We start from the raw sequence: 144,179 nt of genomic DNA, 5'->3' as shown, positions 1-144,179 counted from the left end.
AATACAGTTACACTGCAGACATCTCAAACACATGCCCCTCTATTATTTCTGAGAATATGGTGCATTTTTACTGTGGAAATTTAAAGCTATAGCGCCCCAAATATTAGCCCAATTCATAGCAAATGGGATTTTTCTAAAATCTACAGAGGGTTAAAAAAAATTACTCCATTGGACCAATTCAGTTACAGTGCAAATATCTCAAACACACCATTCTCTATGATTTCTGAGAATATGGTGCATTTTTACTGTGAAAATGTAAAGCTATGGCGCCCCAAATATCATCCCAGTGGACAGCTAATGGGATTTTTCAACATTCTACAGAGGGTTAAAAAAAATTCCCCCATTGTACCAATACAGTTACACTGCAGATATCTCAAACACATGCCCCTCTATTATTTCTGAGAATATGGTGCATTTTTACTGTGGAAATATAAAGCTATAGTGTAATTTAGTTATAAATATAAAGGTCCTGGTATATGTCACTGTCAAACAACCCCCCAATATGTGTTCAGCAACATCTCCTGAGTATGGTGATACCCCACATGTATAGGTTTGTCAGATTGTTTGGCTGGTAAAAGGCTACTTTTGGGACATGCGTAATTCAGGTAGTCATTTGGTCATTCTGCCTCTATATCCTCTTTGGATCATCTTTGAAGCAGACTACTTCAATTTACCCCATCAAACCATATATTTTTGAAAACTAGACACCACAAAGTATTTCAAATGCTGGTATTTTAACCCTTTTATGCATGAGATTCTACTACCTAAATTTAGTTTTGTATTTTTTTCCACACAAATTGTACTTCAGGAATGAATTCATAGCTCCTGGTATGCGTCACTATCAAACAACCCCCCAATGTGTGTTCAGCAACATCTCCCGAGTGCAGTGATACCCCACATGCATGGGTTTGTCGGGTTGTTTGAGATTTAAAATCCCACATTTGGGAAGTGCGCTTTTTTTCTCTATTTTGGTCAGTCTGTACCTATGCCCTATTTTTGAGACAGGCCACTCCAATTTATCCCATCAAGCCATTTTTTATTAAATTAGACACCCCTTGGTTATTTGAAGTGCTTTTATTTTAACTCTTTGTATGTTGAGATTTTAGGACTTGCTCAAAATAATAAACTTTTTTTATTTTTTTTTATTTTTATTTATTTATTTTTTTTACACATTTTGCTGGTACTGGATGGTTCCTCTGGTGACATCACTGCATAATTATTTTTAAATGTTAGCACATTTTTTTTTAAGCTTTTATTTTCCTTTTTTTTTTTAATATTTTACTAATCACATTGTGATTAGAAAGCTGGGCTCCATTGACTAGCATGGTAGAGTGCAGTACCTGTATTCAACCTGCAAGTGGAGCCAGAGTTCTCTAGAGGGTCTGGAGACCATCTAGCGAACTTTTTCGTCTTTATTATTTTTTTTCAGGACGGTCGCCATCTTGCCGATGGTGAAGATCACCGGCAGCGGCGGCTGTGACCGCTCTCCGGAGCGGTCACAGTCCATCCCAGGGTAAGTGTTTGGTGTCCCTGAATGCTTCCTGATCGAGGCATTCTGGCGACACCATTGAAGTTTAGGTGGACCGTCAAAGGTCGTTAAGTGACCGTCTTTCCGTGACGGTCCTGAACCGGCAAAGGTCATTAATGGGTTAAATAATATAAATATTTGTATATTCTTTTATGCAAAACTAGTAACATTTATTTAAACACAAGTGAATATTGAAATATATGGCACATATCTGTAAAAATATGGCATTCCCTCTGTCACGACACAGCGTAGAAAGGAGACATCGAAGTCAGGTAGGACTGGTAAGGGATGGTCCAGAGAGCCGAGGTCAGGATACCGGAGAACAGGAACCTCGTGGGATAAGCCGAGGTCAGGATACCGGAGAACAGGAACGTCGTGGGATAAGCCGGATCAATAACAGGAAAACAACTGGAACGCGTACTGAGATAGGCACTACCGAGATAGGCACGACCATCAGAAGGCAATGGCTGTATGTTTGAGAGTCTCTTAAATAGGCACAGGAGTTTGGCGCCAATTAGAGATGTCCCGCCAAATATTCAAATTGTCGTTACGTTACTTCCTCTGAGGCCATCTTGCGTGTGGCGTATACATAATTTCCCAGTATAAGCGAGTGCGGACACCGGAGCAGGACCTGTCTCCCGGCTGCGGCTGGCGGGACTGCAGCGTGGAGGATGGAGGTCTCCCTCGCCGTCGCGGCGGCTGCTGCTGTGCAGAGATAGAATTTTCTTTTGTAGAGCACTCGGTCTGAGGCTCTTCTCTGGGGCATCCTGGTGCTGGTCCATCTCTCTGCAGTCCGCAATTAGGGTAGCCTTTGTTTTGCTACAAGCCTCCAGGATATCTCTTGGTGTCTCTCGTCTTCAATTCTCATAGACCTGCTCCATATATGCTCTGGCCAGTTGGTGGTTTGGATTTCATCCAAGTCGTGGGATTCATCCCACTGCTGCCACCAATGTTACAGGTTACTGTACCCAAGGCTGGATACCCCTGTTTGAGGACTGAGAAATCACCAGTCAGTCCCTCATACAGATAGCTCCTACTATCCACGGATCAGTCAGACCACCATTCCTAGTAAAATTCCTAGTAAAATAAGAAGAACTCTTTGCCAGACCCTCTAGAGAACTCTGGCTCCACTTGCAGGTTGAATACAGGTACTGCACTCAACCATGCAAGTCAATGGAGCCCAGCTTTCTAATCACAATGTGATTAGTAAAATATTAAAAAAAGGAAAATAAAAGCTTAAAAAAAATGTGCTAACATTTAAAAATAATTATGCAGTGATGTCACCAGAGGAACCATCCAGTACCAGCAAAATGTGTAAAAAAAATAAATAAATAAAAATTAAAAAAAAAAAAAAAAGTTTATTATTTTGAGCAAGTCCTAAAATCTCAACATACAAAGAGTTAAAATAAAAGCACTTCAAATAACCAAGGGGTGTCTAATTTAATAAAAAATGGCTTGATGGGGTAAATTGGAGTGGCCTGTCTCAAAAATAGGGCATAGGTACAGACTGACCAAAATAGAGAAAAAATCCCAAATGTGGGATTTTAAATCTCAAACAACCCGACAAACCCATGCATGTGGGGTATCACTGCACTCGGGAGATGTTGCTGAACACACATTGGGGGATTGTTTGATAGTGACGCATACCAGGAGCTATGAATTCATTCCTGAAGTACAATTTGTGTGGAAAAAAATACAAAACTAAATTTTGGGAAAGACAGGTAGTAGAATCTCATGCATAAAAGGGTTAAAATACCAGCATTTGAAATACTTTGTGGTGTCTAGTTTTCAAAAATATATGGTTTGATGGGGTAAATTGAAGTAGTCTGCTTCAAAGATGATCCAAAGAGGCAGAATGACCAAATGACTACCTGAATTACGCATGTCCCAAAAGTAGCCTTTTACCAGCCAAACAATCTGACAAACCTATACATGTGGGGTATCACCATACTCAGGAGATGTTGCTGAACACATATTGGGGGGTTGTTTGACAGTGACATATACCAGGACCTTTATATTTATAACTAAATTACACTATAGCTTTATATTTCCACAGTAAAAATGCACCATATTCTCAGAAATAATAGAGGGGCATGTGTTTGAGATATCTGCAGTGTAACTGTATTGGTACAATGGGGGAATTTTTTTTAACCCTCTGTAGAATGTTGAAAAATCCCATTAGCTGTCCACTGGGATGATATTTGGGGCGCCATAGCTTTACATTTTCACAGTAAAAATGCACCATATTCTCAGAAATCATAGAGAATGGTGTGTTTGAGATATTTGCACTGTAACTGAATTGGTCCAATGGAGTAATTTTTTTTAACCCTCTGTAGATTTTAGAAAAATCCCATTTGCTATGAATTGGGCTAATATTTGGGGCGCTATAGCTTTAAATTTCCACAGTAAAAATGCACCATATTCTCAGAAATAATAGCGGGGCATGTGTTTGAGATATCTGCAGTGTAACTGTATTGGTCCAATGGGGAATTTTTTTTTAACCCCCCTGTAGAATGTTGAAAAATGGCAGTAACTGTCTACTGGGCTGATATTTGGGGCGCTATAGCTTTAAATTTCCACAGTAAAAATGCACCATATTCTCAGAAATAATAGAGGGGCATGTGTTTGAGATGTCTGCAGTGTAACTGTATTGGTCCAATGGGGGAATTTTTTTTAACCCTCTGTAGAATGCTAAAAAATGCCAGTTGCTGTCTACTGGGATATTTGGGGCGCTATAGCTTTAAATTTCCACAGTAAAAATGCACCATATTCTCAGAAATAATAGAGGATGGTGTGTTTGAGATATTTGTACTGTAACTGAATTGGTCCAATGGAGGAATTTTTTTTAACCGTCTAGATTTTTTTAAAATCCCATTTTCTATATATTGGGCTAATATTTGGGGCGCTATAGCTTTAAATTTCCACAGTAAAAATGCACCATATTCTCAGAAATAATAGAGGGGCATGTGCTTGAGATATCTGCAGTGTAACTGTATTGGTCCAATGGGGGATTTTTTTTTAACCCCATGTAGAATGTTGAAAAATCCCATTAGTTGTTTACTGGGATGATATTTGGGGCGCCATAGCTTTAAATTTCCACAGTAAAAATGCACCATATTCTCAGAAATAATAGAGAGGCATGTGTTTGAGATATCTGCAGTGTAACTGTATTGGTCCAATGGGGGAATTTTTTTTAACCCCATGTAGAATGTTGAAAAATGACGGTTGCTGTCTACTGGGATGATATTTGGGGCGCCATAGCTTTAAATTTCCACAGTAAAAATGCACCATATTCTCAGAAATAATAGAGAATGGTGTGTTTGAGATACTTGCACTGTAACTGAATTGGTCCAATGGAGGAATTTTTTTTAACCCTCTGTAGATTTTTGAAAAATCCCATTTGCTAAGAATTGGGCTAATATTTGGGGCGCTATAGCTTTAAATTTCCACAGTAAAAATGCACCATATTCTCAGAAATAATAGAGGATGGTGTGTTTGAGATATTTGTACTGTAACTGAATTGGTCCAATGGAGGAATTTTTTTTAACCCCATGTAGAATGTTGAAAAATGACGGTTGCTGTCTACTGGGCTGATATTTGGGGCCCTATAGCTTTAAATTTCCACAGTAAAAATGCACCATATTCTCAGAAATAATAGAGGGGCATGTGTTTGAGATATCTGCAGTGTAACTGTATTGGTCCAATGGGGAATTTTTTTTAACCCCCTGTAGAATGTTGAAAAATGATGGTTGTTGTCTACTGGGCTGATATTTGGGGCCCTATAGCTTTAAATTTTCCACAGTAAAAATGCACCATATTCTCAGAAATAATAGAGGGTTATGTGTTTGAGATATATACAGTGTAACTGTATTGGTCCAATGGGGGAATTTTTTCTAACCCCATGTAGAATGTTGAAAAATGACGGTTGCTGTGTACTGGGCTGATATTTGGGGCACTATAGCTTTAAATTTCCACAGTAAAAATGCACCATATTCTCAGAAATAATAGAGGGTTATGTGTTTGAGATATATACAGTGTAACTGTATTGGTCCAATGGGGGAATTTTTTTTAACCCCCTGTAGAATGTTGAAAAATGACGGTTGCTGTGTACTGGGCTGATATTTGGGGCACTATAGCTTTAAATTTCCACAGTAAAAATGCACCATATTCTCAGAAATAATAGAGGGGCATGTGTTTGAGATATCTGCAGTGTAACTGTATTGGTCCAATGGGGAAATTTTTTTTAACCACCTGTAGAATGTTGAAAAATGACGGTTGCTGTATACTGGGCTGATATTTGGGGTACTATAGCTTTAAATTTCCACAGTAAAAATGCACCATATTCTCAGAAATAATAGAGGGGCATGTTTTGAGATATCTGCAGTGTAACTGTATTGGTCCAATGGGGACATTTTTTTTAACCCCCTGTAGAATGTTGAAAAATGACGGTTGCTGTCTACTGGGCTGATATTTGGGGCCCTATAGCTTTAAATTTCCACAGTAAAAATGCACCATATTCTCAGAAATAATAGAGGGGCATGTGTTTGAGATATCTGCAGTGTAACTGTATTGGTCCAATGGGGAAATTTTTTTTAACCCCCTGTAGAATGTTGAAAAATGACGGTTGCTGTTTACTGGGCTGATATTTGGGGCCCTATAGCTTTAAATTTCCACAGTAAAAATGCACCATATTCTCAGAAATAATAGAGGGGCATGTGTTTGAGATATCTGCAGTGTAACTGTATTGGTCCAATGGGGAATTTTTTTTTAACCCCCTGTAGAATGTTGAAAAATGATGGTTGCTGTCTACTGGGCTGATATTTGGGGCCCTATAGCTTTAAATTTCCACAGTAAAAATGCACCATATTCTCAGAAATAATAGAGGGTTATGTGTTTGAGATATATACAGTGTAACTGTATTGGTCCAATGGGGGAATTTTTTTTAACCCCATGTAGAATGTTGAAAAATGACGGTTGCTGTGTACTGGGCTGATATTTGGGGCACTGTAGCTTTAAATTTCCACAGTAAAAATGCACCATATTCTCAGAAATAATAGAGGGGCATGTGTTTGAGATATCTGCAGTGTAACTGTATTGGTCCAATGGGGAATTTTTTTTTAACCCCCTGTAGAATGTTGAAAAATGACGGTTGCTGTCTACTGGGCTGATATTTGGGGCCCTATAGCTTTAAATTTCCACAGTAAAAATGCACCATATTCTCAGAAATAATAGAGGGGCATGTGTTTGAGATATCTGCAGTGTAACTGTATTGGTCCAATGGGGAAATTTTTTTAAACCTATGTAAAATGTTGAAATATGACATTGATCAAGTACTGCGCTGGTAATTGGGGTGCTATATCTTTAAATTTCCACAGTAAAAATGCACCATATTGTAAGATATTATATAGGGGTGTGTGTGTGAGATATGTGCAGTGTAAATGTGTTGGTCCAATGGTGGGATTTTGTAATATATGCAGAAATGTTATAAAAGGTAATTTTCTAGATATGAGCGGATATTTAATTTAAATTTAATTTTAATTTAAATACCTTTAATTTGTTTAATAAACATATCTAATTTTGCAGGGAGATATATTTGTGTGAGAACTCTGCAAAATCCACTAAAAATTGTAACATTATATGATTATTATCACATTTCCAGGTCTAATGCACCTTTTGCTAATCTAAAGAAAAAGCGTCTGATGGCATGACCACTGATTTGAAAGTGTCTGATAGCTTGACTCCAGTATTAAACTGTCCCTTTAAGAGTTCCAAATTGAAACAGAAATGGCAGTCAAGGCATTGCAATAATGATGAATATAAAAGATGAACATTTTGTAATACGTTACTCCAGTAAGTAAACATTCAGTGTTTCCTAATGTCAATGAAATAAAATAAGAGTATCATTAAGATATTATTATCCAGGCTACCCACAACAATACGGGATCGTTTTTGCTCTGTGGAGTTTATGCCTTTTTGCTGTGCAGATGATATGTCCCTTCTTACAAAGCCTGCATGTTGCAGGGCTTCATTAAATCATCGGCGGCCTGCTCAATGAATCCCCATTTTAAGGGGCACCTGTTACCCTATCAGCAATGAGAAAAATGTTAAGGGTGTAATTTGTATCTAATTCTGTTATTTTAACAAATCATCCAAAGCTCTTGTTATTGGGATTATCACAAATAACTGATACCTACATGATTCATTAGCAGTCTCCTCATACAAATTATAAATGACTTCACATCACTTAATATAATACATCAATACAATTATATTTTAAAACGAATTTGCGTTACAATATCAATTTTTTCTACATGTTTTGAAAGACTTTCATAGCTTTATATAGTAGTATTGCTTAGATACCAGAATTTTGACCTGCACCAGATTAGAGCATTTATATAAATTAGAAACACCACAATAATTGGACGCCATTTCTGTTTCAATAGGCCAAAACCTAGTCGTTTTGCGACTGAAACATTTTGAAAAACATTAGAAATGTTGCAATTATTTTTAATTGCTGTGTTCAGGATAGAGCAATTTAAAATTACTAGAGCTTCAATTTTTAGCACTTTCATTTGGGAGCGAGTCAAGTAATTTTCTGCCGTGGCAGTTTAAGATATATTAAGGCAATTTACAAATGTAGCATTTAGAGAAAATCAAATTTATGTTAAAAGCAGAGAAGGTCATGTTAACAATATTGCCAGTTAAATAAAGTTTAAATTGTATAAAGGGCATTAAAATATGTTTACAATAACCAATCACTGGCAGTTAAAAGACAAATTCAATAAATACATACATACATTTTTTAAATCAATATTGAACCTTAGAGCTTTCTAGTATTTTTTATAATCATTATTAGAGGTCAAATCTACCAGGAAAATATTGTCTAAAGATATATTATGACATTAATGGCTACTTATTAAATAATTAAAAAAAAAATAAATATATATATATATATATATATATATATATATATATGCTCAAAATAATAAAGGGAACACTAAGATTACACATCCTAGATCTGAATGAATGAACTAATCGTATGACATACTTTCATCTTTACATAGCTGAATGTGCTGACAACAAAATCACACAAAAATTCTCAATGGAAATCAAATTTATCAACCCATGGAGGTCTGGATATGGAGTCACACTCAAAATCAAAATGGAAAACCACACTACAGGCTGATCCAACTTTGATGTAATGTCCTTAAAACAAGTCACGATGAGGCTCAGTAGTGTGTGTGTGGCCTCCACATGCCCGTATCACCTCCCTACAATGCCTGGGCATGCTCCTGATGAGGTTGCGGATGGTCTCCTGAGGGATGTCCTCCCAGACCTGGACTAAAGCATCCGCCAACTCCTGGACAGTCTGTGGTGCAACGTGGCGTTGGTGGATGGAGCAAGACATGATGTCCCAGATGTGCTCAATCGGATTCAGGTCTGGGGAACGGACGGGCCAGTCCATAGCATCAATGCCTTCCTCTTGCAGGAACTGCTGACACACTCCAGCCACATGAGGTCTAGCATTGTCTTGCATTAAGAGGAACCCAGGGCAAACCGCATCAGCATATGGTCTCACAAGGGGTCTGAGGATCTCATCTCGGTACCTAATGGCAGTCAGGCTACCTCTGGCAAGCACATGGAGGGCTGTGCGGTCCCCCAAAGAAATGCCACCCCACACCATCACTGACCCACCGCCAAACCGGTCATGCTGGAGGATGTTGCAGGCAGCAGAATTTTCTCCACGGCGTCTACAGACTCTGTCACGTTTGTCACATGTGCTCAGTGTGAACCTGCTTTCATCTGTGAAGAGCACAGGGCGCCAGTGATGAATATGCCAATCCTGGTGTTCTCTGGCAAATGCCAAACGTCCTACACGGTGTTGGGCTGTAAGTACAATCCCCACCTGTGGACGTCAGGCCCTCATACCACCCTCATGGAGTCTGTTTCTGACCGTTTGAGTGGACAAATGCACATTTGTGGCCTGCTGGAGGTCATTTTGCAGGGCTCTGGCAGTGCTACTCCTGCTCCTCCTTGCACAAAGGCGGAGGTAGCGGTCCTGCTTCTGGGTTGTTGCCCTCCTAGGACCTCCTCCACGTCTCCTGATGTACTGGCCTGTCTCCTGGTAGTGCCTCCATGCTCTGGACACTACGCTGACAGACACAGCAAACCTTCTTGCCACAGCTCGCATTGATGTGCCATCCTGCATGAGCTGCACTACCTGAGCCACTTGTGTGGGTTGTAGACTCCGTCTCATGCTACCACTAGAGTGAAAGCACCGCCAGCATTCAAAGGTGACCAAAACATCAGCCAGGAAGCATAGGAACTGAGAAGTGGTCTGTGGTCACCACCTGCAGAACCACTCCTTTATTGGGGGTGTCTTGCTAATTGCCTATAATTTCCACCTGTTGTCTGTTCCATTTGCACAACAGCATGTGAAATTGATTGTCCATCAGTGTTGCTTCCTGAGTGGACAGTGTGATTTCACAGAAGTGTGATTGACTTCGAGTTACATTATGTTGTTTAAGTGTTCCCTTTATTATTTTGAGCAGTATATATATATATATATATATATATATATGGGGTTAGTAGAAGAAGCATTATTAAACACTCATCTACAGAAGACTTATTGTTCCCTCTCATGGTGCTGCCACAACCACAAGAAACTCTATATATTACAGCTTTAGTAGTCTGATCATTATAATAGAATATGCAAATATAATTTCCCACCCAAAAATCCCAAAATGTCCCTTTAACAACCTTGGCTGGAGAGAAGTGTTTCTGTGGGAATTTTTGCCCATTCACATAGTAGAGCATTTGTGAGGTCAGGCACTGATATTGGACGAGAAGCCTGGCCCACATACTCTGTTCCAGTTCATCCCAAAGATGTTCGATGGGGTTGAGGTCAGGGCTCTGTACAGGCCAGTAAAGTTCTTCCATACTAAACTCGTCCAACCATGTCTTTATGGACCTTGCTTATACAGTATATACTGTATATATCAGAGATGCTATTATTATTAAACGTTAGGTGCCGGTTAGACATGGTTGCCACGGGGTAGGGAAGAGGGAAGCTAGTCCTGAGTTAGTCCCAACAAATGTACCCATTTAAGTGAGCATGTTGGGGAGGCAGATGTGGGATTGCTGGAAAAAACAGCTGGGAGAGCAGTTTATCTAGAGTAAAGGGCATCCAGAAGGTAGGGAAGCCTAGGCAGGTTGTGGTGGTAGAGGATTAAGATATAAGATATATATATAAGGTAACAGACAGGTGATTGCAGGAAACAAATGGTTTGCTGTCTCCGGGTGACCGGGTTCGGCATGTTGAAGACAGACAAAAATACATTATTCGGAGGGGCTGGAGAGAATCCAGCTGTCTTGGTGTACATTGGCATCAATGAGATAATAAGAGGAAGATGGAGAGTCCTAAAAGATAATTTTGGGGATTTAGAGAAGGTTAAGAAAAGGACCTCTAAGGTAGTATTCTCGGAGACACTACCTGTGCCATACTCTATACCAGAAAGGGAGATTAGGCAGCTTAATACATGGCTGAAGTCTTGGTGTAAGTAGAAGGGCTTTGGGTTTTTAGAGCACTGGGTTGATTTTGCGTTGGGGTAGGATTTCTAAAGTTGTGATGGGTTGCACCTGAACGCAAGAGGGGCCAATGTGTTTGGGGAGAGGATAGCTAGACGGCTGCTATTGTAAACTAGGAATGGAGGAGGAGGAAATAATAAGTACCATCAGGCAGCCAAGTTGCACAAATATGCTTTTCCCCAGCACCCAGGTTGCACACACAGAACTTTTTAAGTATCCAGCTTGCTCCCTTTATTCATTCCATACCCTTTAGGCCCAAAACAGTAACAGTTATAGATAGACAGTCAGAATACACACATATACACTACCCTTACAAATGTCTGCCCATAAACACACATGCCTGTCCATAAACACATTAATGCACATTTAAATTCACGCTTGCCCTTACACACAAACTGTCAGGGTCCACTTTTTCGCTGCCTGAACCATGGCTTTTTCATACATGTGGTATAGCAATCAGTCTGCTACCACTAGTCCGCCCTCTGGAGCACCTTGTTTCCGGGATAGAATCCTGGCTATTTCATCCAGCTCTGCCCTTCAGTCAGGGCCTTTGTATTGAAGTCTGTGGACCATTCTGCTGTGGCTTTGTACCTGTACCGTTCCTGGTTACCTGCTTTTGTGTACTTATCAAGTGGGCTCCGTGCCTTTCGTGCCCTTATCAAGTGGGCTCCGTGCCTTTTCGTGCCCTTATCAAGTGGGCTCCGTGCCTTTCATGCTCTTCCAAGTGGGCTCCGTGCCTTTCGTGCACTTCCAAGTGGGCTCCGTGCCTTTCATGCTCTTCCAAGTGGGCTCCGTGCCTTTCGTGCACTTCCAAGTGGGCTCCATGCCTTTCGTGCCCTTCCAAGTGGGCTCCCTGCCAAAGGACTTATTACTAGACTTGGGCACCAGGGAGCTCTTCGTGTTCGTCTTCGTGCTCGTCTTCGGGGGAAAAAAATTCTTCGTATTCTGCTAATATTCGCCTGTTCCTGTCTTCTCTTCGGGCGAATATTCGTGGACATTCTTCGTGTTCGTTTTTTCTTCGTTTTTTCCGGTTAAGAGGTTTATACGTGGTTAACGCGTACCGCAGCAGCTCTGGCGCCAGGAGTTTAAATGTCCGTATGAGCAACTCTATTGGTTGTCAGCAGGGGGCTCATCTGCCAATTGTTGATGGCAGACGAGCCCCCTGCTGGCGACTAATAGGGTCGCTCATACAGACTGTTAAACTCCTGGTGCCGTAACTTACCCTGCAGATGCCACTGGTCTCCCTGTTCTATCAGTTAAATGTCCGTACGAGCGACTTTATTGGTGAAGATGAAGACAATCACGAAGATCTTCGTGGTGTGTGTCTTCGTCTTCGCCTACGTTTTACCGCCGCTGTCTTCTCTTCGGCGTGTCTTCGGAACGAACACGAAAACGTCTACTTATTATGGGTATTTATTTATCCTGCCATACGTCCGGTTTCACTATTTCCTTCGCTTTTGATCATGCCCTTTCTCATTATCTCTCTCATTTCTATTTGAAATCCCTACCTTTTCTTTTTATCTCTCCTCCTCCTTTTCTATTTATCTCCTCATCTCTCTTATTTCTCTTTACCTCTACCTTTCCGTTTTATTTCTCCCCTTCCCTTTGATGCCCTTCTCATTATCTCTCCTTCTCTTTCTCTTTATCCCTCCTTTCTATTTTTCTCCTTTCTTTTTATATATCTTTGTTTACTTTATCTCCTCACCTTTTTGTTTATCCTCTTTCCTTTTTCTCTCCTTTCTCTTTTTCTTTTCTCTCCTTTCTCTTTTTTCTCCTCTTTATCTTTACCAATTCTCTATCTCCTCCATTTTGCTTATGTCTCATACTCTTTATCTTTCCTTTTCTTTTTATATCACTACTTTGTTTATCTCTCTCCTCCTCATTATCTCTATGTCTCTTCCTTCGGTTTATCTTTTGCCTTTGTCCCTATCATCTCCCCTTACTCATTATTTTTTCCCTTTTCCTGTTATCTCTACAATTTTGCCCTATCTCTCATCTTTCTTATTATAATGTCCCCCTTTTTCCTATCGCTTTTCTTTGTCATTACCCCCCTTCTCATTATATCTCTCCATATCTCCTTTTTCTCATTGTATTGCCCTTCTATGTTTCTCTCCTTTCTTTCTCCTCTTCATTATCTATCCCCTATATCTTTCTGTCTACCTCTCCATTTTTTTTATATCTCCCCTTTTTTGCTATTTATCTCTACCCTCCTCATTATCTATCCCCTATATCTTTCTCACTATTTCTCACTTTCTATCTACCTTAGGTTGCCCAGTGCTCGGATACAATGTCATATTCTGGTGCTCAGCATCAAGCTTCAGCACCACAATGAAGCAATGAGACAAAGGCCTTGCGAGGAGAGGGACAGAGTGGTTGCTGAAAACTTTTGAAATATTTTTTCTAAAAGAAAAGAGTATACTGAGCTTCAGGTTACTTCAACAACAATGTAGAGGAATCTCTTGTCGGCATCAGCCCGCAACCAAGAGTACACTACACAACAGCTATACATGACAACATAGTCCTGCATGTTGTGTGCATTGGGGCTTTGAGTTGCTACGTACATTCTGTGTATAGAATTACAGGTAAAATTGACTGAGTCCTATATGTCTGCAAAAGTCTCACTTTTGTAAAGGCAAAATTCATCAGCTTTATTCCAGACTTTAGTGCAATTTCACTCCATGACTTTTCCAACCAATTGGGGTTGCAATCCTTATCAGCAACAATGTGGCATTTCAGCCACTTCATGCTTAATAATATAGAATACACAGTTGCTTTGGCTTATGGTTCTAATACTCAACTCCAGCTTTTCTATGATTTTCCATAAGGTAAAATCTGGCAGATTTATTTTATATGGAGATTATTATACATACCTTGACCCTAGATGGGATAGAATGTTACAATTCAATACTAAACTATTCACTTTATTCCCCTATCAAAATCCTTCCAAAGACCATTCCAACAAGAGACATAAATGATACCAGCCACTCCTGCTTCCAAAAATTCAGAAACCAGGGAACCACGGCAGACCAATAATAACAAGTATGGATACACTGACAGAACAGATTTTTGCAATGAGAAAAAACCCTTGTCCATAAAACAAATAGCTTTAAAAAAGACACCACTGACTTAAATTGCATCAGATTAAAGAGCTTTCTGCCAAGTGCCAATACAATTTTAGCAACCATGGATGCAGACTCCCTATACAGCAACATATCACACCAGAATGGAATTGATTGGTTTTTTTTTGTTTCAATACAATAAATACAACCCACAAACAATAACCACCGAATAACACCACAATTTTCTAATCTTTTAACAGCTGACTTGAAACAAAGACTCTGATTTACAGTGACACAAACTTTTTAAAAAAATATTATTTCTACATACATGTCACATATTTATTAGAAGCAGAAGAAAAATTCAACAAAATAACTCATTTAACACATTCCACCCATCAATTCAGTTAAAAGTGGACTTCTGCACAGTGTGTGTCTCCTTTCTGGATACAGTCATTAAAATCACCAATGGGAAGGTTCACTCATCTTTATATAGAAAACCTACATATAGACGAAGCTACCTCCACAGCTCCAGATTCCACACATCCCACACTAAACAAGATAATATTCTCTTATCTTATCATATATTATTCGTAATCTTCATTGATAAATATTGGTGACCAATCAAGGCATTCTACTTGGCATGTGCACCGTTTGAGTGTTTTTCAGATGTTTAAAATTCAGCTGCCCGCTTTACACAAGCCAAACCTCTAATTTGTGTATAATTTTTTTTAAATCTTTCTTTCATATCATTTATTATTCTTCATTGATAAATTACTATTGGTGACAAACAAGGCATTATAATATGTATCTGAAACAATAATTAAAGAGCAGCAAGTAGAGCACATTGTATTTAAGTTTTAGCTTGAGACACAGGTTTCAGAGATTTCAATTTTTAAAACTATATTCTATTCTATTTGAACTGTACAGTTATTCCTGTTGAGCGATGATGCCAATAAGAAAAAATGAGTATCAAATAGTAGGTTCAACAAAAAGAAGCCCTGTTGGCATTGTGATAATAATAATAGATAATAGTAAACAGTCATGCTTTCATCAACAACAAATTTTCAGTTATAAATCATTGTCATCAGTAGGATAGATATGAATAGTTGATGCATGAAATGTATTTAAAAAAGAGCTTCCTATGTGTAATAGAAAGAAAACAGTTTTACTTGTAAAGTAAAATGTTTATATTAAGAAAGTTCTATTTTTAAGTGCTCCCTTCACAAAAAAAGCTATGCTTTTATTTTAATTACAATTAAATTAGACCACTGGGGACAATGAAAGTTCACTTTTAATGGTCAGAGCAACAAAGAGACCAAACATAACTCTAAAGGAGCTGCAAAGCTCCACAGCGGAGATTGAATTATCTGGCCATAGGACCATTTTAAACCCTACACTCCACAGAGCTGCGCTTTACAGCAGGGTGACCAGAAAAAAAACATTGCTTAAAGAAAAAAATAAGCAAACATTTTAGCTGTTTGCCTAAAGGCATATGAGAGACTCCCCAAACATTTAGAAGAAGGTACTCTGGTCAGATTAGGCTAAAATTTATCTTTTTGGCCATCAAGGAAAGCTCTGTGTCTGGCAGAAACCCAACACCTCTCATCACCCCAGGACATCATTGCCACAGTGAATGCTCTGGGAATGGTTTTCATCACCAGGGACTGGCAAACTGGTCAAGATTGGAGAAATAACGGATGTCGCTAAATATAGAAAAATTATTGAGGGAAATTTGGTTCAGTCTTCCAGAGATTTGAGACTGGGATGGAAGTTAGCCTTCCAGCAGGACAATAACGCTAAGCATACTGTTAAAGAAACACTTGAGTCAAAGCCCAGACCTCAATCCAATTGAGAATCTGTGGTATGACTTAAAGATTGTTGTACACCAGAGGAACCCATCCAACTTGAAGGGGCTGGAGCAGTTTTGCCTTGAAGAATGGGAAAAAAAAATCACAGTGGCTAGATATGCCAAGCTTATAGCGATGTACCCCAAGAGACTTGCAGATACAATTACTGCAAAGGTGGCTCTACAAAGTACTGGATTTGGGGGGTGTGGGGGGGGGTGTAGTTATGCACACTCAAGTTTTGTTTTACAATAAAAAAAAATTGTGGTAGGCATGTTGTGTAAATCAAATGATAAACACCCAGCAATCCATTTTAATTCCATGTCTTAATGCAACAAAATAGGAAAAATGCCAAAGGGGTAAATACTTTAGCAAGACACTATACACTGATATACGCAGACACACAAACAATAGGCACAACCACATGCACTCATATATAGATAGCCCCACATAAATTCATATACTTACATAAACACAAATCGAAGCTTCTACCTTCAGATTTTTTCTTTTCCTGTAGCTCAAGCTGGGGATCCTGACAAAGTAACTCTGATCCTTGCTTTGTCTGTTCAAGCAGAGAGCCACACAGCTTCCACTCCTACTATATACAGCACGTGACTACAAAATTATTTTTTACTGGCTGATCATGGCACATGACAAGAAAACCACTTTGACATAACTAATCACATGGCTATAATGGAGTATGCCTATGTCTCTACAAATGTCCCTGCTGCGAAAGAGGGACACCATGTACCAAGCTGACCCAGTCTGGCCTCCAGCATCACCCAGCACCATAAGTACGTTCCTTCTGTGCAGCACAGGCAAATAACGAAATTACACTGCATTAAGTGTAAGTCCTTTGCCACCAAGAGTCCTAGGGCAAATGCCCCATTTGCCCTGTTGTTAATCAATTCCTGGATGTGAATTCTTGGCATGTGCAGTAGGTTAAGGTGTATTTTTATAATTATGTATAGTTTTTATTTACAACATTTATTTATCATTACTACAGTCCTGGAGGTGAAAAACAGTTTTTCAGAAATGCCCTCTCTAAAGCCACATTCCCACCAAAACCACATCCCTGTCGCTGCATCACAATTCAAAAATATAGTCACCCTATATATAACATATACAAAACCAGGGAGTCAAGATTAGCTATTTTTATATTTTATTCTTTTTTTACTTGCCAAAAAAATCGATATTTTTTTATTGGCCTTTTTGTACATTTGTGTTCCATGTGTATCTTTACTTTCAAAATCAGAATGATGAAGCAAATCATAAATGCATTTTTTTTCACTTCATAAACATGACAGTGTTCTTTTTTTATTCCTCAAATGCATTACTTTAAACATGGTTTTGTCTAACAGCTCACCTATAAAGTCGTTTCTTTAAATACAGTGTATACCTATAATTATACTTATCTATAATTTCAAACAGCAATCCTACGTGTGGCACTATACCAAATACCTTTATGAAATTAAAATCAACTCAATATAACACATTGTAAAGTTGCACACATCAACATTTGATGAAGCTGCATGTGTCAGATAAAACAGACTCAATCCAGATTGACAATTTTTATGGAAATGTTATTGGCTGAGTAAACCAAAGAAGATACGCTTGAAAAGGCTCACTTTGAGATGGCACAGCTTTGTTGACTTGGTTACCTTATCTACGGATGGACTCTATAATCCTTGTATACGTGATATTCAAATTGAATTAATTAATTATTTATTTTTTAAAACAGTGGATACTGTTTCACCATTTCCACCTTGCGTATCCCAGTTCTGCATGCAAAATTACTAGTGCTTAATATCACACATTGAATGATACATTTTAATGGTAATATTAATTATTCTTTTGTGCAGATGTTGAAAAAGTGGCACTTTAAATAAAATATAACTTTCTGAACACATTTTAATCAATTTTAGTAAAGAAAACAATAGGATCTTTAAAAGTCTATTTTTAGGGAAAGATCATTAGATTTCTCCAAGGGCAAAGCCACATACTATCAAGCCGGAAAGTAGAGAGCGAGTGACCATGGAACAGATGGGTTGTGCATGTTACCTAGGCTCTGTGATGAATGAGAAATTGAACTACTGTCATGAAATCTGCAGGAGACTGGCAATTCTTTTCTAAAGTATTAACTCATATACAATTGCAGGGATGATGACAATGTACATTACTGAAATAGAATAAGTATGTTTCTGAAATAGAATTAGTATGTTCTAACTATTGTTTGTTGCAAACAAACAAGTATATCAAGGATTCAGAGACAGCTAAAATCAAAAGCACTTTTTTGTGGATAACTATAAAAACTAATTTGCCAATGGACACTTTAAAAACTTATTTATGCCAATTGTTTTGGGGGGAAACTTGGCCATTTATGTACGGGCTTTGTAATTAAGGGGTTATATCTAGAGAAAGAAAAGTGTCTATATAGTTATAGTAGTCAAAATATAGTTTCAGATGAAAAGCGTTATAAGAGGTAAATATGTATTATTCCATTCTAAACTGAAATTTTGGATTTGAAAGCATTTAAAATAAACTTCCAGAATGATTTAATTATAGGATTATCCTTAACTGCATCATTTAAGCTTAATGACAGTGGGGTATTCTGGCTGCACACTGCCCTAGGCCTGATCCAGGGCAAAACTCCAGGAGCCGCCAAAGCTTACCTTCTTGTCTGCCAATCGTGAGATAATTAGTATTCTTTCTTTTAAATAGAACATTGAATTTTGATGCTACAGGAATCTTGATCACGCTCCCCGTTTATGCGAAAGAGAGGCTGCTGTTCTCCTGGATCAAGGACCCTATGGCTAGGCCAAGTTCGCTTAGTCCAAATTATGCCACTAGAGCAACCTGAATGAGCATCCTGCAACCTATTCACTTTAAGGCTGCAGGGTAGCTCAGTCAGGCTTGTAGCCAAGATGTATAGGAGCCAATGCGTGAATACAGATTGTGGTTCACTTCCTGGTATGGTCATCTTACATACAGTAAGGACTGTAAACCTCTGGAAACATGGTGTGTGGGCTTGTTCATCATTTTGACTGAGCTTGGTCTGTGGGTTTGTGCCTCAGTTTGGCTAAGACAGTGATTAAGGCTGAAGGTAAAACATGAAAATTTTGAGTTGTGGTGGTAATTGTGGTGCCTGAGGGCATGGTTCCTAAGAGAGCCTTATGCAGTGTGCTCTATATGCTAGAAAAGTAATTTTTTTTAAATGGTAAATTATTGAGTCATGGATTTTTTGCCCTGACTACTAAACCTTTTTCCAGGCCTATATATATATATATATACATCAATAATGGAATTCTGTCATCAGTGAAATAGAGACTATTTTCTTGATATTTTTTTAGTCTAACAATGTAGGTTTTAAATGATTTGTATTAAAGTAAATTGACATTTATATTTTACACTTTTCTTGTCAAAAGATGAAATACAAGATCACAACTTACTCCTGATGAGCATCTTTTTCATGTATTTTATATTAAAAGGTAGATTTTTCTCTAAAAGACCAGTTGTATAGTAAAATAAAATATGATTTGTTAAATTAAACAGTAATGGTAATATGCAGAAATATTATGTAGATAATGTAATTTCTAGGGTTTTGTTTGCTCTGTAAAATCAGTTTGTGATTTTATAGTTATGTTTGGTAATTACAACCTTATGGTTGAAATAAATGTTTCACAAAAAATTCCATATTTGTCAGCTTTTTTTAAAAAAATCCAATCACAACAGATTCAAACTACAGTGGTGTTCAAGCATACGCAATGGTTATGCTTGAGACTCTACTACATCTTTACAGAGGCCTGGACTGGCCATTTGGCACACTGTGCAAATACCTGGTGGGCCAGTAGCTAATAGGGTATTCAGTGTTTCAGTGACATATTGAGTCCTGCACTGTATGGCTATAGGCATTGGTGTAGGAACCGGGGGAGGGGGACCCCCCAGAAATCATGCGGGGGGGGACCGATAATAAAGAATTCCCCAGCAGGGCCATAGGAATCCCCCCCGTGTGCCCCCTTAATCAAAACACTGTACGGCACCCAGGCAGAGGAGATAGAGGGGCGCGGAGCAGTTGTTCATGAAAGAGTTTTCCGCAACCGCTCCACACCCCTCTGTCTCCTCCGCTCCCTGCCGCCTCAGCGCTGCCCTCACTGCGGTGGAGGGAGGGCGAGGCCTCCGTCTCGGTGCCGGCACTTCACGCTGAGCGCTGGAATATGACGCCATATGCCGACGCTCAGCAGTGAAGCCGCACACACCGCGGCAGAGCAGCGAGACAAAGGCTTTGCGCTTGCACCACAGGACTTTAGCAAGGTAAGTGCTTACAGAGGGGGGGAAATGGGTATATAGTGAGATGAGGTAGATAGTGAGAAGGGGAAGAGGGGCTAGATAGTGAGAAAGGGGGGGATAGATAGTAAGAAAGGGGGGTAGTAAGAATATTGAAATAAAGAGTGAGAATGAGAGAGAATGAATGAATTTCTATGTGGATGAATTGTGTGAATTGTATTTTAATATATTAATATGTGGCTGGAAGAGTTTTATGGAAAAATTATACTGTAAGGCCAAGACATGTAGCGCATCATATCTTTATTTAAATATGCGAATGTATTGTTTTAATAAATAATTAACAGTAGTGAGTCAGATTGGTTACAAGAGTCTTTATTTTGCAAACTATACATAAACCGTATAAAAATGCATTGCATTTTTTCAGTTAAACATACAGATAAACATTTAGTCCAGAATGCTGTTTTGATCTTTACCTTGTAATATTCCAGCAAAAAAAGTAAGACTTTTGTGGCAAAAAAACCACCAATGATATTGGAGAGCAAATGGTGCAATCCTACCTTGTTCTAACTTATGGTTTATTGTGGACGTTTGATCAGTACAAGAAGGTAGTGGAGTTTTAAGAGTTCTACGCAAAGAATTAACATGCGAACAAAAACAAACTGATTAAAGTAAGCCTTTCTGCTTTTAAGGAATAAATGCAAACATACACAATCATAAGCATAATAAATTTCACAGGGTAATTACATAACAAAAATATATGAATGGATTTCTTCATTACTGCATCAGTACAATACCTGAACTAGCATCATTTTAGTAAGTTGGTGCTTTTAGCTCTTAACTAAAAGCCTTTTAACAGTACATGTAATGTTCGTAACATTACAAACATTAGAAGCTCTGCAGTGCCTTAGCCTTTTCAAACATGATGCATATTCTAATATTAGTTATCGCTTTCGGGGACTGAAAAAAATCGGTAGATATTGTGTGATATTTAATAATATATTGATCCACATATACATGACCAATTTTATACCTGTATTTTTCTATAAGCTGCCGTTAAACATTTGAAACATTGGTTACATTGTGGAGGAGTTTGATATTTTTCTGGCCATGCTGCCTTGTTTCTATCAGACTTTTTCCTGTATTAGTGACACCCTTTAGGCCCCATAATATATAATCAAGATTCTAAACTCTATTTAAGGCAGGTGTGTATTGACAGAAAAACACTCCAACCCCTTAGCCTATCAGATAGAAGCAAGTCCTTCTGGCACACAAAACGTCAAGGCAAACTTTCCCTGAGCTTGGTGAACAGACTCTATAAAGAAATTCTGATTATTCAAATAGATAGCAAGGTTAAACTCTATGGACTTGTGTCTTTTTTATTCTTAACCTAAGTTACTATATTACTGTATCTTGCCTAATAGTTGTCACGGGATAATATATACAACTGGAAGATCATATCAGAGAAACTATACAATTATTAATGTATTTATTTTAAAATGCTATATTGCAAGAAATAGAATTTTACATTTTAAGTTTATTAAAATATCAATGGAATTAATCAAATACATTTCTTAAAAGCTTAAAAGGTAATTAAATAAAATAAGGAAAAAAGTACTTCCCTAATTTATTTAAACCTTAGAAACGTTTCTGGTGTCATGAACAAAAACTTAGTTATTAATTAATAAATGATCAAATCTTTTGAGAAAACATTGGTTCATAATTTTTTTTTAAAAAATGTAAGAGTTCTTGAAAATATTTCCTTAAATATAGCTGTAATTCATGATTTAAAATGAGCCTTGAATTAGTTTATAGAGTCTTTATATCATTCAATATCAAACATTAAAAATACTTATTATGCTTATTACTGATGTATTTGTTCCATAGTACCCTTTCTACCAAATTACTATTTTGTACTTGATGCTGAAATGTGGTTAGATGACCACTCTTATGCACAAACTGTGGTATCTATAACATATATATCATGCTTTCTGATTAGATAAGATATATACAAATGACTCCTAAAATAAAATGTAATAGGGGAACAAGTTATAAAAAGACAACAAACCAAAAAGCTTACAAAGCAAATACAATTCTGCATATAGTGTCAGTTTTAGTATTTTTTCATAGTTTTAATATTTCTGAGCTTTTATCACAAAAATAAATGTAGATATATGAATACACATTTTATCATCATAATTTGTTACTAGTACATTTATCCCCTTTTTGCTCCGGGGCCTGATTGTAAAACAAAAACACCTTAAACTATGGGCAGATAGTGTTACCACTCACACTTTTAATGGATTAGGATTTTTTATTTGAACTCTTCCTTAAGACAATATGTTGGCCTATGTGGTTTGGGTCTTGAGCCAAAAATAGTCAAATAGCAAAACTTACCTACACTAGGGTAAGTTGTTCCATAAATCCCCTTATAGTTAGAAAATGAGTTCTATGACATTTGTATAGCAAGACGTAGTAACCGTGACCATTTTTTTCAATGGAGTCTTTACTGTTTTTGAATATATTTTTTGCTGTTTGGGTAAACCTAACAATTGGATGCCCAAACAATTACCAAAGTCCTTCAAACTGATTGCTGTATTTTTTTTGTTTATCTTCACAGATACATTTGTATGTATGTTTTTCCTTAGGTTATACTCCCAACATTTTCTTCTTGTCAAAAGCATATCAAAGCTTAAAGCACATAAATGACTCTTAACCATTAGTCTATGACTCCAGCTTAATACTTGGTATGGTCATACAAAATATACATGTTGTTTTCAAATCCTTTTTTTTATTGGTAGTGAAGTGAGCAAAGATATTTCCTAAGTGATGTCTTTTTTAGACATGAAAAATAGAATTTGTTTGCTTTGTGGCGTGTCAAATATATCCATCTTCATCCTCATCATCGTCATCACCACCTTCACCCTCATCGTCATCATCCTCAATTTCTTTTTCATCATTCATCATTTCGTCATCGTCTTCATCGTCAGACCATTCAGCAAAATCTCCACTGCCAAAATCACCTGAAGTTTCTGAGTCAGCTCCTGTCACCAAAATAAATACATCTCTCTATATAACAATATGAATACAGATCAGACACACTTTTCTACAGATTTATTTTTCTCCATTTAAGAAGAAATATTACAATTACCACATTCTGCAGCTCCATTTTTTCTTGATCCTTTAACTTCATTGCCATATCTATCAACACACCAACACTGACCAGTGCTGCTGTGACACTGGGCTGGTTTGTAATAGCCATCTTCATCGCACACTGGAATGTAGTACCCTTCAGAAAATAAATATCAACATTAATATTAAGGTACATTAGCATACCTGGGCACTCCTCCTCTGATGCTAATTATAGTAAGCAGAAAAGGTATGTGTGAAAGTCAAGGAGGCAGGGCTAACTTTGTGTAAATGTGGGAAAAGCCCCCAAAATAATTGAAAGAGACTAGAAGCCTGAACCAGCAAACCAGGACAGGCACAGGTAATATTGTGGGCATGCCTAGGCGGTTAAAGATAAATTCTGCTGCCTCCATTCACCATTCACCCTGGGGACCAGTAATGACCTCCAACTTCTGGGAGAATCATGCATTGATTTCTACTAAACATATTCTTGAAAAACTATAGACCTAAATTCCCTAACTATGAAGATACATTTCTTAATGCTTTATTCTTACATTCATTATAATATGCCATGTTTATGGTATATGTGCAGCCGTTGCTCAGGAATGGTATTATACCTTGACCATATTGTTCTTTTCATTTGTGGAGATGAGTTTCAATTATATATTGCGATAGAAGATGGCAGATAAACACTAATTTGCACATTTGATCTGCATGGTCTGTCCTCTCTGTGTGTTCTCCTCGCTGCAAGTAGCTCATTGCAGTTTTAAAATCCATTAAATGTGTTTGCCTCTATGACAGCCATAAGAAGGTAATTCTGCTAGTTTACTGTCATTAATGCAAAACAATCATCTACTGAATTATGCATGGTTATAATGTTGTATATATATTGCAAAGTAAGTTTGGTATTAAGTCTGTAATATTAAGTGGTTGCAACTCACCAAGAAACTTCTTTCCCGCTTGCTGTTTCTGAATATTACCAAGCTCTGTCTGGCAAGGAGGATCTGGAAGATATATTAAAAAACGTGGTACAAAACTAACAGAAAAAGCAGATAAAACCATGTTTAATGCTATTTCTTACTTAAATATATATGAAGTGCTGTGATATTAATACACAGTTGTTTTCCTAAGGTGTACAGCCAGTGCACATGCCATGTTTTGGGCGGAGTAGTTACATGTATGGCTAAAGGCAGGACTTTATAGGGAGAATTACGTGGCATTGTGACCCACTGATGATTATTTATGAAACATAATATATTTCCAGTGTGTTTCTTTATTGGTGCTGGATTCCACACTGAACCGTCATCTGACATAGCATCCAAATCACTATTTGCTCCCTTGATATCTCCCTTTTCTAGAAGCTTAGAATGTGTGGTATCACAGGGTTCTACAGCACTAAACATCACAATAATGAGTCTTGTATATAAACATCAGAAAATGTGTTTATTGTCTAAATATTTCTTTTATATGTATTTAGAGCCAACTACTCAGCAACTACTGTGTATACTACATAAATTGAAAGGGTATGACAAACTAGAATTGGCAGACTAAGATGAACTGTTACATTTGGTAAAGAGGGCCCTGCTCAAGCAAGATGGAATGGGGTGTAGAAAAACATAAGTAAATGACATGAGATGGAGCAGTATGGCCATAGATAAACATGGAAATTGTATCAGTGGGAGACAAACATTTGTATTGTTACTGACAAGGGTGGACTGGAAGGACCATTTGTGACATTTGTGTTTACTGTTATGATTGTATGTTGGTTAGCTGTCGTACGAATCATGTATTCTCAGGGGGACCATAGCCCTCAAGTGGGCATTACTTCTGGGGAGGGGATCACAATTTAACTATGAGACAAACTGCTGTGTTATCATAGGGCAGAATGGATTTTAAATATATTATTACTATTATTATTATCTTTTATTTACATAGCACCAACAGTCTACGCAGCGATTAATACAATACATATATTCAAGGGGTATGACAAGACAAGAATTGACAGACTAAGACAAACTGATACATTAGGTGGCCAGAAAATCTAGACTTGATTTTAAGGAATGGTTTCACTGTAGGAAACATATGAATAGTCATCAATTTTCAATCAAAGAAACGCTCTGAAATTATTATATGTAATGTTTTTGTGTTTAGTTTTTTATTCTGTTTAGTTTTTACCCTTAAGTGTTTGATGAAGCAGTTGTGACAATGCAAGCTTCGTGGGAATTCTTAGTTTAGCTTAGTGTGTTCCACTTTTATTAGTATATAAATCTGTTTACCTTGCTGTCTTTGGAAACAATAGCACCACTCATTGTTAGATATCAAGTTGTCCTTGTATGTGTCACATGTATTGAAGAAGGCCTTAGTACATTGTTCATTCTTGTCAATATAAATGCTTCCAAGCTCATACTGATCCAGCAGCAGGTCGGAATTTTTATCAAGTTTATTAAACATCCACCCAAGAGAATCTCGACAAATTGGCAGAATACTTGTGTCAAACCCTGCAATGAAAAAGTCTAACTTTAATAATGTTAAACTGAGAAGAAAGCATGCTTTCAGCAAACCAGTGGAAGGATATTATTCTTGCCTTATTAATTCTAGAGCAAAATCATAGCACGTTACATGCATACTCAAATATTACAATTGCACATATAAATATTTGTATATTCATATAATACCAACAGTGCTAGCGTATGAAATCATAATCATCTTTTCCTACAAGATAACATGACACATATACAGTTTTCCTGACACTTTAATTCTATAATAAATAGCCATATGTGGCTTTGATTTTACAGCGCTGCAATTAAAAGTACATCTGAAAAGAAAGTTTAGCTCTGTATTAATCAGAAAAGGATGAAGCAAAGCAACTGATCATTTAATAGAATACTGCAAATGGATTCAGTTTTGTAATTTAATATAATGCTTCATTTGCAGAATTGAACTAAGTTAAGGTACTAAATTAGAATGAGAGACATAAAACGATGAAAATAGCAAAAAAAACTTTCAAATAAATATGTGTTTATTGCAAAATACTAGTACTGTAATACTGTACTAGCAAGGGAGTTGTAAGAATGTCATGACATAAACACTAATAAAATAAAAAGACCCATTTAGTATTTTTAAATACTCTTTGCTACTGTGATGGGAGTTGTTTTTCTAAGGCTCCTAAATGTTCATGCATTCTGTCTCTGTTCCAGTTTGCACAGTGTTTGCTAGGTAAATGACTATGTCTGAAATTGGTGATGCTATGAATAATGTGTTACATTGCCACAGAAGTTCTAATACATTTTTGCTTTATTGCATAGTACTGCACAAACAAAAGTGCACATTTGTCTTTTACATTTAATTTAAATGACATTACATTTACCGTATTTGCTCGATTATAAGACGAGGTTTTTTTCAGAGCAAATGCTCTGAAAAATACCCCTCGTCTTATAATCGGGGTCGTCTTATAATCAGACCTCAAATAGGTCTGACTATGAGACGACTAAGATCCAGATCCCCCGCACCTGCAGGGGACCTGGATCCTCCTGTCTCCCCCCCCACTTACCGGTGCTTCTGAGTCCCCCGTGTGTAGCCGGGGCAGTGTGTAGATGTCTACGCGATTCGCGTAGACAATTTACGCTGCAGCCGGAAGGAGGTGTGGCTAGCAGCGGGGGTTGTCTGCGTCCATCGTGCAGACCTTCCCCAGCTGTCAGAGATCAGAGTTCCCCGCACTGGTGCGGCACCGGCACCGGTGCGGGGAATTCTCTCTGACAGTCGGGTAAGGTCTGCAGAGATGGACAAGTTCCAGTAAAAGAGACACTAAAAGTACGGTCAGAGAGATAGGATTTGAATCTGGAAAGACCTGTGTCATGGATGCCACGGTCATGAAGGGTTTGTAGAAGAGGGGAGTGGAAGTATTAAAGCCTGCAGATAGGTTCAAGAGTATAAGTAATGAGAAATGGCCTTTTGTTTTAGCGGTGAGGAAGTTGTTAGTAATTTTAGGGAATGCGGTCTTGGTAGAGTGCTTTAGTAGGAAACAAGATTGTAGAGGGTCAGGCTGAGAGTTTATGGAGAGAAATTTAGTTACTTTCTCCAGGTTGACCACAAGAGAGGGTAGCAGAAGAGGTAGTGTAGGAAGGTGTTAACCACATTTCAGTGAATACAAGGAGACTGAGGTGGTTAGAGATGAAAGAGGTCATGGACAGCAGTAAGAGATTGGATTATTGCGGTTGTTTGTGTTAGTATGGAAGGTGCAGGGCAGAGGCATGTTGGAATGGTGGGTCTAGGGTTGGATTCAATGTCTCCTGAGCACAAAATAGCTAGTGCTTCACTAGCATTTTATAACAAACAACAGTTTTACAATGTTTTACTTACACTGTTGTAACAACTATTATTATGGCTACCTATAAAACTTATTCAGATCATATTTAACCAATGTATGCCAACACCATATGTACATTTTCAATTCATTACTAAGCAGCCAAAAAATGTTCTTTTCCATAGTGAAATACATGCTGTGATTATTTATATTTAGGTATATATGAAACATGTTAAATTATCATGTCTTACTGCTTCTTTCCAGCCGTGGTGCGGTTTTAGTCTTCTCATTTTGATATTCGCTTTCGTGGAGAGCTTTAAACCAGTCTCTCAGTCGGTTTGCAAATTCTCTGAGTTCAAGATCAGTGCAAACTAAAAGATAAGAAAATATATATTCCATTACAAATTTACTCCAAGTTTGGAGGAATTATATAATATTAATTACTATAGCCAAAGGAGGATCCCAATGTCTACATATTAGGATTGGTTTCTGTAGCGGGAGTGTAATGTTCTACGAAGGACGATTGTTGTCCAAGTGCACAGCTCACCCACTCAAACACTAAACTCCCACTCTGGATTTGCAGGAATGAATTAAAACTTGGGACGCTGTAGTAATACTGATTTAACCCCTTGACTACAATTGACATACCAGGCACATCATGAAAATGTATCCCCTTAACAATACTTGACGTACCTTTTTTTTAAATTAATTAAGAAAGTGATATAAGATCTCTTTCTTCTCCCAAACAGTGTTCGTGTAATGCCTCAATATCAAGGCATTCAGCAACACTGAAAACTGTTGCAGGGGCCCGGCCTCATCGCTCCCCAGAGTGACAAGGTGAGTCACATACATCAATGATCGTCTCGTAAGCTCAAACAGTGTTGGAGAAATGACTCGATATCGGTACACCTAAAACACACCCCAGGACACATTGTGATCACTCCAGAGAGCAGCCACAAGTGCCAAAGCGACAGAAGTTGCCTCTTGCAAGACGTCAGCACCCACTGAAAAATAAACAAGTTCCCAAGAGGATCTGTTCAGACCATCCTGAGAACTCTTAAGAACCCCTGCAGGTTGACTACAGGTACATTAAAAAAAGGAAGTCAATGCAGCCCAGCTTACTAATCACAATGTGATTAGTAAAATATATGAAACATAAGGGGAAAAAAAATGGTAATATGTAAAAATGTCACCATCAGGGGAACCATCCAGTTCCAACAAAATGTTAAAAAAAATCCCAAAATTAACAAAAAATAATTGAAAAATATTTTTATGAGCTATTCCTAAAATTAGTGCTGTATCTTCCCATAAATTCTGGCATGGAAAGAGTTAAACGACTAGCATTTGAAACACCCTGGGGTGTCTATCTTTCCAAAATATATGGTTTGATTGGGTAAATTGAATTTCGCCGCTTCAAATATGTCCCAAATAGGATGTGGGGCAGAATGACCAGATGTCAAAATTCCAAGCTGAAAAACAAAATTGTGCATGTCCCAAATGTGGCCTTTTACTCCCAAATGTATGTGTATGTGTATATATATATATCATGGTTTCTGTTAATACTAGTTAAATCAAGATGCATGGGAGGTGGCCGGGAATGATAAATATTTGGGAAACCTTTTGTCTTAGTTTAGATAACACTGATATGCGTGATGAAGGGTGTGTGGAAGAAAGACAGGTTTTCGCATGAAATATATTGTAAAAATACCTGACATGTCAATAATCAGGTCAGGAGATCTTTGGGTTTTACTGCCCCATGATTGTAAAGACCCGAGGGTGTGGTGTTGGCCAAAGGGAATAACTTACAAAGGGTAACTACAGCAACCACAGGGTCAAATCAGGGATCTCCCCAGTAGACTCAATTGGGACCCTCTAGTATATCCAGGGACAGGTAGTGAAAATAAGAGAGAGGAGTGGAGGAGAGAAAGTAAAGCAACAAAGGAACATCACTAACCCGGAGCTTTCAGGTAACTATGAACATGCATGTTTGAATATTGTAAATAGGAACTTATATATATGTATTTGTGTCAATTAATGTGGGGATTATTGTTATTGTACTGTTATTTGCATTGTTTTATATTTGGAACGTTCTATTAAAAGTTTGTATTGTTATATCATAGCCGCATTGTGGATTCTTTGATATCCTGTTGTTGTTTCCAAAATATTCTGTTGCATTCTGGAAGAAGCGAAAGTTTTCAGTTCAAACCTTAAAAGTTAGAAGAGATAGAACAGGGATTGTTTAATTTAATAAGCCAGTGGGTGGGTTTATCGGTGCATATTTCATAAGTGTATCCATATACCTATTCACCTGGATAAGTGTAGTTATTGTAGCTAGAAAACACATTAGCCTTCAGGAGATATATCCGAATACATATTGTGATTTCATTGATATGTGTTTGGATGTATCTGTTGTTCAATCAGTTGTAATCTTAAGCACATAACACATTCATAAGTCTTTTAGATTGTATCCTGTAGATAAAGCATTAATCCATCTGATTGATATTTTAATCATACAATTCCCTAGTTCCCTCAAAAGAAAACTTAACAACATATTTCTCATGGAAGGAGATTTTTATATATTTGTTATAGATTTATTAGAATATATCATGGCTCATGCCCGTCTAGTCAGATATTTATTTCCTCCTATAGAAACAGGCCAACATATCTAGGCATAGGGACCCTCCTTTGGATATATGTTGAATTACTTTGTTTTGCACATCTTGCTGATTGTTGAGGATAGATAAGCAATTAAGAGAGCAATTCCGATAGTAGATTATAAAGCATCTGAGGAGGCGTGGAATTTGTTTCACCCATATTTATTTAAAAGGAGATATACTTTGAGTGCAGGCCACACAAATTAATTATTGATATATAACATTTAATGTAAACTATGTTAAATAGACTTGGGTTTGCTTAAGGTTGCAATGCATATTTCAGCCACAAACATTTTTCCAGCGATACATACAAGAGAGTATACATTTTACTTGTTAAAATGGCAGTTTCATGTTTAATTACATCACTATATTACATATTTATTGAGCACAAGCAGATTCTAGCTGATTATATATGCTGGAATAGGCAATGTATGAAAATAAAACATTATTGTAAACAGAATACACTCTGATATTCAATGTTATATTTATTGATTCTTTCTGGTCCTTATGTATTCAGTAATCTGTAGCTATTCCTGGGTATAAGTATTCTGCAGGCTCCTGGAGCAAAGGTTGAATAGTTTAGATTTTTTGTACAAGGTCTTGCTATGCTACACAAGGAAGTTGAAGAGATTTAATCTATTTTCAATGTACTATTTAACAACACTCATTCAATGTAGCTCTAGCTTCTTCCCTGGCCACTTCGAAGTCCATGTCTCCATTTCTACAGCTCCACTTCTTCTCTTGCCCCTTCTTGTTCTCCCCTTCTACCTGGTATCACCCCTATTAACAAAGCCAGAATAATGCAAAAGGATTTGCAGAGAAACAGAGGTGCAGAAACGCTTCTCCTTCTCTATAAATTCTCCAAAAGGGCACAACACTGCACGTCCCACAGGAACAGCCTCTCCCCACTCCTCCAGTCAGAAAGTGGGTGAGCATGGAGGCTCTGCTCTTTTGCAGAAGTGCTCCGGGAGGCCTGGTTAATAGTGCTGTTCCCGGGAGAAGTGGGCAAAGACAGAAGAACAAGAAGCGGAGCTGTGGCGAAGGAGACAGGGACATGGAATTGGTTGTCGGAGAAGGTAGGGAGACATTGAGAGAGCGTGTGAACAACAAAATGCAAACCAAAATTTAGAGCTCTCTGCTTTGTTTTCATTTGTTTCGTTGGGGTCTTTCCTTGTTCATACGAATTAACGGCATTGGGAAATTTTGTTAAAATTACAATTCGTACGAATCTGAATGCACAAGTCATATTCAACACAAAAATGAAAACAAAGAAAAATTATTTTGACATTTTACTAAATCACATATAAAACAGTGTTTTGTTTTTTTTACATTTAATAGTTTTGCTAATAGTAAAAAAAAGTAAAATGGTTAGTCTATTAACCCCTTGATGACAATTGCCGGTCCGGGCACGTCACGGAAAAACATGTCGTTAACGACAAATGACGTGCCAGGACCGTCATTTGTTAAAACGGGTAAAAAAAAAATCGATCCGTGATCGATTTTTTTACCCAAACGGCGTTGCTGTAATGCCTCGACCTCGAGGCATTCAGCAACGCCATGATCGGAATCAGGGGCCATGTCTGGCCCCTCCCCGGGGCGTCAACATCCGCCATACAATGTATGGCGGCGGACGCCCGTTTTAAAAGCGTTTAGGAGGCGATCAACGATCACCTCCTAAACTTAAATGGTGTCGCTGGAATGCCTCGATCAGGAGGCATCCAGCGACACCAAACACTTACCTCTTGATGGACTGTGACCGCTCTCCGGAGCCGCAGCTGCCGGTGATCTTCGCCATCAGCAAGATGGCGGGGGCCCGGGAAAAAAAATAATAAAGATGAAATGGTTCGCTAGATGGTCTCCAGACCCTCTAGAGAACTCTGGCTCCACTTGCAGGTTGAATACAGGTACTGCATTCAACCATGCAAGTCAATGGAGCCCAGGAAAAATAAATTAAAAATAAAATAAAATTAATAATAATTAGAAAAAAAATAGTAAAAAAACAGTAAAATGTGGCCTTTTAGTTCCCCCCAAAAATGACAAACCCATGCATGTGGGGTATCACTGTACTCAGGAGATGTTGCTGAACACATATTGGGGTGTCGTGTGACAGCGGCATATACCAGGAGCTATAAATTTATACATAAAGTAGGTGTGTGTGGGAAAACTACACACACAAAAATACTACTGCAAACTTTGAAAAAATGCTGGTGGTAAAATGTGTGCATGCAAAGAGTTAAAATACCAGCATTTAAAATACCCTATGGTGTCTAGTATGCTTTATTGGGCATACTGAAATGGCCCGGCTCAAAGATGTACCAAATAGGGCATGGGCAGTGGATCCCCAAATGCCAAAGTTCAACATTGAAAATGCGCATGCCCCAAATGTGGCCCTTTTGCCCCCAAACAGCCAGGCAATATCATTCATGTGGGGTATCACCACGCTCAGGAGATGTTGCTGAACACATATTGGGGTGTTTTGTGATAGTGACATATACGAGAACTTTTTAATTCATACCTGAAGTAAAATGTGTGTGAAAAAACAAATGCAAAAAAATGACTACCACAAAGTTTGACAAAGACTGGTGGTAGATATGGTGCATGGAAAGAGTTAAAATACTAGCATTTGGAATACCCTGGGCTGTCTAGTTTTCAAAAATATATGACTTGATGGGGTAAATTGTATTGGCCGGCTTCAAAGATACCCAAAATGGCACATGGGGGGAAGAATTACCAGATTTGGAAAAAATGGCTTTGAAATAGCAAAACGCTACCTGTACTTTTTGCCCCATAATGTGTAGAAAAAAGCAAAAAAACATAAAAACATTGGGTATTTCTAAACTCAGGACAAATAGTAGAATCTATTTAGCAGGTTTTTTCATTACCTTTTATAGATGAGTAAAAGATTTTTCAACTAAAAGTTAGAAAGTCATTTTTTTCTAAATTTTTCACCATATTTTATACTTTTTTTAATAGTAAATAATATGATACAATCAAAACAATGTCATCTAAAGAAAGCCCTTCTTGTCCTGAAAAAAACAATATCTAATGTGTGTGGGTTCAGTAAACAGGAAAGAAGAAAATTACAACTAAACACGAGCAGCGCAGAAATGTTAAAACGGCCATTGTCACGAAGGGTACAAAAAGTAAAATCAGCCAGGGGTTAAACATAGCCTAGCTATTTTAGTGTTTCTGTAACATTATGTTGGCTTTGCCATTGGTATGCAATTTAACATTCCCATGTCTCAAAAAGGCAAAAGAAGAACAATCTTACCAAGACATTCATAAAACCAAGTAAGCTATTTAGAGTAAAAACGTTATGCAGCTTTCTTCCAATGCTGTCCACAACCTATACAGCCAATTTCCTTCAGTGTACAATACAAATATTAGTATTCGTACATGGTACAGAATTACATATCTATTTATTGTACAGGCTTGACTAGTTTTCAAGATAATAAATATTCATAAAGGCATGTTGCTTGCTGCTATAGTACTTTTCAGTGACTTTGTGGAATACAACAGAAATTCAAGCCTCGGGGTCCCACTACTTGACCGCACACAAGAAATATATTTTTTCTCTCTATTTGGAGCACATAAATTCTATTACTAGATTTTCAATGACATATTGTCAAATGATTACATTCATTTTTATGATATGCAGAACAAATGAAATGAATTACCACGCATGGCCTGTCAAAATTATTTTGAAAATAAGTGTATTTGATATAAAACATTCTTTGCAACTAACATTTTACAGATACTTCTGTATATTATGTTTTAACAAACTGTTAAAGGTTTTCAATAGTTTATAGTATACTACTATACTATACTAGTATACTGAAACCTGTCATTGAAAAACATTTAGTATTGCTAAAATTCCTGAAGTGCAAAACTATATGTAGATTGTGTTCTTTTTTAACAAGTGTTGACGGTTTTGAAAGACTTAAAAGACTTTATAAATGGTTTCCTGTACTAAATGCCTCTCCCTTCTCACCCTTAGTATCCTGTCAGATTTAAGAAAAGTTCAGAAATAATTTAATGGGAGCAATAAACATACCAATCCTGAGGAAAAAAATAAACTTTCTGCTCTCGTGATGTACATATACACTGCATATTTCAGATTTATTAAAAATTAACTGTACCATTTAGGAAAATGACAGATCGTTTAATGTTAACTTATTATTATGTATATGAAACGGGTACATAGCGCTGTAGTTTTACATGGCACACATAGAAATGTTTTTTCAAACATGTTCTTCTACTTGGACAAACATTTAATGAACACACCCTAACCGATCTGTCACTCTAGCCTTTCCTCTGAAGGTTTCATTTCAACCAACTGAACACTAAAACTTTATCAATTCATATGTCAACAACCTATCAGTGCTCATGTCAACATTGGAAAAACGTTTCAAGGAACATTTTGCAGCACATCTTGAAATTTACCACATCCACTGCCCCAAAGCTCCGCCCACTGTGCGCAAACCACATTATCAGCATAATTTAGCTCTACCTAGTTATTATGGCACAGATTATATCGCCAAGTTCCCACCAACACTACCGTACATCCTTGGTGTGAGGTTAGATACATTTGCAGTGCAGCATCTATATCAGGCAGTATATCTTTACAGAGGTTATATTGAGGAAAGTACATAAATAACAATGAAATCAATGATTTTAGAGCTGCACAGAATTAAAAAAAAATTACAACATTTCTCTGAACCTAGTGATTTATTCACATTTTGTGCTGGTCGTGGCCTGAGCAAGTGTTTTGCGTGAGATTAATGGGATATTAGGACAATGGGACATTAAAGTAAGTTGTGGCACTCTAGAGGCAGAGATTTGTGCATGTGCACTTGTTATAGCATATCCCTTATCAGTGTACAGTTAGCCAGACATAGATGTGATACAGTGCAGCTCAGTGAGCATAAGCACTTAGTGAGCCTGGCATATGTCATAAATCTCATTACTGTATAGTGATCTGGCTACTGATGGCTGTACTGCAAAGTTTCCCAGCATTATATATTGAGCCAAAGACAGTGGGATGGCATAACTCCCATAATTTAATAGTAAGCCACTCACTGAGGGTGGTGCAGCATAACTCTATCATCATATACTGAGCCTGAAAGTGGTACAGTATAACTCCTATCAATATATATTGAGCTTGACCGTGACACATTACAACTTTCATCATAACATAGTGATCCAAACACAGACAGTGATGCAGAATTACTCATATCATTATATATGGAGACACAGATGGTGGTACAGCATGAATCATTTTATTATACAGTTATCCAGACACAGACAGTGGTTCAAAATGACTTCTATCATTATACAGTGATGATTGTACTGCATACCCCCCCATCATTGTACATTGAGCCAGACAATTGTAGTGGTACACCACAACTTCCATCATTACATAGTGATCCAGACACAGACAGTGGTACAGAATGACTAATATGATTATATAGTGATTCAGGCACAGACGATGTACAACATGTCTCTTTTCATTATATAGTGATCCAGACACTTAGGGTGCTGGAGCATGACTCCTTTTATTATACGGTGATCCAGGCATAGACATTGATACCAAATAACTTTTATCATAATACATATATCCAGACACACATGGTGGTACAACATAACTACTATCATTATAATGTGGGCCCGACACAGATGGTGGTATAGCATAGCTACTCTCTATATAGCAAGCCAGACACAGATGGTAGTACAACATAACTCTCATGGCATAGACATTGCCTTCACCACACACATATATCTAAGCTTTTACTTGAGCTTGTCTATTTTCCTTTGACTACAGGTTGTTAGCATGGGGATGCTGATGCATTAACTCACTTTTCCTTACAAGCAATAAGCAATATAGCTTCCACTGTTAATGACTGGAATAAGGAACCTCTTACTGAACGATCCTGTCACATAACATAATGTAAGGGGAAGTCTCCTCTGTCATCACTAATGACAATCCAGAAATAAAGTCAATCTGTATGTCTGTAAACAACCTTTCTGCAGGGGTTCATGCTTTGCAAAACTATTAAATGTTTGCAGGTGAACATACAGTGTTAATGACATTACAATATTGTAACAAGGGAGGGCCCCTCATCACCAACTGTTGCTTTTGTCCCATTGTTAATTCACCCCTGATGGTAGCAGGAAAATGGCTACTCCGAAATTATATACATACATGCTGGTTTTCTAATACATATCTGCTGCTTATTTTAGTATGTTAACCCTCCCATAGTTTTACAACTGTTATTGAACAACATGTTGGTACATGCACAGTATTTTCAGAATAAATGTTCACCTAAGAATGATGGTGTGTGTGTAAAGGGTTCACCAAAAGAGCTGTAGTAACTCCCAGAGATCACCCAGTATCCTCCTGTTGTCCCCTGAATAACTTCCAGCACCAGTCAGCATGCGCACCTTGGAACCCTGCTATGTGTACCCAATAAGTAGTCAACTACCTTGAATTGAGTAAAGCAGGAATGAACAGTTTATTGTTGTAAAACATAGACTCATATATCCACAGAACTTCATTAACATAAATTAACATTGATAAATAGGTGCATGTAGACAACCCAACCTTTAATCCCCTGGCAGCCAGGCTGGAGCCATCTCTGAGTACCTTGGGGCCCTGTATGACAGGTCATTCTGTCACATATCTCCCCTTTTTAAAAAGACCCCAACCGGGTCTGCAACCAGTTCAGTTGGAGAGCACAGCTCCTAGAGTTGTGGATGCAGGGGGCTGTCAAGAGGCACCTGTCCCACTAACCAGTACTGGGGTGCACTTAGAGACTGGGGAGTTTGGGTCCCAGATGAGGACAACACTCCCATTTTCCAGGACAGGGATACAGGGTCCATAATCTGTGGGTAGCAGGCTTGCTTTCAGTCAAGGCAGCAGTGCTCTGCCTCGATGCCAACAGTTCAGCTGGGGGATCTGGCTAGGACATGCAGGGGAGGTCTCGGTCAGTTTCTGGGCCATATTGCGGGGAATAGGGCAAAGTGTCTGGAGTGAGGGAAGGGAGTGTGCAGAGGCCAGTTGTGCTCTGATCGGATGTTTGTGCTTTGGGCACACTGCTGAGCACAGTCAAAGAGTTCTCGGTAGGCCTGCTCCAGGATCCATTCTTGGTAAACCAAATAATCGAAATCAGCCGACAAGTTGGGCAGGTTACAGGGCACATCTGCTAGAATCCCTTTCCTGAACTCCTGGATCTCCTCGCACCGATATTTCGATGGGCTCCCAAATTCTCGGTCATCCTGGCTAGGCTTTCTATTATCAATCCTGGGCCGCCAAAGTCATCGCCCTCTGGCACGTAGTCATCCTTCAGCTCTGGACACCACTGCGCGGCCTGCCAATACAGGGCCCGGTATCCACAATCAACAGTCATTTCAAGTCGAAGCAACTACTCCAACTCAGCCACCAAGTCCTCTTGGAGCTGTTCTCCCAGGTACTGCATTCGCCAATCTAGCTGTAGCACGTGCCATTCCTTGGATGATGGGAGGACTATTCCCCGGACACCCTGGTCCACTCTGAGAGCCTCCATCAAGGCATTTATGTAACTCGCTGCCAATGTAACAGGTTCACCAAGAGAGCTGTAGTAACTCCCAGAGATCACCCAGTATCCTCCTGTTGTCCCCTGAATAACTTCCAGCACCAGTTAGCATGCACATCTTGGAACCCTGCTATGTGTACCCAAAAGTAGACACACAACTACCTTGAATTGAGTACAGCAGGAATGAACAGTTGTTGTACAACATAGACTCAGACATAAATTAACATTGATAAATAGGTGCACGTAGACAACTCAACCTTTAACCCCCTGGCAGCAATCCTATTGATGGGATTAATTAAACAATGGAGTTCCTACCTGTACTATCTTTGTTTGACAGCCAGGCTGGAGCCATCTCTGAGTACCTTTGGGCCCTGTATGACAGGTCATTCTGTCGCAGTGTGGTTCTGTGGACATGGCCTATTTTTTATTTTAGAAGCTGATAAGGATGTAGATCTAATTTCTTTTATCAAACCTTTCTCCACAATAGCTATTTTTTTAATTTATAATGTTATTTTCATTACACTCATTGTTTTTTTTTATAACTTTGATTGGTATCATACATGTAAGTATTAATTTAAATACCTAATAGAAAAATCACCAAGATAATTTTGATTTATCCAAACTATCATTTTATTTGATAGATTGTCAAATTAATATTAAATGACAAAAGGCAGAATGTAAAGGTTGCAGAAGGTTAGCTAGTAATCAAAAAATGCATACTTAATTAGATGAATCCCACTTTACAAACTGCCCAGAGTTGTACTGGGCCATGCCTAACACTGATCAAAGATATTTATGTTATTACAATCAATTTTAGTATACATTAGCAACAAACAAATGGATTATGGAACACTAAGGCACTAGTTTAAATACTAAATTAATAGACTCTGGAATGTTAGCTCACCAAAGACCATAAAGTACCTATAAATCATAAAATTGTTAGTATGGTTATTGTGGTGGTTAAAGAATATTTACAAAGCAAGCTGCTTATAAATAGCCCTCAAAATGCCAATATCATTACCATTTTTGCTCCAAAGTGTGGGGAAAAATCTTCATATGCCCATAGACATTCAAATTCATCCCTGTGTGAGTCATCAGTGATTTTAAATAGTATATTCATAACTGCCTTATTTCCATTTTTCCTATGAATGTGTTTCAGACACAATGACCAACTTCCCTGTAAAGAATTATGACATTCCTTTACATCACTACTTCATATGTCTCTCAGTAACCCCCTTCCCTCTGGAGTATTTTTTAATTAAGATCTAACAGATTTATTTAATGTTTTACAATAGATTTGTGCATTTCAATTTGTACAAATCGCTCTCGCTCTCTCTTTCAATGACCCCCTGCCTTCTCCACTAACCGCTTCATTGTCTGAACAGTTTTTTTCTGGTGATCCGCTTCTTGATCTGCTGATCTGCTGCATTACCCTGGGCTCCTGAAAAACTTGTCCTCAGGATGGAGTCTCTGTCTACACCATGGGGACAATCAATCCCCTGGTTGGAGGAATGGGAAGAGTTTATACCTAAGTGGTGTGCACCAAGGCTCCCAGGGGGGCAAAATAATGCAGACAAACCTATGATTCTGCCCTTCTCTTTCTCTGCGGATCTGTTTTGCAATAGGGCCAAGCCTCAGCGTGCACCATGGATAAATCCTCCAAGAAGGAGGGAAGATGTTTTCCTTGCGGTGCACGCCAAGGCATTCGCCCTAATGGTAAAGTACTCCAGAAGGTCAAGTTAACGCAGCGGATCACAAAGAGAAATTGTTCACATGAAAACGAAGAAGCATGATGAAACGGAAAACATCATGCTTCTTCGATACAGCCCCATAGAGCTTACAGTCCAAGTAGTAGTAAGGGGTGTGCAGGCATATAGATACAAGATCATAAACCCCATCCCTTTCAGTTTAATGGCCTGCTAGTCTGTAAACACGCCTGAGTAATACCCAAATCCTAGACTGCTAGGTATGCCTTGAGGAGAGGGTTGAGGAGCACTGCTGTAGTTAATACAAACATGGTTAAAACAAAATACATATTACATGAAAACCTGAAACCACTTTCAAGTTATGTACCATTACTCAGCACAGTCCTACATAGTCTCAATGGGTTGGTTGGGGAGATCAGTTATCTCTCTTTTAACCAGTCCATTGAACAGTGCCCTACAGGAAGCCTGATCTTCCAAAAGCGCAAATGGCTCCCTGTTATGTGGCAGAGGGGCTACTGTGCCCTGTAACCTGCCCATGTACACCAGAATAAGGTCTAGGAAAAGTCACATTAAACAAAATCATTATTATTCACGCAGGTGAACACTCTGACTAATGGAGGAATGGACTTCATTAGCACAAGACATGTGTAAATGGGTTAAAAAACGATTGGGACAGATATTTTGGTTAGTTTTTGGCCCATTCGTTTTTGGGGAAATAATTTGGTTCCCCGCCCATTCGGTTCATCTGAAAATTCAGGGGTATTTTTCATTTGGTGCCCGGTGTCCATATTGACTCTAATACAATCACATTCTCATTCACTTTCTCATACTCTCTAAATGTTTCCCTACCTTCTTTGCTGACCACTTCCACATCTTCTTCTTCATCTTTTATCTTCTGCCTTCCCTTCTTCGTTCGCATCTCCACAAAAATAACCCGTCAGGAACTTTTGCCAAAGTGGTGGCACCTGTGATGGCATCCTCTCACCAATCGGTCACAGAAAGAGCCAACTGAGGGCAATAAAGTGGTGCTTGCGGTGACGCGCTCTCCCCGATCCTCCAATGGGGGGAGAGGATGTCGATGTAAGTGCAGTCATTTTGCCCTCATGGGAACTGACGGCGATATGGTGACGCTCGCAGTAACGTCATCTCCCCAATCTGCCAATCGAGGGAAAGGTTATCACCGCAAGTGCCGCTATATTGCCTTCAGTTAGCGCTTTAGGTCATGTCCTCTTCCTGACAATGTGAGTGAATGTAGATCCACGAATTTCAGGGAAAAATTCAGAGCTTTTTGTTTTTGTCTGTGGGGGTCAGGCCTCATTTTCAGGGTTTTGGGAATTTACCAATACTCTGTAAGTTCACAATTTGTACAAATCAGAATGCACAAGGCTAATTAGCACTTTCATAAAGAATCAGCTTAGTTTGGTATTTCAGCTGGGAAAGTTACTCAAGATATTACATGACTGACAACAGCCTCCAGGTGTGCAGGTAAAGGAAGTTTTCTGGAACACTATTCAAAGAGAGCCTTACTTATATCTGTAAGAATAGATGAGTAGGACATTTAGTCCAACTCCTACAACTTTGCTGCTTCTAACCCACATATATTTCCAACGTGCATGTATTCTATTAGGAAATAGAGCAATAAGTGACATTAATTTATACTAATATTTATAGTTTTTTTATATGGAAGTCTAAATCTATACACACCCATTGGACCATTTTAAATGATTCCAAAGCAACCAAACTAACATCACAGTTAAATGCATTTTTTTAAAAGTGTGAGTATCTCTGAACACTTGCCAAGAAAAAGTCTCAAAAACTGTCCTGAAAACGTTAAAGTTTTAACATTTTACACACAATAAAAATGACAGTCAATAGCCTATTCAATTCTATATTTGCTTAGTAATCACAAAGCATGGACATTATTTGAACTAAGTGAATGTTGATTATTGGCTCGATTGCTGTTAGCTGAAAGGAGCTGTCATATTCCATCAGCTGTGGAGTTCTTTTTTGCTACATGACATCGTTCTAACAATGACTGTATTAAGTCTAATAAATGCATCACTGTTCTGTTCTGCTTAAAAGATTTGTGAAACAGAGACCGATTGCCATGTCAATGATGACATCAGCAGTTTCTCCAAAATGGTCTCAAAATCATTTGTCTGCAGATTATGCCTAAAGAAATCTAATAACAAATATGTTTCCATTATATTATATATATATATATATATATATATATATATATATATATATATATATATATATATACCGTATTTGCTCGATTATAAGACAATGTTTTTTTCAGAGCAAATGCTCTGAAAAATACCTCTCGTCTTATAATCGAGGTCGTCTTCTAATCAGACCTCAAATAGAGGTCTGACTACAGCGCTGCAGGGGACCTGGATCCTCCTGTCTGGTAACCTCAGCTGCTGCCGGCACTTCCACCGGGTCTTCTATCACTGAGCGCCAGCGAACGTCTGCTCGATGGACGCGGACAACCCGCTACCGCTGGGACTTCTGCTGAGGCCACTCTGCCTCCAGAAATGCCTTATACGCGTATATGCCACTCTGGCATATAGGGGGTTAAAAGGCATATCATGGGACAGAGTGTCATATAGGGGGTATAAGGCATTTCTGGAGGCAAAGTAGCATTAAGGGGGTTAAAAGGCATATCATGGGGCACTCTGCCTCCAGAAAAGCCTTATGCCCCCCATATTATACTCCCCCCCAACTTACCAGTGCTTCTGTCTTCTGTCTGGTGGGGGCAGCGGGTGGAGGCCGGCGTTAGTTCCGCCGGGGCTTCTATGACTGAGCACCGGAAGGTCATGTGACGGGGAAGGTATGCAGGATGCGCGGATACAGCCTCCGCTGCTACCCGTGCTTTCGCCAGCACTCGGTGAAAGAAGCACCTGTGGAAGTGCTGGCAGCAGCTGAGGTTACCAGAGAGGAGGATCCAGGTCCCCTGCAGTGCTGCGGGGGATCTGGATCTTAGTCTCATAGTCAGACCTCATTTGAGGTCTGATTAGAAGACGACCTTGATTATAAGACGAGGGGTATTTTTCAGAGCATTTGTGTCCTATATTCGAGCAAATACGGTATACATATATGTATATAAATGTACATATATATATATAAATTAATATATATATATATATATATACATATATATATATATATATATACATACATATATTCATATACACTAGGTAACTAGCACTGCTATTATTCCAATAACAACAGATATGGCTTACATGGGATCCATCTAAGAATCTACATCATTCAGCTACACAAAGCACTAACAATATTGGGCAAAATTACTTTGCAGTGTAGCTGTTTTGCGCATATGTTTTTCGTTATTATGGAGTGGCGCACAAGCTTAAATGTAATATAGCAATTTTAAACAGCCCATAATACCTTACAAACAACCTCAAGCAAAATCTGTACTATTTTTTCAAGGTAGGGCATGTACCATTTTTAGGGTCACTGCAGGCTTAATACCTGAGCCACATTTATTCTTCAGATAAGTCTTTTCATGACACTAATCTACAATTATGTATCCCATTCATGATTTCCCTGTTTTATTAGGAGCAAGCAAAATGGTCATGGGATCAGTTTTAGTGAAGCAAACCATCTGTAACATAAACATAACACAATATTACAGTTTTCTACAGGGTCCCTTCAGCTATTACATCGAACAGTGGGATAAAACTGTCAGGAACTGATCAGCTCTAGAAACCCCTTTGGTTTAGTTTATACAACTTTTATATAACCCAAAGCTGTAATAAATCAATCAAGAATGCTGGTATGTATTCAACTATTATATGTGGTTATTCTGAAAAAAAGTTGCACCTTTTCATCTTAACAATTCATTGCCTTTAGCAATATTCCATTCCAAAGCCACACATTTATCCAGTAGAATTTAATGTTAAATTTTAATATTTTTGGTTCTTTTAACTGCGTGGTATATACAATGTACCTCAAATTATAAAAAAATTTATAAAAAAGTACATATAAACAATAGTTTCATCTATCTGCCTTTCCGGTGAAATCACTACAGTGCAATTATGGTATTGTAAATTGTATGCACAGAAGACACACTACTTACTGTTTGGTTGAAACCTATGATTTATGATGAAAATACAAACATCTGTAGATTATTCATATAACTTTAGATGCCAATAGTTCACTTGGGGTCCAAATGCCTGCAACCTTGCTCCAGCAGCTGGCATCTAACTCTTTACTCCAAATATAGCAGTGATTATGGAGGATCATTAAAGGGGCGACCCAAACACCATATGCACATATGATAACTGAATAGACCCTTTAAATTGCTATGTTGCCCCAACTATAAATGCTTTACTGAGAATTGCAGTTTTTTAATTTATACTACAACTACTTTTTAATAAAAATATTGTTTATTTTTCAAGTCATAGCAGGGGCAGATCTAGAGCCTTGCCTAAAGTAGGGATGCTCACACTAACACACACACGCAGATAATCACACTAATGTACCCAAATACATGCATGTAATAACATACCCTGACAAACACATGCACATTGTGAACAGTTTGCTGTCTCCTGGGTGCTTGAGTTTGGCATGTTGTGGTGATGATCCAAGTGGTCACAGTCCACATTGGTACTAATGACAAAGTCGATTGCAGATTGAGGTCCTTTAATTTGTTAAATTAAACCAGCTAGATAAACTTCATATAATTCAAAGTCCAGTGTGACTTTGCAATTTATTGGTAGCAATTTATGTAAAATAATTAAGCAGATTCTACATGTATTATTGTGACTTTCAAGACTATAAAGTGGAGCTAACTTCTTCATATTCTACATATTGATTTAATTTTACTTTGACAATTGGTGCTTTTCTTAAAGATATATCTCCTGCTTGAACACAGACAATCATTTTCATATGAACGATTATTCTAACTATTATAATTAAAAGGTTCTTAGTTATGCTTTTGAAGCTTCAACTTTGTTACTGCCTGTGGCTTTACCTGGAGATTAAACCATATCTTGTATACAAGCCAATATTTATAGCATCTTTATATTTCCAACCCCTAAATTATTATCATAACAATTATATACATTAGCATGCCCCGGCAAAGGTAACAATATAAAGTTACATAATGTACATGTTGTATTAAAGTAAATCATGTACTGGTAAATATTTTTTTCAAACAGAAATGATGATAAAGAAAATATTTTAATGGAAAGTTTATTTCCATTTATATAATTATTATTTTTTAAAATGGAAAGAAAATATACTCACATTTTCTGCATTATATAATTTATTTCCAGGCATATAATTTGTTGAAATCAACAAATATAATAATTACAACTTCTTACCTCTTTTATTATTTTTGTTGGAATTTCTTAGTTTGCTTGATGAACAGGGACATTGTCCTTTACACTTCACTGAGATTTGTTTGCCTGAGTTGCATGCTTGGTATTCAAGTTTACACTACAACATGAAAGTACAAGTTTGGTTAAATATTAGAACACTAATTTTTGTCCATTATTGGACTAGATAAAGATTTCCATACATAATTTAGAATGAACATCTTTTATTTTTTTAATAAATGCTTTAAGTTCAGCGTATACCATGCATATGCCAATATACAAATTAGAGCTGTAAATAATACAATCAAAATGATAACGCCAGTGAACCTGCTATATAACGTGTCACAAAAGAAAACAAAAAATGTGTAAACAAAAATTCAACTCCATGTGTTGTGTCAGCAACCAGATATCCTCCCTAGGAGATAAAAGTTGAGGTTGGGGGTACAGATCTGGTTGAGATGGGGGAAGGGTCCACGCTACATGTGCTGCTGAAGAGGCACAGACGACATATTCTGGGGCGCTGGATCCATGCGCTCTATAAAACACGATTTCATTCATCCAGGCTGCGATACTTTGTACTTGCTTTTTTGGGGGTGGTGATGCATTGTGATTTATTGAAATCTTGTCTGTTTTTTTCTGCAGTATAGCTATTTGTTCCCGGTGCTTAAAAAGTTCATGGCTGTTTCTGAAAACACATTTCTGACTTCTAAAATTTGAAAGCTGACATTCACTGATTGCATTTCTAATTAATAATCAGGTCCAATTTCTGTAATTACAGAAAATCTGAAGTTCTTTGCAACAGATAAGTGAGTTTTAATGCCTCACAAAGGGCAAGATATTTCAAGAATCTGCTAATTATTCTCCATAAAGCATAGCATTTTGTAACCCTCAAAGTGCCTGAGCTGGGAGAATTTGTGGCTGGTTGTTGGCAATCATGTAATCACTTTTTGTAATTATGTTTCTAAAGCTAAAATGTTTACTGTAACAATATTTCATGCACAATTTGTCTTTGTCTTTAATAATTTCAAATAGTACACTTGTGCATTTGGACAAACTTTATTCTTAATAAATGTAGCCTAATTTGTGCACTTACATTAATCTCCTAAATTGAGATGGGTCCCCAACAAAACAAATAAAAACTAACAAAATATTTGTTATCCATTTGTTCATTTATTTGCCAGTGGTGCCATTACTCATCCTCTTTTCCTTAACTTGGAGCCTGCCCTAGATTTTCTAGGCTTTCATCCAACAGTCAATTAATTTTTATTACATTTTATTGGAGTTATACTTCTCACTACCAGATGCCCTCACTCTACATAACAGAAGCAGAGACACAACTGCCACAGAAGATCTTAGCAATAGATGCAGATAATATGTAATATGCCTTTCTTCTCCCTCTTTTTTCTCTCTCACTCGTCCTGTTTCTTTCTCCCTCCCCTTTATGTGTCTCCCACTTTTCTTACCGCATTCTTCTTTCTTCCCTCTCTCCCTTCCTCTTTTCCTCATTCTTTCTTTCTCTATGCCTCTCCTGCCTAATTTCTTTCTTTTACACTTTCTACCTACATTCTCACTAGACTTGCTTACAGCAAGCAAAATAGATTTGGACGAAATTTGTATTTCATTTTTGCTACATTAGTTTCTGGGTAACAAATTTTGTTTCCTGGCCGCTTGGCTCGGAAAAAATTTGATTTTTTTTATTCAGGAACAACATTCTGGGGGAGTTCCATGACACTTTCTGGACTCACCTTTCACCTACTGCAGCACCATCTCAAGGTTAAGGAAGAGACCAAAAGGACCAAAAGCAACAGCAGTACTGCACTAATGGATACACACATCCTGCAGCACGCCATGGGACTCAGTTTCTCCAAAAAGTGGACCAGTTCAAATAATTGATCCTCCTCATCCCTCTTTTTTTCTTCTCTGGCTTTTTTTCTCTCTTTCTCCCTCCTTGCATTTACTTCCTCTCTCACTCTTCTCTCAGTTTTTCTTTGTTTCTGTCCTTCTTTCTCTCACTCTCTTTCTTCCCTCCTATTTTACTTCTTTCTTTCTGCCCTCTGCCCCTATCAGAGAAATATGAAAGCTGTCTACAGATCCACCTGGGTTTATTTTAAGGCCCCCAATGATCTCAATAGACACAGATGAATTCCTGTGATGCCACGGAAGACATCCCCAGTAGGCTCCCCCTGCACAGCAATTATGTAAAGTCAGGTTTATCTAAAGTCTCATTGAATTAGGCATTGTACATGACAATTTATGTCCTTGTGGGAGAAATTTGCTAGTGATGGATCTTCATAATGAATAGTGAAGTGAGAAAGTTAAAACCACAACTATCTCGGAATCTCTGTTGGCAAGTGCCCATTCAGTGAACAAACCCCAAAGGGCTTTGGGTACCAAAGCGGGACACATGGGAGGTTACGCAGAAGGAAATTGGCTACACTGCTTTCCAAGGAGGCTGAGGAAAGATATTTTTCTAATATATTTTTTTGAATTATACACATGACCCATGCCAAGTGGGTGCTATATATATTAAGAAGTTTATGTGCAAATTAAATTTTACCAACCCTGTCAAAAATCAGCACATAAAATTACATAGCAGATACACACATTTTGGGTAGTGTTCACTTGAAATCAAAAGGGCAGCATTCAATAGCTACAACTGTGCTTAATCATTCAGTATTCAGAAAAAAGAACCCAGTGTACCTTTAATTAAAACTAGTTAAGTAATTTGCACAAAATCAATGATCACAAATATTAATAATAAAAATAACGTTTAAATGTTTACAGTAGATGTTTATTTAGATCTATACCAAAGTATTTCAACTGGCAGAAAACCATTTAATCATTATTTGTACAGCTAAGATATTGTACTATTGTACATAGGCAACGGTAACTGATGGAAAAATGTTAAGTATTATAAAGAATCCAAGAGAGGTATTTGTATATATTAAACATGATAATATATAACACAAAACGTTGTTCATGAGACTCTTCATAAATTAAGATTTTAGGCATAACTTAATTTCCATTTTTTTCTTTTTAAAGATATTTTGAAATGCAAGAATTTATTCACTCATATCTCTATTGTTCTAAACCCAGCATATCAATTTATATTATCATTACTATTTGCACGATCTATGCTTTAATACTAATAAATTCATAATAAGCTGGTTTACTACCCGTGTGTTAAGCAATCAATTATATGCCATAGGCTTTAAGTAATGTTTATTTGGTATTACCTGTATTTCTTACAAGTCACTGGCTGACATTTTTATGCTGGAGGTACTAACCATTTATAGTGGTGTCACATTTGATGTCAGAGATTACATTTATTTTTTTATTTATTTATTTTTTATTTCCTCATCAGACTCATTGAGACTGCTTTTTTGCTACATGTTAGTTTGGGTCACATCAGTTATAGGTGACATCATAAGAACATTTTCGACAGTTAAGAGCATTTTGTCTTATCAATAATCTAATTTAAAAACAGTCCAGACTCTTCTCATCCATACTCTACTCCGATTTCAAATTGGGTTTTTCTCATTTATATCATGAGCAGTTGAAATCCCTACTTGCAAGTGACTTTGTTGACATATTTTTAGTTCCTGAGAAGCAATGGTTTGAAACAGTGAACAATGATAAAATGGAGATATGTGAGTACAGAAGTTTGTATGCAAATAAAAATGCACCTTCTCAGTTCAGAATAAGTACAACACATTTATAAACAAATATTTACAAAAAAAATAAAATATATATATATATATATATATATTTCAGCATACATGCATAAACATATACATATGTATACAGTATATTACACAAATTGTGGCTCTCACCTGGGAAGAATACGAATGGCCGTCAGATCCACATACTGGATTTGTGTAAACTACTGGACATTGTTTACAGTTGGGAGAAGCAGTTTTCCAATATTTTTGATTTAAACCAGCTTCCTTTATTCTAGACAAAAAGGAAAAAAAGGTATATCAGTCTTCAGAGGAACTGTGGGAGGTTTAGGCTTTTACGCAAATAATTATAGCTCTAATATATAAACATAACATCGCATTATAGTGTATATCCTGGTATCTTTTATTCTTTTAATAGTAGCAATGTGTGGGTTATTTATTCATCATTTCCCAAAAGACATTAATCACATATAAGAATACTAACAATCATGCATTGTTCTGGATGTTCTCACCAGTTTTCAACCAGTACTGTAGAGTAGTCTAAAAGCTCTTATGATTCTGTAATCCCATTTCATACACTAAGGAAACACATGTAAATGTAAAGCTATGTTGGTTTCCATGTTATGTGCTAAACTTGTTAAACCAACTGTAGTGTATCTGCATTTGGAAAAATATATGGAGTTTGTAGTTAAAGTAGATACCTTTTATTTGGCTAACACAGAAAAACTTAAAGTTAGATTTTTGAGATTCCTGAGGTTATTTTTGTGTTTGGCTAATATGGCTATATCCATTTTTCCTCTATAGAACACACTTTCTTATAATGATGTGAATGAAAAAGATTTATCAATTTTCAGTTTACTTGAAGAAAAAATATAGAAACATATAGACAGGTAGAAATATATATTATTCTATGAACTTCTATAATATAATGCCATATAGGTCAGCTCATTCTTCCATTCATTATGAGGATTATCTTGTCAAACAGTCTTGTAAAAGATACAAGCGAAAAGCAAGCTTTATTAGCAATAGCATAGTTGTAGCTGGAAAGATGACACAACACAACCTACATTGTGCCTTGATGATAATGTGAAAGGCACTAGAATAGCATACAATAAAAAAATTACTTAAACACATTAATCATCCATTGAACTGCAAAGTATCTTTGAAATGTTCCATCCATCAAATGTACTGATTTTTTAAGTTATTTCTCTTCTAGAACTTGAACATTTGTAAACCAATTTCTACCGGTATATGTTGATGTTTTTTTATGTCTATAGTAACATAGTAACATAGTAACATAGTTCATAAGGTTGAAAAAAGACCAAAGTCCATCAAGTTCAACCTATATACATATTGTGTCCCTACTGTGTTGATCCAGAGGAAGGCAAAAAAACCCTTATGAAGCAGATGCCAATTGCCCCATACCAGGGGGAAAATTCCTTCCCGACTCCAAATATGGCAATCAGAATAAATCCCTGGATCAACGTTCTGTCCCTATTAATCTAATATCCATAACTTGTAATATTATTGCTTTCAAGAAACACGTCCAGGCTCCTTTTGAACTCTTTTATTGAGTTTGCCATAACCACTTCCTCTGGCAGAGAGTTCCATAATCTCACCGCTCTTACTGTAAAGAACCCCCGTCTGTGCTGGTGTAGAAACCTTCTTTCCTCCAACCGTAGAGGATGTCCCCTTGTTATAGATACAGTCCTGGGTATAAATAGGTCCTGGGAGTGATCTCTGTACTGTCCCCTTATATATTTATACATAGTTATTAAATCCCCCCTAAGCCGTCTTTTTTCCAAACTAAATAACCCTAATTCTGATAATCTTTCTGGGTACTGTAGTCCTCCCATTCCCCTTATTACTCTGGTTGCCCGTCTTTGAACCCTCTCCAGCTCCACTATATCTTTCTTGTACACTGGTGCCCAGTACTGTACACAGTATTCCATGTGTGGTCTGACTAGTGACTTGTACAGTGGTAGAATTATTTCCTTGTCGTGGGCATCTATGCCCCTTTTGATGCACCCCATGATTTTATTTGCCTTAGCAGCAGCTGCCTGACACTGGTTGCTACAGGTAAATTTACTGTTAACTAAAACTCCTAAGTCCTTTTCCATGTCAGTCGTCCCCAGTGTTTTCCCATTTAATACATATTCCCAGCCTGGATTTTTCTTCCCCATGTGCATAACCTTACATTTATCTGTGTTGAACCTCATCTGCCACATCCCAGCCCAAGCCTCCAACCTATGCAGATCCATTTGTAATCGTGCACTGTCCTCTATTGTGTTAACCACGTTACAGAGCTTAGTATCGTCTGCAAAGATTGATACTTTACTATACAATCCCTCTACAAGGTCATTAATAAATATATTAAAAAGAATAGGACCCAAAACTGACCCCTGTGGTACCCCACTAGCAACAGTAACCCACTCAGAGTATGTACCATTAATAACCACCCTCTGTTTCCTATCACTGAGCCAGTTACTTACCCACATACACACATTCTCCCCCAGCCCAAGCATTCTCATTTTATGTACCAGCCTTTTATGTGGCACCGTATCAAATGCTTTGGAAAAATCAAGATATACGACATCCAGCGATTCACCCCGATCCAGTCTTGAGCTCAGCTCCTCATAAAAGCTGATCAGGTTAGTTTGACAGGACCGATCCCTTGTAAACCCATGCTGATATGGAGTCATACACTTATTTTCATTGAGATACTCCAAAATAGCATCTCTTAGGAAACCCTCAAACAGTTTACACACAACAGAAGTTAAACTAACAGGCCTATAATTCCCCGGGTCACTTTTTGTCCCCTTTTTGAATATTGGCACAACATTTGCTATGCGCCAGTCCTGGGGAACAGACTCTGTCACTATAGAGTCCTTGAATATTAGAAATAGGGGTCTGTCTATTACATTACTTAACTCCCTTAGAACGCGGGGGTGAATGCCATCTGGACCTGGTGATTTGTCTATTTTGATTTTTTTTAGGCGGCACTGCACTTCTTCCTGGGTTAGACAGGTGACATGTACTGGGGCAGTTATCTCATCCTGCTGTATATTACCTGGCATTTCATTTTCCTCTGTGAATACAGCAGAGAAGAATATATTTAATAGATTAGCTTTTTCCTGATCCCCGTCTATAACTTCTCCCTCATTACTTTTTAAGGGGCCAACGCTTTCATTTTTAACCTTTTTACTATTTATATAGTTAAAGAACATTTTGGGGTTTGTCTTACTCTCTTTGGCAATTAGTCTTTCTGTCTCCACTTTTGCTGCTTTTATCTGATTTTTACATATTTTATTTTTTTCCCGATAGCTTTTTAGTGCTTCCTCACTGCCTTCCTGTTTTAGTAGCTTAAATGCCTTTTTTTTGCCATTTATTACCCCCTTTACATTTTTATTTATCCACATTGGTTTTCTCTTGTTCCTGACTCTTTTATTCCCATACGGTATGTACCTTTCACATTGAGAATTTAAGATATCCTTAAAAATCTCCCATTGAGTGTCTGTACTCTTGTTTTTGAGGACATTTTCCCAATTTACAGTGTTAAGGGCTTCTCTTAGTTGATCAAACTTTGCCTTCCTAAAGTTCATGGTTCTTGTGGCTCCTCTAAGAGTTCCCATATTGAAGGACAAGTTATAATGTATCATATTGTGATCACTATTTCCTAGATGCCCCCTGACCTGCACATTAGTTACTCTGTCAGGTCTGTTGGTCAATATTAAGTCCAGTAGGGCGTCCCCTCTGGTCGGGTCCTGTACCATTTGGGACAGATAATTATCCTTACTTATAGTCAGAAACCGGTTTCCTTTATGAGATTCACAGGTCTCTGTTTCCCAGTTTATGTCGGGATAGTTAAAGTCCCCCATAATAACCACCTCATTGTGATTTGCTGCCTTGTTTATTTGCTTTAATAATTGATCTTCTGCTGCTTCCATTATATTTGGTGGCTTATAGCAAACCCCGATCAGTATTTTATTATTTTTCTTTCCATATATTTCTACCCATAATGACTCCACATTATCATTTCCCTCACATATATTCTCCCGCATTGTGGCCTTTAGGCTGGACTTTACATAAAGGCAAACTCCTCCCCCTTTTCGTTTTTTTCGATCCTTCCTGAATAGACTATAACCCTGTATGTTAACCGCCCAGTCATAGCTATCATCCAACCATGTCTCTGTTATACCCACTATGATTAGTTTATAATTTTTAACGGCCAGATATCTCTAGAGAAACAATAAAAAATGTATTGTGGTTCATTTGATGCTTTGGTATTAGTGAAAAAGCAGAATGAAAGGCTGTAGCGGGTACAATAAACAATATGCCATTTGTTGTGGCACCTTCAAATGCAACAGGCCTTCTTTTTGATACACATACAATATGATCCATTTATGATGGAAGACCTCTATATAATAATAGATCAGGGAACCCATGTACAGTATACTATGTGATGTTAGCCATCACTCTTCATTGCCTGGACAAGCATTCATCGATTCAGGGGCAGATCTGCACTTATTATGGGAAAAATGCTCACCCACCGATACTTTGCTGGTACTCAAGAGCTTAGAGGAACCACAGGCTACATAAGACACTGCTACCCCCAATTGACCTATGCAATGGTTAAATTCGCACCATCGATCTATTAAACATGTATGCATGATAGCAGTATCGTTTACATGTTTTATCCTGTGATCCAGTGCAGCAATATCACATGCATTCATGATCTGATTTGCATGTTTACAGGGAAAGGGTCAGAACATTTGCTCCATGGGGTAGGCTTTGTTAACTGGCCCAGTGGTGCAAGGCAATTGTTGTGTTTTTACTATATCTTTCTTCAATCACAATTTTCCTCCTCAATAAGTGGACTCACATACATATTTTGTCAGCCTTAGTAGGGCTTTCATTTGAAACTATATTCATATATGCAGCATTATTTAGTATGAATACAATTTTTAAAAATGACTTAACAATAAAAAATCATTTTATCACAGCTTTACTTTTACAGTGTTGTGAAACAGTATTTGCCTCTTCGATTCCCTCTATCTTTGCTAATTTGTGACATTTGAATGTTTCAGCCAACCAACTAATTTTAGAATAAGACATAGACAAAGTGAGTAAACCAAAAATACAGCTTTTAAATTATCATTTCATTTATTGAAGGTAAAGAGTTAATCAAAACATATATCACCCATTTGAAAAAGTAGCTGCCCCCTAAAATGGTTGTGCCACCCTTGGTCAAATATTTGTGATGACTGGCAGTGAGTCTTTTACATCGCTGTGGAGGAATTCTGGCTCACTCTTCTTGGCAGAATGGCTTAAATTAAGCTACACTGGTAGAAGTTTGGTAAACTGGCAACTCCCGAGAAGGTTCACCATTGTTCCACATGTTCTCCATTTGCAGATAATGGCTCTTACTGTGGTTGGCTGGAATACCTTAGAAATAGCTTTCTTTAGAGTATCTCAACATGTGCATTGGAAACCACCCTATATGCCTGGGTTTTTCACCTCTTAAAAAATATTAACCTATAACACTTTCTTTTAAATTTAGCACACTGATACCCTAACCTAAATAGTGGTCACATATCTTGAAAATTGAAAAGCAGATACTGTTACTGAAAAGAAGATACACAGGGTATTTCACTAGGATCAGTTTGACACTTTTCAGGAAGCCATTCAGGCAATGTTGCAACTCCAGAAAAAAAAAACAGTTTGTGCAACATCCCTGGGGTATAATGATACGCCTAGGTTTGTCATGTTTTGGGGAAATTAACTGCAAATTTCAGTATTCAAACACTAGACAATAAATCCTGCTGTACTATGCACACAGTGGACAGGACCATCATTCTTACAAATCAAAAGCGCTTTGTAAACAATATTTGGGTTATAAACTGTTTTATTTGAGGGTGCTAAATTGACATGGTGCCCATGTTACTGTAAAAAACAGTTTCACCAGCCACAGGTTCTGTATCATTTGGATTATCTGACATTTGCAACAATGCATGGTATGTACTTACAACCAATTTTTTAGCCTACAAGTTAATTGCGGTATAATGCCAAGAAAATTGGCTCATGGATGTAAGGGGAAAATGCCAGTAAAAAATGCCTCTAGGGTGTGAGGCATTATATTCAACTGTGTATTTTGCTTTGAACGTAAGTGAGTGTTTTGCAGTTAATTTAGCTTTAAAAAGCTGTTACTGAGCTTTCCATTGGAAAACAGTGCCTTATTATAGAGATTGCATTTTCAAAGGACTGATTTACTGGGCCAATGTCCCAATTTGTGTCAATTTAGCTCCCTACAATTATACTTTCCCTACAACTATATCTTTCTAAATAGCAGACAACTCAAGGTATTCCACTAGGGTAATTTTGACACATTTCATCATTAATCTTTCATAAAGTTTGTGGCAACATTGACCTTTTTTATATTCACACATACATTGTTTTGTATTTGTCTTGTGCTGAAAATAAGCGATTGCAAAAAAATCCATACTATTTTATATACAGCAATCTTCCCCGAGTACATATGGGATTAAAGTTGCATGATTTATAGACAAATCTATCCAACATGCATACAACTTGACCTAACTCCTGTCGCTGAAGCGGAAGTAAGTGAAGTAACTTCTCTTACAACCTGTAGGATCACGACTTTTAATTGCATGCTGTTAACTTTTGTTAAGTATGAAGAACTGTAAAAGTGTTGGAAATAGTAAAGCCAAAGGTCCTTGCTAATATGCCATTGCAATAAAGATGAAAAATTATAGAAATGTCAGGAGCAAAAGGAACAGTTTTGTGAAGGACCTTTGTACAAAAAAGTAGCAGTCACATGCAAAGATATGTTATAGTATAGAGCATCGGTTGCTTAGGATGCAGAAATGCTGGCCTAAAATATAGTTAGCTGTCATCAAAGTATGTGATGTATCAAACACTAACAGCCTAAAGGATGTAACAGATTGTTTCTCTACTGATTGAACTCTGGATTTTATTTTCCCACACCTTCAAACGAAACTGTTCAGCTGCATCTGTAATGAAAATGTAACAGAAAACAAAAAAGATTCTGTGAAAAGAAAGGAAAACAAAAACTAAAATTATAAAAATCTCTCTGTATATGTCACATGTACATGCAGGCACCATCTGGCTCCATTTGTACCATAATTTTTTTCTGATGCGTATTTGGTTCTAAAATTATGGTAGGCTTAGGGCTTGTAGTGCCTTGGTGCAGTATTTTTTGGCACCCCCTTCAAGTAACTAAAACTTGCTTTAAAACCTACTCATTCTAAGACCACTTAGTACCATATAGTACATACACACACTATCTTCTATCTCCTCCATCTTGACCCACTAACCCAAGGCTTACACCTGACACCCTGTCCTGACATTGCGCCAATGGAGGGCAGACTCAAGGGTGGGCTGACATGCGCACGTGTGCTGCGATCAACACTTCTAGCAGTGCTTGATCCAGCTGGCGCACTCAGAGCCACTAGAGGCGTCCTGTGCACACCCCCTCCCATCATGTCCATCACAGGAGGACAGGGAAGACATGCCCATGATCCCAGAAGGCTACCCTGGTGTAAGGGTATAGCCTCTCCCAAGGGAGAGTGTCCAAGTAGTTGGGACTATAAAGCCCCAACACACCTGCAATTCATTGCTAGGTTATTTTGTTGCCCTATGCACAAAAGCCTAGCGTTTTCGCCTATTTGCCTGCTCCTTGTTCATAGACTCCCGACTACGTGATCTGCAGCTTGTTATACGGATCTGGGATTCTTTGTTGCCTGTCCCGAACTTGGACCATTTGACCATGATTCTGCTTGTCCTGCTTCGTGGACTTTAACACCTTTAGACTTTGTTGCTCTCTGCCATAGGGTTCCAGACCTGTACTGTAGACGCAGTCCCTTACACACTCACACACTAACACTAAATACTAGACTTGTGCATTCGTCTTCGGGCGAACATGAAAACGAGCACGAAGAGGCCGTTTTTTTGTTCGTTCCGAAGGAACGTAGAACAGAATACAGTGCCGGCAAACCGTAGGCGAAGACGAAGACTCACAATCACGAAGAATCGAAGATTCTTCGTGATCGTCTTCGTTTTTGCCGCGCAACCGCCAAAATTTCAAACAGGAGTGAGCTGATCCTCGTCTGTCCAATCAGCTCACTCTTGTGACGTAACGCTAAGGGTCTCGTCCAATGCCTGTGCTGCTGTTTTTTGAATTCTGAAGGCGCCTTTATAAGACCAGAGCTTGCCTGAGAGATCCATTCATTTTTCGCTGTGACTGCTTTGGCAACACTGCTGTGCTGCATCCGAGCGTTACAGAGAGAGATTGTTCTGTTCTGTGTGAGACTGGTAAGCCTTAGCCTGCCATTTCTCACTGTGTACTTCATCCTCACTTCAGTGCTACTTAATTAATATATTTAATAATAATAATTTGATTAATTTAATTTTTTTAAAATTAATTTGTCATCAACTTTAGTGTAAGTGCTGTTGAGTTGACAGTGCACCCAGTGCCTCAGTGGCACTGGGGTGCCCTTGCCCTGGGCTGGCACTAGTGCCTATTGCCTGTCCTGCTTAAATAAATTAAATAGAATTTATAAATTACAATTTAATAGAATCTATAATTTAATAGTTCATTATAATATTATATATATATATATATATATTTGTCAGTCATATATATATATATACTATAGTATACTAGTGTAGAGTGTACTGTAGACATTCATCTACTAGTGTCTAATTTAAAATCAGTAATATTAATTAATATAATTAATAATTGAATTCATTATAAAATTATATATATATTTGTCAGTTATAGTTAGTAATAGTATACTAGTGTAGAGTGTACTGTAGACATTCAGAACATCTACTAGTGTCTAATCTAAAATCAGTAATATCAATAATTCTCTAATTCTTTCTTATCTTAATAGTTAATTAAATTAGCTATAAATAAAAGTAATAATATTAATTAATTACTACTAGCGTATAGTTCAGCTAATCTTATTAGTACTGGTGCTGCAGCTCTATAGTTTGTGCTTTGTTTTAGCAACAGTAAGAGACCAAGTCAATTTTTCTTAATTAATCTTTCATTTTATTTCATTTGTTTTGCTCACCTCAGTCCATCAGTGAAGTGAACTTGTTGGGCTAGTGAGTGCAGCCGCATAAGTGCTGTGTTTTTTTTTGATCAGCAAGCAGTGACGTTAACTGTTTTGCAAAGATTTTCTCATTTATTTTACATTTTATTTCAATTTTATTAAAAGTACCCTTAGTGTTTTGCTCACCTCAGTCCATCAGTGAAGTGAACTTGTTGGGCTAGTGAGTGCAGCAAGCAGTGAAGATAACTGTTTTGCTGTGACATTTTATTTTATTTCTAATTCTTTTCAAGAAAAATTGACTGTGACGAGCTGTACTAAGCAAAGCTTCAAGCTACTAGCTGTAGTACTAAAATAATTCTAATCTTCTTTAATCTTAATCTATAATATATTATAAATAATAATATTCTAATTCATAATCTATAATATAAGTAATTCTAATTCTAAATTCTAATTCATAATCTATATTCTTCTATCTATAATACATAATATATAAGTAAATTAGTTCTAATCTATTAATATTATATAACTTAATATTAATTAATAAATCATATACTGAATCTGATTTAACCTCACTTTAGCTTAGTGGGTTTGAGAGCGTCTGCCTAGAGGTAGACTTATAGTAAGGAAATATAGCTTTAGGCTAGCATAGTGGTAGGCTAAGCTCTTAGGCCCGTGTAAATTCAAATTAAAAATAAAATACTGCTAGTTATTAAATAGTTAATCTTGAGTTAATAATTTCAATAACTTTAGGATTTTGGCAGATTGCACACAGCACAGTGCAGTAGTGCATAGTTTTACTTTTTAAGCAGTAGCACTGAAGAGAACTTCCTCTAATTTTTTTGTCTTTAATTCGTTTTTCCTTTTTTTTATTTTTATTTTTTTATTTTTTTTTTTATAGTTTTTTAAACACTACACTACACTACACTACACTACACTACACACACAACACAAAATTTGAAATGGATCCTCCTTTTGGGACTAAGGAGGGACAAGCTCCATCTACCACCACCACCACCACCACCAGCACCACCACCAGCACCACCACCAGCTCTAAGATGCAGCCTTTGCGTCAGTCTAGTCGGCCAAGTAGGCCAAGCTCTCGCTTATCATTTGGGGAAGCATTGCTTGAAGGATCATCAAGTAAAGGAAAGGCACCAAAAGCAGGCAGTAGTAGTGCGGCTAGGCCCACAAGCTCTATGGTTTTTTACGGAAAGCCTAAAGCACCAGAAGCACGTTCAAAGTTAAAGGGTAGCACAAGTAGTACCAGCCCAGTGACTAAAAAGAAGTGCCTTTTGCCCCAAGCAGCATCTTCCCCATCCACCAGCAGCATGCAAGGTACCAAGCAGAGCCAAATTAGCAGCAAGACTCAGAGGGGTCCCAAACCAAAGCAATCTCATTCCTTTGTAGGGAAAACCACCACCACCACCACCCCCGCCTCTACCACCACTAGTGCTGCGCCTACTGTTCCCACTGGTACCGCCATGCCATGTCCTCCTAGTACCTCTAGCAAGCCACCAAGTCCTTACAAAATTTTTGTAAAGGCAGTTAGAGAGAGGGCTACACATAGTGGAACTCCACCTAGCGAGGTAGCAGAGGAGCCTGAGACTGAGAGGCCAAGTGCAGAGTCTATTCTTCCTGCTCGCACTACTACTAGTCACGAGTCTCACGACGATATCAGTCTTAGCTCCAGCCTAGCAGGAATTCCATTCGATCTGGCTAATGAAGAGCTAGACTATGAGCCAGAGGAAGTAGAGGAGATGAGTGGTCAGGAATCAGATTCCTCAGGGAGCAGTGTCCAAATGACTAGTGCACAATTTTCCCCTGAGCCTCCACCTTCTCCGCTACGATCATCACCATCACCACCACCAGCAGCAGCAGCAAAACCTAGCAAATCTAAAGCAATTAGCAGTCCCACTATGGCCAGTACTGTTACCACCAGTCCCACCACCACTAGTTCTGCCTCTGTTCATCCACCCCGAGCAGTAAGAGCAGCACCCAAGGCACACTCCAAGGCTATGCGCGCCCCAATTTGGGAGCACTTTGAAAATGTTGAAGAAGGGCGCTATGGAAAGTGCAAACATTGTGGGAAGCTAATAAGCAGAGGGAAAGTGTCTGGCCATTTTACCAGTGCTAGCATGAAGCATCACCTCAGCACTCAACACAACGCTGTGCTATTGGGGAAAGATGCAGAGGTAAAACTTAGTGCAGGCAGCATAGCTGGTGGCCGTGGAAAAACCCCAACAGCTTCTTCTTCTGAGCCAATAGCAGCAGCAGCAGCAGCAGCAGCAACTAGTGCTGGCAGCCAGAGACCAAGGCAGGTTGGAGCACTGCATGCCCAGCCCACCCTGGAAGAATTTGGGGCATTCCACTCCAAGAGAACGATGCCCAAACAGCAGGCCAATAAAGTAACGCGACTTATTGGTCAGTTCATTGCTGTTGGAGGGGCATCCTTCTCCATGATTGAAGGGGAGCCTTTCAAACAATTGATGGCGGCTGTGGCTCCACAATACACAGTTCCGTCACGTTCCACTTTCAGCAGGAACATTGTCCCCTCGCTGTATCGGTCCTGTGTTGCAGCAGTGAAAGAGGAGCTTTCCAAGGCTGCTGGTCAGTGTGTTCATTTCACTACAGATTTGTGGAGTGCACCTAGCGCCCAGCATGCCTTTCTTTCTTTGACAGCACACTGGTGGCAGCCCGGTGTGTCTAAGGAAGTTGCTGCAGCAGGCTACCGATCATTCCTTCTCCATGCAGAAGTGATGGATGAAAAGCACACTTCCCAAAATATTCTGCATGCGATTAGGAAAATGTTTAGCCTTTGGGTGGGAGCAGAGGCGGGCACCAATGTTGAAGTTGGTTTTGTGGTAACTGACGGAGGTGCCAATATGGTGAAAGCGCTGCGAGATGGTCATATTGTTGGTGTGCGCTGTGCAGCCCACATCATCCATCTTGTAGTGAAGGCAGCAATGTCAGAAGGAACTAATGTGGCAGCAGTAGTTCTGTCCCGCTGCAGAAAGATCGCTGGGCACTTTCACCATAGTGTTAAGGCTAGCCAACTTTTGAGGGAAGAGCAAGAGAGGTCAGGTCTTCCCGTACACTGCCTACGTCAGGATGTCAGTACACGGTGGAACTCCACGTTAGACATGCTAGAGAGGATTTTGGAGCAGCAGAGGGCAATCCATAATCTTGCCTCAGAGCACAATATTGGGATTACCTCTCCATTGAATAGGGAGGATTGGACAGTGATCGCCCAGCTAGTGGCAGTCCTTAAACCATTCAGGGATGCCACAGAAAATTTAAGCTCAAACACTGCCAGTCTGGCCCAGGTAATCCCAGTGTTCTCCCATCTAGGCAGCAAGATGGATGTGTTCCTTGGAAACCGTGAGGCTGTTCAAGGTGGCACTCTACATCCTGACATAGCAGCCATAGTCAGGAAGCTGAAGGATCTGCTAAAAGTACACCTTCGCAAGCGAATGGAAGAGAGTCCCGAAATGATGCTAGCGTGCCTTTGTGATCCAAGAATTAAGGGAAAGCTAGCTTTGAAATTCAATGTTCTCAGTAGCTACCGGGAGCAATTGGTCAACAAGGTGCGTGACTGGCAGCGTAAAATGGGAATGCTGTCCGAGGAGGGTGAGGTGCAGGAGGAGGAAGAGATGATGTGGTCTGCTACCCCTAGCAGCAGCATCAGCAGCAGTGCCACAAGCAGCACAACACAGCTGAGTGGAGCAGCTGCGTTTTGGGAAGAGGCACTTGGCAGTATAGTTGGACCATCTGACAGAGCTAGCAGCAGAAAGGAGAGTAGTGCTGCTGAAATGGTCAAACTTTACCTCTGTGAAGTTCCTTCTGCTCCTAATGTTGATCCTCTTAGCTACTGGGATGAAAAGAAGAGTGTGTGGCCTGCACTCTCATGGGTTGCGCAGCAGCTTCTATCATGTCCGCCAACCACTGTTCAAAGTGAGCGCGTGTTTTCTATGACTGGAAACATACTGAGTCCACAGCGCTCACGCATGGCACCTCATCTGATGGAGCAGATTGCCTTTCTTAAATTCAATCTGCCCAAATTGGGTTACCCAGCTCTTAGCTTGGAAAGTTAAATTTTTTCTCTCTAATGTTTAAGGTAGTTTCTCCCCCTGGTTGCACTTGCTGCGGTGTGGCAATGCCTGCTACCTCCGCTGGTGTAGCCAATTTACGCTAGGGCCTAGTGTCTGAGCTCTGTAAGTCCGCTCCCAAACGCCTAGGACTGACAGTCTTTGGATGCTTTGCCCTGGGGTGAAACAGGTGAGTGGGTCGTCAATTGCCCACTCATTCACCTTTTTCCGTTTCCAACGCTGCTGCTGGTGGTGGTGCCAGTATCTTTTGCCAGTTCGCTTCCTGGCTGAAATCATGCCTCAGATGTCCCTAATGGAAAGGGTAGTTTCTCCCCCCTGGTTGCACTTGCTGCGGTGTGGCAACGCCTGCTACCTCCGCCGGTGTAGCTAGCTTATGCTAGGGCCTTGTGTCTGAGTTCTGTAGGTCTGCTCCCAAACGCCAAGGACTGACAGTGCTTGGATGCTTTGCCCTGGGGTGAAACAGGTGAGCGGGTCGTCAATTGCCCACTCATTCGCCTTTCCCAATTCTGCTGCTGCTGGTGGTGGTGCCAGTGTCTCTCTTCAATGCCAGTTCGCTTCCTGGCTAGTGTCATGCCTCGAATGTCCCTGATGGTAAGGGTAGTTTCTCCCCCCTGGTTGCACTTGCTGCGGTGTGGCAACGCCTGCTACCTCCGCCGGTGTAGCCAGCTTACGCTAGGGCCTTGTGTCTGAGTTCTGTAGGTCTGCTCCCAAACGCCAAGGACTGACAGTGCTTGGATGCTTTGCCCTGGGGTGAAACAGGTGAGCGGGTCGTCAATTGCCCACTCATTCGCCTTTCCCAATTCTGCTGCTGCTGGTGGTGGTGCCAGTGTCTCTCTTCAATGCCAGTTCGCTTCCTGGCTAGTGTCATGCCTCGAATGTCCCTGATGGTAAGGGTAGTTTCTCCCCCCTGGTTGCACTTGTTGCGGTGTGGCAACGCCTGCTACCTCCGCCGGTGTAGCCAGCTTACGCTAGGGCCTTGTGTCTGAGTTCTGGAAGTCCGCTCCCAAACGCCAAGGACTGACAGTTTTTGGATGCTTTGCCCTGGGGTGAAACAGGTGAGCGGGTCGTCAATTGCCCACTCATTCGCCTTTTCCAATGCTGCTGCTGCTGCTGCTGGTGGTGGTGCCAGTGTCTCTTCTCTGCCAGTTCGCTTCCTGGCTAGTGTCATGCCTCAAATGTCCCTTATGGTAAGGGCAGTTTCTCCCCCCTGGTTGCACTTGCTGCGGTGTGGCAACGCCTGCTACCTCCGCCAATGTAGCCAGCTTACGCTAGGGCCTTGTGTCTGAGCTCTGGAAGTCCGCTCCCAAACGCCAAGGACTGACAGTGTTTGGATGCTTTGCTCTGGGGTGAAACAGGTGAGTGGGTCGCCAATTGCCCACTCATTCGCCTTTCCCAATTCTGCTGCTGCTGCTGCTGGTGGTGGTGCCAGTGTCTCTTCGATGCCAGTTCGCTTCCTGGCTAGTGTCATGAATCAAATGTCCCTAATGGTAAGGGCAGTTTCTCCCCCCTGGCTGCCTCTGTCTGCGGTGTGGCAACGCCTGCTACCTCCGCCGGAGTGGCCAGCTTACGCTAGGGCCTAGTGTCTGAGCTCTGGAAGTCTGCTGCCAAACGTCTAAGACTGACAGTGTTTGGGTGCTTTGCCCTGGGGTGAAACAGGTGAGTGGGTCGCCAATTGCCCACTCATTCGCCTTTCCCATTTTTCAATGCTGCTGCTGGTGGTGGTGGTGGTGCCAGCATCTCTTCTCTGCCAGTTCGCTTCCTGGCTAGAGTCATGCCCAAAATGTCCCTAGTGGTAAGGGCAGTTTCTCCCCTCTGGCTGCGTCTGTTTGCGGTGTGGCAACGCCTGCTACCTCCGCCGGAGTGGCCAGCTTACGCTAGGGCCTTGTGTCTGAGCTCTGGAAGTCTGCTGCCAAACGTCTAAGACTGACAGTGTTTGGGTGCTTTGCCCTGGGGTGAAACAGGTGAGTGGGTCGCCAATTGCCCACTCATTCGCCTTTTCAATGCTGCTGCTGGTGGTGGTGCCAGCATCTCTTCTCTGCCAGTTCGCTTCCTGGCTAGTGTCATGCCTCAAATGTCCCTAATTGTAAGGGCAGTTTCTCCCCCCTGGCTGCCTCTGTCTGCGGTGTGGCAACGCCTGCTACCTCCGCCGGAGTGGCCAGCTTACGCTAGGGCCTTGTGTCTGAGCTCTGGAAGTCTGCTGCCAAACGTCTAAGACTGACAGTGTTTGGGTGCTTTGCCCTGGGGTGAAACAGGTGAGCGGGTCGCCAATTGCCCTCTCATTCGCCTTTCCAATTTTTCAATGCTGCTGGTGGTGGTGGTGGTGGTGGTGGTGCCAGCATCTCTTCTCTGCCAGTTCGCTTCCTGGCTAGAGTCATGCCCAAAATGTCCCTAATTGTAAGGGCAGTTTCTCCCCCCTGGCTGCCTCTGTCTGCGGTGTGGCAACGCCTGCTACCTCCGCCGGAGTGGCCAGCTTACGCTAGGGCCTTGTGTCTGAGCTCTGGAAGTCTGCTGCCAAACGTCTAAGACTGACAGTGTTTGGGTGCTTTGCCCTGGGGTGAAACAGGTGAGTGGGTCGCCAATTGCCCACTCATTCGCCTTTTCAATGCTGCTGCTGGTGGTGGTGCCAGCATCTCTTCTCTGCCAGTTCGCTTCCTGGCTAGAGTCATGCCCAAAATGTCCCTAATTGTAAGGGCAGTTTCTCCCCCCTGGCTGCCTCTGTCTGCGGTGTGGCAACGCCTGCTACCTCCGCCGGAGTGGCCAGCTTACGCTAGGGCCTTGTGTCTGAGCTCTGGAAGTCTGCTGCCAAACGTCTAAGACTGACAGTGTTTGGGTGCTTTGCCCTGGGGTGAAACAGGTGAGCGGGTCGCCAATTGCCCACTCATTTGCCTTTCCCATTTCCTTTTCCATTTCATTACTTTCCTTCTGATACACAACCAACCAAACATAACACACACAATAACACATATAACACATATAACACACAGTGACATCACACATAACACACATACACACACACTTACAATGCACAAAACACAAGGACCTTTTCCTTGTTATTTGCCCTGGCCTTCACTCACTAATAGCATTACATTAACACTATAACTCACACTTCACCCTATAACATTTTTCCATCCACATACCTGCCAACAGACCCAACTTTTTCAGGGACAGTCCTGCTTTTTTCCAGTCCTGTCCCATCTAATTTAGCTAAACTAGGTATGCAAAATGCAAATACACATAGGTAGTTATAGCTCGGTAGGTAACGCTACTATAAACATTTAATAAATATAATCAAGTACTAAATAATAAATCTAACTTTAAAATACATTTAAATAAACCCCTATTTTTTTTTAAAAAAAAACATTAAAATTAAATTATTATTATTTAGACATAATCCATCTTTAACCAAACCAGTGCACTGCTACTAATCTTAAACATAACCGTACATTAACCCTAAGCTATTTTTTAGTTCTTGTCCAACATTTTTCCATCAGCATACCTGCCAACACACCCAAGATTTTGGTGGACAGTCCTGCTATTTTCCAGTCCTGTCCAATAAGTAAGTTGGGTTGTTGCAAAGTATGCCATTGTAAATAGGTAGCAAATGTTAGGCATGTAAAGTGGTCCAAAATCAATTTAAAAATGTAAAATATTCCCTATTCTTTTATTAAACATCTATGGACAGTACACCTCGGTATGTGTGTGCAACTCTATTGGTCGTTTCGGCAGGGGGCTCGCCTGCCATCAACGAATGAAGTGCATTCTGCAGTTCTGCAATTCACTCGTTGATGCCAGACCAGCCCCCTGCCGAAACGACCAATAGAGCTGCACACACGTACCTTCACGGCAGCTGCTGCTGCTGTGATGTGTTATTAACCCCGTATTAACCCCTGCTAGGCAACCAGGAGGAAAACGAAGATTAAACGAGCACGAAGAATGTCCGCGAATATTCGCCCGAAGAGAAGACAGGAACGGGCGAATATTCGCGGAATACGAAGATTTTTTTTTCCCCGAAGACGAGCACGAAGACGAACACGAAGAGCCCCCTGGTGCCCAAGTCTACTAAATACTTACACACACTAATATACAAACCTATTGGTGACATACACTCATCCACCACACTCTAACATCACACAGTAACATGCACACACACATGCTAATACTTACACTATAACAGATACATACAGTAAAGTAACAAACACTAATGCGATCACACTCACGCGAACACATACACATGTTAACACAATAAACAGAAAAAAACGTAGACAAAAACATAATGATGTTTCCCTATGTATTTTTTTGTGAATTATTCACCATCAAAGAACAAGATATTACAAGTTTTATTAGTTTTCTATTTAAAACATATCTTTCCTAAAAGAACCTTCTGTGTCTATGCACTTGATACAAAACAAACTACAGTGAATTCCACAGCTTTACTCTTCCTAAGACAAAGCTGATAAGTACCTGCTTGAGATGAGATTTATTCATAGAAACATAGTATTTGAAGCAGATAAGACTATTTGTCCAATCTTTGTTATGTAAGACTCTAGTCCTAATCAGTCCTTGGTCTTGTCTTATATTCAGTATAATGTTAGACACTCATGTTTAAATTCCCTCACTGTATTAACTTCTAACACTTCTGATGGGAGACTGTTCTATTTATCTATAACCATCTCCGTAATGTAAAACTTCCTTACATTAAATCTAAACCTCTGACCATCTAGTTTAAGACTAGGACCTCTTCTTCTAACATTTTCCCTCCTTTGAAATAAAAGTCAAGCCCTGGATACTAGGAGGAAGGGCTGCATGACTGGGCCTAGACTAACAGAAAGCTTGTTGCCAGGTCTTAGGGGGTCAGATAAAGGACACCCTATGGGGTTCCTCGGCTGGTTCGGTGGGGTTTTTTGGCTGTCTATTTGGGTGACCCCTTTTTCCCGCCACTGGTCAGATACTTTGACCAGCGCTTAAAGCAGTGAATCCCCGCCCTCCCTCCCCTGTTTTAATTGTCTTTCTTAATTTTATTTTTAGTTATGGCGGATGTTTTGAGATAGGTATGCTGTGTTTTATTGGTTGTTATACCACCAGTTATGTGTATTTCAGTTTCTCCACGGGTTCAGTCCCTGGGGGAACTTTAAAGGGTAGGGTGTTCCGACCCAGCGGTCTCCGCATGGTATTTGGCGGGATATCCCTACAAAATGTTATTGGGTTTTAAAATGTGATGTATGCATAACCTATCTCATATCTTCTTTTATTTCTTGCATTTGTCACAGTAATAAAGCGCTGTGGCCTTACACTTTTTCCAACGACATCATGTCTCACGTGTTTTATTTATGTATTCAGCTGTATGTTATAGATAGTGCCCGAGTCATGTCAATTTTGTACTTTGTAGTATTTAAATATTTGTATCACATCTCCTCTTTCCTCGTGCTATACTGTATGTGTTGAGTTGCCTTAGTCTTTGCTGATAATTTTTATCCTTCAAACCATTCACCATTTTGGTAGCCCTCCTATGAACTCTCTCCAAAAGTTCATTAACTGTAGTTATCACCGACTTCTATAGTAGCCTTTTACCTTTTATCTCAGTCTCAAACTGGCCAGCCTGTTTTGTGTTATAAATCATCTTGCATACCTGTTCAGATGCAGATCCGCCAACAATTAACCTTAAATTGTTTTATTTACGGAATCTAAATACATCTGTTTATTGCAAATACATTTTCCATAATACTGTATTAGCTTGACATACTTTATTAGACTTTATTATTCATCGAATCTGATCAGATTGCTTTGTAAATGCAAGCACATTTTAACTGGTCACATCATAAATATAACAATTATTATATTCTTTCTTTCTTAGAGAGAAGGTAAATCATTAGGTAGTATGATGCTCATTACTTCAAATTCACGTGATAATATAATTAAATCACGGAGATTATAGTTTTCTGAAAACCCTCAGAGATTTTCCAGGTAAATGAAAACCAAGAAAATGATATACACAGCAGTATGCCAACAAAAAATATTTGTTAAAGATTAACCCCTTCGTGACAAAGGCTTATTTTACTTTTTGTACCCTTCGTGACAATGGCCGTTTTAACATTTCTGCGCTGCTCGTGTTTAGCTGTAATTTTCTTCTTTTCCGTTTACTGAACCCACACACATTAGATATTGTTTTTTTCAGGACAAGAAGGGCTTTCTTTAGATGACATTGTTTTGATTGTATCATATTATTTGCTATTAAAAAAAGTATAAAATATGGTGAAAAATTTGGAAAAAAATGACTGTTTCTAACTTTTAGTTGAAAAATCTTTTACTCATCTATAAAAGGTAATAAAAAAACCTGCTAAATAGATTCTACTATTTGTCCTGAGTTTAAAAATACCCAATGTTTTTATGTTTTTTTGCATTTTTCTGCACGTTATGGAGCAATAAGTACAGGTAGCGTTTTGCTATTTCAAAGCCATTTTTTCCAAATCTGGTAATTCTTCCCCCCATGTGCCATTTCGGGCATCTTTGAAGCCGGCCAATGCAATTTACCCCATCAAATCATATCTTTTTGAAAACTAGACAGCCCAGGGTATTCCAAATGCTAGTATTTTAACCCTTTCCAAGCACTTATTCTACCATCAGCCTTTGTCAAACTTTATGGTAGTAATTTTTTTGCATTTGTTTTTTCACACACATTTTACTTTAGGTATGAATAAACAGGTTCTGGTATATGTCACTATCATACAACACATTTGGGGATCCACTGCCCATGCCCTATTTGGTACATCTTTGAGCCGGGCCATTTCAGTGTGCCCAATAAAGCCATATATTTTTGAAAACTAGACACCCCAGGGTATTTAAAATGCTAGTATTTTAACTCTTTCCATGCACCATATCTACCACCAGTCTTTGTCAAACTTTGTGGTAGTCATTTTTTTGCATTTGTTTTGTCACACACATTTTACTTCAGGTATGAATTAAAAATTTCTCGTATATGTCACTATCACAAAACACCCCAATATGTGTTCAGCAACATCTCCTGAGCGCAGTGATACCCCACATGAATGATTTTGCCTGGCTGTTTGGGGGCAAAAGGGCCACATTTGGGGCATGCACATTTTTCAATGTTGAACTTTGGCATTTGGGGATCCACTGCCCATCCCCTATTTGGTACATCTTTGAGCTGGGCCATTTCAGTGTGCCCAACAAAAACATATATTTTTGAAAACTAGACACCCCAGGGTATTTTAAATGCTGGTATTTTAACTCTTTGCATGCACACATTTTACCACCAGCATTTTTTCAAAGTTTGCAGTAGTATTTTTGTGTGTGTATTTTTCCCACACACACCTACTTTATGTATGAATTTACAGCTCCTGGTATATGCCGCTGTCACACGACACCCCAATATGTGTTCAGCAACATCTCCTGAGTACAGTGATACCCCACATGCATGGGTTTGTCATTTTTGGGGGGAACTAAAAGGCCACATTTGGTACGTGTGCATTTTTCTAATTGGAAATTAGATGTGTGGCCATCCTTCCCCCCGTGTTAATTGGGACCTCGTTGATCGCCTCCTAAACGCTTTTAAAACGGGCGTCCTCCGCCATACAAAGTATGGCGGATGTTGATGCCCCGGGGAGGGGCCAGAGATGGCCCCTTTGTGCCGATAATGGCGTTGCTGAATGCCTCGAGGTCGAGGCATTACAGCAACGCCGTTTCGGTGCAGAAAGCGAAAATAGATCGCTTTCTGCACCCGTTTAAAGACGTGCCGGTCCTGGCACGTCATTTGTCGTTATCGACTTGAATTTCCGTGACGTGCCCGGACCGGCAATTGTCATCAAGGGGTTAAACAAGTTATGATTTTCATTGTAATATAAATTATGAATCATATTAAAAAAATATTAACTAAGACAATATGTATTGGAAAAACAGAACTATCAATCATTTTATACTTTTGCCATCTGTGCATTACAATAATATGGAGATTGTAGCAGTACTTTATTTCATATAATATGAAAATGTTCTTGATATGGATGTGAGCATTCTAATAAAAAGTACATGTCATGTTTGTAAGAGAGAATGTATAGTGCAACTAAAAAACTAAACATATTTTATACAATATAAGAAATGTGTGGCTGTGTGTTTGTGATATTGATGTGCTGAGAATTAGAATTTTTTTTTTAGGATGATGACATTTAAATTTAGAAGAACTAGGGAGCACCATTTTTTTTAACATATTAGCAAAAGTAGTAATAGTATGCCTTACTAATAGAATAATAATACAAAGGATATAAAACATTCATACACACAATACACAAAACAAATATGTATCTACAGCAAACAATGCTGTAAATTAAATATGGTGAACTGTAATTCTCCTAATAACCAATAATGTAAGTTGGGTCAGTTTTTGATATCTTTTACAAGGCTTACATACATCGGGGTATGGATAGCTCTAGCTTAAGTGACCCTCCATCTTGTTGTTTTTAAATATACTGTGTAAAATGCATATAGGCTACATTATGACCAGTTTTATCCACCTTAATGGTGAGTTTATTTTAAGTAATGAAAACTCAATAATAGCTATTTGAAAAGTAATTAATACTAATACAATTATATAACATATTACACCTGAAATGAATGTAATTGAAATCAGTTATGTGGAATATACATATATACAGGGCTGGACTAAGCAGCCAAATTACATAAATATGGTTGCTGTCTGGATATGTGCAGCCATACATTATGTTTTTATACTCAAACAGTGTACAGCTGGGCATTTCCAGCCAGTGGCAACACCCTACAGCACCCAATATGCCACCGCAGCAGTAAATCTGGTGAGTATGCACCTGGAATGCATGGCCAGAGGCCCACCGGGCAGAGATGCATATACAAAAAAATATGTGACTATGAACAAATATTTATGAAGTAACCATATGATATATTGTTTAACTTGTTAGTGTATCCACAGAAAAAAATGCTCGGTTCATCCCAGATAATACCTTTTCAGTCTATTTGCATAAGCAGTAATAGGAAGCCTTACTGAGGGAATAATTAAAATCACAAAAACATAAAACACACACACACACATTTATATAAAATAATGTTGTACTTTAAATATGGTGAACTATAAATGCATGTACTCGTAACAAACAATAATGTACAGTCAGGTTGACGGTGAAAGTTGGGTGGGCTTCAAATAAAGTCACAATACAGAACTAAAAAGGGTGGTGGTAGGGAGTTCTAGTTAAATTAATCCAAAAGTACACCCCTAGGCATGTTACAGGGTACATGCTACATTGTATACTTATTTTACCTAAGACTGGGTAGAACAGTTAAAGGAAGACTACAACCATCTTATGCCTCGTATGCATTTATCCCTTTCTTGTCCCCAGCTATGCATGGAGGATACACATGATATCCCTGGCTCAGCAAATGCCCTGGATTGAGGTCTAATGTAATCCCCCTATGCGCATGCAAAAAGCATTCATGTTGATTTTGATGGGAGCACATTCCCTCCACTGCTTCAGGAAATAATCGTCAGAAGAAGGTGGAGGAGGAAAGCTGTAGCTTCTTCCTCAGGTAAGGGCTTTATTGTGTCTTTTTTCTTAATATTTAAAGAATGCATACTAAAAGTACTTTACTATGCATTATTTTGGTAGGCTGTTAAGACATTATACTGTTCCTTTAAATCTCTATCATGAATTTACGTATTCCATTTCTTATGGGGGAAACAGCATGAACCAGTTAAGGCTCTTAGTAGCCACAAAAAAGAGGCCAGACCCTTCACAAATCAGGTAAGAACGAAGGAAAAAGCTCAGAATTTTTCATCCTACATATTCATTCACACTCGCAATCACGCTCTCACATTCTTATTCTTGTGTACTCTCGCTCATACTCTAAAGAGAGAGATAGAGAGAGAGAGAGAGAGAGAGAGAAGATAGAAGATGTGATAGTGGATGGCAGAAGCGGAAGTGGTCGGCAGAGATGTGGGAAGCATTTAGGGTGTGAAAGAGAATGAGACTTTGAGAGAGTGAGTTAATGTGGGCACTGGGCAATACATTTTTTTTCCCGAATTAAAAATGCTCCCGAATTTTGAGCCAAACCGAATGGGCAGGGATTGTAATTCATTGGCCAAAATAGAATGGGCCAGTTTCAGTTTGTTTTTGGCCCAGTTGGAGATGTCTAGTTACTAGTGTGAAGAATTCAGAAAGTATCATGGTCCTCTAGATCAGTGGTTCCCAACCCATTTCTCAATGAAGTCTAGGTTTTTTTAATCTGGTTACTAGAATAGAATATAGACATAACTAAATCCTGTCATGTTAGTGTGCCTTGATGTCTGGGTTGGGAACTACTTTTATACATGATATCTATGCACTGCCACTGACTCCTCAAAGACTACTTCCCAGGCAGTAGGTTCAAAAAGTAATGGCTCAGTTACAGAAGAAAATGAAACGCTTTAGCTTTTTTTTTAATTATCTCAGAAAAATCGCTATGCTGTTTTTATTGTCAATGATGGTTATTAGGTTACTCAGAAAAAAACAAGTTTGTAAACTTTATTGTAAGCTACAACCCCCACAAAATAATCACGACTAGCGGCATGGGCTTTAGTGTACAAGTCTAGAAACATGATATGTCTGCTTAAAGGAAGATAATAATATACATTTTAGTGTGATGTGTTGTAGAAACATTTATACAGCAGAGAACCCACAATGAACTGTTGCCTTATATAATTAAGAAAGTATAATTTGTTTTTCTTGTCCCCTGCAGCTTAATGCTTTCATTAGAGTATAACTCTCTCAGATTTCCTATTCATTTGTACATGCAGACCACCTTGTATTTATGTTAAAGACTAATTCTTTAAAAACCCTGAGAAAATTAGGTTGTTTAAAACATTCAATTCAAATTCAATTACTGCTCTCAGCAAGCGACTTTTTATGTGAACTAAAAAAAACTATATTTAATTTCTTGTATATTTTATAGCATTTACCACATTTTAGATATGCTGTTTGCAATATACATATTTATTAAATCATTGATTTTATTGTGTTAAAATGTGTGTACTACAGTATAATGCATATGTGTGCCACAACCAACTTATATTAATAACAGATCGCTATTTATCAAAAACATCAGTTCTGTGAACAATGGTTACAATGAGAACTTATCAATAAAGTATATAAAAAGGTTAAATAAATAGAAGGGATATTTTGTAATCTAAGAAACTGAGTGTGAAAAAATAATTTTAATGAAGATCTTCTTTTTATTACCTCTTTTTCTACCTCATATAGGAAAATGTAATATAATTTAAACAGTCATTGGGATATTGTGAAAGCAGATCCTTATCTAGAACATATCATAAATAATACAGCTAAGATTATTTATTCAAAAGGATAAGAACATCTTACCCCCCAAGTAAATAAAAAGAAATCTCCAAAAACAGTAAAACCTCTTTAAGGAATGCAAGTGTGTATAAAAGGAGAGGAACCTTTCTGTGTCAATATCCTACATGTCTTACTTCCCTTACGAAAAATTACTGCTGTTTTTCTGAAGTAATACTGCTGTTTTTTGGACATGAAAAAACTGCAATACTGCACTTTTAGTGCAGTATTACTGCACATTTACTGCAGTTGTACTGCATTTGTACTTCACTGTACTGCAGTTTTACTGCACATTTACTGCACTTTTTTTTTTATATTGCAAACCTACAGTTGTACTTCAATGTACCGCAGCTTTATTGCATTTGTACTTCCGTACAAAAATAACTGCAGTACAACTGCAGTACAGTGAAGTACCAATGCAGTACAACTGCAGTAAATGTGCAGTAATACTGAAGTAAAAGTGCAGTATTGCAGTTTTTTCATGTCCAAAAAACAGCAGTATTACTTCAGAAAAACTGCAGTAATTTTTTCATAAGGGATTGTTCCCATATACAATCTGAAAACACAATAATCATGGTCTGGTAACATTTTTAAAATGAAAAAATATTTATTTGTATGTAGTATATGCTCTAATATATCTATGTGGCTTTTTGCTGATGACACAAAGATTTGTAACAGGTAAACTAAAAAAAATTGTCAGAGCTGTGTCAATTGACATTTAATGTGGATAAGTACAAAATAATGCATCAAGAGCATAAAAGTATAGATTATTTGATACAGTCCTAATCACAACATTTGAGGAAAGGGATTCAGGGGTAATTATTTCAAAGTAAAGATAGGTAGAGCATGCAATAGAGCAGCAGGAAATGCTAGCAGAATGCTGGTTATATAGGGAGAGGCAGGGCCGTAGCTAGCTCCTTTTGCGCCCAAGGCAAAAATGGAAAATTGTGCCCCCAGCTATTTGTTTTACTGATGTTTTTTATTTACACTGCCCTTACACACTGCCTTTACACACACCTGTCCATAAACACACATACATATTGCCTAAACACATACCTGCCCATTAACACGCATATACGCACACACTGCCCTTACACACGACTGCCCATAAAGACACATACACTGCCCTTACACACGACTGCCCATTAATACACATATATACATACACTGCCCTTACACATGACTGCCTTTACACACATATACACACACACCAGCTTACATACATACAAATACCTACTCTGCCCATACACACATACCAGCTTACAAACACACACATATATACACACATACACTGCCCTTACTCACACCTGCCCATACACACTGCCTTTACACACACATGCCCATAAACACACATATGCACATACACTTCCCTCACACTCCTCTGCCTTTACACACACATACACACATACCAGCTTACAAACACACAAATACCTACACTGCTGTTATGCATATACTGCTCTTACATATACACTGCCCGTATACACACACTGCCCATACACACACACTGCCCTTACACACACACACTGCCGTTACACACACCAGCTTACAAACACACACATATACACAGCCCCTACACCTCCCTATCTCTTACTTTTCTCATCTTCCATCATCCATCATCTTTTATCTTCCATCCTGTGGTGGAAGCGTGAGGTCTGTCACTCCAGGCCTCTGCTTTAGTGCTCCCTCCTCACCATGCCCTGGCTATTGACGCAGAGTGCCGAGGTGCATTTGTGAGACACTGTATATATTTTGATAGGGGTAAATTAAACTGACCGGCTTCAAAGATGTCCAAAATAGGACATGGGCCAGTATTTGAAAACAAAATTATATTAAAAAATGGTTTTGAGATAGCAATATACTACTTGTACTTATTGCCCTATAACTTGCAACAAAGCAAAAACAAACAAACAAAAAAAACAAACAAAAAACATAAAAACTCAGGACAAATATAAGTATCTATTTAGCAGGTTCTTTCATTTTATATTTTTTATAGTAAATTGTATGATATGATCAAAACAATGTTAGAAAGCCCTTCTTATCCTGAAAAAAACCACATTATACCGCTTGTGTGGGTTCCGTATATGAGTAAATGAGAGAGAAGAAAATTACAATTAAACAAAATCACATCAGAAATGTTACAACAGCAACTGTCACAAGGGTACAAAAAATTAAAAAAACAGCTCTGTCCTTAAAGGATTAATGAGTTATTATTTTGTTTTGTCCACAAACTAGAGGTGAATAATAAATGGGGAAAAAATGTTTGCTGCAGTCCCTGCATATTAATAATGAACTAACAGTACACTACAGCTCCAATCCACCCACCCAAGTACATTTTATGCTCTACACTATAACTTGCAGTATGGTATATGAGCAATGATTGAGCATCAATTTCAGCCTCTGCTAACTGTCACGATCACTGACTGTCTCACACTCCAACTCTCATTAGTCCATCATTGCTACTGACATGTTACAAATGCATCAGCACACTTACACATCTACTGCTTGCCCCTTACCCTTGAAAATGCTGATTGGCCAGAGTGAAAAAAGGAAAAAATTACACTGGTTATTCAACCCCAATGTAGAATACTGGAAGGTCTCTTTGAGATGCCAACACTTCCCAAAGAGTATACAGATTGTTGGTAATAATATTGTATTAGTCTCAATGTTATGACAAAGCTCCCATCGCACCAATTATGTGTTCACTGCATTGTGGACCAGTATGTTAGGAGTGGGTCAACTTTAACAGTGAAAGTTATATGAGACATTTGTTTAATAAAAAAATAATAAGCAAATATTCCAAAATAAAGTGTGCGTATGTAATTATACATAGGTGATTATTTCTTTAATGATTATTAGAATGGTTAACAGGGAAGACTTATATCACATGTGATATAAAGCTTTACAATGTGTATCCCCATAGCCTTTGATAATGTCTGATTTAGGAGACAAAACATGTCCGTGTTGGTCGAAGTGGACTTTACTATGGAAGTTTTACAAGAATATTTGTGTGTGAGACATATATAGACTCACTTGGAGAATTCAGAGAGGTATCAAGTGTGGCACTCTGTATCAAGTGGAAAATTGCAAGTTAGGTATTAGCCCATTATAGATGCCATACATAGGAAGAGACCCATATTGGCGGATAAATAATTTATTTGCTGATTTTAATGATTGTCTTATTATACGTGACATTTTATCAATGTGTATTAAATAATTTTTCCAAGTACTGTTCATCTTCTCTGATATCATGCTATAAATTCACCACATTTCAGAGTTTCAAATTGTTATTAATACATCATTAATTCAATATTAAATAATAATACCATCTGATCTCATTTATTGTGTCATATTCTTAGATTTTGGTGAAAAGTTGCCATTAACAAATTTTACTCCAGTTGATCGCTCTAAATGTAGATTCAAAACTGAGATTCAAAGAAATTTGTCCCTAATGCTTAATGTGTTATGTGATCTGTATTTCACACAATACCATTGTTGTTATGTAAAATGGTTAATCAATTCCAACAAAGGAAAGAGTGTTTTAACTCCACTCCAAAAAAACACTACACATTTGTATAAATGCATTACCATATTTGTTACTACCATTAAAATATTGAAACCATTCCAAAAGGACAGATTAGCATCACAAAACATGCATAAAAATCAAGAGTCTTAACTAGGCTCAATTTAGCTTTAGGTCTAAGAATGATTAAGTGCTTCTGAACAGAACTACCAATCATAATAATGAATGGGGCTATTTCTTTCCTACAATAAATACACCAGGTGGTATTTCTCCATAGGAAAGAGAAAAATAAACTGCATGATTTGGGCTTTTTATGTCCAAAGAAAAGGCTTCATTTATTTATCAGATAACTATTGTGTTCAATATAATAGTCACATTCATAGTATTCTTTCTTCAAGAAATTGTTTCATAAATCTTTAAAATGGACTTTTTATTTGTACTGTGTAAAACTGAGATTACAGGAACATATCAAAGCAATAATGATTGGTTGTATTTAGTATGCGACCACTTCTGCTGCTTTGACATATTTACAATTTCTTAAATTTATAACCCTGCATGCTAATCAGTTTCTGAAGCCACACGTGGCATCACTTCATTGTCGTCATCTACCCTATCTTCAGAAGGATATTGCCAAACAGAAGAAAGTTCAGAGGAGGGCTACAAAAATGGTGAAAGGCCAAGGGAACACAATATCTATAGCTTAAAGGAAAGAAGAGTGAGACATGTGACGAAACAATTAAATACATCAATAAAAGTAAAGGAGGGAAGTTTGTTTCAAAGAAGAAGAAATGTTATAACAAGAGGAACATAGGGTCAAAGACTTGGGTATAATGTAAGGAAGATTTAGTTTTCTGTGAGATCCAGTGGTGGTCATGACCAACGGCCATTTTTTTAAATATCAAATAATATTATTGTATGTTAAACTAAGTATAATCTACCCGGTGCCTGGGTTAGAGTTTCTTCTGGTTTTGCCTGTTGGTATGTAGCCCTGACCTGATTCCTCTCAAAGAAAACATTGTCCGCGATATTGATTACTAGCTTGGAACCAAAATGCCTGTATGGCATCAGAACATTTGTAAATGTGTAATAAATCTCTTTTTAATGTAGAAGTACAATATGTTAGGGTATCCGTTTTTGGCACAAAGCAGAGTTGTTTAAAATGCACTTTATGCAGTTTATTAGTAGCTTCAAAAGAAAAGGTATAAATATTTAATACAGCACAAAATAAACCACAGATTGTAAAATGAATGTTTAATAAAGTGTTAAATGAACAGAAACCTGATAAAATCAGTATTACCTATTACTATAGCTATCCTATACTTTTCGCTTTATAATCTTTTCTGTATTTTTGCAACGTTAAGTAACCAATTGGTCAGAATTCTTTGCAGAATCAATGTGTAGCAATGGAACCTTTTTTGTGGTCTGGCTTTGCCTGTGAACAAGTAAAAACTCAACAGATGTGTAAGTATATTCTGGTTTGGTGTGTATTATGTCATTTGTTTCTGCTAAAACACTATAAACTAATACATTAATATAATTATATTATTATTTTGTTTCACTTTAGTAGAATCCATTCAAAGATATTATTTACTGTGCTGGAGCTTCTTAGACATAGAGCAGCAACAGACTGGGACCAAGAACAGGTGTGAGCATTTAAAGCACCTCAGTCCACAGAATGAAGTAAGTAGGCAGGCAACTGTCCAAATTTGAACACTTTATCCTTACTTGCTCATTCAATGTATTATCAAGCTCTACTCTACATGCTTGGCATACAGGTATCAATAGTACCTACCAAGTAGCAAAATATGTACATTGAAGTCAGAGGTCTTTGAGTAATGTTTGCACATAATTATAAAACAATAAACACTTTGTGAGATTTTCAAAATGCCATTGGTGTACCTAGTTGTGGATGCTGCATTGAACAACAACAAAACTTCACATTCACAATTAAAATAGCATCTCATCAGGTGATAGCCAATTGTACAATGTTCTTATTTGTGGGTACAAGCATTGCTGTATGGCAAGATTCATGATCATCTTCAATCTAAGCAATATCTCCTTGTGGGGCAAAAATTCCAGCACCAACAAAGACCTAACAGAGGTGAATGACTTTGGGATCCCTTAGCCCACACGTTTATCAGAGCAAGGATTAAAAACCATCACAGGGTTTGGTACACAATTAAAAATGGTAAGGCCCTAGGTCACAAGTTACATAATATGCAATATAAACTTGACTAGGCTGTCATACTATATTTCCTTAGGGCCAAGCAGCACCCATCTTTGTAAATGTTATAACTATATAACTTCCTATTCTATACAAATAACCCCATTGACAATATATTACTTCACAAATTTCTACCCAGCAAAGGATTTGCTGTTCCCCAGCCTACAACAGCTATCAAGTGATTGGCAAAATCAGCAGTAATGTAGGGCAAAACAGAATTAACTGCATAAAATATTAGAAATAAAATCATACCTATGTGTAAGTCTCCTTTGACTGACACACACTGCTGTCTCTTGATTGTGAGCAATACAAACTTTATGATGACTGCATTTCATTTTTAAACATGGATCTTTAGCTGGATCTAAAGCTGAAAAACACATATAACATGTTATTAGAATACCAATGACCATATATGTTAAAAATGTGTTTTTAATAGTTTATGTTCTATATGTTCTAAAAAGTATATATTTGCATTAATATCTAGTGATGAGTAATGATTTAGCATTTAAATAATTAAATTCCATGAATTTTTCAAATATGTAATCAATGCGTATCATATTTAATGCAATCACACTGGAGTAGATGGCTCCAAGAACTCTTGCCAGTAGATGTACAAGAAAGGAAATCCGGAGAACCATTAGCCTCCTTGTCATATCCTAGTCCTACCCTGACCCTATGATTAAGTGTGTGGATGTGAAACATTTTTCTACTGCCGGTGAGCTTCCTGGCTCCATATTTATTTTCCCCTTACAATAGACACTGCTCTTAAACACAAACCACATATGCAACTGGTAGGCAATATGTTACATTTCTAACACAGGAGATTTTATTTTACCATTTACAATATATACAATATATTTATGTACTTTCTATACCGCTTAACCAGAGCTACATCCAGTTATGGAATGCAGATTTTCCCCCCCTATACAATAGTGCTGAAATGTCTATTCTAGGTAGCCTTCCACACCTAGGGGGAGCAGGAAAGTGGGCGGACACCACAGCAGTGAGCTGCAGGCCCATGTTAGGTGGCCGTCATGGCAAGTCTTGGCATAGTGTATGACTTTAAACTGTCTTTAGCAACCTCACCTTGTTTAGTGAGTTTGTTCACCCAGTTTTATTTCTCCTACACGGGTTCCTGTTTCAGTTAATGATTGAGTTTCAACTTCTATTAAATTGATGGTCATTAGCACCTGTTTAGTATAATGGTTTACTCATGCACCCAGTAGCGTACCTAGCGGGGGGCGGGGGGGCGGTCCGCACCAGGTGCCACTCATCAGGGGGGTGTCAACTTGCCGGCACCCGGCACCCCTCCAGAGACGGACAGTAATGTCCACCACTGGAGGATCAGGCTCACAAGGGAGCGGTATCGGAGGTCTTTAACAGACCTCCGGCTCCCTTGAGTGGTTTTACTCAATCACTCAAGGGAGCCGGAGGTCTGTTAAAGACCTCCGATATCGCTCCCTTGCGATCCGCGCGTCAACAGCTGCTGTGCGCCGGGATTTGTTGTCAGATCCCGGCGCACAACACTGAAGCCGTGCTCTCCTCTGCGGCGAGTCTTCCTGTTCGGTCTCGGTGCCGGCTTGTAATGCTGAGTGCCGGAAGATTTCCGGCGCTCAGCATTACAAGCCGGCACCGAAACCGAACAGGGAGACTCGCCGCAGGACTGCTGAAAGGTAAGTACAAGGGGGGGGCGCGGCAGGGGGGGGGAGAGGAAGGGTAGATAATGGGGGGGGGCGGTAGGGACGGAGGGAGAGGAAGGGTAGATAAGGGGGGGGCAGCAGGGACGGAGGGAGAGAAAGGGTAGATAAGGGGGGGGCGGCATTTTAAAATTCGCCCCAGGCGGCATTTTGCCTTGGGCCGGCCCTGGGTATATATGTGGATTGGTATATGTGTGGATTAGTATATGTGTGGATTGGTGTATGTCTGGATTGGTGTGTTTGTGGATTGGTGTGTGTGTGGATTGGTATGTGTGTGGATTGGTATGTGTGTGGATTGGTATGTGTGTGGATTGGTATGTGTGTGGATTGGTATATGTGTGGATTGGTATATGTGCGGATTGGTAAGTGTGTGAGAGTGATGGGTGTTATGCTGTACCATTTCCAATGTATTTTTCATTATATAATTATGCTCTAGTACATCATAACTCCCATCACTCTATACTGTTCCATACAGTGGGAGAGCTGGGAGACAGAGGCCTTGCACCCCCACCGCAGGACTCCTGAAAGGTAAGTGAACTTCAAAGGGGGAGAGGGTAGATAGTTAGGAGGGGGTAGATAGGGAGAAGGAGTGAGACGGGGGGATAGGGGGTAGATAGGGAGAAGGGAGTGAGAAGGGGTAGGTAGGACAAAAGGGAGTGAGAAGGGGTATATAGGGCAATCATACTCCTATCATGCCAAGTCTGCGAGTACATCCTGGAATCTGGGAATGCCTGGGCATGATAGGAATGTGATTGCTGTTAACAATCATATATATATATATATATATATATATATTAATATTGTTATTTAATTGTTTTGTCCTATTTTGGTATGTTAATTACTTTAAATAAAAGTGTTAGATTTTTTTTTATGGTGTGGGGGGGTGTCATATTCGGTTTCGGCCAGGTAAATGCTGCATTTTCGGTTTCAGTCCAGAATTCGTTTCGGTGCATCCCTACTACTAATGAAGTGGTAGGCCTACACCACATCAATGTTTGGCTTAGTATATAGTGATAGGAGTTATGCTGCACTATTGTCAATGTCTGGCTCAATGTATAGTGATAGGGATTACGCTGTACCACCGTCAATGTGTGCCTCAGTATATAGTGATAGGTGTTATGTTGTACCACCGTCATTGTCTGCCTCAGTATATAGTGGTAGGTGTTATGCTGTACAACCGTCAATGTCTGCCTCAGTATATAGTGATAGGTGTTATGCTGTACCACCGTCAATGTCTGCCTCAGTATATAATGATAACAGTAAGTGTTATGCTGTACCACCTTCAGTGTCTGCACCGGTATATAACGGTAGAAGCTATGCAGGTGTGTGTGTGGGGGGGTGCCACATACAGGATCCGCCCCAGGTGCCAAATACTCTAGGTAGGCCCCTGCATGCACCTAACTATATGCCTGAATACCCAAATTTGTGCAACTGTACATCAAATCTTAATTTGATTTACATTTTTCTTCTGTTCTCTTTCTTTCTTTCTTTTTTTGCAGTTTGTAAAATGATAAATATGAACTATTAATATGTCTCTTTTTGAAATCATTCTTTCTTTACAGCATTTTTTCACATGCCTAAAATGTTTGCACAGTACTGTTTATAGTAATCAACCTCAATGTGTTCATACAATAGATATAAAATAACATATAAAATACATTAGTCACAATTTCACATAGAAACAATCATAGGAGATTCAAACAAAATCAATGGTATTAAATGAATGCACTTACTTAGTCTTTTGTCAAAAAATCGATAAAAGAGTTTAGTGATGTATTTTATGTTTATATTTTTAGATTTAGAAAGAAAAAATAACACAAAAGTCAGATACATTAAGGATCCAGAGGTTTTTTGTTTTTGTTTTGTCCAGAATCAGGGTGTTAAGGTTTTCTTGTACGTTGTTCATTTAATGGATTAAGGAGTGCTTTGACTGATTACTCCAAACCGAGTAATAGGCTTTTAAACAGTACTAGAGACAGGTGATATTTGGAATGATAAAATACACATGTGTCAAGATTTAGCAGAATCCATTAAAAGTCAGACCTCAAGTCTCCAATTGTTGTAATATTAGGCGAGACGTAAGGAAATTGCTCTCCCATAATTGCAGCAGTCAGACCTCAATGTCAAGCAGTATAGAGAGGGCTATAGTGAAACATTAATCAAAAGCAGGTATTTGTCAATCATTTTCTAACACAGGAATACAAACGTAGTCGTATAGCAAGAATGGATTATTTTCTTTTAGCCATACAGACTTATACCATACAATATAATTAAATACAAAAGGAGCAGATCACTAGTAGAACATTGATGTTTAACCCTTAAAGTGCCAGTTATATATGTGTGGTACGTAACTATGCAATAGCTGCAAAAACTTTCTGTTGTGCAGGGGAGGCTGCTGACTTATCTTCTGTAACCCAAAAAATCATATAGGAATGGGTTAAATTCTGTAATTTTGTAATAGGTGCATGATTTACCATAAACTAGGTATATGTGTATGTATAGCCTAATTTGTCCAGAAAAACAAAATGCCGCATATGTATAAGATTATCAACTAAATGTAACTGAAGTGAAATTCGAAAAACTGGCCTTGATGGAAAAATCTGCCCTTACCCCTGGCACACAGAGGGTTAAGTGAACAATATCATGCATGCAGTTTAAGATTTAGGCTTACACATGTGCAGTTTGTGTGTTGGAATGACAGTATAAGATGATACCTACATACATACGTGTACCAGCTCATATGGTAACATAGTAAACATAAGAGTTTAAAACATTGAGAAGCAGAACCAAATATTCAAGCTTTCACAAAGTCCGTGATTTATAAACATCTGGCAAAAGCCCACGCTTTGACATTGCTTTTCAAACCACTATTAAAATTTGGCTTATAAATGCAGAGACCTTACCATCACATCTGTTGTTGGGAAAATCCTAATAAGTGCATGTCACATAGTAGTTATGATTTGGAAGGGAACGTGTATCCCCTTTATAACAGAAAATGGAAGAAATAATATTTTTCATTTTCTCCATACCATGTTCTATGAAGTTTTTTTTGGAAGAAACAAACTGGACAATTCAGGTAAACAGCAGGCGATAATCCCTGGGGATAATCCTATATCTCAAAATGTGGTATTAGAAAATGATAGCATGGAGGATTAACTAATTCAAAAGAGATTGGATGGAAAACGCAAGGGCTTGCTTCAAATAAAATTTAGCCAGATGACACCACAGTGGATAAAAATCACCTTGAGCATAAACCAATTGGAAGTAGTTATTTTTGGATACCCTACCAACATATTTCAGAAGGTCAGTTTTTGTTAGTCTATGAAAGCATAGCAGTTCTTGTGTTTAGAATTTTTTTCAGGACAAGAAGGGATTCTTTAAGAAACCATTATTACTATAAAAAAAAATAAAAATATGGTGAAAATTGAAAGAAATATATTTCATTTGAAAGTTTTTACTCATCTACAAAAGCAAATTGAAAAAAAAAAAAGCTAAATAGATTCTAAGATTTGTCCTGAGTTTAGAAATACCCATTTTTATGTTTTTTGTTTGCAAGCTAAAGGGCAATACGTATAAATAGCATATTGCTATTTCAAACCTTTTTTTAAAACCTTGTAATCCTACCCTCAATGTCCTATTTGGGACAATTTGAAGTTGCCCGATTCTGTTTACACCATGAAACCATATACTTTTGAAAACTGGACACAACATAATATTTAAAATGCTGCTATTTTAACTCTTTATATGCACTAATTCTACCACCACCCTTTGTCAATGTATGTAATTTTATTACATTTATTTTATACACATTGTACTTCAGGTGTGAATTTATAGCTCCTGGTATATTTCACTGCCAAACAACACCCCAAAAGGTTTTCAGCATCATCTCCAAAGTACAGTGAGACCACCCATGCCTGGATGTTTGGGGGGTAAGGGGCCACATTTGGGAGGTGCCTTTTTCTAATTTAGAATTTGGTCATCCTGTGCCCATATTTTGGGCCTCTTTGAACCCAGACAAATCAATTTACTCTACAAAACCATATATTTTTAAAAACAGACACCCAGGCTATTTTAAATGGTAATATTTTAACTTTTTTCTTAATGTTTTTCCATTTTTTATATATTTTACTAATTGCATTGTGATTAGTTAGCTGGGTTCCATTGACTTGCATGGTTAGATGCAGTCCCCTCTTGGGAAGTTGCTAATTTTGAAGTGGGAGACGCCATCTTGCAAGAGGCAACATCTCTCGCTATGGTGCATTTGGTCACTCTGGGAAGCGATTACAGTGCACCCTGGAGTGGGTTTTCAGGGAGGCTGAATGCCTTGCTATACCATTTGAGCTTATGATCGCCTCCTAAGCTTTTTTAAATCCGGTGTCATGAACACTCCGGGGAGGGATCACCCAGGGTCCCTGAAGCAGTTTTAGGTGTTCCTGAATGCCTCCAAATCAAGGCATTACAGCAACACATCTGTTGTTAATTGACCATTTTTTGTGACATGTCTGGCATGTCATTGGTCGTTAAGGGGTTAAAAGCTTTTGAGATGTCTGATGTTTCCCTTTACTCACAAATTTATCAGCACCATGGGTTCACATCTAATCAATCACAAATGTTTTTTTCAGATACACATAACTACGTCTAATACCCATCACGACCTAGAAATGGAGCTTTCATGAATAATCTCAATTTCCCCTGCATCAAAAATAATACCTAATGTATCGGTTTGTCTTAGTCTGTCAGTTCTCGTCTTGTCATACCCCTTCAATATATGTATTGTATTAAGCGCTGCGTAAATTGTTGACGCTATATAAATAACATACACTGCTTCAAAAATTAAAGGGAACACTAAGATTACACATCCTAGATCTGAATGAATGAACTAATCGTATGACATACTTTCGTCTTAACATAGTTGAATGTGCTGACAACAAAATCACACAAAAATTCTCAATGGAAATCAAATTTAGCAACCCATGGAGGTCTGGATATGGAGTCACACTCAAAATCAAAATGGTAAACCACACTACAGGCTGATCCAACTTTGATGTAATGTCCTTAAAACAAGTCACAATGAGGCTCAGTAGTGTGTGTGTGTGTGGCCTCCACGTGCCCGTATGACCTCCCTACAACGCCTGGGCATGCTCCTGATGAGGTTGCGGATGGTCTCCTGAGGGATGTCCTCCTAGACCTGGACTAAAGCATCTGCCAACTCCTGGACAGTCTGTGGTGCAACGTGGCGTTGGTGGATGGAGCGAAACATGATGTCCCAGATGTGCTCAATCGGATTCAGGTCTGGGGAACGGGCGGGCCAGTCCATAGCATCAATGCCTTCCTCTTGCAGGAACTGCTGACACACTCCAGCCACATGAGGTCTAGCATTGTCTTGCATTAGGAGGAACCCAGGGCCAACCGCACCAGCATATGGTCTCACAATGGGTCTGAGGATCTCATCTCGGTACCTAATGGCAGTCAGGCTACCTCTGGCAAGCACATGGGGGGCTGTGCGGCCCCCAAAACAAATGCCACCCCACACCATTACTGACCCACCGCCAAACCGGTCATGCTGGAGGATCTTGCAGGCAGCAGAACGTTCTCCACGGCATCTCCAGACTCTGTCACGTCTGTCACATGTGCTCAGTGTGAACCTGCTTTCATCTGTGAAGAGCACAGGGTGCCAGTGGCGAATATGCCAATCCTGGTGTTCTCTGGCAAATGCCAAACGTCCTGCACGGTGTTGGGCAGTAAGCACAACCCCCACCTGTGGACGACGGGCCTCATACCACCCTCATGGAGTCTGTTTCTGAAGGTTTGAGTGGACACATGCACATTTGGGGCCTGCTGGAGGTCATTTTGCAGGGCTCTGGCAGTGCTCCTCCTGCTCCTCCTTGCACAAAGGCGGAGGTAGTGGTCCTGCTGCTGGGTTGTTGCCCTCCTATGGCCTCCTCCACGTCTCCTGATGTACTGGCCTGTCTCCTGGTAGTGCCTCCATGCTCTGGACACTACGCTGACGGACACAGCAAACCTTCTTGCCACAGCTCGCATTGATGTGCCATCATGGATGAGCTGCACTACCTGAGCCACTTGTGTGGGTTGTAGACTCCGTCTCATGCTACCACTAGAGTGAAACCACCGCCAGCATTCAAAAGTGACCAAAACATCAGCCAGGAAGCATAAAACTGTGGCCACCACCTGCATAACCACTCCTTTGTTGGGGGTGTCTTGCTAATTGCCTATAATTTCCACCTGTTGTCTGTTCCATTTGCACAACAGCATGTGAAATTGATTTTGCATCAGTGTTGCTTCCTGAGTGGACAGTGTGATTTCACAGAAGTGTGATTGACTTCGAGTTACATTGTGTTGTTTAAGTGTTCATTTTATTATTTTGAGCAGTGTATAATAATAACAATATAAAAAATAAATTCATCTAGCATAAATGCTTAATAATACTTTCAAAGTTGGGCAACCTTAACCTTTAAAATGTTGCTTTAGAAATAAAATAACATTACTACAGGAGTGCAGTCCTTGTACCAGCCAAAGCTAATACAAACTATTGTTTTATAAAAGACAAAAACTATGAGAATACTTTTTATAAACTAAAGCCAAGGTATTGCAGAAATCGCACCATTTCAATTACATTTGTTCAGAAGTGTTGAGCTCACGTTAGTTAATTATTAACCAAATACATCAAACAAACTCTGGATATATAAATAATTGAACTTGTGTGAAATAACTCTCTAGTAATTCTTTGGGACATACAATTTTAAAATGCCCACAAGTACTACTGATATTAACATGATATTACAATACAAATGGGCACTTTGAAGATCCATTTTGTGCAAGCTTAAACAATGGGACGTTCTGCTTGCTAAGCCTTTAATAATAAGAAACTATTTTAGAAAATATTAAACATCCGAAGAAGAGAACACTGTGGTCACAAAAACTTATGTAACTTTTTTGGGCCCCCAAAAAGATATCCATTTCAACCAAAGACTATAATGTTGTTAGCAAAACATGTCCTGTTTTGTAAATAGTAATATCCTGCAGATGAAAAAACACAAGAAAAGGACTCACACGGGTGGCAGATGGGCAATTGCCTCCTTGGCTGGCCAGAGCTAAAGATGTTGGACTACTATCTGAAGATAGCATTTGACATATAGCCACTAGAGTAAGAATGCTTTTAGGTGACATCTGATGACTGAGTCATATTTGATGGGGTTTTTCTTTGTATTCTTTCTTTAAAACTACACAGGATTTGATGTCAGATAGGTGGGGGTTTATTACTGAACTACATGGCCAGACCTACCTCCAAATACCCATGGCTGAATGTTGCCAGACCCTCATTTTAGACTTCACTAAAACACTAGAGAAAATAACTTTTTACCCCAAAATTATGAGTAATAAATTGAATATCTGTGGCGTTCAAGGCTGTAATAACTCCATTAATTAAATATATTCGTTTATATGCACTCATGTAATATATTTTATACCTAAACCGGGCTTATTTGGGTATTTTAGACTACTAGAGTAGTATAATATTATATAATTATAATTACCAGTGTATAAAAAGTTATCTAAGATCAAAAATTAGTCAATGAAAAACAAATGTGAAATAGATTTAGATTTACATTAGGCTTTTCCATTTCCAGGCAACAGAATATTAAATATCATATAGTTATCTTACCTTGATCAAAAGGTCTGCCAGGGCTCCAAGTGCGGAAGTAATCATCCTACGAAATAGATGGTATATATTATAATGACTAAAGAGTCTTGATATAGGAAACATGCACTGCAGTGAACACGATACCCATGCAGTAACAAACACATTACTGTAGAATGAGAAAATAAAAGTGTACAAACCTCTACTTCCTGAGTGGGCAGCCAGTGAAATAAGAACAGTGACAATGAGTACAATAGAATATACATGGCATTTCATACAGAATGCTTTGGTTAATAAGATATTAGTCACATACAAACTACTCAAACATTTACATTTGTTTTCTTTTCCTTTTTCTCTATAGCATAAATAAAATCAAATATAATGGTTCTCCAAATAAGATATCATTGATTATTCTTTCCTTCATAGTGGGGGATTTGTAACAATGACATTCTACAAGAAAACATTCAAAAATATATTCAACAAGCTGCAGGAAGCAGTGATTAAACTAGCAAGGTATGTAATTTTGCTGGTACAGATTTAATGATTTTAACCACAGCTGCTATCTTTCCCATAGTGTATATAAAATGGTTGTTTCTACTTAATCCAGATATACTAGAACAAAACCAATTCACTAAAGCTAAATGACCGAACCTAACTGGTCTTCTTTGTTAACTGTAAGGGGGTATTCAGAATGGTGGGGTATTAGTATAATATTTTACACGTTGTAAAATGTGAAATTGCTTTGAAAATAAAATCTTGTAATACTAGAATACACCCTAAAACACATTCTTTGAATACAAATTGACTGATATACTGATAGGTACTTTGGTCGATGGGTATTTAATTCTCTTGTTGGAAAAATTACCAAAGATATGAAATTTTAAATACGCCTTCCAATATAATTAGAGGTTTCAATATGTTTAATTATCCCTGTAAATTAGACACTGTTTATAATGATTTTTGATTCTCTTAACAACATTTTATAAGGTGTTATGTTCTACAGAGTAGTAAAGTATATTTGAGACCTGCCTAATCTTTACCAATGTATAATGATGATGTCAAGGCATGTTTTTATCACTTAGGGAAACCCACACAAAAGTACAAGGTCTATTCGTTTTTTTTTGCTTTCAATCAAAGCAGTAAGCCCTGATACGTAAAGAAGAGTAGATGCAAATCGGTTGTTTTCCTTGAAATATTTAGATGAAGTCCAGGGAAATGGAACATTAAAACTTCAGTAAAGTTATGAGAAAAGGAGCCACTGTGGTACTGTGCAAACATGGGATATTATATATATATATATATATATATATATATTCGCATTTAGACCCTATAAGCCGACTCAGGCTAAGTAAGATAGGAGTAAATACTAAACTACATTACTAATGTGCGAAAGCACACACAGTGGAGGAAAAAAATAATCAGGGACTAGGCACATGATAAAATCTGGGATATACAGTATATAAATGAGGATACAGGTCAAGCTGATGACCTCAATTAAAATGTCTGCTTTAACAGTGGAAGGGAGATTGGAAAGTACCTCAAAAGAAATGGTGAGACATATAAAAACATGTATGTTTACAGAGGAAGATTTTCTAATTCTCCAAAGCAAATCCTATCCTATCCAATCCTATCCTGGATGCATCCCTTTTTTAACAGGCCCATTAACATTGTATCTAACTAGTCAATATCGGCAGGAGTACTTCTAGAAGGTAGCAGGCAAGACTTAAACCAGTAAGTTTATTAGTAGGTGGTAAAATAATAGAAAGTGTGTTACAAAAATAGCTTGCGATAAGAGAAACAGCATGGGTTAACCACAAGGGGATCTTGCCAATCCACATTAGTAAAATAAAAGTAGATATAGAATATCTTTATTACGGAACAGAATATGTTGTTGTCTTTCATAAACAACTAAGAATATCAGCTTGGGTGTTAAAATAAGGTATTGCTTTTTATCGACCAAGATCTTCAACTGGGTAGACAACTAGATGGTTTTTTTTGTTGAATAAGCCAATCAGGGCTTCTTTGAGCATTGCTATAAACAGGTCAGTGTGGTGTTTTAACATGGAAAGCCACCAAAATATATCCAATGACCATCTACAATGGCAGCGTCCAAAGATGTTTGTTGGAACAACATGTAATAAAACCAGGCTTCCTTTAATTGCTATATAACTATATTACTGTATACAACACTGAGTTTAATTCTAAAAGCAAAACATTACATGAAACTCCCCCTTGAAGTAACTTAGAAGGAAAAAGTTCAAAAGAGTCAGCTGCAGTTCTGTTTTGCTAAAAATAAAAAAATGCACTTTGGACATAAAAAAAATCAAAGGCAAAATATACTATTATGGGTATTGTGCTATTGGTGAAATATAGAAATAATTATTTCTGGGGATTTTTTAAAACTAAAGGGTCAGAGGCTTAGATGCAATGTAAAGAGGTTTTGCTTTGCTGAGAGGGTGATAGATACTCTTCTAGCAGATATGATAGAGGAACTAGATGGGCTGAATGTTTCTTATAGGCCATCAAAGTATAGGTTTCTATGTTTAATTATTATATTTCGTATTTTCAGTCTGTGCATCCAGAGGCTTACAAAAAGTGTGCAATACCACCTTATGGGGGCATTGGAACAATCCAGGGGGGCAGTAGCAGCCTCAGGAGCAATTGGGGGGCATTAAATAAAAATAGAAGAACATTTCTCGTATGTTTGATCTGTTGTGTAATATAGAGTTAGTGACTTTCCAAATAAACACACAAGCTGCAAGTTCTTAATAAAACCCAGTGCCTCCCAAAGTATTTTTTTTTTTCTGAAAAGGGGACAGTACGTTTGGGAACCACTGATTTAAACAATGGAGTATATATCTTGCTACATATTTTTGACTGATTGGTAAATATCAAATTCCTGAGGAAAGGTAGGTTACAGATAAGATTTAGTAATTATAGCTTGAATTCCGAACAGATGTAACGTAAATCCCATTATCTCCCAGAGGAAACTGCTGAAGAGTACATTGAACATTTACATGAATATTTAATTAAGAATAGTGAAAGAATCAAACCCGTAAATCTGCAACAACTACACAAATTATTTATCTTCTTAGTAAGCAAAAAAAGTCATGATGAACTATATCCACTCATTCAACCGCAAAAATTGCATCATTTTCTGCAACATACAAACATTCAACCTGGTCATAACCAGGTTATGGTGATCACAAAGTCTTACTTTTATTTTTTCAATAAATGGTATTATAATATAAACAATGTAAATGATCTAATACAATTAGTATAAGCGTGTCACTATACCATGTGGATTACTATTTAACCTAATACCTGGAAAGGATCATTGTGGTTATTTTGGCCCAATACAACATTGCTAAAATTTTTATATATACTAATATATACTTATGTGTATGAATTCTGTATATCAGTTCATATAGCGTTTCCACAGGAACTGTTAGTGCTGTGTAACATTGAATTGCATGTGTCCAAGGTTCAGAAGACACTGGGCAATTTGAACCTTGGCGTTACAAACTAGTCAGTACACATACTGTAGCTGTCAACTTCTCTCAGTTGCCATTATTATATAGTATTTAACAGGCTTATTATCTTATTTAATGTTGTTCTGTTTTGACCATTTTGATGATACCCTAAATGCATCAAAAAGCAAAGAACTTTGAGACGATGCACATGTACTTATTTAAACATTATGTACGTCCTTCCAAATGAGGTTGAGTCAATGCAAATTAAGTTTTTAGGACAGTATGATATGTTTCCTATATTAAATATACATTGAAAATCAATATTCTTGAACACATGTGCCAAGTTTCTAATTACACAGTGGCCCAGGTGTGCTAAAGCTCATTGCTCTTGTTTTTGATGTTTTAGAAGACATTACTATTCCATTATTTTAGTGCATTGAGGTAGCCACAGTTCTGTAAATACTTACTATCACAAAACAATGTGTTAAACAAGTAAAATTTCCATTTTCCCTCCAAAGTTCCTGCAGCTGCAAAACAGACGTCATGCTGTTTTTTCTCTTTTATGTATTCTGTAATTAAATTCTCTAGAAATAACAGGTCAGGGTTGGATGCAAATGACTCCTTTGGTACACAAATATTAATTTATAAGTACGGGGAACTACTTTGTCAGATTCAGTAATTGAATTTTATATAATGCAAGCTTCTTAATACATATGTAAACAAGGGCCGTGTACGAATGCACATGTGCAAACATGAGGTGAACATTTATTGACTTGCAAAGCATACTTGGTCAAACCTTGTAACCTTCATGAAAACCTACTCTGTCTCTTTTCTTTTGGTTTGTCATCTATATAGTGTATATAACTATAATGTTACTCTGCTGGAGCATCCCCGGATCTCATCAAGGATTACAAGGATATTTGCAATATTTGTGTCAATGAAACTGATTCTTTGCTAGAACTTTAACAAAAATGTACACTAGATGGGCCAATTTCTTATTATCTGCAGCCACTATTCATCTATGTACAGGGCCACAAATAAAAGCAGGTACTTTTTCACCCAGTCTGCCATGAGTAACATAGGAGCCCCTCAGGCTACACGGAGCCTCCAAAGGTGTCTTGATACACAAGCAGATTTTTTTATTCTGACACTAATGACATTCCATTAATTATTTTTACAATTATCTATTACTAGGCAAATGCAAGGTTTTTGTTATCATATTATTTATTTATTTGTGTGAAAATAACCACCTAGGGTTTATTAGCTCCATAATGATAAAGCCTGCAACCATAGGGCAGGGTGCCATGAGGTTGTGGGGGCAAATAAAGGTCAGGTTATTATTGTTAGGTATAGGCTGTGGGGTCAGGGAAAGGTCAGGCATTTGTATATAAAAAAAAAAATGTGACGCTTATGTAAGTTTTTATCCGATTGCGCGTGCGCTAGCGCTTTGCCGCGTTTTTATGTGTCTCGCGCTGCGATAATATGGGTGTGGTCTGGGTAATTAATACTTTGCGGGCTAAATCCATTCCTGTGATTAATCTTTTGAGACATTTAGTATTTTTATGTTTGAAAGGTAACATATGGCTTAAGGCCAAGCATATACCAGGCAATAGGAATGTTTTGGCTGATGCACTGTCTCGTTTCAATTTTAAGATGCTCAGGACGTTGGCGCCACAAGCGGACAAGGAAGGGCTTGTAATTCCGGAGTCGGTTTGGGATTTGACTTCACCAAGTTAAGTGATCTGTTGGTGAAATCTGTTTCAAGGAATACATGGGAGGGTTTCTCCAAGGCTTGGAAGGCTTGGACTGTTTTTGTTCAACAAAGGAATTTGGATATTTTTGAAGGAAGTGTAGATGGAGCTTTATCTTTTGTGGTTAGCTTAATTGATAAGGGTATGGCAAAGTCTAGTATAGATAGATGTTTATTTGGTGTAGCTTTCTTTTTCAAGTTGGCTGGTAAGCACCATTCGTTTAGGGATTTTTTTGATTAAACAGGTGCTGAAAGGCTATGGTAATAGAACTAGGATGCCTGATGATAGGAGAATTAGAATTAGTGAGTTAGTTGCAAATAATAAGAATGGTGGGTCTGGCTTACGGGATAGAGATGTGATATGTGATGTTAATTTGAAATTGTTTGTCAGAGCTTCAAAGACGGACAAGGACGCCAAAGGTTGCTGGGTTGTCTTGAATAGGTTGGAGGGTTCAGATATTTGTCCTGTTGGAGCTGCAGAGGCGTTCAATGAAGTTCGGCCTGGGGTTACTGGGAATTGGTTAGTGCATCGGTCAGGGTTACCCTTAACTAGGTTTCAATTTAGGGGGGTTTTGAATTTGGGGTTAAAGGAATTGGGTTTAGCTAACGAAAAATATACGACTCATTCTTTTAGAATTGGCGCTGCTACTGAAGCTGCCTTATTAGGTTTAGATGATTCAGTGATTAAGAGGTTAGCTAGGTGGCAGTCTGACCGTTTTAAAATATATGTTAGGCCAAATTTGTTATAATATTGTTATGATGTTTTAGTAGTTGTTAACTTTGCATTTTTTACAGGTCGTCCAACTTTTATAGTTTGGATTGTTGGGCATTCTTTCGTATTTTGGGCACAAAGAAGAGCAGCAGCAAGAAGCTATGGAGAGAATTTAGGTTTTACTGAGAATGATATTGCTATTTATTGGTTAGGGGTAAGAGGTTTAAGGGTTAATAATTTAAAAGATTGCTTAGAAGAGGGTATAGATCATTTTCCATGGCCTAATGCAATAATAATACATTGTGGCGGTAATGACATGGGTAAAATGAAGTCATTAGATTTAATAATGTTTTGTAAAAGTTTAATTTTATGTTTTAAAGAATGCTTTCAGGATGTGTTATTGGTTTGGTCTGAGATTATTCCACGCCTTCTGTGGCTACAGAGGCCAGAATTAAAGGCATTGGAAAGGGTATGTCGCAAGTTCAATAGGGCAATTGAAAAATTTATGTTGTTGGAAGGTGGTTTTTCTTTTAGGCATACAGAGTTAGAAGGAGGGTGTGTGGGTTTTTATAGACAGGATGGTGTTCATCTGTCTGACGTTGGTAATGACATATTTAATGTTGATTTGCAGTGTATGGTTGAACAGGCCGTGGTGTGGTGGGGTAGGGCCTCAAATGGTCATTAGAGCCGATTTGAGGCGGTTGGGGTGAACTGTAAGTTATGCCGGCTGGCTTTTATGGCGGTTGGCAAGATTATGTGATTTTAGTCGGATGCCCTGGGCTTGTGCCAAGGGCTTGTTATGTTTATGTTACCATGGTTGCAAAGTTATTTCGTTACATTGGAAGTATGTATATTTGATAAACTAAATAAAAGTCCACGGCCTGTTTCACCCAAGCATGGTGTTTGTGTTTATTTATTAATGTGTGGTTATTTTGTATGTGTGTATATATATATATATATATATATATATATATATATGTTGTCATTAAGCTTAATGTCCCTTACAACCTCATGATAAAGCCTGCAACTATAGGGCAGGGTGCCTTGAGGTTGTGGGGGCAAATAAAGGTCAGGTTATTATTGTTAGGTGTAGGCTGTGGGGTCAGGGAAAGGTCAGGCATTTGTATAAAAAAAATAAATGTGAAGCTTATGTAAGTTTTTATGCGATTGCGCATGCGCTAGCGCTTTGCCGCGTTTTTATGTGTCTCACGCTGCCGCGTGCCTACCTCACAATGGGCGGGAAAATCACCTATAAATAGGGCCATTTTTGAGGGGGCTGTTCACTTACCTGGCAAACCGCTGAGCCGATACTGCTGAAGACTCCATGGAGGAATTAATGAAAATGCACCCTCCCACCCACCCTGTATTATATTGTTTTGTATTCTTTTATCGGGGTATAGTTACCCTATATCTTTAGGGTGAACTGTAAGTTTAAGTTATGCCGGCTGGCTTTTATGGCGGTTGGCAAGATTATGTGATTTCAGTCGGATGCCCTGGGCCCTGTTGTCATTAAGCTTAATGTCCTTTACAACTTCATGTTATTGCAATAATTGAGTTGTCATTTCACACGTGTGGCATGATATAGGTAATTCAGATTCACAATAAAATACATATTTGACATGGCTTGTGAAACACAGACATGCCAGTTCTCCTATTCAAACCTTCATTCCCTATACACCTAAACCTTCACACCTAAAATATGCAGGAGATACCACACGCTTTTGCTTTACATATATATCAATTACAGATTAATAGAAGTTCTAATTATGGATCACGCAGCCAATGAAACGTTCCACATATAGTACTTTGTCCAGATTATTTTTATCATAAACAAGCATAACTGGGAATATCCCTGGGTAGGCTACCCATGAGCTCTTCCTCTTCTGGAAGAGTGGTTTTGTGAAGGGGTAGGGTATGGCTAAATGTCGCTGCCCTGCTTAGAGAAACAAGACTGTAAGCTTGTTTGAGCAGAGCCCTCCTCACCTGGTGTCTCTGTAAATCAATTTGTTATATCACATACTACTTGTTATGTCCTGTCTACCCATTGTACAGCGCTACAGAATTTGATGGCGCTATATTAAACAATAAATAATAATAATAAGAGATAAGAGAAAACAGGGCTTTACATGGAGACTGCAGGTCAACACAAGGAGTTAAATCATTCACTAATCGCACAGATGAACCTAAGTAAAGTTCACAATGGTCAAAAAAATATGCAAAAGCTTTGCAATTATGTTCTTACAAGACCAGTAAATACCGCAAAAATCCATATAAATATAGTATTTACACCAAACGCATCTTGTTGGTATTTATAGCCATAAACAAAGTTACAACCATTGTGGGCTGCTGTTATTTCTTATAAACCAGTATACAGATATCTTGCAAATCTTAGTAACTGTATTTAAATTGAAAGTGCTATTTTCAGTAAGTGCTAAATTATTTACTTTGAGGCCATTATTTTGACATAAATCTGACATGTTTTATTATGGTAGGAAACTCATGCAAATATAGCATGCCAATTTTTTTCTTCTACGCTTGAATTATGCAGACATTTTGTGTTACGAAAAACAATCTGTTTCTCTATCTATTGGGTACAGTTTTTTATAAAGTCACATTTGTAATTTTTATAAAATTCATTTAATATTCATTGCATTAGAAACTGTCATTTGGTTCTTAGACATAAACCAAAAAAACAAGGGATATGTTTTTTTGTTTTTTTTATAATCATTTGAACATAACTTCAAAGGAAAGCCTACCCTGAGTTCTCCTTTTAATGCGGATTTAGCTTTGTGATGGGGAGCCACACATAAGGGTCAGGCTCACTGTGCATAAAACCCTGGACAGCCTTTTATGAGTGGGCAGAAAGAGGGAGGCGTGTAGGTGGGAACTGAGTGAGGAGCTGGGAAGCAGGATTTCACTTGGAAATTCTAGGGTGAACCTAGAGATTTCACAGATTTGCTGATTAGCTCAATTATTTCCTTGCTTTCTTACTTTCCTTTTATATATATAAAAAAACAAGTCTGGGACCTGTAAAGGGTCGCAATCCCCTAATTAAACATAGAAAACATTATCAGAATTATTTACTTTAGCTACTAACACCACAATCACTGAATGTGGCTTTCCTGTAAATAGCTGTCTCGACCTGGCAATGTTGGCTTAGGGAGCACTGTATTGGACCCAACATAAGGAAATATATAAAGCTACATAAGCTTTTTGGACAGAAGAAGTCAGATTTTTAGATGTTTTGAAGATGAAATGTCTGAGTTGCTGAAAACATATGTGATCTACACCCTTATCTATGTTAGCTCAATAAAATGTATAAACTTTGACTAAAGACTCCATCGTCTCTTGGACAAAAATAATATCTATATCACAAATAAAAGGCATAAATAGATTTTTTATCCATCCATCTTCTTGGCAAAGTCAGATGGAAACTCCACTCATCAAAAATTTCATACAATAATGCAACTCTCTTTTTGAGGGTTGCTGAAAGGACAGCTACCCCAAATACTGGATGGCATTCAAGCAAGTGCAATAGCTATTGATATAACTCTATATTATATTTTAAATAATAAAAAAAATAAACTAGCTTAACTGTTGTTTTTTTTATCATTTTTGTTGTAGATGATAGTGTTAAAAAGTGTTACCCTTTCCCTAAAAATACATGTGATTAGTGATAACCTGTCATCTGCAATACAAAAAAGTAGAAAAAAAGCCAGCATTGACAGGTTCTCATCACATATGGAGGCGTGATGAAGTATCATCTGCACACATAATTTCTATTGAAATAATTTTAAGAGTCATCTCTTTTTGTGCTATTCCAAGGTGTATGAGTTATTCAGTTAATGCTTCTTTGTCCAAATACCACCAGCCTGAAATGGAACCTTATGACGGTTTCTTACTAACAATTAACTTTAACTTTAACATAAATATACATAAATAAAGTTTCTTCATACTTGTCATACTTCAGGTTACTTCAGGTCTTAATCTGGAGGCTAAAAATTCTCAATATGTTTATGTACACATATCATTATTCAAAATAATTGTAAACAGTTAGGCTGTGATTTGCCCTGTGTTAAAAGAAAGCCTGTTTTAGACACAAATTTTGTCTCACACATAGGACTACTTTTTGTCGAGAATGTCAGTAAACCCCCTGATACCTTTATGGTGGAGCCCCAGATTAAAGTCAGAACAGAAGATCTCATATTGTCCATCAATCCTTAATAATCATAAGCAAATCAAGAACTGGAATTGACACTAGTCAATCCCCTGCTACTTTTAATCGATCCTATATTTTAGTTCACGACACAAAATAAACCTATATAATGGTGCTACTAGAGGTTGTCAAGCATGCAGTAGTACAGAATGAGTCAAGGTGGACTTGCCTGTTTAATATAGAGTCATGGCTTAAACCTAAACCATCCCAGGACCAGATGATTTATGTGAAACTATCCCCTCCGAATTTCCATCAAGAGAAATTAGATAACTAATAGGATTATGAACTATTATAGGGAAATATGTTTATATAAGAATACTTACATATTTTATGTTCTAAGTGTTATGTGAAACATTAGTGCAGTCCTGAATCAAACCAGTTTCAGAATCATTGCGCTCTGGTTATCATTTCAGAAGAAATATAATGCATAGTTACATTCTCACATTTTCATTCAAACTATTTCGAAGTAGCACAAAACTTACTTCTTGAAAAATAAAAATATCCCTTAACTCCATTGTTTTGAAAGGCTTTGAACTAAATATTTGACAACGAACAGACATCTCTACAGCCTGAAGCTTTGTAACTGCATTTTACCATAGGTGTAAAAGCATGTCTGCTGTTGACATCTGTTCTGTATTACACAACAAAAGTTTAACATCTTCAAACAGCATAACTTATCTTGTTATAATGTTCCTTTGAAGCCCATTTCATTAAATATGCATGTTTTTTTTCTATTCAATTTACAAAATGTATACACAACAAAAGGATGTGTGTTTCATATATTGTTTCTGCATAAAATCTGCAATCTATGTCAAGAAAGCTCTAATGCATCTGCTGTATACATCACAGTTTGATGTATTGTACTAATCCTGCCAACAGCTATTATGTACACCAGACCCAAAGCATCACTAATAGATATTAAGATAGGGATTAATTGCCCATGCCATAATTAAAACAACTTTTAGTCTTTACCATATAACCTATAAGTAATTCTTGAAGAAAAGAACAATTTCCTCACATTTCAAGGGGGTTAAATGATAGATTGATAGATAGATAGATAGATAGATAGATAGATAGATAGATAGAAAGATAGATAGAAAGATAGATAGATAGATAGATAGATAGATAGATAGATAGTATATGTATATGCAGTAGCAAGAAAAAGTAAGTCAATCCTTTGGAATTACCAGCATTTATGTTTAAATGTGTCTTAAAATATGGTCTGATCATCATCTAAGTTACAATAATGAACAAACACAACCTGTTTTAACTAATAACACACATTAACGTATTGTTCTTATCCACTTTGAACACATCATTCAAACATTTACAGTGTGGGTTGGAAAAAAGTATGCAAATCCCTAGACTTCAACAAAAGCTTACTGGAGTCAATGAAATGGGATTGGAGGTGTGTTTTAGAGCTACACTAACATTTTGAGTTTGCTATTCACAAGAAGCATCTGCTGATGTGAACCATGCCTCACAAAAAAAAAGAACAAAATTGTCGGAGGTATAGCTTGTAATTTAGTGAAAGAAAATCTAAATAATATTATTTTAATCTATTTTAGCACAGTCCATATAGTAGTTAGCTATTAAGTTGCAAATTCTTGTAAAATTTTTACAATGTATATTAAATAGAATTTATGGGAAGAATCACAGTCCACAGGAAAGGCACGGAATTCTGCTTTAGAAATCAAACTCCAAAGAACAGTGAGAAATCGAGATTTGTGAATCATTCTCAAACTAATCCATCTCCAAGGTTCACTGATCAGGACAAAATCAGTATTTCCAGGAATTGGTTTGAGGATTAAAACGCAAGCAGTCTTCTCATAATAACCTTTTAGAACCACTAAACAATTTAGTGTTGTATTATTGACATGAAATGTGGTTTAATGCCATAGCAAGAAAAAAACATAAAAAAAACCTAACCTTTTATTTTATTCTACTACAGGAGAACAGAAACGTTTTGGTAGGAATGCAACCAAATGTACATTGTCAAAGTAATACTACTACGACTACACTACTATGTAACTATGTACTAACTAATAATACTAATTGTATCAAAATAGAACAAAATATAATGATTTTAATAATTGTAACAAAATAAAACAAAATATTATGAAACTTTCAATTTACCAGAAAGAAAATGAGAAAAAAAAATCCTAAGAAGTAAAGCCCACTAAATAGTAAATAATAGTAAATAGTAAATAATAATAAAACATTGCAGAAAGGACACATTTTTTTATTTCTTCGTTTATATTTGCAGATAAACATAGGAGTAGAGCCAGATGTTCACCTACACATGGAGTTTTCCCCAGGTAAACCTTACAATTTCTACACATTTTCTATGCTGTGACACCTGATATACTTATGAGAACCATGTTCTCAAACATAATAAATTGGAGTTTGTTTGAATTGGACAGTGTTATTGTGTGTCCCTGAACTCAATATCACCTTTCTGTACATTAATTCTCCTTGTCACTTCCCTGTCCATCAACTTAATACTATCCATGGGTCGCTAGCCCCACCTCTACACATAACTGGCCTGGGTCCATCCGCAGCTAGCCACACACAATGCACGGATAGCCCTGCCTCTATGTATTGCTCGCTATGTCCCCTCAAAATGCTACTCCACTGAAAGAGAGGAAACTCCTGGTAGCCTACCCTTGGAAGTTACCAGGTATGTATGTATATACACTACTGTTCAGAAGTTTGGGATCACTTAGGTATTTTCATGTAATACAAATACATTTTTAGTTATGCAAACATAATTGTAATAGGGTTTTCTAATGATCAATTAACCTTTTAAACTTGAATTAACTATCAAACCATGCCATTGAAACACAAGAGTGATGGTTGCTGATAAAGAGCCTCTGTACACCTATGAAGATATTCCAGTAAAATCAGCAATTTCCAGCAACAACATTCATTTGCAACATTAGCAATACACTACTTCTGATCTGTTTGATTTTACTTTAATGGACTATGTTTGCTTTTCTTTCAGTGACCCCTTTTTTCTAAGTGACCCCAAACAGTAGTGTACATACACATTTATATGGGTGTGTCCATATGACCATATCTGGGAATTCTCAGGGATTTTGCCCCAATCTCAAGGTGATGGGTGAAGAGGCAGATCCTCTGGGTCATACAGTCTGCATATAACTCCTTTATATTCTACACTGCTGGGATCATATACTGTATAAGGTTCCCAAATGGTGCTTTTGCTCCCATTATGCTATGGTTGATATCCTTGCTTGAATGCAGTTGACTATGACAAGGTTTCTATGAGTACCGGTAAAAGAGTCATTTGGGTAATATATTTGGCGAGTCACTGCAAATAATCTTCAAGATGGGCTATTAAAGGGGTTAATATTCCAAGAGCCTCAGGGCCAGCTCATTTAGAAAGTTCCCAGGTATGCATATAACCAGTCATAAGATTGATATTGCAGAATTATAAAAAGAAAAGTGCATCAAGTTTGTACTCAAAATTGTATTTACATTACAAGTATAGAATGATAAGTTGTGAAAAACAATTGTATTTAATTATAAGTTAGCAAGACCTTTAACATATTTACACTGTAACTGTCAGAAACATGTGGGTGTTATAAGCAAAAGATAAAAAAACACTCACATCACATTTCTTTGCGTTGCCAGAATTTGAGTCCCAGCCCCCACACTTATGTTTTTATTGGCTCACAGTTGCTTGTTTTGATAAGCCAAAAGATGGGCTAGCAAGAAAAATTACAATCTTTATGTAAAAGTTATTCTAAAATTGTTACACATTACTGAGAAATCCAAACAGTATTCTATGTGATTAGAAATTTCATAATTTTGCGTTGTGTGGTAAAATTGATAATGTAGACATATAAATGTTTTTTTGTATCTTCCACTTTCGTACTTTTTTTTTTTTGCCCTGTTACTGAAGTTCACAAGGGTTTTTTGAATATTTTTCTGTATTACATTTGTAACTGGGCTTTTCAATTCAAGGGCTCAATAGGCTCTATACGCAGGGACAGGTAGTGTGTGTGTGTATATTTTTTATTTTTTATTGGACTAACAAAATTTTGGAATGACAATGTTTTAGACTTGAGAAAGGAAGAAGAGCTCCCGAAAGCTTGTCATTCCAAAATGTTGTTAGTCCAAAAAAAAAAAAAGGTATTATCACAAGATACTTATTCCATCTGTTATTTGATATATATATATATATTGTATTTCATTATACCAAAGTACCACTTTTTATTAATGATAATAGTTCCAAAATTTAACTGTGAATGGCATGTCCTTGACATGACACTATGCAACATTTATTGACATACCAAAGGAAAAGATCCAATATGAAAGCAAATGAAATAAATAAAAAGGGAGCATCTTTTATAACTAAACTTCAATCTCTTCAAAGCACATCAAATGTGCCACAAAACAATTTGCCGCCATAAACAGAAGCATACAATTTACCATGTCATGTAACTGACAAAATTGACAGTCACATTCAATCGTATGTACACACAAGCAACTGGTATATTACTGAAGAGAAATAAAAGGGATCCTGAAACCATATTGGTAAAGATACTGATAAATCCAACATATTAACTAAAGTAAATGAGAAACTCAGGGCACGGGCTGGTAGTTGTGAAAGAAAGTGTGTTAAAGAATTGCATTGTATTTTTTTTAAAAGTATTACATTAAATAATGTAAAAAATTTCCTAACTTTTGGCTTGCAAAACATCATTAGAGTAGGTAAAGGTGATATGTGTAATATATAATATGATGATTCTATAAAACATTAAGTCTATTGGGGATTTTTTAAAAGAACCTCTCTCTCCTTTAAGCCTTTTGTTATTTTCAAACAAAGAAACATGGAGGACTTACTTATTATTATATGCTAAATTTCAAAAGTTAATTTGATGTTAAGTTCTAAAGAAACTAATGACATTTTTAGTGTTTCTAGTGCACTGCATTGGCCATCTGTGTATTCTTTTCCACCCAAATTTACATATTTATGTTCAGCAACTGCAGAGAGAATTCTACTTAAACTTCCAATTATATTGATTTTGTATCTTGAAGGCATTGTGAAAAAAGGAATAAAAATAAAATAAAACTTGCACTGAGCAGTGGAAAACCTCTGGCAATATCCTAATAACATTATTTTCATGTTAAATTGTTCCAATGCCACTTGTGTGTTGCTGCAATTTATTTAAAGGTACATACAAAAATGAAAGGAATTTCTTGGTAACGTCATTATATTTTTTAAATTAATGGATTTAAAATGTTAAGGATTTTATTTATGGTCCGATAAAGCCTGTCCATGAAGCACAACATAAAAATATTTAGAAAGTGCCCCCCCCATAATCTCTTCTTGACAAGCATCCTTGTATACGGTGGATTTTCTTATTGCTTAATATGGGGACTGCTTTATAGCATTGCATTTTCTACATACCAATACATTTGCTAGACATGCCAAGGTTGCATAAATCATATTCTGCTATGAGATAGAGACAGAAATACACAAAGTATTTTCTATTTTCCTTCTCACAACACTCACACAAAAATAGGCTCCTCTAGAACATCCTCTAGGTGTACAATGGAGGCTTTAAATTGCTAGAGATTATCTTTGTGGTTAAAATGCTTCTTGGTAAGCAATATAGCCATGAAGAATTTGATAGGACTTGCCAAACTTGGGGTACATTGACATAGTGGCAGGATACGCAATATATAGCCATATAGTATGACAGAATCCCCAATATTAATGCCCTAGATAGGTGTCTTTTGAATGGTATTCTTTGGTTATGCGCTGAATCCTTGCTTTGTTTTGTGTACTTATTGGTCATTTTTATTCTAGCAGCAACTTGAGAATCTGAATGTGTATGCCTTTATGCTTTTTAGGTTATGCACTACCAATTGAGCTTCTCCTACAAGAGCAGAGTTGGTCCTGCATTATCTACAGGTCAATAAGTGAGGCGATTTTCAATACTATACTGTATATCATATATTATACATTGCCAATCAAGCTTTCCTTGTTGAGGTTGGTCATTCATAATGCAAAGTTAAATAAACTCTCTTAAATGTTTCTCTGAGTTGGCAGGGAAGTTGTGGTTTCTACAACTTGAATTCACTGTGCACTCTAATGGGATGCCCATAGAAAACTTATCTCCAAGAAGGGTTGAACTGGTCCTGTATAATGTATAATCATCCAGATTATTCTTGAAGCAGTAGCTCACTGGGGTTGGACCTTCATAATGTAAAGTGAGAAAATCTGTCATGCAAACTCTCCGGCTCAAATAGTGTTGCTGCAATGCCTCGACCCACCAAAAAAAGTTGCAGCTTCCCTATAAGATTGCTCTCAGCAGTGGTGACATTCGCCATATTCAATATGGCGACTGGCTGCTTAAAAAGACCTTAGGAAGAGATGACGATCACCTCTTAAATGCGGTTGGTGTTGCTAATATCCCTCTATATTGTGACATTCAGCATTACTAAAAAAGTCAGGGCTTGTGTGACCGCTACTGAGAGCCATCACAAACACCTTAGTGAGAGACCTCATGCCTCTCACAAGATGGCGGCCGCTCCTGTTTGACTACAGGTACTGCATCCAATCATGCAATAAAGTCTTAAAATTGGCACTGTATCGTCCCCAAGATCTTGGCATTCAAAGTATTAAAATATTCCCATTTGAAATACTATGGGGTGTCTAGTTTTCAACAATATATGGTTTGATGGGTGTACATTTGCCGGATTCAAGGATGTCCCACATAGGACATGAGAGCAGGATTTTTGAAAAAGCAATATGCTACATTTAGTTATAGCCCTATAACTTGCCCTAAAACATAAGAACATTGGGTATTAAACTCAGGACAAATATTAGAAACTTTTTAGCAGGGTTTTTGTATTAGGATGTGAAGATGAGTAAAATATTTTTCAAATAGAAAACAAAAAGGGGTGTGTTTTTTATAGTTTTTTATAGTAAATAAGATGATATTATCATAATGGTATCTAAAGAAAGCTCTTCTTTTTCCAGAACAAAAAAACAATATATATAATTTAATTGCACCTCCCCCAACACATTAATCTGGTTTTGGTAGCAGTATAAACTGCTTTGTGTGCCCACTATGTAGGAGGTGAGAGTAGGTTCTCACCCTATTGAGAGTGTGCCTTGACGTGGCGGGGGAGCTTAATTATGCTTTGGCCAATTCATATAACCAAAACCTCTCATTTATATTATGTTTATATATTTGTTGCCAACTTTATTAGGGTGAGAAGCGCAGACAGTATTTTGTTTTTTAAAAAACAATATATCATTTGTATGGGTACACTAAATGGGAAAATTACAGCTAAACACAAATACCGCAGAAATGTTGAAATAGCCTCAGTCCTTAAGAGGTTAATGGCTATTTATATAATTGAGGCCACATTTAGAATAAGAATGACTGTCATCTGAGTATTACCAGATATGAGAGTAACTGGTAAAAATCTAGTAAAAGCTGATTCCTCACATGTTATAAACAGATTATGTAGCAAATATTAAGAAAAAGGACAAATAACCTAGACTTTATAAGGAGTGTATGAATCTGAAGCATATTTATCTGCAATTTATATATAGACTTAATTAGCTGAGCACATGAGAGGTATGGTAGATCATTTTAAATTAGATATGCATATCATTTAATTAACTTGCAATCAAATGTTTGTTTTTTAAATCAACAAACTAAATACGCAAAATATTTCTTCTCATTTCTTTTGACCTTGAGCACATGAAAATTATTTTCAAAAGAGATTATATTGCAATGGTTAATCTTGGATAAAACAGAACAAATTCTGGGGATACAGCTTTAAAAATACTCTGTAAAAAGAATAAAAACCACAAATGGTGCAATAATGTTTAAAAGGTTTAAAACAGTCCCCACTAGTTGTGCCACACTCACAAGATTGTTTTAAAAGTTCCAGTAAATCTTCAGGATTCCTAAAATACAGGCTATCTCAAAGGCGCAGTTTCTACTACAATCTTGTGAGTGTGGCACAAATAGTGGGGGCTGTTTTAAACCTTTTAAACATTATTGCACCATTTGTGGTTTTTATTCTTTTTACAGAGTATTTTTAAAGCTGTATCCCCAGAATTTGTTCTGTTTTATCCATATACCTGTTATAAGGGGCTTTTTGAAGGAAGAGTCCTTGGGGAAGCTACCACATATGTGTTCCGAGGAATGAATAGAGGGTTAAAAAGCTAAGTACCCTGTTTTTATATTTTTTCATTCTTGTAGAACACAGTTACAACTGTATTGTAATGGTTAATCTTGCACTTTTCACAACAATTTCCATGTTATCTTAGCGATCTCGCTATAGCTTTTAAATTTCTTGACTCCAGTCCTATAAAACTCTTAAAAACATTTCACTTTCTTGGCAAATGGAATTTCTATTGCTTTAGCATCAAATATCAAGTCTTTTATTTGCAATTTGAAGTCCCAGATGAAAATCCATTGTATTAATAAAGCATTTACAGTAATAAGTTCAAGTTCTGACACCAGTGCCTCTAAATATAACTTATAGACAACAAACTACAAATAAGTGTACCTGTGTCTGCTTCTTCTCCACGATAACCTAACTTCTAGACAAGGCACCATAAATCATTGTAAGATGTCAGTAATTGCAGTCAATTTTTTTACTAGGTTTTGGTTATGCAGTGTTAGGATGAGATGGACAATGAACTAAGAATGACATAAAATCTTTCTGAGGGGTTAATATTGGTTTATCTCTTGGCTCGCTATAAAAATCCTGATGTAAGCATATCAAATAGGATTATCTAAGTAATGTTTGGATTAGTCTACAATCCGTTTTGCTAGAGTCCTCGCAGAAATACATGAGCAATGAGTTTCTGCAGTTCCTTGCTTTGGATATTATGTTTATATCTGCAATATTTGGGGGAAAATATAGTGTATTTCTGCTAGAACGGTATCAGTTTGTGTTCGTACCAAGAATTAATAAATGTATCAGTTGCAAGAATGTATCAGAATATAGAAAGACAAGTAATACAAGAGATAAATAGATAATTAACCTCCAACAAATTACCCCAACATACACCTTTTTGTTTAAGTTAAGGTAACAAGTCCCTACAAAACAGCAGCAGTACCCAGCAATTGAAACATGGCCCTAAGAATCTTACTCAATGCTAAATATATAGTTTAAAGGAGCTGCAATCCCAGCCAAAACTGATAATAAATCTGCCTTACAAAGGCCAGAATCAGTCATGTATTTACCTTTGCAGTATTTACCTGGTCTGACCCAGGAGAGTTTCACCGGTGGGCCTCTCCACAGCCAGTGTACTTACTGCTAAGCACTGGGATATAGCACCTGAAGGATGTACTGAGCTTGGTACAGCACACTATAGAGGCAGTTCTAGTCTATATCTTGGCAAAGAGATCTCTCTTGTAACCAGCCCATTGAGCAGTGGTGCGCTGCAAAGCTTGATGGCCCAGTGGACCAGTCTGCCCCTGGTCTTGTCACAGAGGGGCTTCTTCCCCTTGATAACTCATAACCTATGCCTAGCCAACCTTGGCCAGAATAAGCCTCTGTAATTATGAAGAATTATTGTTATTTATTGATTTGTATAGCAACATCATACTCTGCAGTGCTATATAGCAGGTAATATTTTCAATAACAAAGAGTGCGTCATATAACAACTTGGACAGAAACAAAATCCATACATTGATATGCGTTTCATATGTTCACAGAAGTGTGTATGGAAGGAAGAAATTATACATACTCATCCAATAAACCAACATAACAGTTTATTGATTGGATTTGGCAAATCATTAAATAAATACTTATTTTCATGATGGAGTCATAAACAATTGAATATATGATGCCTACATAGCAGCTACTTGTCCTATCACCCCAAAGTCCACTACTTGAAAAAACCTGGGATGTCCAATAATCTCAGGGATGAACAGCCTTATTGGTAATATGAACCATTGTATGGACAACATCATTTCCCCACTGCTCAACATTCTCCCACCATACATACACCATGCAGTGTAAAAAAATGAGGTTTGTGAGCTTGATAACTGGCCTTTCCTACCATTGCTTGTTTATCTAGTTTAGATGTTGTTAATTTTTATATTAATGCCCTCCACGCATAAGGTTTTAAGGGCTACGCAGACTTTTTTAATACTTGTCATTCCACATATACAGTCAACATGTAAATCATATCATTTATTCTTACTCACAATTATAAATATTTACATGGTTACTTAGGTTGAAAATAAATATAAAGTCCATCAAGTTAAGAATTTCTAACTATATCTGGTGATCCACAAGAATGCAAAAAAAACCAAAAAAACCAAATGTGTATTAATCGAATCTGCCAAAACCATTTATCCTGGCAGAGCATTTCACATCTTCAATAACATTACTGTAAAAACACATTCAATCAACAAGGAATCTGATTCCCTCTAATCTTACTAGATGCCCCATGTTGTCTGTAACAAAGTTTTATAAGTGAAAGGATCTCTAGGCATGTTTGTACTATCCTTGAATATAGTTGTATATGATAATTAGATTCCAATGTAGGCATCACTTCCCCACATGCCGAATTCGGAAAGTCGTAATAATGGAAATATTCATTTACTTTAATTAGTTGTGTTGCCTGTCTCTGAACCCTTTCCAATTCTATGATGTATTTTTATGATATGGTGCCATCATAGAACTGCATCATCAAGGTATGGTCTTACCAGTAATATATAAAGAAGCAATATTACATTATTGTTCCATATACTACTATTCCTATTTTAACACCAACTTGTTCTGGCAAGTCTGTTATCAACAAGCAATCTGTGCTCAATTTCTACTACTGTACTCATCTGCATACTGGAGTCCCTCCCTCAACACCACACCATTTGTGAGGTTTTCTTCCCCAAATGTATCATTTCATATTTTCTATGTTGACACACATCTGAAATTTAAGATGGCGTCCATTTCTGATTAAATTAACTTACATAATTTTGTGTCATGAGCAAAGATGTTGGTGTCAATGCCATGTGCAAGAACATAAATGAAAAAAGATGTTCTAATATCAACCCATTGTATTCTGACTTTCAACTAATTATTTATGCATATATAATACTATCTCCCAATCCATTGCAAATTAATTTATATAGCACCCCGGTAGACCAATGTACCTAATTTCTTTGGTCCACATTAGTATAACCAACTAAGCATAACACCATGTTTAATCCTACTAATGGTAATGTTGCATAGAACAAATGTTTGTTATTATCCCTCCAAATAGCTTTCCCACTATGGATGTTAGACTCACCAGTCTCACCAGATGATTTTAATAAATCTCAATATATTTACTATGCATCATGCACTAGTGACTAACATTTATGTATTCTTACCACATATAGTCCATTATAGTCTGTTAGATCAGAGTTTTGGAATGTTCAAACAGACTACAACTCAAGGTTCGCTGGATAAACTGCAGACACATCTGTAATTGTACGGCATAGTTGATTTCCATGGCTTTGTTCAAGGCAGTCATCCTTAACAACCTTTTCAAAGTACTAAGACAGCCAACAGCATTCATTCATAGAAACCAATAAGTATTTCTCATATCATGTACTTTTTTTGCCTCATTTATATTTTTTGAAGGGAAGACATGTGACACAAAAGCAGACATGGATAGGTTGATGCCATATAAACTGAAAACACAACAAGTTTCTGCATTGTTTTGTGTGATTAAATTGTCAAAGGCATGAGGGTATAAAAAATATTATGTTTGGGTAAAACAAAACTTTTAATGTACCTTAAGCTCAAATAATGCTTGGTGTTGTCACACTCATACTGGGTTATTGGGATGAGACTGTTTACTTCACTCATTTACTTTTTCATTAAAAATACTTTGTGTGCCTTTTGATTAAATAGTAAGACTAATTTTGCTTTAATTCTCTTACAAGTTTTACAGTAAAAACATCCTGAACAAATAAACTGTAGCGACATGGCACTCTACCTACTATGTTACAAAGTTAAATAGAAAACATGTATAATTAACAATTATTGTTTATACTCAAAAGATACTTCACACTTAATCTAATTTGCAAAGGAGTTTATTAAGATACTTTTAACAGAGTTAATAAACGGAAACAGAGCAGATGGCAAACATGTCAACAGATGTGAACTGTGTATATTCTGTCAAATCCTATGTTTCTGTGTATACACTATAATTCTTATTTGGCATGTAACATCAAATAGAGTACATGTAAAATATTTTACAATTGTTTAATGGAATATAAATCATAACTTTTAGTATAATTAATAAATTGATGATGGAAACAAACTGCCTTCTCTAGTCTATCCAACCTAAGATTGACATAGGTAAGGGTTAACTTCATTTACCAGATTTGAATGATGATATATGCCTTTGCATATTTAATAAAATGCGAGTTGTTTGCAAGTGCTCGCGACTATTTTACAATTTGCTGCCATCGGGTGCAGAATGAATGGGCCCTAAAGTTAACAATTTGGAATAAAAAATTACAAAGAAAAACTTTGTATTACCCCCAAACCATTAAGCCTGAGAAGTAAAAGCACAATAAAAAGTCTTTGTGTTAGTCTTCGGGGAAAAAAACCTAAAGCATGATTGGGAAAGGGCAACTGCTCTTTATTGCTTTTTATTGTTTGATGCCAGATGAGCCCCCTGCCAGTGACCAATAGAGTTGCTCTTACGGACCTTTAAATACTGACACCAAAGCCATTGGTCTCCCCAGGCCAAGTTTCTCCGAGCGGTTGTCCCTATCTTTTTTTTTCTTCCTTTCTTTCTTCTTCCTTTTTCTTTTCCTCTGCAGACCAAGCGCCAAGTTTCATTTTGTTTTGTCCCCCAACCCCACTCCCTGCACAGGCCAAGCTGCTCAGAACGGGTTGTTTTGTTTTTCCCCTCCCTCAACAAGCAAAGTTGCTTGGAGCAAGTTGTATGTCCTGGGTACTGCATTTTCCCATTAAAGGGACTGTATAATGCCCCAGAAATCTTCACCAAAAAAGAATGCATAATAAAGTACTTTATAAATACTTTAATATAGATTCTTTGAATATTTTTTAAACAGTACTTACCTGATGTAGAAGCTGCAGTTCTGCAGCTGCACTCCTCCTCTGTGTTCTGATGATTACAACAAGAATCAATCAGTGTCAGGAACGCGTTCCCATTGAGGGGGGGGGGGGTGTCTCAGAGCACAGCAGATAACTGGCATAAAGTATTTTACATGGTAGATGTGTTCAGTTTTCATGACTTTTATGATCACTGTAGCACTAAATTTACCATTACATTAACGTCTTAAAGATACCTGGACGTACCATCCATGCATAATATATTAGTTTACTTTAAGTATGAAAATGTGGCATCAAATAGTGAAATTTTTGCCTACACATTGTTCAAAAGCACCAGTACTAACAGTAAATGATACATTTGTCTGCATTTTATATCAGAGTGCCTATACTTTTCCTAGAGGCTACATTTCAAGGTCACTGCTGCATCCATAACCGAGTAATTTAATACTGTTTTTGATTTTGCAATTTATTATTGAAAACAAATGCTGTTTTACCTTCAACAATCACCCCACTGCCCTCACTCAATTACTCATTGTTTATTTTACTGTCACCATATATTGTGCTTATATACATATATGATACACTGTATATGTATATATATATATTGCATACTGTTATGTATGTTGATTGCATTCAGTATTTTGTAATGTTCATTTAGATTCAAGCTAATAATTGAAATATATATATGCACTCTAATGTGCACTCTGGAGAATGTCTACCATGGTCTGCTGACATCTCATCTTCTTCTCCTGCTGGATCACATCTCCATCTTGGGGACTTTGTTAGTGACATCATGGCATTGCAGGCATGTGATGTCATAACTCCATACACACATGGAAACACCACCTTTGTAATTTTTACCTGTTTTTCCTGTTTACTCTAATTTCTGATATCCAAATGTACTGTGTATTTATATACACTATATGGACAAAATGATTGGGACACCTGACCATTACACCAACAGGGACTTTTATGGTATCCCATTCTAAATACATAGACCGTTTATATGTAGTTGCCTCCCCTTGCAGCTTTAACAGGTGTGGAAGAACTTGACTGGCCTGCACGGAGCCCGGACTCCAACCTCATTGAAGACCTTTGGGATGAACTGAAATGGAGATTGGGAGCCGGCCTTTTTCAGCAGAATTGTATACTCTACCACAAAGCAAAAATGGTTCAGGGAAGGTTTAAGCAACACAACAAGGTCTTGACTTGGCCTCCAAATTCCCCTGATCGCAATCCAATTGAGCCTCTGTGGGATGTGCTGAACAAACAAATCCGATCCTTGGGGGCCCCATCTTGCAACTTACAGGACTTAAAGGACCTGCGGCTAACGTCTTGGGCCCAGGTACCACAGCACACCTTCAGAGGTCTAGTGGAGTCCATTCCTCAAGGGGTCAGGACTGTTTTGGTGGCAAAAGGGGGAACTACACAATATTAGGCAGGTGGTCATAATGTTATGGCTGATCAATGTGATCAATGTACATAAAGAGAGGGAGAGAAAGAGAGAGAGAGAGAAATAATGCATCTCCCGGCCCAGGGGAGGCGGCTTCTCTGCTCGCCCCTCCCCTAGAGATTTGTGGCTTCGTGGGAATCTCCGGCTCGGTAAGTACCCGGTACTTGGTTAGTACCCGGCATATAAGACGACCCCCGACTTTTGAGAAGATTTTCTGGGGTTAAAAAGTCGTCTTATACGCCGGAGTATACGGTAACTTAACTCTAAAAATGGTCTGCATTTGTTTTTCTCTTTTTGTTATTACTTTCAATATGAGTGGATGTAAATGGAATACACAATGAATATCATTATCATTATAATGCAATACAACATTGTTTCCTGAAGAATACATATGTAACAACTTTTTAGTGCAAAGCCAGAGAGGCCCTCCCTTGCCTAAGTTGATTTTATTTTGTATGTATGTGTTTATATGAAGAATTGCTAAAATGTGTCCCTGTTATAAAACCAAACAGAAAAATATGCATACAATTTAAAATATGATCCGCGTAGCCCACCAAACCATTGAAACTTCATATGTATCTTGTGCATTTCCTCTTCAATGGTATAGTTATTTCTAGCATTTCTGACTAATGTCCCACGTCAACATAGGCTATCATAAAAGAGATAACTAAGTGGTGGGTGAAAGGGGCAGCTGCCCAGAAAGCAGCAAATAGACTGGACAGAGAATAAAGAAGCTCATCACATCTTTATAAATCTGAGGGGCATTGTTTAGAAACCCTATCCGTATGTTAAATATGATAGATACGATGAGTTTTTTGGTACATTCCTTATATTTTAAAGGTTCACACACTAACACAAGTCTCATTCTTGAAAGTGCAAAACTGCTTCCTACAAAGAGCTTAATAGTATAGATAAACATCTTTATGTTTAATCTGACCAAAATGGATTTTGAAAACTATAGTTAACCAATATATTACTTACTAACATATTTTTCGTTAATATTTTTTTTAATATATAACAGTTATACATTACACTTGTTTTGGAAAAATACTGCATAAATAGACAACTTGCCACAAGTGCTTCCGACTAAAGTAACTTTTTAAACAGTATATCAACTATATCATAATGTAAATAACACGAATACATTATATGTATTAGTAAATATGTACAGTAACAAAATTAAAAGACACTAATGCTTTATAGTCATAATGGTTTATGGGGTTATTTTTTTAGAATTCATTTTATAAGTGTTAAGATTACTCTAATCTACACTCTTGTTGTTGCATTTACCTTTATATTTCTCAACTGAACTAGTAGAAGTATTAAAAATAAACATACTTTTTTGTGAAATAAATTATACTGACAGATGCCAAGCACAAAACAGTAAACCACAATGTCTTTTGTTCCCTTAGCATGGCTGACTGCTTTTGGCAGGTTCCTTGGTCTAATGAGCAAGTTGCCTTGCTGAAAAAGATCTAAATTAAGCTAGTGAAAGGCCAGCTGTCAATTCAGAAAGTATATGAGTGCATCATGTTTTGTTTTAGATTTTTCTTGTTTTTAATCAACCTATTATATTATTATGTAGTTTGAATGACAAAATTGCAAATTTTAATGCAACAATATAGCATAATTTGAAAAATTTTTCTTCAATGCACTTTAAACTATTTGTAATAATGATCATGATTATAGTCTTTTTGAGCATCGCAGCTGGATCTGTCACCAAGAAGTTAACATGCTAACACTCGCAAAACATTTGGCATATTCACTAAAATGCAGCTTATTTATGAGTATATGTAAGTGCCTAACACATAACAAACATTTAATTAAACATAACTAACTTTAGACAAGGAACAAGGTGTTGGCTATCACTAACTAGGGTGAGAAGGTTAAAATTCCAGAAAAAAAACTTTGGAGAGGCACAGTCCCTGACCCATACCTTTCCCCTTCCCTCCATTCCTGCCTTATGGAATGTAAGAGGTATTGTAAAATAAATGAATAACTAAGAAAGCCCGATGTCCCCCGTCTTTATCGCCTGGTCGACAAATAGAGGTAGGGGGTCAATCCAAGCACCTATTGGATGCCAGGAAGGTGTTCGAACTAAAAGGGTGAAGAATATGTGGTTTTTCACCCATAGAAAGGGGACATCCAAAAAATGAAAAAGAGATTACAACACAAAGAAAAAAAGTCCCATCTGTGCCCAATTGCATCAGAATGTGAAATGAAGAAGGAGGCATGTATACATCAGTGTACCATGGCTCTGAGTGTTTGGAGGATGCATTGTATTGGTTATTGACTTAAATGGACCCCATTCAGAATTTGTAGTTTACTGAATAGACCCAAGATATTATGAATAGATCACAAAGTCATATAAATGTTCCTGGAATTCCCCGTCCCTACATCCCATGTACCTGGAAACTCTCAGGGTTTGACCCTGAATCTCAGGGTTTTTACCCCAATCTAAGGGTGAAGGGGCAGAATCTCAGGGTCACACAGTTTGGAGTGTTTGACTCCTTCCTAGCTGCATTTCTGTGATCATAAATAAGACTCTAAATTGGTACTTTTGCTACTAGTATGTAACCCTAGCTAATATCCCTGCTTAAATACAAGTGACTCAAATATGTGTAATCTTAAAATGACTAGGGAAAGTTTCCACTAGTTGAACTATTGGTGAACACATTTCGAGAGTCACAACATATAATCCAATGGGCTATTAGGGTTTATATTTCAGTTGTCTCGGGGTCAGCTCATTTAGAAAGTTGCCAGGTATGCCCATGTCTATAAAACAAAAGTGTCCCTCTGGCCACTTGAAGTATTGGAGTTATGCAAACTGACTGAGATTTTACATAGAGAGATAAATGTTTCGCGATATGAGAACCAGGACACTGAGGGCCTGATTACCCGAGAGGGAGATGGTTCCCTGCTGCACCCTCCCAAACCTGCCAACCTAAGCATAGACCTAGATACATAACTGCAAGGGTGTTTTTCTTCATGCAGAATGCAAGAATAAGGCATCATATCTTAGGTAGCACAGACCTCCACAGTTTAAATGCATCAGTTATGCCAAGCAAGAAACTGGTTTCTGGTATCATTGCATTTCATTACAGTTACTTATATAATGAGCCAGCAGATTTCAAACTGGCTGGAATGAAAAAAAGGAGAGGGCCCTGCTTAAGATGACGAAGTTATTCACACTGCTGCTGCTCCTGTGCACGCCCCAACCTTTAACCATTCCGGAGTGGAGATGGCGGTGACGCTGAACACGGAGGCGGGGCGTCCTCTGGCAGCAGATTTAAAAACTCAGTTATTGTGCCTATTGAGAGCTTTCCTGCGCATCCCTATTAATTTATTGATTTTGATTTTATTGATTCCCATTGCTGACCGCTAGCTATTGATATTCGGGCTACGCTGATCTCTCTGACCCTGTGGGCTATTGATATTCGGACTACGCTAATCTCTCAGACCCTGACCCCTGGCTTTCGTTTACTGGACTGTGTTTGTGTGACCCTGATTTGGCTTAATTCCTGGACATCGCTGCATTTAGTGAGTCTGCCCCTGCCAGCTCTATTTGACTGTGGAGTGTGCTGCATACTGGGTTCCTCATCCCAAACTCTCACAACAATCTAGTTGGTTAAGCGTGGAAGTGAAATACTAGGAGGGGGCTGCTTTAATGAGGTTGAGTTGGTCGAGTCAGAATGCGCTGTCGAGGTTGTTGGTTGTTCAGATGGCTTAGACAGGATGCTGGCTGAAAGCGTTATGAGTAAAGAGGTGGTTTTCAGAGTGTTTTTGAAATTTGCATATGAAGGAGAAAATTTGACAGAATGGGGAAGGGAATTCCAGAGAAGGGGTACAGGGAGAGTGGAATCCTAGACACGGGAGTGGGAGGAGGTAATGATGGTAGAAGAGAGTCGAAGGTCATAAGAGGAACAAAGAGGGTGGTTATGGGTGTATTTGGATAGGAAGGTAGTGTTATAAGGGGGTGCAGAGTTGTTAAGGACTCTAGGTCAGGGGTCTGAATTTGACTCTGAAGGGTATGGGGAGCAAGTGATTGGCAAAGAGCAGCAGCAGATGAGGAACGGGGACAGAAAAAGATTAATCTAGCTGCAGTGTTGAGGACAGATTGGAGTGGTCAGAAGGGGAGGATATAATTACAAATAACCCTGCACAAGAATGACACCCAAATAACTACACTCACCATAAAAATTAAATGGATAAACTTACAGAAATAACTGAAAATGGAAGATGTGGTGGTAATAAAAATCCAGAAATGAACTAAAAAAAACATTAATAAAAATGCATCCTAGGAAGAAATAGATATGAATGACACTCACAAAATGAGCTCCATGATGTTTATGTATATATATATATATATATATATATATATATATATATATATATATATATATAAAAAACTTGAAAAATCTGCAAACTTGTGTTAGTAAGCTGTAAGTAATCATTTTTATATTATTTGCTCTTTATTTATATAGTAAAAAAAGTGCCCCTCTGAAGTTTACTTTTTACAGTATAATTGTTAATGAGGTGTACAATTATATGTCTTAATGGCCACTCTAACAGTACAATAAACTCATCTATGCCTGTGTGATAATAAATAGATAGATTAATTTTATGTTTTAATTTCTGGAGCTATCTTTTTCTAAATGTGTAAATCAGTAAATGTTATACTTGGACCGTGCCCAAATCTATGCCTTCCTACACAAGTAACAAAATACTTGCATACATGGAAATTATCTTTATTTCATATACCACAGTTCATATTGATGGCTCTTCCATTTCACCAGTGAAAATATATTTTAATCTAAATTTAACAGAAAGCTGAAATCCAAACTATGTACATGAACCTTCCTTTCTAAACAAACTGGTTTTCGGTATTCAGTGACATTTTTACATTTCAATTTTTCTTCTTCTCTGTCGCCACAAATACAATATTACAGCATTGAAAGCAGAATTACAATAAATTAGCAGACTGTTTTGTTTTGCATAGCAGATTAAAAAATATTGATTTAGTAATTTAGTAATAATTCTAATTGTATTCTATTTTTATGAAAATATAATTATTTTAATACATTTCTCAATTTCAGTTCGTGTTCTTTCCATTTTTAACATTCTATGTTAAATCCAAGGTCATTGTACAAAATGTTTTATTTATAATTATGACATGCCTCAGCTGAAAGAATGTATTTTGTTGCCTGTCCACATAGAATGCAACTAAAGTAAGCAGATGACTCTTCTGATTGCTTAAACAGGTGCTTAATATATATTTATAATATGGAATACAATGTTAGGACAACACTAAATGCAAAATGTTTTTCCTGTATATTTTGTACCTTACTGAATAGCTATGAACAATTAGATAGGACTCACCAAACTTGACGTGGTGGCAGTTATATAGGACCATATAGTGTGACAGAATCCCCAATGTTTAAGCCTTAAGTAGATGTTTTGTGAATGGTATTCACTACTTTTACACTAAATTCTTGCCGTGTTTCATACAGTGTTTATCATTCAGGTAGAGGCTCCTGGAACTTAATCCAACCCTTAAGGTGCATTGGAAACTACATGTTTGAAACACTTACCATTTCTAATGTTTTAACATAATATGTAGCACAAAGAAGCTAGCACATATAATTCGCAAACACAATGTGCAGGGTGACCAATTGGTCCAATAAAGTGGGTTGATATGGAAAATGCATTATCCAAGGCAACAAATGTACTGGATACATCCTTCACCATGTTTCCCTATGGACCATTGGCTAAAGGTCCAGTTCCACTTGGACAAACATTAATTGCACTCTCTAGTATGATAAATGATTAAAACTTAGCAAATCTATCATTTTATTCTCTGAAGGTTTCATCAAGTAAAAACAGAAACTTTCAGAAACTTTTTAGCAACAGGCTATTAGTGCTTATATTGTTTCACATAACAAGTGTTCCCAGGAAAAATTATAATCTTACATGATTAAAGAATTATTTCTGGCAATGATCTGGGCATTCAACAGTACTGCGAAAGATGCCTCCTATGCAACATTTTGCTACATAAGTGTTAAAATCAGAAGATTATATAGAAGAACACATTGAAAGCATAAATCTGGGCACTCTAATCATATGCATAATCATTATTTGAAAAGCTTTGTGATACACCAAATAACATGAAGTATGAAATACATATTTCAAACTCTTTTTTTGAAAGATTTAAGTTAGACAGAAACTACACAATATACTTAAACACAATAAAATAGAATTGCACTATAATTAAACCTAAAATTATATCATAATTAAATGTGCTTAACCAGAGAATCGTACAGTTTGGTTACTATAAACATATAGTTCATGATACATTTATTTTTTTTAAAGAGAGATGCTTTAATGTCATGAAACTACTTACTCTGTGCTATAATGAGCACAGATGGCTACAGTCAGCCCCAATAAGATTTAGGATGTAAGACATGATGAATGGTAGATTTCCATATGCGCTAAGTAACCCTTCTGCAAGTAAAACAAAGATTATTGCTCAGCGAAAGAAGATCAGAGTAAGATGAAATGACATTATCTTCTTTACACAGAGATTATAAGGCCAATCTTTGTAAAAGACTATTACAATACACTTTACTTTTTAGCACAGAAGAATACCAATATAGCAATATGAAAGGCCAAGGTAAGAAACATTGAGTTACATGTGTAATCGTTTAACCCTTTTAAGTATCAAAAGGGGGATTCAATACATTACAATTGTCAGTGATAAAAAAAAATGCAAATATACTTTGTATAATGTGTGTGTGTTAACACATACTATTTATTCACTTGTATTGAGAGGAAATTAATTTAGTAATGCTGTCCTACCAGTGATTTCAGCTTCCATGAGGTTTTCTCTTAAGTTAAGTATGGTATAAACAATTACATTAATTGACAAACAAAAACACAAACTATATGTAGCCTTTATGTGATGATAACAGATGAATGTCTCTTGTGAGTGTCGCGGGTTAACAATAAATAATTGTAACCACTTATGGATATTTTACTGCTTTACTCGGAATCTCTACTCATCATCATTTAAATTATATTGTTTGAATTTCCAGATGCATAACCTTGTGTTTTATTTGTTGAATGTAATTTAACCAGACTTTACTATCAGGTAAAAAATATCATGTAAGACACACTCATGGGCCTATTCACTAAATGTTGAGTGAATGTGAGTTGGCAGCTGAGATTAATTTGCAAGAGGAACTCTCATCTATCAATGCCCACTCGCATTAACACTTGGCTGGCAGTGAAATTAACATCAACTTGACTGCAGCACAGTTGAATTGATGAGAGTTGAAAAACAACAACTCGGGAATTTATGAGCGCTCAAGTTGCAAGCTGTAAATGTGAGCTGGGACTTTGTGTGAGTTGCTACTTATATGTGTGTGTGTATACAGTATATAATTTTATTAAAATAAATGTAAGATGCAATGCATCTTCCAACCTCTTTGTGCCACTGTTGCACAGGAGTACATATACATTTTCTGGGGTAAAGTTTCTATGGGCCTAAGATTTTTTTAATAGGTTGCACCTGCTAGTTGCCAAGGTGTGGAAATTGAGGTGTGGCCTTTGTGCTCCCCTCCCTAAAAAGGCATTTGCAGATACAGGGGTAGGTAGCATTTAAAATAAAGTCCTTTTATATTCACATTGTTCTTACATTCTAAAACAGATAAATGGAAGGAGGGGCCACCATACCTCTCCAAAGACTTAATAATTATTTTACTCTGATTCACACGGGGACGTGGGATGGGGGATGAAAATAATCAGGCCCTCACACCACATATTTGTTTAGGAAATAGGCAAAGATCCTAAGGACTACAACATTATTAATATGTATTACTAATTGGGATTGTATGTATGGGGATACAATGCTTAAACTGGTATCACATACTCTCTGGTCACATGTGGCTCTGTGGCTTAAAAGAAAAATGAATGGTTTTCAGGCCTACTGTATAAATGGCCACTTTTATTGTTCACGGGTCCTCTCAGGGTTGCATTGATGTAATTCATGTTTATAAGAGATTGCCATCAAAATAGAATAACTTTCAGAACAGAGCAACTTGTCAGCTGTTTTATGGGATAAAAATGATGCAAGCAGTTAGAGTGCAGTAGTCATGTTGGAAAATACAAGACCTACAATGCACCTGGGAAACAGGAAACAAAATCCCTACCTGTAATTTGTTAAAAACCCTTTAAGTATTTAAATGTTTCTACCACATATCCCAGGAAACAAAATCCCTACCCGTTCTTTGTTAAAACCCTTTAAGTATTTACATGTTTCTACCACATATCACCCCTCTCACTTCTTTCCTCCAAGCTATATGTGTTCCTTATCATACACTAAATGCATGAAATCATGGTAATAGAAAATCATATTAGTTGCATTTTCTTCATTCATGCATAGGTGACATCACGAGCACATATTCACTGTTTGTGCAAGTGATACTTATACACATTTGAACAGCATATTGTTAAGCTCTTTTATTAAAATTAAAATACCAGATTTTAAACAATTTAATGAAAAAAGTAAAATTCCTAGAAGCCAGACCTCAACTAATTTAGTACCAGTAGGTGCATTATTTATTGCTTTGCAAAACACTGCTAGTCCATCCTTTGCTTAAACAGTTCCTATCCCACATTTGATGCCATCTCACAATTAGAAAAGGCCAAAACTAATTCAACCTTGACTAACATGTCTTCAAGTCTGCTCCAGCAAAGCCATGACTGTTCCAACAACCCATGTTGGTATGTTACAGTTCACTGCGGTGGGATGCATGCCCTTCAGTCCTTGGCTGCAAAACTAATGAGTCCCATTAATTGCGTTCTTAACTCTAAGCATGCTGTTTTGGGATTGCAAGTATAAAGCTTTATTGCAAATGAAAAATTATGCATTGTTAAAAAAGAGCTAATCTGAAATAAAAGTAACATATAATATTTCTATTAGTGATATTGCAGATGGTCTTGATGGAAAGGTATGTCTATTTGCTGACGACACAAAATCATGTGAGGAAAGGGATTTAGGGGTAATTGTTTCTGAGGATTTAAAGGTAGGCAGACAATGCAGTAGAGCAGCAGGTAATGCTAGCAGAATGCTTGGTTGTATAGCGAGAGGTATTAGCAGTAGGAAGAGGGAAGTGCTCATGCCGTTGTACAGATCACTGGTGAGACCTCACTTGGAGTATTGTGTACAGTACTGGAGACCGTATCTCCAGAAGGATATAGATATGTTGGAGAAAGTTCAGAGAAGGGCTACTAAAATGGTTTATGGATTACAGGATGAACCTTACCAGGACAGGTTAAAGGATCTTAACCTATATAGCCTGGAAGAAAGACGTGACAGGGGGGATATGATAGAAGGAAGAGATAAAGGAAGAGAGTTTATTTAAAAGGAGAAATACTACCACAACAAGAGGACATAGTCATAAGCTAGAGGGGCAAAGGTTTAATGGTAACATCAGAAAATATTACTTTACGGAAAGGGTAGTGGACGCATGGAATAGACTTCCAGCAGAAATGGTAGATGTTAATACAGTAAAGGCATTTAAGCAAGCATGGGATAGGCATAAGGCCAAGCTAGATATAGGATATGGTAGGTACTAAAGGAAAGTACTCACAGGTTGGACACCAGGGGGCTCTTCATGTTCGTCTTCGTGCTCGTCTTCGGGGGAAAAAAAATCTTCGTATTCCGCGAATATTCGCCTGTTCCTGTCTTCTCTTCGGGCGAATATTTGTGGACATTCTTTGTGTTCGGTTTTTCTTCGTTTTTTCCGGTTAAGGGGTTAATACGGGGTTAACGCATACCGCAGCAGCTCTGGCGCCAGGAGTTTAAATGTCCGTATGAGCAACTCTATTGGTCGTCAGCAGGGGGCTCGTCTGCCAATGGTTGATGGCAGACGAGCCCCCTGCTGGCGACCAATAGGGTCGCTCGTACAGACTGTTAAACTCCTGGTGCCGTAACTTACCCTGCAGATCCCATTGGCCTCCCTGTTCTATCAGTTAAATGTCCGTACAAGCGACCAATAAAGTCGCTCATACGGACATTTAACTAATTGAACAGGGGGGGAGACCAGTGGCATCTGCAGGGTAAGTTGCAGCATTGGGGTTTTAAAAGTCTGTACGAGCGCCCAACAGAGTCACTCGTGCAGACTTTTAAAACCCCAATGCTGCAACTTAGAACAGGGAGGCCAGTGGGATCTGCAGGGTAAGTTGCAGCATTGGGGTTTTAAAAGTCTGTACGAGCAACCAACAGAGTCGCTCGTGCAGACTTTTAAAACCCCAATGCTGCAACTTACCCTGCAGATCCCACTGGCCTCCCTGTTCTATCAGTTAAATGTCCGTACGAGCGACCAATAAAGTCGCTCGTACGGACATTTAACTGATAGAACAGGGAGGGAGACCAGTGGCATCTGCAGGGTAAGTTGCAGCATTTGGGTTTTAAAAGTCTGTACGAGCGACTCTGTTGGTCGCTCGTACAGACTTTTAAAACCCCAATGCTGCAACTTACCCTGCAGATCCCACTGGCATCCCTGTTCTTTCAGTTAAATGTCCGTACGAGCGACCAATAAAGTCGCTTGTACGGACATTTAACTGATAGAACAGGCAGACCAGTGGGATCTGCCGGGTAAGTTGCAGCATTGGGGTTAACTTTTTAACTTTCATTAGGGGTTAACTTTTTTTTTTAAAGGGTTAAGGGACCGTGCGAGTAAGCCTATTGGTCGCTTGCACGGCCCTTTAACCTACGGATTTCCGCTCCCGTTATCTAACGCAGCATCGAAGGGGTTAACGGGAGCGGAAATCCATAGGTTTGCTGTCAGGGGTTACAACTTACAAAGGCCGTGCGAGTGAGCCTATTGGTCACCTGCAGGGTCTTCCTCCGGCATCAATTGGTTGATGCCAGAGGAGGTCCCTGTAGATGACCAATAGGCTCATTCGCACTGCCCTGTAACCCGTGACGGCGAACCTGCGGATTTCCACTTCCGGGAACTGCTGCGATGCCGCAATGCCGCGAAGACAAAGTAAGTTAGAAGGGGGGGAGAATGGTAGACGAAGATGAAGACGATCACGAAGATCTTCGTGGTGTGTGTCTTTGTCTAAGTTTTACCGCCGCTGTCTTCTCTTCGGTGAGTCTTCGGAACGAACACGAAAACGCACTCTTCGTGTTCGTTTTCATGTTCCCCCGAAGACGAATGCACAAGTCTACTTCCTAGGTGCTTCCAAGATTGTTTTAGACAAAAACAGGTGCTGGCTGACAAGTGAACCAGGAGACAATTGATGTCTGGCTGCACTGATTTAATGTTTCTTGGCACCACCACATATACTCATACTGGAAGAGCAGTCCTTTGCATAGGGCAAAATGTGGAGGTCGCCCTGGGGTCCACGCAGTTCCAGATGCCTTGGTAACACACATTGTGTGACCCTGCAGTAGAAGAGCAGTAGCTAGCAGTGCAAGCTGCATGACGAAACGACTTGTTTGTGTAAAGAGGGAGTTTTTTTTGAAGAATGTTTGTTGGCAGTGGCGTATTTATGCCACTTTATGCACTTTCTAGGGCAGCGCACTCTGTCTCTGGATGATATCCCATCTCTTATAGATGTGCAGCACCTTTTAATGAAGCCTATGGAGGCTGTGCTGAGAAGCAAAGCTCTTATTATGTAAAGTGGCTGGTTGGGGTGATTAAAGATTGTGCAGTGGGACACCAGGGGCTTTATCACCCAAGAGGGCAATCTGCTCCATAGTGTTGTACCAGGGGGACTGCTGCCGCCCTGGATCTGCAGGCCTGGGCCTAGTCGGCTTAGACCAGGAAATGTCAGTAAAATTGAGTAAAAGAAACTCAGAAATAAAAGCTTCTAAAAATGTGAAATGCACCATAAATATAGCGAGCAGTACATTACATTTGGTTTTACCATTGTCTGTTTGAATGTATTATATCAACCATGTATTTTATATCAAAAACAGACTGTTAACTAAAACTGCTTGCTTGGAACTGACACAAATTAGAGATGAGTAAACAGACCATGCCATGCATACTGTTCACGGTTCACTGATGATAACACATAAAAAAGGCAATAGGTTTTTCTTCACTTAATAAACATCAGTTAGCTAATAGGTTACATAAATGAAGTAGTCACTGTTTGGTTATTTACTTGATAATCAGCACAACTAAATATATTGTATCTCTATGTATATATATATATATATATATATATATATATATATATATATATATATATATATATATATATATACACACATATGCACACATGTATATTCACAGAATCAATCCATGAATCAAGAAGATAGCTTCAATTGGTCTAAATAGACAACAGGAGGTGTTTCTTAAACTACTAGTCTAGAAAATGCTGGTCTTACTGTATAGTAAAGGGAAATCAAGCGTGTGAAGAAAGATTTCTTCTGTTTCTTTTTCAGTAGAGTATTTTCAGTAGCTACATATATTTTATTGCCTATAATGAAATATTCCCTATTCTGGTAATACATTTGACAGTCAAAAAATAACTAAACAAGATCACTTTAACAAATACAATTACGATGTTTGTTCAGATATGCAATAACATTTGGCAAACTTTTACATAATTAACATATTCAAGTCAGTCTAAAGGCTATCAATGTTAAGTCAGCTACCTTTCTTTAAATTATTACTATTAAAATTACGAGGCTGTGGGATCATTTGGTACATTAAGGGCACCAAGCATCCTGTTCATGTTAACCTCCTCTAATGCCTTTTATAATGTTATTTTATTTTCTATAAAATTTCATATTTTTTGCTTTGAATCAAGAGGTTCTTCCATATTATTTGCAATGACATACAATGATAACTTCATAGTGTGCAACATTGTAATAAAATATAATATTGTACATGTTGGGTTAGCAAGTTACCTTGTATTCTTGTTTTTGTGTTGCTAACTGATGTAGGATGGTCGATTGACAGATTTTCACTTAGAAGAAGACCAGTTATATGCACATGATTAAAAGATGTTTTTTTTAGGAATTTGGTCTTACTTAAAGGAATGTTGGAAACAAATATAATTTTATTCATAAACGTATAAACACCAGTCTCAGTAGGGAGCTAAAGTCCACTCTGTCCATTCTCTTTGCCTGGTTGCAATTAGCTCTGAATTCACTGCTGTCAAAACAATCATTCACCAGAGTATAAAAATAAGTAGATGCAGTCCATATGGCGTTGATCACAGTTCAGGTAAATTTCCTATATCATTTGATTAAGTGAAACAGCCCTGTAAAGTTGTATTGTCTTCATAATTTACTGCAAAATCTCAAGAATATAAGAAAAATGTCTCATTTTATATATATATATATATATATATATATATATTTATATATATTTATATATTTTAAGTAATTCTTCAATTATATAATCAAAGAGTGTGCATAGGCTGTCCAAAGTAATCCAAGGGAAACTAGGTTTCTGGCACCCCCAAACAGGGACTCTTTCTAATATTGGAAAGTAACTAATGACAGTGTCCTCTACTACCTCAGTGATTTAGAAAGCCCACTAGTTCACCTATAAGGTAGGACCCATGCTGGATGGTTGTATACCTGTGATCACTATACTTGTGCTTTCAGATTTATAAGAACTCCTAATAAGGAGAAAGGTGGTTGACAATTAATTAAAAGATGTTACTTTTGTTGGGTTGGACAGGCTTGAACAAGTTGTTAATGCCATTTTGGCAATGTTCCCAAAAATGTGGTTAAGGTTTAAAGTGGGTATACTCATTAAGCATTGATTAGTCCAATAAATCTAACAGATGCTGCTTATTAAGTATTATCATATGCAAGCTCCCCAGAAAACAATCAAGGCCAAGATGAAAAATATACAACAAAAGGAAAAATAGGCTATAGTTAACCATTGCAATGCTATATATATATATATATAGTGCAAAAAATTCTTCCTCAGATTACTCTTAAACTAAACTGTTAGCAATATTTTTGAAACTCTCAATTAAACACCAGCATATAATAAGTGCAAAGATGAGGAATATAAAAATCTCAGGCGCTACTTCTACTGGGAGGCTGTTCCACATATCCACCACCCTATCAGTAAAGCAACTCCTGCATACATTAAGTAAAATGTTCTTAAATTAAATAATACAAATACATTGTGGGTCTTAAGCTAATTTTTCTGGGAGGCTGTTCCACATATTCACTACCCTCTCAGTAAAGTAATTCTTCCGTACATTAAGTGAAATGTTCTTACATTAAATAAAAGTAAAAATGTTGTGGGTTCTGTGGATTTCAAGCTACTAGAATGGAATATTAGTCTGCTATACTTCTGTGGGGGCAGTACAAAATTCTCTAAAACTAACAAACAGTGGCTTAAATAGAAAATGAATGCTGCCTAAAATACGATATAATCCTAAATAAACCACAGAGGTTAAACAAATAACAGGAAGTAACATGTAACTTGCATGAAGCGTAAACCATTAATCCCAACACTTTTTCCTGTGAGTATTCTATTATATTTTAGGGCAGCTAATTAAGGCAACAGTTTTCTTTTCAAGCCACAGTTTGTTGTCTTTGGGACTGCAGGATAGAGGATCCTACACTGTAACTCTTACTTTTTCTTTACAAGCAGAAACAGCTCACAAAGAATCAAAAGACTGGGTCTAATCAACAAAGATATTTATAAGAGCCCACTGTATAGTTTGTGGTCTTTGTTCTAAAACCCATGAAGAAGCCATACATCAGATGACAATGAAGTGGTCATCTGTTTAGTACAGTGCCAAGTAAAACTGAGGAGAATAACTTACAAAATTGTACCCATATATTGATAATGGCCTGTTAAGTGAAATAAAATAGTTCTATTACTGAAAATAGCCAGCCCTCACTATATAAACTTGCATTGCATTATTATGTAATTTGTGGTAATGTGTTGAACATTTACATTCATTTGTGGTAACAATGTATAATTCTGCTTTCATTGTTTAAATGCAATTTGTCCTTAGGAGCATGTAATTAAACACTTAAGTCATATACTTATATGTGCATGTTAAGTATTTGTAAAACCAAGCTTGAATGCAATTTGTCTCGTTAGAGAACATTGTACTTGCATCTAATGTTCATTCCAAAGTTATGAAAATCAGTGTGAGCAAATGACGACAAACCTGGGCATGGCCTTGTCACTTTCTGAGTCTCATACATGTACCTCAACATATACAATACATATAGTTTTAATATTGTATTAATGTAACGTATGCACCCGGTTTAATTGAGGTACAGAGTGTGTTACAATATGTGCACCAAAACGAAATGAAAATTATGATCACATGCCAAGGATAGATAAATAACCATGAGATTAGATAGCTTTATCTAATCTTGTAAATGATTCAGCTTAAATCAAGCTATTCCTGCAATATTACCACTTTTCCATGAAATATGCTGTGGTTAACTCTAACATTGCATCTACAATGATGTAAACATAGAAAAATGCACCTCCTGCAAGCACCAGGAACACTTTATATAATCAGCATGTGTTCTCTCATCCAGAGGGATCTTGGTTTAGGTTTTAATAGAACAGATATTGTGAGTGTGTGCATAACTAAGACCACGTTATATAAACGAGGTTGAAAAACACAAATAGATGTGCACTAATGTATAATAAACTGAAAAAGGTTTATCTGGCATAGTATATTTGTGTGATATAGTCTACTTGTATTTTAATTTTTTTTATAACTGAAAAACCTATGATTAGTGATTATCCAAAATAACAAAATATCCAGGGACACGAAAGCTCTTCGGATTCTTATTAATCATTGGTAACAATATATGATTTTAGAGGAAACACAACCTTTTTTGCATGCTGCATGTGAATGCAGAGTGGTATGATTTGTTAGGCACACCCCGAGAATGCATGCTAACCCTCCCCTCATTAAAAGACTGCAATCTATTCTTATCCAGCATGTTCCAAAATCTGTAATGAGCTAGTGAGAGCCAGAAATTGCCATGTTAGTTGTAGTCCACTTTTTGCATGGCAGAAGAGTGTTACCTTTTGGGAGGTATATAGAGTTCTGTGTGACACCTTGACTTACTTGCCACTTGTAACCTTGAAATCTACTCCTATAATCATGTATGCAACCCTGGTGATTATATTAAAAAAAGACCCAGGTATGCATAGGATTCTACAGTCTGCTGCAACATTGTAAAAAGGAATTTAGAAAATAAATAAATATATATATATATATACTCCTTTTGAACTAGCTGACTAGTGTCATTTGTCCCTTTGTAACTCCTCCTATTATTAACAAGAGGGTTCAGAAAGATAAAAAGAACAAACTAACTTAGTCCTTTGTCACCTCTACTTTTCCCTAGCTGAGAAAACAGCTGTCTGAATGTATGCTGTTCTCATTGTAGTAGCATCTGTTGTTTTGATACCTCTAATCACAACAGATACCTTTAGACAATTATCTTAACTTTGTTTTAGAAGAACTAGACAACACTTGGTGAAATATCCAGCCTTCAGGAATGCAACAGTCTGCAAATCCCGAACATCTGAAGATAGCACCAATGTGTGGTATTCTACAGCTACCAAACTCAATGCTATGTAGACCCTTCACCATGTGTTAACCATTCACTGTATTCTATCATCGCTGTAGATGCTGCATTGGAATCTCAAGTCAATAGCTTATCACACCAGTACCTCACCACAGAAATACTGCAAGGATAGCTGAGCTGATCCAGGCCCATTGCCCACACATGTTGCCAAGCATCACCCACCACTTTAACACACAAACTTAATAATGAGCAGGCATAATGCTGAGAAATAGTTACTAATTCATAGTATGGGTTCAGCCCCTATTGCCTATAGGCAACTCTATGCGATATGGTAGCACAAAGGGATTTTTAAAGTTGCGATTTAGTTATAGGGCCAAATAATGACGTTTATTCAACCCATAGAAGTCTCACATATTAAATCGGTAAGGGAGAACACTTTGTTGTTTTATTTATATAATGCCTTGAGGTTTTGGTTAATGGGTGCTGAACCATAGAATTAATCTATTCACACCTTTCCTGGAACTCAAATGGTTAAAGGGGGATATGTATTACGACACATGATTATTGTATCGCTTCACATGTTTCATACGGTGTATAGTGAGTTGCAGGCAAAGGGATGGGGAGATGGAAAGGTATCATTTGGCGTAACACAAAAAGACATAGCTCCGTAGCTCCTGTACGAACGCATCATTGCCATGGGAAAAAAAAAGTTAAAAACCTTAACGCATCAAAGATTATCTCATCGCCATTAACCCCGAGACACCGATTTCCCAGACCGCACGTAATAATGCCCCTTCAACTCAAAGCGAGGGGCACAAATGAAGACTTACATCTCGAAATCGATTCCAGTGGCCGGCATCCTTGTCATACTGGGAGATCGTGGTTAGCCATTGTTTATCATCCAGAAAATTGCCTCTGTCCGACCTGCCCGTTGCCGCAGCTGCTGCCAGAAGCCCAACGCAGGATGCTGCATAGACACATAGCAAGGCTACCTTCAGCATCATCTGCCGGAGACACAAACAGGGGGAGATCGCGGTCAGAGCTGAATGCTCGGATGGGGGTCTCACCTTCGCTTCTATCGCTATGCGTCGAATGTGGGACCAGGGGCCCGGAGACAAGCAGGGTTCTAGTCACCTTGAAGGAGAGCCTGCGCTGGGATGCCTTCTTCTACTGGAGACGCAAGTAGACGCTGCCAAGCACCAGGAGCTGCTGGCTGTCTGGAGGTCTGTGTCTCAATGCGTGTGTGTGCCGGGCCAGTGCCTGCCTCCTGCTCCCTCAGCCTACCCCTCCTTTTTTTTCTTTTTAGAGCTGGCGCCAGGGGTGCAATCACTAAACGGAATTTGGGGAGGGGGTGATTATTAGAGGGTAGCTGTATTGAAGTATTCTTATGGTACAGGAGGGGGAAACGTAGACGTCGCTGTGATACAAAGGCATGAAAGAGGTTGGACATTTCATACATTGCGATTTCACAGAAGTTTGTGTCTCGCACTAAACCCCCATGTCATGGTCTGGTAAAATTCGGCCCTAGATGTGTGCCCAGCCTTGCTTATTGCATTATTTGCCGTTCTTTTGGTTATTTGGTTATTATTGCATGCAAATATTTAGGACACCACAGCTTCTTGTCCTGCTCTACTTCACCAAATTTCAGGTCAGGGGGGTGGGCACCATAAACCATAAAGATTGTGTGTGTATATATATATATATATATATATATATATATATATATATATATATATATCATACCTGGGAAGTCTCAGGAATCAAAATCTCAGGATCACAGTCTGGAACCGGCTCCCTCATATTCCCGATGTCCATTGTCCATACCTTAGAACTTGAATAAATGTAAATATAAAAAAACCAAGACACCTTCTATGTTGGATAATAATGGCCATAGCTTTATTAAACGGTATAAGAGGCATGACACAATACAATTTTATCCATACACTTTAAACAAAATCAACCAATTAAATTAATCCATCCCTTATCTATATCATAAAAACCTCTGTCCACCCCAAATCAGAGGCCCCTATTAAATAGCTACAACAAAGAAACGGAGAGGGTGGGACGCTTGCGCAGGACCAACAATTCTTCAGGTCAGCCGAGGTAAATTGGAAACAGTATCCACCGCCGACACTGCTGAAAACCAATCCGCTGTTTAGATTTTCCCGCCGTAAATCCACTAGCGCAAACACGCCTCTGAGCAGCTGATTAACCAATCCGCTGTTTAACCTTCTTTACCGCCTAGCGACATTTACATTGGTTTCAGCTGCTTCAAACCGTCTAAAACAAACATAACTCACCTAACTTTACCCAAAATTCACCCTAGCTAATTAATTGTCCAGCAATGGACAATTACAGTGCTGCCTCTTCAATTCCTTTTTTACTACCAGTATGTTATGGATATAAATATTATGGTTGATATCCCTACTTGAATGCAACTAACTTAATTAAGTGCATCTTTGAATACTGTCATGTCAATGTTTCCATGAGGACCAGTATCTAAGGCTAACACATTTGGCAACCCTACCCTTCACTGTGGGCTTTAAAAGGGTTAATATTTCTCATATAGAAAGTACCGAAGTAAGTTTATAAAACCTATAAAACCTATATATTATGCCAGCAGCTGAAAGAAATTGTTTTCTAAAAGCTGTAGTTAAAGCTACTGTTATGGTATCAACGTAATGAAATATCAATTTACATACATTGATACATTTATTTATATCTTCATGATATAAATATTTTAAGCATGAAATTTACAGGTATACTATATCCTTTTCATGATGTGGATGAATATATAAAGAAGATTATGATCTACATGGAGGAGGACTTCATGCAAATTAATAAAGCATGAGGTAATAAAATAATTTTGAGACACACAGTGATAACTTGGCATCAACTGGTAAATATATGGAATATTCAACTATAGGCATCTATCACATGGCATTCAAGGTCAATCCATAATGACTAAATCATTTGTGATCTACCATTTTTTATTTAACGCATATTTTGCCTTTATACAAGGCAGTTTAATGTTATTATGGGCCTTAGGTAGAAAGTTCAGTTGTCCCATTTTGAGAAACTCAAATATTAACACATACATGCTCACTTGTTCTCCGTTATATAAAATGGCAGCATGATAATTGTATGTGATGCTGGCATATGTCTCAGACATCTGGTAGGAGGCAAAGGTATCATAGGGTGGTGCAGGGGGTCCCAGCTCTTAGGGAATCCCAAATCTTCTTCATCCACATCACTAATGACATTTGTTGCTAATGACCTGTAGCTATTTTTTACCGGGAATGCTCAAGGTATATACAATATAACTGTCTTATTATTGTCTGTGTAGAAAATATAATCCAAAGTATTCTTAAACTAGGGAAAACATGGATTATCCTAAGTATAAACTAGGTACAGAAATAGTCCATTATTGTAAAATAGAGTTAAAACTTGACCTCAAGCTAAAATATATATCACTTAATTCCAAATTCACTAGTGTATATGTGCACTGTGGGCTCAAATCAGCACTTGCATTGTTCGAACCATAAAGCCAATGTAAGGGTATGTAGAAGTTCTAGGCTTATTTTTGTGAGATTAGAATTCAAGCACATTCACTTACATTGTAAATAAGATAAACATGGAAAGGGTCTCCTCAACACACCTTGCTCAGGAAGTGTGGACTGCTTTAGGTGTAAAAGCCCCAAACACTTGATTAATCCATTTATATGGTATCTCTGCATATGTCTCACGCTCTATGTCATAAAAGCAAATAGCCGTAGACAACATATTCATCATACAGTATCGAAAAATGAATTTATTATGAAGCATACATAATGGTTGCTGTGGGTGTGTGTGGTGAACCTTGTGGGCATGCAACACATTTTAGTATGATGTTATACTATCTTAGACTAAATTTGTATTTTTAAATTAACTGTACAGTTTTGAGTTCAATTTTCAGCATGTTCTCATAACAAAATGGCAGTGTAGGGTTATGTTGCAACGTAATTGAAGCCTCCAGGCATTTCATTGTGTTCTGTGATATTCTCTGGCACGATGGCAGGCGTAATGTCATACAAATAGAAAAATGGTAAATTAACTTTGTCAATAAAATACTTGCGATCATTAAGTTTTAAATGACACAACTGTTATGTCAACTATTGAATTCATCTGCACAATTGTAGATTTGTTCATAAAATGTAATACACTTCTGGGCGTTTGGTCCAATTCATGTTATTGCCTTGGCAAGTAAAAGGGGTGTTATATTACTGAACTCTAGACGAGTAATCTGAATGATCCAGTGTGCCTACAGTTTAAAAGACTACTTTATTAGCCAATAATGTGTACTTTTAAAATAACTTTAGGGCTTTTGCAAACTTTAACTGCAGTGTAACAGGAGGTTATATAGAAAAAGTACACAACAATCTGCTATTCTGTTTTTTTTATACCTGTATCATGCTCAGTGGAGCATTGGAATACAGAAATAATCATTTATTTTTAACCTGCATTTTTGGAAGACTTTTTTCTATGTCTATCTCACCTGCATGAAAGTCTCATTGAGTTGAAAATGCAATACAGTGCCATGGATTCAGCTCCTTGGTAAGCAATGTAGCCATGACAAAGTAGATAGGGCTAGCCAAACTTGGGATACTTTGACATAGGAGTGGCTAAGCAATATATGGCCATTTATTGTGATGGAATCCACAATATTTATGCCTAAAATAGGTGTTATTTGAAATGTGTTCGCTGGGTATGCGCTAAATTTGTACTTTTTACTTATTAATACTATTCTAGCAGCATTATTTTTTGGTTTGCGCATATTAAATATTGCCAGTTATAAATCTGTCCTACGGTGTAAGGATGACAGTGTACAATTGGACCAAGGAGCTGATGGGCGCCATGATATTTATTTCCCGCATATTTTGTTTCTTCTTGTTAGAATTCTTTTGCTAGATTCCTGGTCTTGATAATTGTGTTATTTTTGTTCCAATATGCTGTCATTTTAACTTTGACCACATATATCAACTGAAAATCAAGGGTTAATAACTGTGGGAGATCTCTGATCTCTCCCACTGGCCCATTAAGCGTAATATGCACTAAGAATGACATTCACCCAACAGTGCAATCTGCTTTGAGTAAAGTGGTCAAGCACTCCCAGTGTCAAATGGGTTGATAATTGACCAAGACTAAGAGCACGCTTTTCACAAATGAAGAAGAAATGGCCAGGGTCGGAATGGTGATATAAAGGTGGCCCTGAAACTCCGACAGCTGTATAGAAGATGCTGCACATTATGTTTTTCAGCTCATGTAGCATGTGGCCAGACCAATCAAATCAGTGGCCGTAAACTTTGACTGGTTTGCTACTGGACTGGCCATTAAATACATTGAAGTCTGTACAAAACAAGTTCTGATAAACGATATATTTTTCACATACATTCTAGACCAAAACACTTAGAAAATTTAGAACGTTTTTAATGAACCACAGAAAGCTAAAAAAACGCCTTGCATATGCCCAGCAAGGAAAAAAACACAGTATAGCCTTTTCATACCAACACATGGAATGAAGCATGAAGAAATGCCACTAAGTTACCTTGACTTGATTTATATCCAAACCATAGCCATTGTTATAGGGATCCATTTAGTTTCATCATAGTATTTATTTTTATTTTTTTAAACCTACCGATATTGTTTAATACATATTAGCTACAACTGCATAATATATTTTAAATCAGACATTAAAAGGTATCAGCTGACAAAATCAACAAAAGGTACCACATTTTACCTAATGAGCTTCAGCTGTGGCATTGAACTAGACTAAAATCAGTTAGTTTACCTTTGTTATGACGCACATAGTGGTTTAGATGTTGGATCAGTGCACACATACACAAACACACTGTGCTGAGATTATGAATTATTCTTTCTTAAATGTGTACGTGACGGAAGTATTATTTTGAAATAAAAAAAAAAAAACAGGGAAGCCAAGACAGAATGGGTATACTTCTAGCTTCAATTCTGCATAATATTTTTGGCCCACCTGCTGTGAGAGGAGAACTAGCCATAGTTTTTCAGGTACATCTATTTTTATCTACATATCCTACTTTAGACTAATGTTAAGAATATGCATTTGTTCCACTGTAGTACATTCTTGAAATAACTATGTTGCAAAACAACATATTAATTTGATATTATTATCATTTTCTGATGGCTTTTTAGATTTCATTATCAAAAGATGAATTATTTTACAGCTGTAAAAAGATTGCCCTAGCACAACTTGGGTTAAAGGGAACAGTATTTGCAATAATAGAATTTAACTGTGATAGTTTGAAAATGTAATTTAATTAAATACAAACATAGGATTTATTATAAGGAGTTCAGGCACTGAATTCAATATTCATTTATAAACAACATGATTCAAAATATTAATCTTCAGCGGTGAAGAGCTTGTACACTGAACAATTGTATGGGAAGTTATTTAATTAAATGCAAACATAAGGATTTAGCACAACCTTGCAAAAGTGTATTTCTTTCCAATTTTAATTATTTCTCTATGAGATGTAAAATATGAACAGTAACTTTTTTTTCCTTCAATACATAATATCTCCATGGGGCCAGTTACTATGCCCTAGCATTTCAACTTAGAATTCCAGTCTCAAACTTAAAAAATATTCTTGTACCTCGACTGGCTATACTAAGTTTAAAATACACAATTATGACGAACATTCCAAGATAGATTTTAAATTACAATACCTATGATTATGACTTAGCAATTTGCCATTGAAAATCTGGCTTGGGGAAACAAAGGGTTAGTTAAAGGGACTAAAGATCCCTGTGAGCAGCTGCCCTGTTCTGGGGTCCAACATTTGGTGCCACCGACTGGCTGCTTGAAGCAGCCAATGGGGAGAGAAAATGATTCCAATAGAAAGCAACGGGAACCCCTGCTGATTATGCGCACATGGATCTCAGACTTACGCCTGGAGGTAATTATATGACATGTACATAGATGCATAATAATTGGAATATATGAAAAACTAGGTTTGTTTTGCTAAACCTGACAATTGTCTTGTTACACTAAGTGGCATCTCAGACTCAAGGGGCAGTTAATTGGCCAAGATTTCTGAATACCCTACACAGGAGACAATCATAAGGGTTGACACGGATTAGTTTACCCACTTGCACAATTTCAAAATCATTAAAACATGATTCTCTGTAAGGCAAACAAGGGTTCTGCAAGCATATTCAGCACACCTTCAGCCTACCCCAGGTATATCAGGCCGTTTCTTAATATTTTTTGTTGATTGTTGGTCAGGGAAGTACAGATAGATAGGTGTATAATATATAGTTTACTATATTCACTAGGTCCTTTGATAATATCTTTCATAAAAGAGCAAGTAATAAACTGCTGAACTTGAGTCTGCCTATTAAAACATTTCACTGGAATGGGCAGCTGATGAAAATTACTGGTCACATCAAACGTAGTCAATTAAGGATTTTCCAATCAATCTCAAGTTTCTACTGGGTTACCTGAATTGTATTCTTAATGTGTTCATTTGCAACATTACAAAGTGTTTTGTACCTAAAGTAAAGAGCAAATTGTTTTGCTGGACAGGTGTGGTAACGGCAGTTTCATGTAGAGAAGTGTGAAATAACGCACCTGGGACCTAAAAATCCAAAGGCAGGATATAGTATTTTCGGTTGTGTACTTACTGCCACAAAAGAAAATATATTTTGGTGCAAATATATCTGATGACTTAAATGGCAGAATGTGACAGATTTTCTGAACGAGCAACCATGCCATGTGAGTTATTCCAAATCTAAGAAATTTTAGTGAAAAAAAGATTTCAGTTTAGACTGGAATTGGGACTGTGTTAGTAATGCATATCTGCACAGGTTGTGCTAAATTTTTAATTCTATCAATTTTCTCCAATGAAATTCTACCATCCAGTTAAGCCCAATAAGTACAATACAGATGTGAAAAGGGCCTCAAATAAGCCTTGAGGTGGAAACACTAAACCACTATGTATGGAGAAAAAAGAAATTAAAAACACTAAGTCTTATTAGGAAAATACTGAGTTTCATATAACTTGTCAGGATACTTTGAAGATATAATACTAATTGATCATAAAAGACTATTTTGACCTAGCTGGCAGTCTTTTTGGTATATTTTTGCCAATGTACAGTATATGAATATATGATCATTTTGCATAGCTGTGTCAGGTTCATTTAAAAATCAAACTGAAATATGGCACAAACCTTTTGCTCGCGAGTCTGTCCATTATGTTTAACAAAAACAAGAATTACATTTGCAGTTTTAACTTACTGATTTTGGTGTGACTATATATTATGTATATTATGATGGCTCAACCCTGAGTGCCCTGTGAGAAGTTCTATGCTGGTAGCGAATATTAGTTCATTTTTTGAGAAGACTTCAAGAAACCTCCATGATTTAACAATATTTTATACAAAGCCAAATTAGTTCATCATGTAGGTATCCTCTCTATGATGTCAGTCAGTGGGTTGAAAGGGCAACTCTCCCACAAGCTGATTTGAAAATTCCTGCCACTTATCTCAAAAGCTTTTGTCAGTTGGAAGAAAAAAGTACTTACCCGATTAAAAGATGATTGTGAGCGTTTTGTCTCATCTACACTGTAAATGACTCCACTGAAAATATGATTGGCTAAATCTATAGGGTAGGTTAAGTGTATGGCTGTTTACAGAGGTAGCTCTCAAAGAAACATGTCAATACAGAGAAGAATTCCAAAACAATTACATGTTATAAATAAAGCAAACAAGCCTGACACATATAATTACTTTAACGGACCTGTATAATGAAAACGTACAGCACTAGACACACTTGTACCTCTGTGTATTGCTGCAATGATGACAAGGAATAAAGAAATTAGGTCCCTTTAAATACCTTAAACACATATGTTTCATGTTTTCAAAAATGGCAACACTGTTGCTTTACTTTCATACCCCTGTCATTAAATTTATGATATCCTGCTGACTGGGAGTTAGCTGTATGCAGTATATATATATATATATATATATATATACATACATATTCTGATAAACATCCTTTAGTTTAGGGAAACTAAGTCACTTTTCAGGATTTAAAGGGTCAAGAAAATAAGTCTGATTTACTAAAGTATCAATGTACTCGAAGGCGCCTGACAGGAGACTTTTTTTTATATAATGGTGTATCACTGATGTTACACTAAACTGTTGCCATAATGGGCTACTTGAGGCAGGAAATGCTACTCTGAATCATAACACTGATGCCTTCTAGTCAGTCTGGACACTGTTGTTTTTGAACACAATCCGTGTAATCTACTGATCTAACGTACCAACGTTGGCAGTTTTAAATTGCTGTTGAAAAGCATATTTTAGACACTGCATTTTAGTGTCTAAATCTGCTGGTATATATAGTATAATACAAGTAAACATGCTGGCACATTCACTTGTAATGATAACACAAAGTTACAGTTCTCAGACGCCCAAAGAAATCAGCAAAACTTCTCTATCTGTTTTGCTGGGACCCGCTCAACTTCCACAGGAGGTAGTTAAAGTCTGGCTCGCATTTGCCCAGTACTTAGTTACAAAACAGTCCAAAACATCATGTCTTGCTTGGCACAACCACCCTCACTCTCACTATATAACTGAAAATGTACGTGCAGCTTGCAGTTGTTGCCATATATATATAATCTAGTTCAGGGGCGTCCAACCTGCCGCCCTCCAGCTGCTGCAGGACTACATCTCCCATCCTCCTCAGCCAGCCCCTTAGCTGAAAGAGCATTATGGGATATGTAGTCCTGCAGCAGCTAGAGGGCCGAATTTTGGATGCCCCTGCTCTAGTTACTCCACCTCTAAATTACTTGAGTTGGTTCATAACTGAAATCAAAGACTGTGACAGATTCGACACATCATCTACTCGAGAATAAGTCATATAAAACATTATACAATTGTGTCTATTGATTTCTTTTAGAACTACTACTAAAATACAGAAATAATTCTTAAAATAAATATAAAATAACAAAGGACAAAGAGTCATGTACTACAGATAGTTGTATGTAAATCATGACGGATACACCATCAGAAGGCGCTCCTTGAGCCCAGTTCTGGAAATAGGGACCCCAAAGCTGAAATGCAGCACTAATCGAAAAATGGCGATTCTAGCCTGCGGGGTGGACTAAGAGGAGAGTCTGTCTGCACTGGCCTTGAAATTTGAAGGATCTGGAGTGATTCTGAATCTGGAGGAATGGTGTCCCTTCTCCAATCTTATCAGACTATAGAAGAATACCCAGATCTCTTATCTTGGCACAGTAGGTTGTGTTTGCAATTGTTTGATATCCATGGAAGAGGAGTATTGTATTTTAAACAATAAAGACAAATTTTCATAGCCTTCTTTGCTCATATTTACCAAGGGTGCCAATATTAGTGGAGGGCACAGTATGTTCAGATACTAAAATACCCCAACACACTCACAAACATACCCAGACACACACACATACGAACATGATGTTCACACACTATCATACCCAAACATACACTTTCACTAAAATTCCTAGACCCACACACTAACATACCCAAAGACACATGTTCACACACTAAAATACATACACTCTTACACTAATGTACTCAGAGTTACATGCTAACACACCCAGACACATAATCTAACATACCCAGAGATACATGTTCACATACTAACATACCTAGACACACATGCTAATGTACTCAGACACATTCTAACATACAGATATACACTAAAATATCCAGGCAGACACATACTAATATACTTAGACACATATATAAATCCAGGCAGACACAACCTAACACACCCAGGCAGACAGAAATATACCCAGGCAGAGACACACTAACATACCCAGACACACATACATACCCAGACAGCCACACACTAACATACCACGGCAGACACTAACATAAAGACACACACACACACTAACATACCCAGGCAGACATACACTAACATACCCAGACACATATAGTATACATCAGATCTATCTATCCTCTCCTGATCTCTCTCCTTCTGTCTTAGATCATGTAACTGTCTCACCTCTGTCTCTGCCTGGATGTCTGCACGTTTCCTGAAACTCAATCTCTCCAAAACCCAACTTCTCATCTTCCCTCCCTCCCAATGCTAAGAGTTTCACTCAATGTTAATGGTACTATCATCTCCCCGTCTCCTCATGCCCGCTGTCTTGGTGTCACCCTTGACTCCGACCTTTTGTTCACTCCCCCACATTCAGTCTGTTTCTAAAAACTGCCGTCTTCATCTTAAAAACATTGCTCGCATCCATCCCTTCCTAACAAAGCATGCCACTAAGGCTCTCGTCCATGATTATTGTAACTCTGTCTTAGCTGGTCTCCCTCTTAACCGTCTCACCCCTCTACAATCCACCATGAATGCTGCTGCTAGACTTATCTTCCTCTCCCATCGCTCCACTAACACCTCTCCCCTCTGTCAGTCTCTTCACTGGCTGCCTGTGCACTTCAAGATTCATTTCAAAATCCTTACTCTTACTTTCAAAGCCCTTCACAGCAGTCCCCCTACCTACATCTCATCACTTATCTCTAAATACACTCCACACTGGTCTCTCCACTCATCCAATGATCTCCTTCTATCCTCTCCTTTGATTTCTAGCTTTCATGCACACTTACAAGATTTCTCAAGGGCTGCCCCTATCCTCTGGAATGCCCTCCCGCGGCCTATCTGTCTTTCTCCATGCCTTTATTCCTTCAAAAAATCCCTCAAGACCTACTTCTTTAAGGGCGCTTACAACATTGCATATTTACGCCCTCCCATATTCCTTTAGTTCACCTTTCCTAGTCCCTTTCCTTCAATACTTTTACTAGTGTGGCTGGTCCGTCCCTAACAACGGAACTTTTACCTATTATAGCCTCAGCCTATTTTTGAGTTGCTACACTACCCCTCTTCCTCCTGGATAAAGAAGTAAGTCTAGGTGTCGGGACTTACCTTTTTGTCCCTACTCCAGAAGCATGCCTCCATGCCCCATTGCCCCCGGATCAATTTGTACTTCAGATATAAATTTACAGCTTCTGGTATATGTCGCGGTCAAACAACACCCCGGTATGTGTTTAGCAACATCTCCCGGGTAAAGTGATACCACTTATGCATGGGTTTGTTGGGCTGTTTAGGAGGTAAAATGCCACATTTGGCAAGTGTGCATTTTTCAACTTGGAACTTTGACATCTGGCCCTTCTGCCCTCGTGTCCTATTTGGGACATATTTTTAATCGGGCTAATCAGCTAATCAATTTACCCCAATCAAACCATGGTTTGACGCCCCAGGGTATTTCAGATGGTGATATTTTACCTCTTTCCACGCACAAATTCTACCACTAGCCTTTGTCAAACTTTGCGGTAGTCATTTTTGTACTCCTGGTATATGTCACTATAAATCAACACACCTATCTGTTTTCAGCAACATCCCCTGAGTACAGTGATACCAACCATGCATGGGTTTGTTTGGGGGATATAAGGCCACATTTGGAAGGAGTGCATTTTTCAATTTCAAATTATACCATCTGGTTATCCTGCCTTTTATGTCCTATTTGGGACATCTTTGAACTAGACCAATTCAATTTACCCAATCAAACCATATATTTTTTAAAGTAGGCATCTCAGGGTATCTCAAGTAGTGATATTGTTATTCTTTCTATGCACTTAGTCTACCACCAGCCTTTGAAATAGTTTGTGGTAGTCATTTTTTGTGTGTTTTTTTCACACAAATTGCACTTTAGGTATGAATTTACAGCCCTTGGAATATGTCACTGATAAACAATAACCCAATATGTGTTCAGTAACATCTCCTGGGTACAGTGATACTACCCATGCATAGGTTTGTCAGGTTGTTTGGAGGCTAAGAGGCTACATTTGGGAGGTGCACTGTGATGTTAAAATAGTCAAATAGATAAGGCTTTGGTGGAGAGGTAGGAGGAAAAAAGTTGTAGTTAATGGTATTCAGAGCAATGTTTTGTCACTAATGGGTTACCTCCAATGGCAGAACATCCGGGGTCACAGGGGTCGCAACTGCGACCGAGCCCTGGAATTGTTTTCAGCAACTGCTTGGCGTCCTTCTTTCTCCTCTGCTCCCTGCAGACACCTGCCATCATATGCCGGCATTCAGCAGTGAAGACGCACACACCGCGGCAGAGCAGCGAGACAGACGTCTCCAGTGCAAGCTGCAGTCCCTGTTGTACCACCAACAGTGCAGATGTGGCGTGGATGGGGAGCTGGAGGAGATCAAATGAGGAATTCAAGCAAACCATCCGTTCAAAGGTGGAGAAACTGGAGAAGGATGATAAGGAAACTCCACTCCTCCCACATGCCCCTGACAGAGATGAGAGACAGCCTAGGGGTAGTATGACAAGGAAAAGAAGAGGTCACGAAGGTGGTTGTCAACTCCGATCTCTACCCCACAAAGACACAGGTTCGACTACTGCTGATAGGTTCCTGTCAGGTATCACTAACACTATTGATCCTGCATGCAATGCAGCTATGAAAGCTCCCTTGATGCTTAGAGAGTATCACTCTGTCGTTAAATCCTTCAGAACGGGCAGGACACTGGGCAGTGTCTCCTAGTCAGGTTATATACATTACTGCGGGACCTTCTTGACCCAGACCTGCTCATTCTGTACAAGGAGATGGTCATGGAGGGCACAATGCATCCCATGCTCCTGTGTAAACAGGAGGGGGAGAGATGTGATCTATCTAAGGTACTAGCAACTAGGTTAAAGAAAAGGACAGATCGTCCACCCCGACCAGTCCTGTGGCATCCCAGGGTACCAAACTGCAGACAGCCTGATCCCCATTAGAGACAAGATCTACTACATCAAAAACCATCACATCCGTGCTGCTGTGATCACTGTGGATCAAGAGAAGGCTCTTGATCGACTGTGTTATGTATTTATGGGTCAAGACTGCAGGGTTTGGGACTAGGGATATTCTGCTCCTATATTAACCCAATTTACCTTAATATTTGCAGCACAGTGCTGGTGAACAGCTAAAAGACTGACCCTTCTTGTGCTCACTCTACATGGATGAGGTGACCATCTTCGGCACAGACCCCCAGTCGGTGAGGGTCGCTCATCCAAATGTGTGAGGATCTCAACAGAGCTTCAGGATATGAACTGTGAAAAGTCGGAGACCATTCTGTTTGGCCAAAGGGGCCTGACTCTCCCCCACCAATTTCCCATCAAGACCAACTTCCTGATCCTGGGAGTCTGGTTCAACAGAGATGGTGCAGCCCTGAAGAGCTGGGTGGAGAATCTCACTAAGACAGAAATTTGGATTGTAGAGCCTCAGAGATCTCACCATCAGTAGGTGGCTAATGCTCTTGCTGGTCACCGTCGACCGAGCCATCAAGAAGGCAGTATTCCACTTCATCTGGGGCTCCAGAATGGATAGAGTAAAACACAAGTAAAAAATACAAGGATCCCCCCAAAGGAAGCAAAGGAGTGCCTGACATCTCTACCATACTGAGAACCATCTTTGTATGCAACTGTGTGCTCAGTTGTAGTGAAAGGCACAGCTGGAGATCCTC

General features: G+C 37.9%; 1 protein-coding gene across 2 annotated transcripts; it reads right to left on the bottom strand.

Moving 5' to 3' along the window:
- Positions 1–23,177: 23,177 nt before the first annotated feature.
- On the bottom strand, positions 23,178–130,605 carry LOC149280701 (testican-3-like). Of its 2 annotated transcripts, XM_089500172.1 has the most exons (11): positions 130,435–130,605; positions 88,554–88,562; positions 88,378–88,423; positions 79,252–79,366; positions 48,842–48,962; positions 45,015–45,129; positions 27,984–28,103; positions 25,706–25,927; positions 24,371–24,433; positions 23,452–23,589; positions 23,178–23,344 (listed from the first exon to the last, which is right to left on the bottom strand). In XM_089500172.1, exons 1-11 carry the CDS (start codon positions 130,603–130,605, stop codon positions 23,178–23,180), a joined length of 1,287 nt encoding a protein of 428 aa, XP_089356298.1. The 2 variants fall into 2 exon arrangements, with proteins under 2 accessions (XP_089356298.1, XP_089356299.1); XM_089500173.1 differs by lacking the exon at positions 88,554–88,562.
- Positions 130,606–144,179: the final 13,574 nt, after the last annotated feature.

Source organism: Sceloporus occidentalis, unplaced genomic scaffold, assembly GCF_023333645.1.
Source record: "Sceloporus occidentalis isolate IW3139 unplaced genomic scaffold, rSceOcc1.0.p SCAF_149, whole genome shotgun sequence".
Taxonomy (NCBI): domain Eukaryota; kingdom Metazoa; phylum Chordata; class Lepidosauria; order Squamata; family Phrynosomatidae; genus Sceloporus; species Sceloporus occidentalis.
Note: the sequence above shows the minus strand (reverse complement) of the source record. Positions and strands in the feature narration are given on the sequence as shown.

Coding starts and splice junctions, on each gene's coding strand:
- LOC149280701 (XM_089500172.1), bottom strand. CDS start 130,605: ATGCTGAAGGTAGCCTTGCTATGTGTCTATGCAGCATCCTGCGTTGGG. Junction 48,963..79,251: donor CAAAGGAGACTTACACATAG/GTATGATTTTAT, acceptor CTTTTTGTCTAG/AATAAAGGAAGCTGGTTTAA. Junction 24,434..25,705: donor TTGTTTCCAAAGACAGCAAG/GTAAACAGATTT, acceptor TATATCTTCCAG/ATCCTCCTTGCCAGACAGAG.